The sequence below is a fragment of the Brassica napus genome, chromosome C9, assembly GCF_020379485.1.
Source record: "Brassica napus cultivar Da-Ae chromosome C9, Da-Ae, whole genome shotgun sequence".
NCBI lineage: Eukaryota > Viridiplantae > Streptophyta > Magnoliopsida > Brassicales > Brassicaceae > Brassica > Brassica napus.
The window spans coordinates 58,294,229-58,433,886 of NC_063452.1; the positions used below are offsets into that span (position 1 = coordinate 58,294,229).

Consider the following 139,658-nt stretch of genomic DNA (forward strand, 5'->3'; position numbering starts at 1 on the left):
ATCGCCCGGTCACGGTCCTCAATCAGAATCGTCGTGCCCCGAACCTCTATCGGACTCGCTGGGGGCTGTCACATCCACGTGTGACACTCGGCCTTGGTGATCAAGCCAAGTTAAACCGAGCACACCACTTTACGGACCACGACCGGTTTAGTGGTACCATTTGAGGAAGCATTGACCTGTAAACTACTACTAGAACCACCACGAGATTCTCACACAACAGTTCCAACACGAGGTACATACCATAACAACATATAATAATCACACAATCACAATAACCCGGGTGCTTAGACTAGTCTTGCTATCCACTTAGCCAGACATCGTCTCAAGCCTCGGATCCACAAACTGACACCTAGACCGGTCCATCTATCCTAGCTCGGAACCCATCTCCGATGTCAGGAACCTGCATTAAAAATTCGTTAACAAACAATTAACCATGACTCACAGTGATTAAGCGATGTGGCTCGACTCTTTGATTCCGGATGTTGACCAAACCCTTTTTATTCCCTCCAAATCTTCGTCTTGGTACCGTGATGTTAATTCCCAAAACACAACCTCAATGTCTTGAATGAACTGGTCTGGACTGATCAAAACTTGGAAAGAACTTTCTTTTTCTTCTGGACAGTCTTTCGGAACTTCCCGGCAGTTTATCGGTCTTCGAAAAATATCTATACTTCTAAAGCACCTCACTTCTTTCTCTCTCTCTCTCTCTCTCTCTCTCTCTCTCTCTCTCTTTAAACCACGTCTTGGAGTGTCCTTGGTGTGTCTGAATGAGCAAAAATGAACCAGGGTATCTGGGTATATATAGAAGTTGCCGGCCAATAAGAATGAGCCATCCGATCGCTTGTGTGTAGTCCTGCATGCTTCCGGTCGCATGCATGACGACACATGGGCGTTCACATGCCCTGTTGCATGCTCTCTAGCCATGTCAGAAGACACCTCCACGTCGCTTGCCCTTAAGCATATCTGGTCTTCATGCATCACAACACACGGGCCTCTGCATGTCGGTTCGCATGCGCAGATCGCATGTATTGCGATACCTCGTGCTTCTGTATGTCAAGGTGCATGGAACTGCTTCATGCACGTTTACACTTCCTTCTTGTGTTGACACTCACCAGGTTAAATGGTTGACACCACGTCCTGATCCCTTAGATCAAGCCACCTCGAGCTTCTAGGTCGATTTGCGCGATTTCGACCCTTCTGGTGAATTTTCATCCCGCGATCAATCCCGAATATTTTTCCGCTCCCGTTTTGATGAACTAAATATTTTTAATAGACTCCAGACTAACCTTAACCTTGAGGATAAAAATTTTCCGATCCTTCGGCTTCCCCGAGAAATTCCATAAAACCGAAATTAGGGTTTTTTTTTTAAGACAGGGTATTACATCCTCCTCCCCTTATTAGAATTCGTCCCCATATTCTCTAAGGATTCGGTGATCCCCCTTCTTTCATTACTACATCTTTGTGGAAGAACTCTGGATGCAACGCTTTGAATCTTGATTCATCCTCCCGGGTCACAACTACACGGTTCCGCTTACCCCAGGAAACTTGAACTTGAGGAATTTCTCAATTCTTAAATCTTCATATCCGACGTTCACCTATTCGAATTGGTCCCTCTGGATAAGTGAGGTTTGTTTGCAGGTTTTCGATTTGCCCTGACTCAATAGTGTTGGGATCATGAACATGTTTCCACAACATTGATACGTGAAATACCAGATGTATTTGCATCTCTCCAGGTAGGTTTAGACTATAAGATACCTCTCTGATTTGTTGTATAATCTGGTAAGGCCCAATGAATCTTACCGCTAGTTTTCTGACCTTCCCGAATCTGTCCTTTCCTTTTTGAGCTGACACTTTCATATAAATCCAATCACCAATACTGAACACTATTTCTCTTATTGATTGATCAGCGTACTTCTTTTGTCTATCCTGCGCTTTCTTCATAGTGGTTCGAATGATCTCCAAATTTTTCATCGTCTCTTCCACAATTTTGGGTCCAAACTTTCTTCTTTCTCCAACTTTGGTCCAGCATAAAGGTGTTTTGCATGGTCTCCCATAAAGCGCCTCATATGGTGCCATAGCTATGCTAGAATGAAAGCTGTTGTTGTAGGAGAATTCGACTAATGGTAAATGTTTTTCCCAGTTTCCCGTTCAATATACACATCCGCATCATATCCTCTATGGTGCGAATGATTCTTTCGGCTTGGCCGTCCGTTTTGGGATGATACGCGGTGCTTATGAATAACTGAGTTCCCACTGCTTTTTGTAACGCCTTCCAAAAATTTGAGATGAATCTAGGATCTCGATCGGAGACTATATCTGTTGGCACACCATGCAATCTCACAATTTGGTCCACATACATCTCTGCTAATACTTCTACCTTATTGGTTTCCTTCATTGGTAACAAGTGCGCCACCTTCGCCAGTCTGTCGACAATTACCCATATTGCATTATTTGATCTACCTCGAGCCAGGGGTAACCCAGTGATGAAATCCATGGATATGGAATCCCATTTCCACTGAGGTACTGGTAAGCTTTGTAACAATCCTCCTGGAATCTGATGATCGACTTTGGCTTGTTGACAAGTTTGACATTGAGCCACCCATCGCGCCACTGATTTCCTCATTCCTGGCCAAAGATAATACTTTAGGATATCTCGATACATTTTTGTACTCTCGGGATGGATACTGAGTAACGAATGATGCGCCGACTTCAAAATCTCATCTCGTAGCCCTTCTCTTTGTGGTACTAAAATCCTCCCATTAAGTAATAGTGTACCATCTGGCGCCATATGATAGCCACTTGGGTTTGGACCTTCTTAACTCTTGACTTCCTCAATAATTCTCTTTAACGTTTCATCACGTTGTTGCTCCTGTCTGATACGTGCGAGTAAACCCGCCTGATTTACTGCATGCATGCCTAATGGCTCACTTGGATCTCCTTCAATTTCCCATAAAGTCATCAACTTAAGTTCATTCAATAACGCTTCCACTTCCTTTCCAACATCGAACGCCAACTTTCTACGACTTAGTGCATCTGCGACTACATTAGCTTTGCCTGGATGATACTGAATCTTCAGGTCGTAATCCACCACAAACTCCGTCCATCGCCTTTGTCAGAGGTTCAGATCAGGCTGCGTGAACAAATATTTAAGACTCTTATAATCTGTGAATACTTCCACGACTTTTCCATATAAGTAGGATCTCCAAATCCTTAACGCAAACACCATTGCCGCTATTTCTAAGTCGTGTGTTGGGTAGTTCTCTTCATGCTTCCTGAGTTTCCTTGATGCATAAGTAATTACTTTGCCTTCCTGCATCAACACACAGCCCAACCCAAACCTAAAAGCATCTGCGTACACAGTGTAAGGTTTATCTTGTTCAGATAATGCCAATACCGGTGTTGTGGTCAAAGCTTTCTCCAGTCTCTGAAATGCTTCCTCCGTTTCTTTTCCCCAGATGAACGGAACTCCTTTTCCAGTCAACTTTATCAAGGGCTTAGCTATCGAAGAAAAGTTCTTGACGAACTTTCGATAATACCCGGCTAACCCGAGGAAACTTCTTATCTCGGTTACCGTTGATGGTATTTGCCATTCCTCAATGGCTTTCACCTTTTCCAAATCTACCGAAACTCCATCCCCAGACACTCGGTGGCCCAAAAACCCGATTTCTCTTTTCCAGAAACAACACTTGCTGAACTTGGCATACAACTTTTGGTTCCTTAACTGTTCCAACACTAGCTTCAAGTGTGCTTTGTGCTCGACCTCTGTCTTGGAATATATTAAAATGTCATCGATGAAGATTATCACGAACTTGTCGAGATAATCGTGGAAGACTTCATTCATCAATCTCCTGAAGGCCGCCGGTGCGTTAGTAAGTCCAAAAGGTATTACTACGAACTCGTATTGTCCATAACGAGTTCTAAACGCTATCTTCATGACATCACCTTCTGAAAATGGAATCTGATGATAGCCCGATCCAGAGTCAATCTTTGAAAACCAACTTGCTCCCCTTATGTGATCCAACAACTCATCTATCCTCGGAAGAGGATACTTATCTTTGATGGTGATATTGTTGATTCCTCGATAATCAATGCAAAGTCGCATGCTACCATCGTTCTTCTTGACAAATAAGACCGGAGCTCCCCATTGTGAAGAGCTAGGTTTTATGAAACCTTTCTCCATTAAATCTTCAAGTTGTTTCTTCAACTCTGCTAACTCTGTGGGTGCCATGCGGTAAGGAGCCTTTGCTATCAGCTTAGCTCCAGGTTCCAAGTTAATTGTGAAAGGGTTACTCCGAGGTGAAGGTAAATATTTTAACGCCGCAAACACATCCTCAAACTCTTGTACGACTGCAATATCCGTAATTTCAACTTCATTGCTAGCGGGTCCTTCACTAGCAGTTACTGTTACCAGATACGCTTTTCCATCCTTGAGAAAATCTTCCACTCTCAAGGCAGCTACTAAAGACACATACTTGCTTGGACCGATCTCATAGAACACTATTTACCGTTGCCCGTTCTCCTTGAACAAAATACGACCTTTTCCACAATCTAATTGAGCCCGATAGCCTGATAACCAATCCATGCCCAGAATAACCTCATATCCCTTTAAGGGCACCACCAACAAATCTGCCAAGAACATCTTCTCGCAAATGACTAACGGAACTCTTCTAATGCATTCTCTTGCTTGGAGGGTTTGGTCTCCGGGAGTCATTACAGCCACATCCATCCTGTCAATCACAAATGAACCCACAAACTCGGCAGGTACCTCAGGGGTCACAAAACTATGTGTTGTCCTGGAGTCGAACAATACATGTGTGGAACGCCCCGCAACATGTAAAGTTCCTGCCACAACATCAATATATATCAACAACATAATAATTATCCAATAGAAATTAACCAATCCATCACAAGCAATCACACAACACAAAGTCAAATTAGTAAGGCTAAAGAACCCAAATACCGGTGATGGGACCCGTAGATGGGCCTGGAGGTTTAGGATCATCTAGTTCTAAAGCGTAAACTCTACCTCTTACAGCTTGCCTTTTTGGCGCTAGTGCGATTGCAGGTGGAGCTGGAGGAGGATGGACAGTGATTGGCGTAGCTGGGATAGGACGGTTGACGCTGCACTGGGTAGAGATGTGCCCTTTCTTTCCACACGTGAAACATGTATGATTGTAGGAGTTTGACTGAAAGGATCCAGGTTTCTTCCCGAAGCATTCACTTGACTTATGGCCTATCTTGCCACAGTTAAAGCATTTTCCTGTGAACAAAGATCGTCGACTTGGCCCTCCCGATTCATTTTCCTTATCTTTACCCTTAAATGATCTTTGGTTTCCACTAACTTTCCTTCTTGATGCTGCTTGGATTTCTTACTTGCCGCCTTCTCAGCTTCCAATCCGATCTCCACATTCACACCCTTTTCTACTAGCTCGGTGAGACTCTCGTAGTTCCCGACTGCTAGTCTATTTTATAACTCTGGTTTTACACCAAACATAAAGTTAGATATCATGGTCTCCTCATCATCTTGTCCTCGCAGCACGTGTCATCGCAGTCGTATAAATTCAGATTCATATTCTCGAACCGTCTTATCTCCTTGTACCAAGTTTACAAACTGGCGTTGAAGCCTTCGCTTGGATTCAGGAGTGAAGTACTTGCGTTCAAATTCATTTTTGAATGTCGCCCAAGTGGTGACCAGATGTCCCACTTGGCGATCCCTAATCTCCCACTATTATACTGCGTCTTTGTCTAAGTAATACACTGCCATCTTCTTCTTAGACTCTTCGGAACACATCAGGGTCTCAAAGTTTTTCTCCATAGTTCGAAGCCACTGGTCGGCTTGAAATGGATCTGTACCTCCTTCAAAATGTGGTGTCTTCATATTTTTCATGGCAGTTATCAATGGTAACATCGGTGTAATAACTGAAGGTTGTGGTGGCACGAGTGGCTGAGGTTGCACCTAAGGTTGTTGTAGTGACCTCGCTATCACGTCATGAAGCATCTTCAAAGTGTGCTCCATTCCTTCTCTTTGTTGTGGTTGATCATGAACTTCTTGTTCCATCGAGTTGTTCCGCCTAATTGGTCTTGGTCCTTGGGCACTTGACTCGTTATCATCTGTTTCTGGTCTTCTCCTTACAGTACGGTTTGATAGAAAGTTTTCTTCTGGTGGTATCTCTTTATCATGTCCAAACAGATTGTTGTTTCTTCCTACATTTTCTTCACTGGATCCTTGGCTGGTGTGCGCCAGTGTTTGCACCCTTCCCTCGGATTCATATCCTAGTCCTCCTCTTCTTGAGACTCTTTCTGTACCCAGCATCCAACCCTGTCCTCCTTCACTTCTTTCCCTTCTTACCATCTGCAATCCACGAACATGAAATTTCCTATTAAGAATATTAATAAAAACGGAACTCTGCTGGTTTTCTAATACATCTTTTGCGACACATTTGACTCGATAAAATACGAAAAGTACGTGATTGACCGCGTGATCTAAACCATGCTCTGATACCACCTCTGTAACACCCCCGAACCATTTTTAGACATCGGTCAACCATTCATGCAATAATCAAACAAGAACATGCCAAACGACCTTCCTCTGCCAAGTCTGGAAGTGTTACAACGGGTTGAGAATAGACTTTCCAAGTCACAAAACATAATTTTGTAACCCGGAATATCCATTCAAAACTCGTTTCCTCTAATCTTCGGCCTGAGGCTTTGCAACCCGTACCAAATCATAGAGTCCATGGACGCAGCCGAAAGTAAAACTACTACTAGAACCACCACGAGATTCTCACACAACAGTACCAACACGAGGTACATACCATAACAACATATAATAATCACACAATCACAATAACCCGTGTGCTTAGACTAGTCTTGCTATCCACTTAGCTAAACATCGTCTCATGCCTCGGATCCACAAACTGACACCTAGACAGGTCTAGCTATCCTAGCTAGGAAGCCGTCTCCGAAGTCAGGAACCTGCATTAAAAATTTGTTAACAAACAATTAACCATGACTCACAGTAATTAAGCGATGTGGCTCGACTCTTTGATTCCGGATGTTGACCAAACCCCTTTTATCCCCTCCAAATCTTTGTCTTGGTACCGTGATGTTAAATCCCAAAACCCAACCTCAATGTCTTGAATGAACTGGTCTGGACTGATCAGAACTCGGAAAGAACTTTCTTTCTCTTTTAGACAGTCTTTCGGAACATCCCGGCAGTTTATCGGTCTTCGAAAAATGTCTATACTTCTAAAGCACCTCACTCTTTCTCTCTCTCTCTCTCTCTCTCTCTAAACCACATTTTGGAGTGTCCTTGGTGTGTCTGAATGATTAAAAATGAACCAGGGTAGCTGGGTATATATAGAAGTTGCGGGCCAATAAGAATGAGCCACCCGATCGCTTGTGTGTCGTCCTGCATGCTTTCGGTCGCATGCGTAGCGACACATGGGCGTCCACATGCCCTGTTGCATGCTCTCTAGCCATTCCAGAAGACACATCCACGTCCACTTTCCCTTCAGCATGTCTTGTGTTCATGCAAAGCGACACACGGGCCTCTGCAAGTCGATTCGCATGCGCAGATCGAAGGTATTGCGACACCTCGTGCTTCTGTGTGTCAAGCTGCATGGAACTGCTTCATGCACGTATACAACTCCTTCTTGTGTTGACACTCAGTAGGTTAAATGGTTGATACCACGTCCTGATCCCTTAGATCAAGCCACCTCGAGCTTCTAGGTCGATTTGCGCGTTTTCGGCCCTTCTGGTGAATTTTCGTCATGCGATCAATCCCGAATATTTTTTCGCTCCCGTTCTGATGAGCTAAATATTTTTAATAGACTCCAGACTAACCTTAACCTTGAGGATAAAAATTTTCCGAGCCTTCGGCTTCCCCAAGAAATTCTATAAAACCGAAATTATGGCTTTTTTTTTAAACGGGGTATTACAAAGATGATCAAGCTTAGTCAACCTTGACAATTCTATTGTCCAGTTCTCTATATCCATACTTGCTTAAAATTGCCACTTGCTATGTGTCGTTCTTACTCAGATTTTTCCAAAAATCTTTTTATGAAACTTCCAGTTCCAGTTTCCCGGACCAGCTTGTTCGTTACCTTGGAAATCTTAGAATCCGTCTAAGCATTCTCAACAGACATTCCATTCGAATGTAAGCCTATGTACTTCATATTCCAGCATCAGTGCCTTAGCCATTAGTCCTTAGGCTCTTCCATGGACGACTTGTCCAATTTAGTTTTCCGATTCACAACCTTCAGCTCATCCACTCGGCTATTCTTCCTTGAACCTTTCCGCTGAAGTCTTCTTTCCAAATTCAGTTATGGACGTCTTGTCCATACAGAGTTAAACTCTTCAGCCCTTGAATCAATATCCGACATCATTGTCCTTCAAAGTCCCCTGTCTCACTTAGACTTTTTTGAAGCATCCTTTGCTTCCTCGAGCCACTTGATTCAATCCTAACTCCAGTCAGCTGATTATCCTTAAGCTTCAGAATACACTTCGTCAATCTTTCATGTTTCTTCACTTCAGAATCCGGATCCATTGACTTAAAAAAAACCTCTCGGTTGTTTCAAACACTTAGAAAAATTTATTGGATAACTCTCTTGAGTAATCCAGAACACCTTAAGCAATCTCGATCATTCTCCAAATGATCTTAACTCAGATTTCTTTCCAGTTAGACTTATATCTTACATTTGCCCATACAAAGTGTATGTCCGACTCGATCACTCCCAAGAACAAGTCTCTTGTCAGTTCTCCAATGCTCGCCCTTAGCATTTTCCGCGTCCGTTCGGTCTAGGCAAATCTTGTATCATCCTTCAAACTCTGTCCTAGAACCGTACTCGCTATGATACCACTTGAAAAGCCCCGACCCAGTTTCCCTTACCGCCGATTCATCCTCAGTTCGCTTGCCCCGACCCAAACTGGCCCTTTACGTAATATTCTCTTTACTTACGATTTTTAACCAGCTTTCCTCTAAGAGGTTCAGTTCAGATCTCAGTGTTCGCTAGGTCTATCCAGCATCCTAGCAAATCACTACCACATACAGTATAATAAACATGTACCTTACTGCCTCGGTACTTTGTTATCTGATAATCCATCCATACACTCCTTCCTTACTGTCTTCCTGCTTCCCATCCGTCTTATCCAGCCAGCTCGATAAGATACTTAACCGAATCTCCTTTTTCCTTAGTCACTCAGCCAACCATCCCCACATGACCCAAGTAAACAAAGAGAGACGGTTTGGTCTCTAACCAGTCATCCAGAACAGACAATACGCTAGCCATGCTTAGCGCCCCAGAACCAGTCCCTGATCACAACCGGAACTGTCAGTACATACTCGGCTCTACAGCCCCATAACCAGTCAGTAACACCATGCCTCCATCCAGTACAAGTCTCGGTCCATTCATGACCAATCCATTAAAACTCGGCTCTATACCATAGCCGGTACAGAACGCTAAGACTCGATCCGAGTCCTAACCGCCAGTATCACGTTCCAGCACTATACATCCGTTAACCGCCCCATATAACTCTTACCCTTGATCCACAACCAGTCGCTAATCATACCATGATTAGACAGTACATCAATCGGTCCATATAGCTCTCGTTCCGACAGTAACCACACGGGCATCCAGTCCCTCAATCACACACATCACGCTCCAGTTCCGCATATCCTAACCGCCGACTGAGCGGTACTTCTACACGATCCAGACTCTGTATCCAGACATCACACCAGTCCATCATAGCCCCGATCGATTCCCTTTCTTGGATCGCACTGACCAAGCCGATACGCAGTCCCAATCGCATCCCATCAAGACGCTCACCATCAGTACATAGCTCCACCGCACATAGACTTAGCCGGTACAGCCCTTCCCATGGCTTGTCCTTAATTCCGCACCAGAAGGAACAACAGATGCCGCGATCATTCTTCTTAAATTATCGCCCCCTCATGGAACCAGAACCAGACGTGCCTCAGTACATCCGCAAGGCCACCGCTCGACATTAGGGAAGTTGGGAAGGATCCGATCAGTCCTACTCGGCGATCTCAGACTCTCTCCCGGTCCAGTTCCCTCTCTCCTGCTTTTTTCCCTGTTTTTACCCAGAAACTCGTGTGTGTGTAAATAAGAGATCCCCTTTCTGATCCGCGGAAATATAATTAAAATAGACTGGGCGGTTACTCAGACGCACATAACCGCCTCCCAACCGCTCTAACCATCCCCGCACTCCTTTTTCCCTTCAACGGTCTATCTGGACAGTTACTTATTACTCAGAAACCAGTAACTGCTCTCGGTTCAGTTAAGCAGTTCAGTAACTGCTCTCCCAACTCCTCCAGCAGTTCAGTAACCGGCTTAATAACCACCCTGTCAAACTGTTCGTAACCACTCGGTAACTGCTCTTGGTAACCGCCAAGCAGTTTATAAATTCAGTAACCGTCAGATAACTGTTCCCGCCATTTTTCTTGGCTAATCAGTTCATGTTCAGTTCAGTATATGTTCCCGTCAGAATGTATACCAGTCAGTCCATACATTGACTACTGGTCTCGTTTGACAAGTCCATCTGCCTTGTCTGAATCCGTCCAGCTTAGTCTGACAAGCTCAACTGCTATGTTCGGACAGACAGTATCATCTTAATCTGACTAGTACTATCCAGATGACATGTCCAACATGTCTGTCCCGTCTGATCAGTCCGACCTTGGACTGATCCAGTTCAGACTGCGGGATGGGGATGCTACACATATCCCTATCCTTGACAACAGTTTATAAAATTACGTACGCTGATTCAATGATAAAGGATTTTCTATATTTAAATTTTATAATTTAATGAACATTTATTCTGCTTATTTTGTATAAGTCGAATGGATGGAGAAAATGAAGTCTATCTCACATGAAGGTGCATTACAATTATAATTGCAAGTAGCAATTAATCTTGATGGGAGATCAAGAGCTAACATAGAGCTGATGGAGATGGTGAAGAAAATGAATTATGATGATAAATTGGTTCAAATATGATAAAGAGGAGAGAGTTACACTGAAAGTTACAACAGAAATGGCTAACCCAACGGCGGATTTTGCAGCTGCCACGGTTGGAACCAACAAAGCAAATTAATCCACATGCACTGTGAGTGAGTGAGTCTATGACTTATTACCACAGTGAACTTCACCTACATTCGTAAATCCTAATAATCATCTTTTTTTTGTTTGAATGGATGTAAATTTTATTTCAGTAAAAAAAACATTGTTACAATAAACAATAAATGTGACTTTGGTATCAAATCTAATAGGAATCAACAGTGTTACTATCCTAAACCTCTTGTCACACAAACCATTCGCCATGTAGCCTTGATATTTGATGCAGTTCATTTTTTGGAGAATTTTTTGGAGAGTTGAGATCTTGTTTCGTACATTCCTGTCAATGTACTGAATCATTTGCGAGGCAGCATTGTCATCAATTTATAGATATTCATATCTAGATATGTATTAACTGGGTTATAGACAGAGCCGTTTGAAGATTGTTAAGGGTTCTAGAACAAAAAATAATAATTTTAAGCTCTAAAATTTATATACAGATAATGTGTAAAATGTTATTAAAATTTAATCAGTAATATTTTGTATGTTTTGTAATGAAAATAAAACTATATACATATCGAATAATTTTAGACTCTTTCCAATTTTATTCATTATATTATATCCTTTTATATATATATATATATAAATATAGATTTATAAAAAAATTAAATCCCTTAATTATTATTATACGGAGGGAGACAGGCCCACCGATTGTCTTCCCAATGAGCCCGCCCTTATAGCTTTATAGGAATATCTTGTTTACATATACACACTAAAAGCATGTTTATTGCAGGTTTCTTAGGTTGGATCTCTTAGTGTAATATAAAATACGGTATCTTACCTTTTAACTAAAAAAAACTAAGAGACGTTTCTTATATCTCTTATTTAAGAGACGTCTCTTAACTTTTTTAGTTAAAAGCTAAGAGACTGTATCTTATATTACGTTAAGAGACTTGACCTAAGAGACTATTCTTCTTACATTACAATATGTTGAGTTAGATGAACAGATCACTCCTCTAAGCAACCGTCTTCTTATATACATAGTATTATTTTGTCATGGGTTGTTAGCTGTATTCTATCGTAGCTATCTCTGTTCAATTGTAAATATTTAATATAGCGAAAAGAATAGAAAAAATAAAAAAGTTTAACCCCGCTCTAAAACGGCGTAGCCCAATAAGGCACGTATTTTTAACCCTCATCATGGAGCGAGCCCATTTCGCATGATGGTTAGTTTAGTTTCCTCTCTTTCTTTGAAAGTCTTATACACTTGGCAGGTAAAAGACATTTGTATTTAGTGTTGTAATTAGAGAGTTTAGATACTAAATATTTCTGTTGTTATTATTAATGATTAAGGGGGTTTCTTTATATAAGGATTACAAGATGAAGATAAATGGAAAGTATCCAAAACCTAAACTCACTAGGATTAGGAAAACTATTAATACATAATAATGAAAAGATTACATCTATTAGGAAAAGGAAAGGGCTTCATTTTCTCTAAGCTTTGTGGCTGCCTCTCTCTTTCCTGAAGTCGGCTCTCTCTCCCCTCTCTCTAGGGCTTCGGCCATCTCTCCATCTTCTAGGTATTGGGCCGGTTTTGGACTGGGCCAGGTTAATGGCAATCCACTCCATGATTCATAACACTCCCCCTTGGATGCCATAACCATACAGAATTTGTAGTACGCTTCATGTTGCCTCATTAAAACCTTATCAGGAAAATCCAGTGGGACAAAACCATGATGAAGGAAAAAGAGTACAACACGCACTACTCCCCCTGATGTGAACCTCAGTGTAGGTTCTACATTCTACGCATCTTAGTGCGTGATATTTCCTGTATGTATAGGATGGGAGTAATCGGCCAGTTTCATTACTGAACCGTAATTAGACCACTTCGACTTCTTAGGTCATTTTTCATGTCCTTTGACATCGAGTGTCCCGGTAAAACATATGTGCTATGTGAATCACATTGCCCTCGGAGATCACTTATTGGGTCTTTGCAAATCGTGTTTGCATATGTCCATAGTCTAGACGTGATCGTCTACTGCCAAATTCTTTACTTCGGCAATTTATGGTTACCATTCGACCATGTTTCAATCTGGCCGATCCATGTCTGGGTCATAGACCTCGTCTATACATGTCAGCTACTTGTCTCATGAGTGTTCAAGTTCAATAATCATTGCTGTGAGTTTTATAATTTCTCATTATGGCTTTGTGGCCGAACACTCTCATGTATCTCTCATGCGGACATCGATCATTCTTGCTTTAAGCAGTACCATATCTATCTCGGATATTGTAGTCTTTTATCCATCTCTTGATGGTGTTTCATGACCTCTGTTGCTGTGGATCATATCACACACTGAAATATATATTCATAGATCTCGGCTCTCACAAGCTTATGGACTACAATACGTTTGTATCCGGTTGATCTTTTGTCTCTACTAGCCCATGATCAAGAAGAAGGGCCAGACGCCTTTTAGTCTTAAAAGCCGGACGCGTCTAGTAAAAGAGCCAGACGTTTTTTGCTGAAGAGTCGGACGCCCTTAGACGGACAGAGTCGGACATCTTTAGTTTCAAGGGCCGGGGCCGGACGCTTTTGGTCGGATACCCACATAGATTTATTCTATGCCTACTAACCTCTTTTAGGTTTAGAATAATCACAAGGAATTTCAAATATATGGACTGTATTGGATTGCCTTTTATACAACTCCAAGATCAACGATCATGCGTGATCAATTTCTTTTACATACTATATGCAGCTGCTTTATGTTTCAGTCCATGAATCAGCTAATGAACGAAGCTGTTCTTTCATCTTATCCAGTGATCCATATGTTGCTTACAACATCATTGTATCTAATTTCTTTCTTATGACCAGACCATTGTCAATTTCGAAAACCTGTAGCAGCATCCACCACATAGGAGTTTATCTCCTTATAATCTGTTCCTTTGATCTCTGTGAGTACCTTGTGTAACAAGCTATAATCTAATACTATTAAGTAGGAAGACATGAACACTCTTAGATCTCGTGATCATGTGTCTTCTCTCACGGTTTCTGTAAGACCCGATCCCGGCCGACTAGGCCGCGGTCGATGCCTCACGTCGCTCAGTCCATACCCGGACCGAACCTCTAAAAATTTTTCCCTTTATTTAAAATATCGCCCATTGGCGAGGGCTAACTCAGATCCTAGCTCAAGACTACCTTAGTCATTCCCTAGCTAGATCAATACAACACATACGCAGCGGAATAACATCTATCATCCATTGGTCTAAAACCAATCTAACACTTGTCTGGTCAGATCACCTCAGCTACTGGTCAGTAAACACAACTCCCAGCTAGCTCCAAGGTCAATCCTGAACCTATACCAAGTCATACAATCAGAGGTTCCGTTCCCCTAATCCATTCTATCTAGATCTATGCAACATTGACAGATCATACCTTTGCCACATTCCCGTCCACTCGTCCAACTCCCTTATACCTGCATAAACTCTTCCCTTGGGTACTTAGTCATTCAGCCAACCATCCCCACAGACATAAGTAACCCTTGAGAAGTCTTCATACAGCTAAGGACATGCATCTGGCCCTTACCGGCTCATGCACTGTCCCACATCCTTTTTGCCTTATCAACTTATGATACCAAGTCCAGCTCATGGACTAACAATGCCCATCAGATCCTGATTCAATCAACCAACCACCCCACATGACTCAGAACTGATGAGTCTTCATACTTCCTAATCAGTCATGGAACCATGACCCACTGAACCTGATTAGTGTTGATCTTACCACCGGTGCATCCTTTGATCAATCAGATCAGACACCTTGATCCATCATCCAAGGATCAGGTCGTCCATCCTTACCCATGATCAGGTCACACACGGCCTGCCTTACCAACACCAAGGTTGATAACCAGCAATTCCTTATGATCAATATCATAAGTGACAATATGTTCCAGCACACAAACATATGATCAGATATCCTAACACAAGGAGCTGACCCCAATATGCCCTCAGGTGCAATTTCGACCGCAAGCAAACCTGCTCCAAAAACATAGCCAATGTTTTGCACATAGCATACCAACCCAAGGTTGATAACTAACATTCCTTATGATCAATAATCATAAGTGACAAACATTTCACAATACATAAGCATATGATCCGACAACCTAACACAAGGATCTATCACTGCATGGCTGGTTCCATAACTAACCGATCATTTTCTCATTAAACCCAAATCTGGCCGATTTCAAATGTGATCCAAAAACTAAATAAAATTCATGTAAATTCATGATAATTCCCAACTAAGAGAATTCCATAATCATAATTTGCAGAACCGGCCTCGATCCTAGAGATCTCGGCCACGAACAGCCAAACCGGCCAAACTGACCATCTCTAGATCAATTCGATAAAACCCAATAAAAATCATGATAATTCATTATAAATACCCACTAAGAAGAATCAATCATCAGATCCCCTCAAGTCCTTCAGGAACTATGAGATCCGATCATACCTTCCAAACCAAGGCCATGGAGGATTTCTCCTAACCGGCCAAGGCCATGGTTTAATGTCATCAAGTCTGATCCAACAGACTACACCATAATCATTCATAATATATATATTCCTCAAGGACGTGCCATACTTGGCCATGATCAATTCCACAGTCAACAGAATTGTAATTCAAAAGGTAATCATAAAACCGGTTACCTTATACATGATCTGATTAGATCATGTGCCATTCCTTATTATGTTCGGCCATGCTCCTCCAGTGTACGCCTCTATCAATCCTTATCATATACTTCCAGTATTGATAAGTTCCATTCATGGGTCGTACCCCTGATCCCTTCCATGGAACTTCCATGAAACCAGTTTCTACACTGCATCCACCTTCAAGGCTGTCTTGGCCTGTAAGAGTGGAGTCCGGCCTTCTCCCTTCTCTCCTGGGTGTTTACGTGTGTTCCCAAGACACAGAGGAAGCCCAGGATGTGATCATCCATGATCAAACATCATCACAGGGTCGTCCATCACTTCCCCCTTCAGTGCCCATGAAACTGCCTTTCTACACACATCTGCCCTTAAGGCTGTCTTGGCCTTTGGGAATGAGTTCCGGTCATCTACATTCTTTCCTCACCATTTGCGTGTGTTCTCAGGCCCTGTAGGATGCTTTGGGTGATAACATCACAGATCAAAAGCCACCAGAAAGTCGTTCATAACTTTCCCCCTTGATCTCTTCTAAAACTGCCTCTTTATGGCCTTCACACCACCATGGGTCTTGGATTGGGAATCCGACCAACTCTCTGTCTTTTCTCTGTGTTTCTTTGTGTTTCAGGGTGTAGGAGGAATCCCTGGTGTCCATCTCTACGGCCTGGTCTTCCCACGATCAGAACACGCCAGCAAGATCACACCACTCCACACGGTTCTCCTCTCTTAACCGCCGGTCTCTCTCTCTTTATCTTTCTGGTAAGATTTTGGCAGAGCTTTGCCTAAGGAATTTCGTGCCATTATCTGTGCCAGGGACTCTTTATTTATAGAGAAACTGAGCCCCAACTTCCCTGGAGAAACCGCCACAAGCAGTTAGAGAGAAAGGGCACAAAACTGCCTCTTTTGCACCTTTTCGGAAATAACTGCCCAACTACTCTTCTCTCCTTTGGGCTGTCCGAAAACTAGGCCCAGAACATCATCCTGAGTCCCCTGTCAGAGGCCAAGACCCACGGACCCTTGGTGGTTCATGTCAAGATCCCACCAGCCCATAGCCATCATTGACTAACCAACCGGCCCGGTAACTGCCCAGAACTGTCACACTGGTCCGAGCTTCCAACACTCCATCCAGCTGAGTTGAGCTGACTCCCAGCTGACCCAGCTGAGTGAGCTAGTAGTCCAGCTACCTGAGCTGGCCAAACTTGATGTGAGCTACACTGAGCTTGTCCGAGCTTCGCCCAGCTGACCGAGCCTCATTCTCGCATCGTCCAGCTGTCTCATCACTCGTCCAGCTTGCTCTCTTCATATTATTCAATCTTTCTAAGTCCCTTGGTCAATTTCCAGACCTAGACTTAGTTTTCCCATGATCCATTCTGATCACTCACTTCATCGAGCTTCACCTGGATCTTGTCCAGCTACCAGCTCGCTTGTCTTTAGGTCATATGACCTGACTGGTGCGTTTCCTCGCACCGCAGTCCGTCCAGGCGATCCTATCCAGGATCGGGGACATGACAAGTCTCCCCCACTTATGAAAGATTCGTCCTCGAATCCAGTGGTGTTAACCTCTTGTCTCATGACAAAGGTTCCATACGAACTCCTTTGTACCCGGAACATGGAGCATGCTCGATTGGTTCTTTCTAACCAATTCGTTGCATCTCCCACCTTGTTCCTTCTCACTGACCACGTCCTGGTCATCATATACACAACAAATCTTCCCCACTTGATAGATATTTAAACCAAAATCTTATCAAGTGGTCCATCAAGCACCCATACAAAGACATGACTTGTGTCACTGACCCAACTCTCCAGGTTGCGGTCCTAGTAGACACTAAGTCTCTTACTCTCTGACCCTAGTCCATGACTAGATCATCTTCAGTCCCTAAGAACTTACTGCATACCCGAGTCTTAGTAGATTTACCCAATCTCCAAGCCACTCAATATATCAGTCAAGTCTTAATGAACTCGTTCCAATCTTTAGGCTGCTTGTTGTACCACAAGTCCTAACAGATTATTTTGTTTCCTTATGTCCTTACAGACACCAAGGGTTCATGATCCTAGCCTAATCGTACTGGATCATCCCTTAACCGACCATAGCCTTTTCCAGCTTGGCCATATTGCGATCTTAGTCCCTACTAGACTAAACCGCCTTATCTTTACTCCTGTCCATCACTGGACTTTGTCACATTTCGATCCTGGTCCATTAGGACGTGATCATATTTCGGTCCTGGTCCACTCAAGGACTCGACCGTGCATTCCGACCGTAGGTCCATCTCCGAGTAGGTCGTGTCCTGATCCTCGTCCCTTACCGGACTTGATCATATTACGGTTCTGGTCCACTCAGGGACTCAACCGTCTCAATCAATACACAGCCTGAAGCTACCATCTTTCTGTTTCACAAAAAGAACTGGTGCTCCCCAAGGCAATACACTAGGGCGTATGAACCCCTTCTCAAGCAACTCCTCAAGTTGCTTCTTCAGCTCTACCATCTGAGCTGGTGCCATTCTATATGGACCTTTAGATAATGGGGCCGTTCCAGATTCCAATTCAATGATGAATGGGTCAGCCCTATCAGGGGGAATGCCCTGTAGTGCCCCAAACACATTTTGATATTCCCGAACCAACGGTATACCCTCTGGGTCACAGGCCCCTACAACCTCATCAGTGTAAATGGTAGCCAAAAGGCCTCACAACCATTTCCAAGCATCCGTTCTATTGGACTGCTGAAACCACCAAACTACAAGAGGTTGGCTTGATTCCTTGGTACTTAATCGGGGTCCAAACTCGTTCTCAAGTTGCACCCTTCCCAGGTGACAATCTAGAGTTGCCCGATACTTTCCCAACCAGTCCATGCCCAAGATCACTTCATGATGCTTGAGGGGGACCACAATCAGATCTATAGGCATCGGCCTATCCAAGATCACCACAGGGATGTCCTTAACCAGACCGAGTGAGTTCATAACTTGCCCTCCGGCCGCACTCACTCGTTCAGGACTATCCCATGTTCCATACCGGAACAAACCTTTTCCAATCATACTTGGACTCACAAAACTATGTGTAGCTCCAGTATCAAATAATGTGTTTCCACACCACCGATCATTAAGTACTTAGATGAGTAGGATCTCGGTTTGATCAAACATTTGGAAAATGTCCCATACCATTCTCCAAAGCATCACACATCTGTGAACGTCCCATACCATTCACAAAAGTGTTTATAGTATACCTCAATCCTCATCATACTAAGATACTTAACATCGTGTTTCCAATTCCTCTTGGAATTGATCCATTCCATTCACTCCATCTTAAGGAATCCTACCTTGACTTACACTGAGTCCAAGCTGATCCATCTGATCACAAGCCTACTCATGTACTAGCCATGTAGCGTCTCCCTTAGACTAACATGAACATTGCATATGCTCACTTGTTTTAAATGGCCACCAAGGGATAACATTTACCTCCAAGAGAGTGCTGCACGTTTCTTTCAACCTAAGCCACTTTCTGGTCCATGTTACTCCCCTTGTCCAGGTCGTCCATACAAAGATCTTGCATTGCGTCCATCATCCAATCCGTCCATTATTCCCAAATAACTAGATAAACTAACATTTATGTTTTCAGGGTCTTGCCGTGGAAGAGTGTATCTTGGCTAAGCCGGCTCATCTTGGAACTTCCCCGTTCACAAGCATGAAACCCAAACTTACCTCAACTCTCACTTGGCTCACCACAACTAAGGTTCCAAGTCATCTCAGTTTTCAGAAATAATTTCGGTTTGGAACTCAACATCTTTGAGCACTGTCCGTAACAGGATCAAGCATGCTCTGATACCAACTTGTAAGACCTGATCCCGGCCGACTAGGCCGCGGTCGATGCCTCACGTCGCTCAGTCCATACCCGGACCGAACCTCTAAAAATTTTGCCCTTTATTTAAAATATCGCCCATTGGTGAGGGCTAACTCAGATCCTAGCTCAAGACTACCTTAGTCATTCCCTAGCTAGATCAATACAACACATACGCAGCGGAATAACATCTATCATCCATTGGTCTAAAACCAATCTAACACTTGTCTGGTCAGATCACCTCAGCTACTGGTCAGTAAACACAACTGCCAGCTAGCTCCAAGGTCAATCCTGAACCTATACCAAGTCATACAATCAGAGGTTCCGTTCCCCTAATCCATTCTATCTAGATCTATGCAACATTGACAGATCATACCTTTGCCACATTCCCGTCCACTCGTCCAACTCCCTTATACCTGCATAAACTCTTCCATTAGGTACTTAGTCATTCAGCCAACCATCCCCACAGACATAAGTAACCCTTGAGAAGTCTTCATACAGCTAAGGACATGCATCTGGCCCTAACCGGCTCATGCACTGTCCCACATCCTTTTTGCCTTATCAACTTATGATACCAAGTCCAGCTCATGGACTAACAATGCCCATCAGATCCTGAGTCAATCAACCAACCACCCCACATGACTCAGAACTGATGAGTCTTCATACTTCCTAATCAGTCATGGAACCATGTCCCACTGAACCTGATTAGTGTTGCTCTTACCACCGGTGCATCCTTTGATCAATCAGATCAGACACCTTGATCCATCATCCAAGGATCAGGTCGTCCATCCTTACCCATGATCAGGTCACACACGGCCTGCCTTACCAACACCAAGGTTGATAACCAGCAATTCCTTATGATCAATATCATAAGTGACAATATGTTCCAGCACACAAACATATGATCAGATATCCTAACACAAGGATCTGACCCCAATATGCCCTCAGGTGCAATTTCGACCGCAAGCAAACCTGCTCCAAAAACATAGCCAATGCTTTGCACATAGCTTACCAACCCAAGGTTGATAACTAACATTCCTTATGATCAATAATCATAAGTGACAAACATTTCACAATACATAAGCATATGATCCGACAACCTAACACAAGGATCTATCACTGCATGGCTGGTTCCATAACTAACCGATCATTTTCTCATTAAACCCAAATCTGGCCGATTTCAAATGTGATCCAAAAACTAAATAAAATTCATGTAAATTCATGATAATTCCAAACTAAGAGAATTCCATAATCATAATTTGCATAACCGGCCTCGATCCTAGAGATCTTGGCCACGAACAGCCAAACCGGCCAAACTGACCATCTCTAAATCAATTCGATAAAATCCAATAAAAATCATAATAATTCATTATAAATACCCACTAAGAAGAATCAATCATCAGATCCCCTCAAGTCCTTCAGTAACTATGAGATCCGATCATACCTTCCAAACCAAGGCCATGGAGGATTTCTCCTAACCGGCCAAGGCCATGGTTTAATGTCATCAAGTCTGATCCAACAGACTACACCATAATCATTCATAATATATATATTCCTCAAGGACGTGCCATACTTGGCCATGATCAATTCCACAGTCAACAGAGTTGTAATTCAAAAGGTAATCATAAAACCGGTTACCTTATACATGATCTGATTAGATCATGTGTCATTCCTTATTATGTTCGGCCATGCTCCTCCAGTGCACGCCTCTATCAATCCTTATCATATACTTCCAGTATTGATAAGTTCCATTCATGGGTCGTACCCCTGATCCCTTCCATGGAACTTCCATGAAACCAGTTTCTACACTGCATCCACCTTCAAGGCTGTCTTAGCCTGTAAGAGTGGAGTCCGGCCTTCTCCCTTCTCTCCTGGGTGTTTGCGTGTGTTCCCAAGACACAGAGGAAGCCCAGGATGTGATCATCCATGATCAAACATCATCACAGGGTCGTCCATCACTTCCCCCTTCAGTGCCCATGAAACTGCCTTTCTACACACATCTGCCCTTAAGGCTGTCTTGGCCTTTGGGAATGAGTTCCGGTCATCTACCTTCTTTCCTCACCATTTGCGTGTGTTCTCAGGCCCTTTAGGATGCTTTGGGTGATAACATCACGGATCAAAAGCCACCAGAAAGTCGTTCATAACTTTCCCCCTTGATCTCTTCTAAAACTGCCTCTTTATGGCCTTCACACCACCATGGGTCTTGGATTGGGAATCCGACCAACTCTCTGTCTTTTCTCTGTGTTTCTTTGTGTTTCAGGGTGTAGGAGGAAGCCCTGGTGTCCATCTCTACGGCCTTGTCTTCCCACGATCAGAACACGCCAGCAAGATCACACCACTCCACACGGTTCTCCTCTCTTAACCGCCGGTCTCTCTCTCTTTATCTTTCTGGTAAGATTTTGGCAGAGCTTTGCCTAAGGAATTTCGTGCCATTATCTGTGCCAGGGACTCTTTATTTATAGAGAAACTGAGCCCCAACTGCCCTGGAGAAACCGCCACAAGCAGTTAGAGAGAAAGGGCACAAAACTGCCCCTTTTGCACCTTTTCGGAAATAACTGCCCAACTGCTCCTCTCTCCTTTGGGCTGTCCGAAAACTAGGCCCAGAACATCATCCTGAGTCCCTTGTCAGAGGCCAAGACCCACGGACCCTTGGTGGTTCATGTCAAGATCCCACCAGCCCATAGCCATCATTGACTAACCAACCGGCCCGGTAACTGCCCAGAACTGTCACACTGGTCCGAGCTTCCAACACTCCATCCAGCTGAGTTGAGCTGACTACCAGCTGACCCAGCTGAGTGAGCTAGTAGTCCAGCTACCTGAGCTGGCCAAACTTGATGTGAACTACAGTGAGCTTGTCCGAGCTTCGCCCAGCTGACCGAGCCTCATTCTCGCATCGTCCAGCTGTCTCATCACTCGTCCAGCTTGCTCTCTTCATATTATTCAATCTTTCTAAGTCCCTTGGTCAATTTCCAGACCTAGACTTATTTTTCCGATGATCCATTCTGATCACTCACTTCATCAAGCTTCACCTGGATCTTGTCCAGCTACCAGCTCGCTTGTCTTTAGGTCATATGACCTGACTGGTGCGTTTCCTCGCACCGCAGTCCGTCCGGACGATCCTATCCAGGATCGGAGACATGACAGTTTCTTTATCTCACAAGATCCATCTATTTCACTGGTTTATCAGATGGCGTTTCTGTATATGTATATGGCCAATACGCCCATCTCTCTTTTAGATACTTTGAACCTCCACGTTTTATCTTTTCTAATCTCTATGATCTTTTATGATTGTATGAGTACTCATTCGTGGATTCATGATCCTCGTTCATCTCTTTATGTTCAAGTGCTATAACTTTATGTATCTTTATACAAATGTGTGTGTGTGTCGACACTTTCATGTGGTTCCATTATGTTCCAGACATGATTTATAGATTTGAGATCTTATTATCCAGGACCTTTATTACCTAGTAGCTTGGCGTCCCAAGACTACATGGTTTGGTACCTAAGATGTGTAGCTGCGCAGCCTTTTCTCAATGTCTGGTATGGTTTCTCTTATAATCTCGGATCTGTATTCTATGCACCATTCTTTTCTATCCGAGATTCCTTTATCTTATGGAACACTTGGTCTATCTTGTATAGACTCTATAGCAACTTGATTATGTCTCTTCTAGGATATTCATTTGGTCCTAAGCTGGTTAGTCATTTCTCGGGTCAGTGTCTGGCATTTCGATTAGCTTCTCAATTAGCTAGCTTTATATAATTTTTCTTTGGATGTCTTAAATCATAATGTATATTCCGAGGATCTTTGCCAAGACAATGATGGTTAAAACCATTCGTACTTTTAACATTCTTTATCCAGCTTATAATCTTTCTCCTTTAATATTCGGATTCATTTGTTTCATGTAATCCGTACCTGGCCACTATTTTAATCACCCATGTTTTGGCTCACGGTCCTTTGAATTCGTGGAGAAGATCTTATTCTTATATATTCCCAATCCTCTTCTGAGATTCCATCTTAGATGGCACATGTATGTATGTGGTGGTTTATTCAAAATCTCTTAAGATGGTGTATGTCTGGTTTTATGACTCGTATTCAATCTGAGATGGGAATATCTATGCTCACTTATATGGCCTGATGCATATTATCATTCTTATACATGTCAATTCATAATGTCCCCAAGCTTATAAATTTTATAGTCTTATCCTTATAGGTAATGGCTTACATGGCCGATAACTTATAGGTAATAGCTTACTTGGCCGAACCTTTATAGATTATGGAACGTGTGTGGCCAAGCCTGCACTATGTGTCCAACTCACGACCAAGTCATGGCCGAGCCATTTATCTCATGGTCTCTTCAGCCGGGTAATGGCCTCTTTGGTTTGGCCGTTTGTATCATGGCCTCTACGGCCGAGGAATGGTCCTTTATGGCCAAGTAATGGCCGAGCCATATAACATGGTCCTAGACCATAGTGGTACACGAACTTGTAGTATTGATCATGGGTTTATCCTCTCTCCCCCTCATGACCATACTATAAGGTCGTGGTGCTTGGGACAATTAAGCCTAATGAGTTTTCCTTTGTGTACATGTTTCACAACGTGAGATCTTTTACGGGATAACTCTGTGTCTTTTCAATTTCAATCTTTGCATCAAGTTCTAGATTAGGATGGCTAATCGTATCATGCCATATAGTGTAAAATTTCGTGGTGTTATCTCTATATGGTTACCACATCTCTTACCTCTTTATCATACTGATCTGTAGCATAGTTTTGATCAGTAGAGATCATAGGTATAGTCTCGACCATTTTATTTCAAGGTCTTAGGCGTTTTTCTTCTTAAATCTAAAGGAACTTGTTTCCTTCCTTGCGCATTGTTTCTACTTGGAAACCATTCATTATAACTTCAATGGGTCACATGTTCTTTTGGGTGTGTATAATGCCTTTTAAGGCAATGCCTTAGCCATAGTTTCTTTACTATGCTTACTATACTCATTCATGATTTCTTACTTGGTTTTATGATCTTTAGGCAACTCTTTAAAATCATTTATATGTTCAAGTAAGATCAGGCAAGACATAATGAAGTCAAAACAAACTTTATTTATATATAAAAACGTGAATGCCTAATTAGGTTAAAGCAAAACACAAATCAAAGACTTTAAAATAAAATGTCGAGATCCCTCTTAGTCAATAGACATATCGGCCACTCCTTGAGTTATATTGGACACGGCTCCCTTGGATTCATTCTGATCCATATCAGTCTTATTTGTATCAGGATATCTCATCTCACTGCTCTTCTTTAGTACTTTGTCATTCTCAATTACCGTTAGGCAAGAGATCAGGTCATTGTAAGTGGTAGAACCTCTTTCTATGTAGATATGTTTTGACAACAAATCTTCTGGATGGAATGTGGAGTATGTCTTGAATAGACAATCATTATCTGTTACCTCTTCTCCACATAATCTCAGTTGGTACACGATTCTGGCCAAGGCAAAATGGTACTCGGCCACAGACCTAAAGTCTTGGTATCTGAGACTCATCCAATCGTGTCTGACCTTTGGTAATAATACCATAGTGTATCTAGACTTTAATTATGTCCAAAGGTCACCAGGGTTCTCAATATGTAGATATTGATTTCTCAGTTCCACAGTGAGATGATGGCACATTATTGTAATGGCTCTTAACTTTTCACTTTCAGTTGCATAATCACCCTGAATGATACTCCTTCCGAGTCCTCTTGATTTTAGGGTAACTGAAGTGTTCATTGCCCATTCTAGATAATTATCTCTAGAGAGATTTAGAATGGCATAATCCATGGGATTAAATCTCGGCATCTGAAATCATATTATCAATCAATTCATTGATTTAGAATTCTTGCAACCAATTTCAATAATAAGTGCATATGATTTCATAAGTCTATCTTTGATACTTGGACCACACGGTCAAGTATTGTGATGCTTAGGCCTCACGGCCATCATAATATACAACGATCTTAAGGATCGGATCATGATGCAATCCGGTTGATATAACCATCCGGAGACTAGGCCACACGGTCACTTTGATATGCACTAAGCCACACGGCTTTTAATCAATCAAGGGCACAAGGCCGCAAGTATGAACAATGTATTAGGCCACACAGCCATATACAAAACAGGATCTAGAAACATTCAATCCTATTTCTTAGTTGCATATCTATTAGGTTTTAGAATTAAATAATATAGCAACCTAACTCTCATTCAATATGTAAATTCTTTAAATCAATCTTTCAAGTTTTAAGTAATGAAAGATTTAAGGTTTCAAGACCTTTAGGAATTTTAAAATTCGAGATTAGGGTTTTAGTTTAAAACAAGATTCATATTCAAGTTTTAAGACAATCCTAATCATAGCTCTAGGCGATCAATCAAACACTCAAGTTTCAAATCAAAATTAAAACCAATTTTCCAAAATTATGGTTTTAGGGGATTTCGAAAACTTTGATCTTTGATCAAGGGGGTTTGATTTGAGATTCAAAAACCTTTAAGGTTCTGATTTTAATTGATCAATAGATTAATCTCGATTTTAGGTTTAGATCGAACTTATAGAGCTTCGATTTACTCATAGGGGATTGATCTATTTAACATATGGCTTTTAGTTTTAGAGATTATCTTTTATGGTTTCAATCTTTACAAAACAACCAAATTCGATTCTTGTTTTCAGATTTCGAATTACCTTTATTTTGTAGGGTTGAACCGGACCACCAAGATGAACGGATGAACCTCGGACGCGAGCTGCGACGCGGACGCGAGCTGTCTTCTTCCTATCGGGTCTCGAGTCGAGACGGACGCTTGTAGTCGGGGTCGCGAGATGAGGCTGAGACGGACGCATGCAGTCGGGGTCGCGAGATGAGGCTGAGACGGATGCGTCTTCTTCTTATCGAGTTCGCGAGCTGGTTGATTGGGAACTCAAGCTGGATGTGATGCGAACTGGACTAGCTCTATTGTGAACAGAAAGCTGCAAATGTCTAGGATCAGGAACGCTTAAGAGCTTTAGCTGATCGGGTGTTTGCAAGCTGGAACGCAAGCAAGAACAATTTAGGGTTCTTCGGAATTAGGGTTCCAAAAGACCAAGACGGCGCCGCGTATTGTTCCTGCAAGTGAGAGTGCGTCTGAGAGCGGATAGACGAACGGTTTGTGCTGATGGATTCGTCTCGTCTAGGGCTTCAAGATGATATGTGGCTCGTCGTCTGGTTCCTCAGGGTTTGAGAGATAGATCGATTTTAAGTTACGTCTGGTTTAGGGTTTATGTGTGACGGCTTTTTAGGTTAGGGTTAGGGGGTTTTCTTTCTCAGGGTTTTGAAAGTCTATCGTGCTGATAACGTGTTGTAATTAGAGAGTTTAGAGACTGAATATTTCTGTTGTTATTATTAATGATCAAGAGAGTTCCTTTATATAAGGATTACAAGATGAAGATAAATGGAAAGTATCCAAAACCTAAGCTCAATAGGATTAGGAAAATTACTAATACATAATAATGGAAAGATTACATCTACTAGGAAAAAGAAAGGGTTTCCTTTTCTCCAAGCTTTGTGGCCACCTCTTTCTCTCCTGAAGTCGGCTCTCTCTTTCTTCTCTCTAGAGCTTTGACCATCTCTCTATCTTCTAGGTATTAGGCCGGTATTGGGCCAGACCTGGTTAATGACATTCCAACTCAATGATTTATAACATTTAGAAGTTAATAGCACAAAATTTTTTTTACATGGCCACATAACGAAAACAAATATTGAAGCAAGGAGCTATTTGTAAATTTACTAATTACAAGCAGCTACAATTATTTTATCGACCGAGTCTGCTCATTCCGGCGAAAACGCCGATCAAATCTTGCCTGTAAGGTAAATAAGTCTTTCTTCTCATATTCACTTCCCCAGTGTTACTAGTATACTTATTCGACGTCGTTTTATTTCTCCCTCTTACTGCTGGCGAGCTGTTGCCGCTAGGCGAAACCGAGGACCCACTTCCTCCACCGTCGCTGTGACTTCTTCTCAAGAAATTCTTAAAACGACATCGTTTAGGCTCGCTCGTGGTCGAAACAGCTCCGTCGCTGTGGCTTCTCCTTAAAAGTTCCTTAATACGACATCGTATCGGTACGTTCGAAGTTTTACTCTTTGAGCTATCAACTCTCGCCGGTGATCGGGTCGGGCTCCAGAAACAGTTGTATCTTCTCGGGGGAAGATCCTCCGAGTCTGAAGACTCAGAGGATGAATGCGACTGAGACTGAGACGATAGAGACTGATCAAGCATCCATCCACCACTGTATAAAATATTCTTCGAGCTATCTCGATCAGCAACGGCTGCTAACGATTTCGTCGTCGTTGGGAAATGGAAGAAGTTTTCTTCGCGTAACGGCAACGTTTCGAACTCGAACTCAGCTGTGTCGTCGCCGTAGCTTTGGGACTCACGGACAACTCTAACGGCGGTTTCGACGATCTCACCGTCACCGGAGACGTAAAAACTGAAGCTGGGGCTAAAGGACTCCGTAGAATATGAAAAATCTTGCATTGTTCTGTGTTCTTCGCTATCTGTAATGTCTTCTGTCTTCTTGACTCTGTTCATACACTTGGACTTGCTCTGCTCTGTGTGTGCATATATATATATATATATATGTGTGAAGAAGGAAGAAGGTGGAAGGTGCCTGCGTATGTGTGTGTGTGTATAGATGTGGATGTGTTGGCTTTACTTGAGCAGCAAGAGGAGGCGGCTTTGACAAGGAACCGTGATCTATTTCTTTGTCTTTGTTAAGGATAATTTATCATTTTATAGATATAATCATCGAGTTTTCAGGGAGTGTTACGTCAAGGCTGACGAATAACGAAAAAAATAGAAAAAAAACAGATTTTATTTTATGATTACTTAGAAACTTTTTAAATCATGTTTTTGCCATACGTATTTTTTGAAAAATTATGAAGATTAACGTTTGAAATTTTGTTTGGTTATTCGGATGTTAAACATAGGATTTTTAACGTTAAAACCCCTCAACTAACTTTGTTTTGGCTAAAAACCCCCAAACTAAGTATTTAATGAAAAAACTCTCAAACTAACGTTATCTAATGAATTAAACCCAAACATATCATAATTACCATTACTAGCGGTAAATCTTTAATTTAGGGGTTTAGTTGAGGGATTTTACCATTAAAAATTTTAAAAACAAAAAAAATCAAAATTTTATAATATTATTTAAAAATTAGTAACTTTTTTTGACAACATAAGCGAGAACTAAGTAATTGGACCGCACGATTCAGAAAGCCAAACCGAAAGTATTGAATCGACATATAACATAGCTGAAGGAGAACTCCTCGCACCACTTGCAAGCTTGTCCGCCATAGTATTTTGTGCTCTTGGAATATGTCTGATCCGGAAGTTAGGGAAGAAAGTCTTATTGCGTCTGCATTCTTTATATAATTTTTTTATATTTTCTAGGTTTTTACATTTTTAATTTATACATATATAATGTTGATGTTAAGAACACATCAAATTCATATATTTACAAAAAAAATAATTAAAAATGCTAATTTTGAAAATTTAAGTTACTATTTTTTAGATAATATTATAAAATTTTGATTTTTTATTATTTTTAAAGGTAAAACCTCTCAACTATGCTTACTTAATGTAGAAACCCCTAAGCTAAAGATTTACCGGTAGTATTGGTAATTATGACCTATTAGGGTTTACTTCATTAAATAAAGTTAATTTGGTGGCTTTTACGTTAAATACTTAGTTTGAGGGTTTTTACCCAAAACAAACATAGTTGAGAGGTTTTAACGTTAAAAATCCTTAAACATATCTATATTATTAAAAGAGAAGTACTCATTTGAAAATGTTCTTACTTTATTAATTAAATTCTTTTTTTTTGCTTGTCTTTTTCAGTTGCATTTATGAAATATCCTAAAACGAATAAAACTGCCTAATTTATTACTTGTCTTTTCAGTTACATTAATGAAATATGCTTAAATGAATTTAAACTTCCTATTTTATTGTTTGTTGTTTTCAGTTACCTTAATGAAATATCCTTAAATAAATTTGGACATATGTCATTTAATCAACCAAAAAAACTCATGAGTTATCCTTACGTGCATAATTTTAATAATGAAGATTATTTAAAAACATGCATCATTAAAATGTTATCTAAACAGGCAGCACTAATATATAACATGCATCAATAAAACTAGAATTTGACTCACACAATTGTACGGATATTATTTTCAGTTGATTAAATTTAAAAATAATTATTTATTCAAAAAATATTTAAGAATGATTATGTTTTTAAAAATTATATGGTATTATTTGCTTATAACTCATTTGTCATTTGATAAATTGTTAGAAAGAAAATTTTAGCATAATATAACTCAGTTGTCATTTGCTAAATTTATGGTTTTTAGTTATATTTTTTATTATTTAATTCTAATATTTTCATTTTATATTTGAAAGATAAATGAATTTTCTTTCAAACAATATTTTTGTAAATGTATTTTTTTAAAAATAATCAATTAAAATTGTTATTATCATTGAATATCATTATTTTTGACATAATTTGAGTTTTCGTTTACATCAAAACTTATCATATTTTAGGATAATTTTAATTTAAAATGTAATTTTCATATTTTTCAAACAAATTCTCAAAATATTTTTTAAATATTTTGTTATAATTGTTAAAAAATTATTGAATTGCATTTCAAATAAAAAGGTAAAGATATTTAAAATATTCTAATTAAAATATGTAAAATTAAATATAGTTTTAAGGAAATGGTCAAAATAAAAAACAATTACACATAAAATAATCATGATTTTTGTTAACTAGGTAGATCATTATTTATATGATATCGCACACGAAAGAAAAATTTATGTTTTTAAAATTATCTAATTAACTCTATACTCATTTTTTTATATGATATCACACATTCGTAAAAAAAATAGATAGTTTAAGATGGAAAAAAAAATATTTACTTAATGAATATAATATGAACGAATATTACAAATACATCATTTAATAAAATAAATAATTAAAACTGAAAATTCATATCCGCGCTGGCGCGCGGATCAGAGTCTAGTTATGATTTGAAGATCAACCAATAGGATTTTATTATTTCAAATTTGATATCTTTTAAAAAAAGAAACAAAATATTATCAAGTTATATTATGTTTTCAAAATAAAAAAGTAAAAAAAAAAATAGTAGTTACAGAAAAAAAGAATTAAAAAAAATCTTTTTAACGTCGTGCAAAACACTAACCAACCAACCAATAGGGGGGGGGGGTTTCACCAACCAATATAATTTCATTATTTCAAATTCGATATCTTTTAAAAAAGGAAACAAAATATTATCAAATTATATTATGTTTTCAAGATAAAAAAGTAAAAAAAAAATAGTTGTTACAGAAAAAAGAATTAAAAAAAATATTTTTAACGTCGTGCAAAATACTAAACCCTAAATCCTAATCCTTAAACCCTAAACCCTTGGGTAAACTCTAAACCCTTGGGTAAACTCTAAACCCTTGGGTAAACCCTAAACTTTTGGATAAATTATAAACTCTAAATAAAAACACTAAACCCTAAAACTCTAAACCCTAAACCCTTGAGTGTTTTAGTGTTTAGTGATTTTGATTTAGAGTTTAAGATCTATCCTAGAGTTTAGGGTTTACCCAAAGGTTTAGGGTTTAGGATTTAGAGTTTAGGGATTAGGATTTAGGGTTTAATGTTTTGCTGACGACGTTAAATTTTTTTTTTTTTGTAATTACTACTATTTTTTATTTATTTCTTTTTACCTTTTAATTTAAAAAAGATAATATAATTTGATAATATTTTGTTTCCTTTTAAAGAATATATAAAATATGAAATAACATAATTTTATTGGTTGGTGAACCTAGAGGTTCATTCTACGGGCTGAATAAGTTTTTTTTTTTTATAGGGATGCTTTAATCCGAGAATATTGATTATGAGTGAGGTATACCGGTTTGTCAAAAACGGTTGCGTTGAATGTATCCAATTCACAACTTGCACTTTGCAAGTATAGCCGAATTGTATAAGTATTTTTATGGACCTCCATGCTATTACGAAATTATGATATGCATTCTTGTGTTGACCAAGTTGGGCACATATAAAAACACACAAACATTTTTGGTCCACTTGTTAATATTCATATTTTCAAAGAGCATCATTATTGAACATTATATTGGCATGTTCTCGAACACACATATCTTTTTATTTATGTTTTGAGATCTTTTCTTCAATTATGCTTTCTCCGTTTTATAATACATAATTGTTATATGACTTGATTGTTTGTTTTGCTAAGAATGACATTTTATAACTTAATTAAGCTTTATGTAGTTTTTTTAATTTCATCCCTATAAAGGATATAACTAGCTTTACTAATCGAGAATATAATCTATACGTAATGTAATAATAAATTATATATAAATATTTTTAGTTTATTAAAAAGGCGAAGAAGTGGAAGCCCCCTTGGTCCCGGTAGTTTGACCAAGGGTTCATTAGTTCTTCTATACCAGGAGGTCTGAGTTTCAATTCCCAGAAAATGCGGAATCATGCGAGTTAAGAAAGGAAAAGACTTACAAGAGATCTGGAGCATGGCACAAGGAATACCGTCAAACGTGAATCTCATATGACGGCTTAGGTCGGCCATAGAATCGTCTGTAATATTTCTCATAGTTGTAATATCATAATTATTCGGCGTTAAAAAAAAGCGAAGAAAAAGTGAAGAAAATAAAAAATAATTGTTCAACGAGTATTTTTCCGACAAATCTAAGCATCAATTTAACATTTTCAAAACATGTTATTAACTAAGCATAAAAGATATGAAAACTACATTGATTGTTTATACCTAGATTAGTTACACCCTCATATTTCTGATTACCTTTTAATGTGCTAGGCATTCATTAAAGTGTATATTATAGAATTATATGATTGTTTGAACAATATTTCAGATATATTTAGCCAACAAACAAAATTTCAGATACTGTTGTCCATGTTATATTTTCGCAAGCACATGCGTAGAAGGCCAATTAAAAATGAAATATTGTTATGAACCTTTTGTCTTTTGAACTGCGATAAAGTTTTATTTTGTCAACATCATCTGTGAGTTGTAATACAGCTTTTTAATTCGACTTAAAAGTATAAAAATTATTTTCCCCGTAATTAGCATATACAATTTACGAATGGAGTCATATATAAATAATTTTCCAGAATAATATTGGGCAAGAATATTTGTATTTGGTACATAAATGAAATAATTCCGGCGAGTGCTATTTCCGTCCAATCAAGGAGCAGGTTGACCCCAGCAACACCTCCTCCCGAAGCAATCATCTCTTCGCCAGCCCGATAATAAATATTGTTTTCTTAATTTAGAATATCGGTACCATATTGAAGTGATAGAACGATAAACAAAACCGAAAACTCGGTTTAGTACCCGGTAATCTTCTACAGTTAATCCAAGCTAAGAGTTCTTGAAAATCTGAAGGTATAATTCGATCTTCTTATCCATTTTACAGTTAATTCAAAAATTCCAGAGCCATTTATTTACAATGATAAGCTTGGACCATTTATTTATTTGTTTAAAATCTGATACTGTCCAAAACTTAAATGTTTCATGAATGCAAAAGAAATTTATTCAAATTGTTTTCCATCACACACAATATACAATCTATTTAGAATAAAAAATGACATGTGTTTTTAGCTGGTTTTCTTAAAATCCAAAAAATATGTCACTGTTATTTTGAAACTTTTGGAATCAAGAAGTATTTGTTCATTTATATTTTTCATCAATTTTATAGCTAAAATTCGTCTCAACGTTAACTAACCCAATTTTTTTTTTAAATATAGTTTTAAGTAAGTTAACAGTTCCCACATTTTAACAATTATCAGAACCGGGTGGATTACTTCCCGGTTCTCATGTGATATAATTAGTTCAATTCAACTAATTTTGTGATCTGGATAAAATTGATTCAAAACCGGTACACAACTTAACCAGCGAAAACGGGTTTTCGTAACCGTTTCTCTTAGCTTTTCCTCGAGATTCTTTCTGCTAAGCGGAAACCCGACGACAGAGAAGGAACAACACAAGAGGAGGAGAGAAGTCGACAACGAAGACGAGAAAGCGAGAGAGATTCTAACCTCTCTCTCTCGTGCTACGATTTCAAAAAATCTCTTCTCATTAGCAGATCGATCGCAAATCATCAAGCGCCTCCGCAGTAATTGACGGCGCTGACTACGTCTCCCGTTGTTTTCTGCGTGATTGGAGGATCATCAAGTCAGCTGACTACGTCTCCTCCGTTGACTCGACTTAAGGTCAGCGCTGTTTCTTCTCCTTCTCCCAGATTTGTTTTTATCTCGAACTCGTTTCGGTAATGCTAAAAGAGTTATCGGAAGATTTTTCAGATTGATTTTCTCTTTATTTATCTTTTCCATGATTGTGGGGTTCATTTTCTCAAATCCGATTAAGAGATATGGTGATGACCAATTGTGTGGTGTAGAAATTACGAAAACGCGTCAGAGGTTTTTGTAGATCGGATTCGATAGTTATTCGCCGTCAAGAACGAGTGAGGAGACGACGACGACTTTAATCATTTTGTAGTTTCTGAGTTATTCTTTCGAATTGCATTTGCTGCGCAGATAAATTGTGGTGGTATAATGGCATTGTTGATATCTCTGCGTTGAAGAAGATGCTGGCGAATTGGAAGTCGAATTATTTTGAAGGTTACTACGGGGTCAAAGGTGTATAATAGCATATGCTTTTTTTTTTAAGAAGATAACAAAATAATTATGTCAGAGAAAAAGTTTCCTTTGAAAGCGAAAGACTACAAGTTACAAGAAGAAATTGGAGATGGTGTCAGTGCCACTGTGCACAAAGCTTTGTGCATACCACTTAGCGAGGTCGTTGCTATCAAGGTTCTTGATTTGGAGAAGTGCAACAACGATCTGGTAAGCACTCTGATTCTATTCTTATTCTAACATATGAAAGAACGGTTCTGCCTTTGTTTCACGAGCTTAAGCTAGATGTAAAGAATTAGATTCATTTGTGAACATCTCGAACTTTTATTTGTCTCTGTTAACCTGAATGAATAGAAATTGATTTTTTTTTGTTTGTAGGATGGGATCCGGAGAGAGGTGCAAACAATGAGTTTGATCAACCATCCGAATGTGTTGCAAGCTCATTGCTCATTTACCGCTGGGCACCAGCTATGGGTTGTGATGCCTTACATGGCTGGAGGATCCTGTCTCCATATAATAAAGTCTTCTTATCAAGACGGATTTGAGGAACCTGTTATCGCTACTTTACTCCGTGAGACTCTGAGAGCTCTTGTGTATCTTCATGCCCATGGACATATCCATAGGGATGTGAAGGTAGGTGGTTGCAGCTTTTCTACTTTAGTGTAGGGCTTTCCTTATTTATCTCTTTATAGTCATCTTCCCATTAATTATATGTTACTCAGATGAAGTTATTATCGTTTTCAATAATACGCATGGCTTCCTTTGTAGGCTGGAAATATACTATTGGACTCTAATGGTGCCGTTAAGCTAGCAGACTTTGGAGTGTCAGCTTGCATGTTCGACACAGGAGATAGACAACGTTCCAGAAATACATTCGTTGGGACTCCATGCTGGTAACCTTTTTCAACTTCACTAATGCCATGTTCTGTAGGTGCATCTTTGACAGAATTTCTGATTTTGTGCTTGTTTCTGCATAGGATGGCTCCTGAAGTCATGCAGCAGCTACATGGATATGATTTTAAGTAAGCTGATACTCTCTATATATAATTAACTCTGCATTTACGCTAAAACATTGCTTCCTCACCATAGTACTCATGTCTGATACATTTCTTCACTGTCACAGAGCAGATGTATGGTCATTTGGAATAACGGCACTTGAACTGGCACATGGTCATGCCCCGTTTTCCAAGTATCCGCCAATGAAAGTAGGTTATATGATTTCATTTGATTTTTTATTGTTCTTCATTGCTCTCTGGTACTCAGTTCATGTATTTCTATTTGTGTTAATCATCATTTGGTAGGTTTTGCTGATGACCCTACAAAATGCACCTCCCGGACTTGACTACGAGAGAGACAAAAGATTTTCAAAAGTGCGTTAGTGGTGACAGTTTTTATTTGGTATCATTCTAGTTTCTTGTGTTTTCTTTCCACCTTAATGGTTGTTTGGCATTAACAGGCCTTCAAAGAGATGGTGGGAACATGCCTAGTAAAGGACCCAAAGAAGCGCCCAACTTCAGAAAAGCTGTTAAAGCACCCTTTCTTCAAACAAGCGCGCCCACCTGATTACTTGGCTAAAACAATTCTCAACGGTCTTCCTCCATTAGGTGAACGTTATAGAACGATAAAGGTCTGATCCATTCCTTAAACTTATTCTGTCTTTTGCTAGTAAGAAAAACTTATGGAAAAGTTTGATTGATATGCAAATTTTTCATTTCAGTCAAAGGAAGCTGATCTTCTGATGCAAAACAAATCTGAGTACGAAGCACACCTATCACAGGCAAGGATTAGTAAAACAAAAATTTCACCCATCTATTGAGAGTGTTCTGCATAATGTCTTTAAGCTGCTATTGTTTAGCATGAGAAGTGCAAACAACTTCTGGTAGTCGAGTTTGATTGTGTGTTTTAATTATGAACATCTTACTCAGACTTCCTATTTCTCTGCAGCAAGAATACATAAGGGGAATAAGCGCTTGGAATTTCAATCTCGAGGACCTAAAGAGTCAGGCTGCCCTTGTAAGTCTAGCACGTTTCTAGCCAATTTAATTATACAAGGCAAGGGACTAATTTTTCTGTCCTTGTAGATTTCAGATGATGATAGTTCACATGCTGAAGACCCTGATTTCAACAGAAAGCAATGTGAAAGGCAGGATGAATCTGCTCTTTCCCCTGAAAGGGCTAGCAGCTCAGAAACAACTCCCAGTCAGGATGTATTATTTGAAACGATTCTCTATGCTTTTAAGTTTGATCCTCTGCCGCACGATGTCAACTCAACATGTATTTCCTTGTCGTCTTCTTCTTTTCAGGACGAATTAAACGATATACAAGATTTGGAGAGTTCTTTCGCCTCGTTTCCAATCAGACCTCTTCAAGCACTCAAGTACTTCCTGTTCTCTTAATTTATACTAGCTTCTATAGATACGGATTTTATCCAATCGAACTCTGGGCACTGGCACACATGATGTGTTTTCATTGAGCAGTATAGCAGTTTGATAATTGTACTCCATAAGTATCCCTTCTGTTTAGTAATCCACAGCTACAACGTTTCTAAATTTTGAAACGAAGGATTAAACTTTATTCTACCTGTCCCATGATGCAGAGGGTGCTTTGATGTCGGCTCAGACGAGGATAATGCAACTACTCCTGATTGGAAAGATGCAAGCCTAATGAGTGCTGGACAACAGCATATAACAAAGGCATCTTCTATTGGATCTCTGGCCCACACCACGAAAGAAGAGGACACTGCAGCACAAAATTCTTATTTACCACGTCATGTCATTTCTGAACAAAAAAAATATTCGAGTGGTTCACTTATACCAGAGAGTACTTACTCTCCAAAAAGAATCTCAATGGAAGCTGACAGGTTTGCATCCTCAAAACTTATCTTGACATGCGTCATTGACTTTGAAGCTCATATTATTGAGTGGTGAGTTCATGTTAAAGCCACTTGACACTTCTGTATAGGGAGTTTCAACTGCGTAGATATCAGAGCGAGCGGAGCCACAGCGGATCATTGCAGCGCACCAAGAGAGATACTGGTAATCAACCGCTCATTATACGTGTACATGTAATTCTTGTATAGTCTTCAATTTGAATACAATTTATGCAGTGGACGAGATGTCAGATTCCCCGCATGTGGAGCACAAGGGACGGTTTAAGGTCACATCAGCAGATCTCAGTCCTAAGGTATGACAACTACCATAGTCTATAAACTTCGTATGCTTATTCATCTATGTTGAAGCTCTTATGGTCTTTAAACAAAGTGGTAGAAACATAAAAGAGCTATGTGTGGAATAATTGATTTTTCTTTATGAAAACTGAAAATTTGTTTCCGTTTTGGGTACAATTACTAGGGATCTACAAACTCTACATTCACACCGTTTAGCGGTGGTTCAAGCAGCCCGAGCTCCCTCACGACCGCCTCAATCCTCCCATCAGTTCAGTCGATGTTGCAGCACAACACCATGCAACGGGTAAATTTCAAAACTATAAGGAAAATCACTTTTACAGTCGTTAGTTTAAAATACTCTCGTCTTGGCAGGAAGAGATATTGAGAGTAATAAAACACCTGGAGCAAACCTCTGGTATTACAATCCTCTTCATCTATAGATTTATAATTTATTTTCTCTAGGATCCTATCTCGCCTTTTTTGTTGAAGATTGTTTTTTTTATTTGTCAAATTAATAGTCAAGCAACAACCTGGATCACCAGAGACAAGCGTCGATGAGCTATTGCAGGTAAACGAATAACAGAGACAACAACACAAACGCTTTCAAATATGCCATCAAATTAAAGCACAGTCATATCAACTCGAATTTGACATCATATTTATCATGTAGATGACGCCTGCAACTGCACGGGAGAGAGAGCTTCAGACCCAACTCATGCTAATGCAACAAAGGTATATATAAGTACATCTCTTCCTTTCACCATAGCTACCCTGATTACTACTAGTAGAGCCTAGTATTAATCATGAAGTTGTTATGAAATGTCTCGAGGCAGATTCTGTGTCCTAACCATTGTGACCAAAACTTAAACACGTCTTATACTTTAACACCACATTGAATTACTTTTGTTTTCTTTTCATCTTTGATTGTTAAAAGCTTTTTGAGCCTAACCGAAGAAGTAAAGAAATTGAAGCAGAGAAATGGGCAGGTTTGTCTTCTCACGTTTTCTAGAGAGACTCCCACATTAAATTATATATTGATTTCAGATCATGAGTTAACTTCAGTCGCTCTCATTAGCTCTTGAGATAAAATCTTATACATATTTCCCCACTAAATCTAAATCTAAATCTAAATCTAAATCTAAATCTATATTCTATGCAGGTAGAGAATCAGTTAAACGCATTAACGCAGAGAAACGATTGAGTCTCGTTAAGTCATGAAGACAGCAAAACACAAGCTCAGGGATGAAACTGGGGATATGTCGAGTCAAAACCCCAAAGTCCCTTTTCAAGACAAAGAAGAAAGAGAGATTTGTGTGTTTATATTTATATATTTATTGGGTGTAATTTATTTGACAGGTTAAATATTATGTGACAGCCACTACTACTACAATGTTTGTCTTGGCGTTATCCTTTGACAGTCTATGTTTGGTTTATGATGTGCTATACTTACATCGTTTGTATTATTATATGTTCTTCTTTGTTTATTCATATTCCTGATCATGTGTGAATAGAATAAACTGAAATTGTGGAGAGAGGAAAATTGACAACCTTTTTACTAGAAGCAAGGTCTTTGATATCGTTGAATTACCACAACTAAACCAAACATAAAACATCTTTTCAATATGAAATTACCAAAGTCGGTTATCGATCCACAGCTGCAACTATTTCCTTCAACGTCTCCTACAATGAAAGGACACACAATCTCTATGTATCATTGGTTTTATGCAAACTTTATCCATAATCAAATTAATGTTTCCAAGAAAATGTGCAAGTACGGAAGAATGATCTTTGAGACCAAGCGAGAGAATCAAAGGCTTCGAGGGAACATGAGAACTGAAGAAATTAAGAGAGATCATATTAATAGTTAGACAACTATGTTGGGTTCCATTTTAATTAGACGTTAGAGAAAACAAACAATGGAGGAGAAGGAGCAAAAATCAAGAATCGATAGAGAGACCTTATGTGATCAATGAGTCTTCGAGCAGTTGCTACCAGCATCGGCTTCAAGAACACACAGTGGGCATAAGTAAGGCGTAGATTCTATATAAACGTGCTAGAATATGATAAGACTTTGTTACCTCATCACGCTTTCCGAATATAACTGAGACACTAAATGTTGGTTCAACAGACATCCCTTCTTCCTTCCTGTCACCAAAGACGCACCCGTTTGAAACATTATATATAAGATCATCTCCAAAAAGACTTTTTTTTTTTTTTTTTTTTTTTTGACAGCAACGACATTCACAGACTCAACTTGGCTCTGTAAACCAAATCGGTAACTCCGCATCCATGTGAACGACGAAAGACGGTTGTTTCCTAACACTGCGTGCTAAGCTATCCGCCCTTAGATTCTTCGTCCGAGGTACATGAACAATCTCTGAGTTGAAGAAACTTCTTTGTAAGACCTTGATATCTTTCAGATAACTTTCAAATGCTGGTCATTCTTCTGGTTCCGAAACCATCTTCACCAATTGAGAATAATCCGTTGCAAACGTAACCTGAAACTGTCTTAAATTCCTCATGCATTCCATTGCCCAGATCAGAGCCTCCACTTCCGAATGGAGGGGTGAAAGACATGCCCTTACATTCCTTGCCCCTAATAAGCCATCGAAACCCGATAGGGTACTATACCAGCCTTGTCCTGAAAATAGTTCTTTATCTTTCCATGAACCATCTATAAAACACCAGCGTCCTGTAGTTAGCAATGTGGGTCTGGTCTGTAATTCTCTCTTCTCCAAAAAGACTCTATGTTGCAGAGTTTTTTGCAAATTCTATATTTGAAGTTTCAAGGTGTTTTTCTCCAAAAGTAAAACTTCAAATTTCCCTTTAAAATTATTTGTAATTTACACTATACTACTTATATTTGTCATAATTAATATAAATCCATAAAAAAATTTGTAGATAATTACCACATATATAAAAATATTATAGTAATATTAATAAATAAAATCTTACTCTAAAATATAAAATTATAAATAAAAATACATAATTAAATATTAAATTACAAGAAAAATACCACATTATTACATAAAATTATTTTATTAATTCTCCATTTTCGGTTATACAAAATTTGTTTGGAATATTTTAGAAGTTCCGGAGAAAATTTACTAGACTATTAGTGTTGATGTAATATTTAAATTTGTGTAATAATTATGTCTTCATGTATATATATCTTCTTAAAAAAATTTATTAAGTTTTTTTTTGTAATATTCTTGTTGTCTAATTATACTTTTAAAATATTATAAATCTTATTTTGATTTTTAAAAAACTTTTATATGTAAAATTTTAATTTATAAAAATACATTTGAAATATTTAAAATATACAAAAGTTTTAAAGATTAAAACTATGAATGAGAAAAATACTTAAGAATCATAAATGTGATGTATAATTAATTATAAGGACCAAAATGCAAATAAAAAGATGAAACTTCAAATTTAGAATTTTGAGTAGTGAAACCATGAAGTTTTGAAGTTTCTTTTTGTAGAGCAAAAAACTCTATATTTGAAGTTATAGAGTTTCTTTTGGAAATGCTCGATGTGCACAACCTATCTTAGAATTATGGACAAAATTACAGATTAAAAAAAAAAATCAAGAACACTCAACTTCGTTCCTCGTGACAACCTTAGAAGGATGAACAATAATTAAAACTATCACATGTAAAACGTGAGAGACGGATCAAGTCAACAACTCTCAAGTTCACTCCTCAAGAAATCGTACAAGGAAGTATAAAATTTCTATTTGTGAGAGAGAGTCAGAGAGACCTTGCGTGCAATATAGTCCCCATGGCTCCAATCTGTGTTGCTATGACCTGAAAACAAAGTGTTGTGTGGAGTTTCAGAAGAGTGACTTCAAACATCAAGCGAAGTACAGATACAGAGACACACGCTCACAAGGATATGATCATCATAGCTGCAGATCACAATCTCTGTCTTGTTTCCCTTTCAAAACAAAATTTAAAACAAAACACTATCTGATGATCATGAATTGACGCACATAAAAATTAATTCGATTAGCTATTTAAATTACCTTAATTTCTAACGAGACCTTTCTATGGCACACAGGAAAATTAGCGTCCAAACATTCCATTCTCGCTCAGTCTTTGCGTACTCCCTTATGCTTCTTCCTCTGTTCTCTGCGTTTCTTTGGTTTTTTTTTTTTTTTTTTTTTTTGGTCTCCCAGCTCCCAAACTCGTTCGCCTCTAGAAAAACGGCTTCGTTTAGAAAAAAACGGCATCATTTAGAAAAGAATCTCATAACTATCAAGCCCAAGAAAAGAAGCCCAATAAAACTGATTTTTTTTTCTTTTGTCGACAACATTACAGACTCATATAGATTCTGTAAACCACACCACCGGGAGATATTGGTCCATGTGAACGACGAAAAACGGCTATTTTCTGACACTGCGTGCTAGATTATCCGCCTTTTTATTTTGCATCTTTGGTACATGTATTATCTCTAAACGTGTAAAACTCTCTTTCAGATTCTTGATATCTTCTAAATAACTTGCAAAAGCTGGTCATTCTTCTGGTTCCGAAACCATCTTCACCAATTGAGAACAATCCGTTGCAAATGTAACCTGAAATTGTCTTAAGTTCCTCATACATTCCATTGCCCATAGTAACGCCTCGAACTCTGCATGCAGAGGAGATAGAGACGCTCTTACGTTCCTAACTCCCATCAGATCCGCAAATCCAATTAAAGTACTGAACCAGCCTTGGCCAGAGAACATATCTCCCTCTTTCCAGGATCCATCTGTAAAGCACCATCTGCCGGGAATCGACGGAGGAAGCGTAACCTGAGTCTCCGCTCCCATCTTCTGATCTTTCAGTAATTGTGCCTCAACCCAGAGTGTTGATTCCGTCTCAGCCCAATAAAACTGATAAAAGCCTATTAACATTCTTTGGCGGCGGAAAATGATTGCTGCTGACTTTGATAGTTTTAGGAAACAAATTTGTACTAGGAACCGACTTTGATGAGGCATTACGAGTTCCTCTCCTCACCACGGAAAACAGTATGGCCAATGGACCCAACCGAGAAAAGTAAATACTACATTAGAAAACGAAATCTTGCGACTTTGCTATATAATTACGTGACTACAAACCTTAAATAGAGACCACACAATGAGTCTTTCTCGTGATAAATTGGACGGAACCAACCCGAGTTGGCTCCGACCAAAACAGCGCGCACTAGAGTTTGTTAAAACGTACCAACCAGAAGCTTCCACGTCAGCACAGGCCAGGGATCACAACTAACCATCTAAATTTCGGACAGAAATATGGGAAGTGCCGTTGAGGAGATAAAAAATTCCCGTGCGTGTCTGCTCGTCAGTCAACACGTGCTGCCAAAAATTTCGCACTTCTCCTCTCAGCCGAATTATTCAAGCCGAGCTGATTACCATCATCTCTTGGTTGCCACATCATTTTTAATAGTTTTTCTTTCCTTATGAAAAATAATATCTTATGTAATACGGTTTCATATTTTCATTTACATCTTAGGATATACTACCATTTATTCATAATATTTAGTATCCTTTTGTATATTACAGAGCCGTTTAAGTTTGTGGGGGCAGCTTTCTTAGTGACATTAACTAAAATAAAATACTAACCTATAATACAATGACAAATAGCCACATTTCTGTTTTAAATATTTTCTATTTTTATTGTAGTTTGAATATTATATACATATATATTTATACAAATATAATTATTAAATTAACTTAGTGAACAAAAATGCAAAATATGGCTAATTAAGTATCGTGAACCGTTAGATCTTGAATATGAAACGAGATACCTAAACAATACTCTCTCCGTTCCAAAAAGATACATGTTCCAAAAACAATTGTTTCGAAAATATATATTTGTTATATTTCCAAAGCATTTTTGTCAACTAATAATGAAAAATTGTTCAAGAACATTAATTGCATTTTTTGAAGTCTTATTGGTTTAGAAATATAGAAAATACTCCATCCGTTTCATAAAGTTACATATTCTAGAAAAAAAATTGTTTCAAAAAAATCTATTTTTTATTTTTATTTTCAATGCATGTTTTATTAACTAAATGCAAATTTCAAAAAAAAAATTGCATTTATTAGATTTTTATTGGCTTAAATTTATAGAAAAAAAAAAGATAATCACAAAAAATTATACAAATTTAATGTGTTTTATTAAAATATGTGAAAATCTAAAATATCTAACATTTTGAAACGGAAGAAGTATAAAATTACAAAAAATTATTCATTAATAATTAAATTTTATTATTATTAATAAGTGAGAAAATTCTAGAACATGTATTATTTTGAAGCCGATAGAGTATTTTACATGTATGGGCATCGCAAAATATGTATGTATGGCCGGTCTTGGTTACTCATTAAAACCCAAATCTCGTTAAATGAATATGGATTAAATCAACGTAACATAACAATATATTTTTGGGTAGATAATAAATAAATATATATTAGGATAAGACATGCGCCTTGCGCAGGAAAAATTTATATAAAAATTATTAAAAATATATTATACGTAAAAATAAATTTATACTCTTGATTGAATTAATATTTTGGTCTTTAAACAATTTTTTTTTAACTTTTTGTTAATTACATAATTTGTTTACTGATTAGCTGATCCAACTTTTTAAAAAAGAATTAGGTCAAAAAATCACTTACCGCATAAGAACCTAAAGTTTAGGTCGAAAAATCTCGGGTCTATTTGATTACAATGAAACTATGCCAGCTCGGTATTATATCATGATTTAGTAATTTAAAAATTAATTATGGTTATTAGAAATTTACGTTCACGTGTCAATCCTATATATCTTCAATATTTTTCTCTTTTTCATTTTGGTTATTGTTCGATATAAATATTGATTTTGAAGTTTATTCTCATTTCGTTCGTTTGTTTTGATCTGAAATTTAGAAAATGCTTATAATTTAAAATAATTAAAGAGATACATACTTAAGTTAAGATCTGCACCTTTTGCCGAATAAATATTTTATATTTTATATTTAGTTTATGTTTTTCTGCATATTATGAAATAATAAAATAATAAGTATATGTATTAAATAACTAAGAAATGAGTTACTATTATGTAATAAATTGGTGTATGCATATAAATCAAAACAACCAATCTTATTTATTGTATATGATATATAATTAAATTTAAATGATATTAAGATATATATATAGAGTACACTTTTAATATGGATATTTATTAAATAAAGTTTCTACTCATATGATTTTATGATTATTTGCATATTTGTGTAACAAAAGTTTACACCAAACAATTTTTTTTAATGTGGGAAAATTTCAATAATTTATAATCATTTAAAAAATAATGAAGATTTTAAAATTAAAATTTAACTTTTCAATATATGTTCAATGCAAATATCAAAATATAAGCATACATTTTCATACGATGTATAGTTTAATTTAAACGATATGAAATATATATATATATTAACATAAAAACCTATTAAAATAAAATTATTTCTTCATATGGTCTTATAATCATTGTATCTTAATATAGAAAAAAAATTTAAACCTTGATCATAAAAGTTTATGTGTGACTTTTAACAGTTTTAGTAATTTATACTCGTTTTGAAAAATTCAAAATACAAACAACATATACAAAAAAAATCTAGATTTTAATTATATGATTTATGGAATTATGTAATTTATTTTAATAATAAAGAAATAAACAAAATTGATAAAAAAGTATACAAATTGTTATCAAATTTTTATTGTTTAAAATTATTAATTGCTATATATATATTTTAATCACATTAGATAATTCCGTAGGTTTTATTTAAGGAAAGTCTGCGAAACAATAAAGATTTGATATATACGACCAACTGTAGTCTGCGAAATATTATTTTGCTAGAGAGTATAATTTTTAGACTATAGTTTATATAAGGTGCTCTAGAATTCTTTGAAATAGAATTTAGATGACATACACAAGTACCACATAGGATAGAAGTTTTTTTAATTTTTACAAAATTAAAAAAAATCCTCAGTTAGTATATAGGGATATATATATAAACCTGAGGTGATAAGGTTCGTCAAATTAAAAAAATGCGAATTTGTTTGACCATCTCAGCTACCAATCGTAATTTCGTAGTCAGAGCGTATAAAAGTTGGCCCAAAAGCAATTTTTTTTTTCCAAAAGCAAATTTTGACCTAGTATTCGTCTGGCATCTTCGTTTTTTTCCTCACTCGTTATAATTGTTTGACCTATATAGGGCTTAGGAAGTTGACGATAACAGTAATCAACCGATAGTACATGCTTATTATATGTTTAGACTGTGATATAAGTGTATGATTCAGTTCCGTACGAGATCATGTATACTGTGGATAAACATTAGAACATATATATCCATCACTATTGTAAATGGTGCTATTAGGTTTACTTATTATGTCATCCGACAACAATTAATTTCCTTATTATAACGGTGAAACTTATCGTGGAATAGCTTTAATGATTTAATGAGCAGTAGATTTTGCCTTTTTCCTTTTGGCCTTACGAGACCTTCTGAGCAAGAGCAATATTTGGTCCTTTAAAAGACAAAAGAAATAGTGACTCGTTAAGTGATAAGACTTGGTGACAAACTGACAATATGACCACGGATGTGGCAGCCCAGTTGGTTTAAGCGCAGGCGTTGGTGTTGTTGCGCTCCTGGGTTCGATCCACCGTAGGAGGAGTGTCCAGGGCCTTAACCGGTACAGACGCATGCTGGCTCCGGGCCTAAGGGGAGGGAGTAGAGCCGAAGGCCCGAACCCACCACCTGGTTAAACAAAAAAAAAAAAAACTGACAATATGTAGCACGATTATTTCACTTGCGTCAAAATAGGATGTCATAGATAGGGTTCATTGGTTTAAACCACGAGAGGTTTGTGAGATTTGACATTTTCGTCCAGGTATTTCACTATATATTTCTTACGCTTTTTGAACAATTAGGTTTTATCAGTAATCCATAGAGTAACAAGAGTTGGTGAAAAACTGAAAATGTGATGTATCATGAGTTTACTTGCGCTTAAAACAAGAGTCACAAACAAAATCCGTGAACGCCCTATAATAATACGTAGATTAATAATATTCTCTCCGTTTCAAAATAATATATTTTAGAATTTTCACATTTATTAAGAAACACGTAAAATTTTGACAATAAATACATTGTTTTCTGTGTTTAGCTATTTCCTATGATTTTTAATTAATCAAAGTTTAGTAAATACAATTAATATCTTTGAAATTTACAATTTGTTATTATTACATACATTAAAAAAATAAATATGGGTCTTTTATAAAAAAATTTCTCAAACTTGGATCATTCTGAATCGGATGGAATATATAACAAACGTGTATTTAGTATTTACCGTCACCAAATACAAAAAAAATTGTAAACAAGAAAATAATGGGTCAAAATTTTATTTGTTTTAAATAAAAGAGAGGAGTGTTCTTTTATGCTTTGGCATCATAGTAAACACACTAGCAATTTACCCAAATGATAATATCTTAGTATTTTTAATGTAGCTTAGACCATCTCTAATGTATTTTGATATATTCTCCTCTAAAATAGAAGATTTTTATAATAGATATGGAATTTGTTCCAATGTATTACCTTATAATAGCAATTTTCAAAATATAGAGTAGAAAATAAAGATTGTTATTTCTTGCTCTAAATATAGAGGAAAAAATAACAATCTCTATTTTAGAAGAAAAAATAGCAATGAATTGAAGTGAAATTGATTCCAAACACTATAATAAAGACAAAAATAACAATGGGTTTAAGATGTTCAGAATCGAAAGTTTGGTTAATTTGTCTTGGTCCAATTATCTGCCATATTTTCCAACTTGTTTGACCGTAATCATGAATCTAATGATCGGTTTGGACAGAAACCAAGTGGATGCAAACCAGTCATAAAATACGGCATGGTCAATTTTAATCTAAAGCCACTACTACTAATAATTAATTTCGTTTACTTTTAAGTTTTAACGTGTTTTTACTTTTAATATATTTAATTATTGTAACGTATATGACTAAAATTTATAATGCTAATGCGAATAAAAGTCCTAAAACAAAAGTATCTTTTCCAAACTTCTATATTACAAATGTACAACTAGGATCTTGTTTACCACATGCTCCAATATAATTACATAGCTTGGAAAACTAGAAAACATAATTTGGCAGCTTGAAAACTGGTAGTTAGTCTCTGCATAAACTTTATTTACAAAAAGTGAAGGAAAAAATACACTTCAGTAAAATTAAAGATATCAATTTTGTTTGTTAATAATAAGTAATTTAATTTTTATGAACATTAATAGTGAAATCTATTAAAACTATATTAGATGCTCCATTATTTTTCTTAATATACATGCACATAATATCATTTATATCTTCTATATATTAAAAGAGAAACATTTTCATTTAAAGTGTTCATATTATGTATACAATAATTTGAAAATGAATACACTAACGTGCTATGTATAAAGAATTTCGCAGCCAAACTCTACATAAATATGTTCACACTATATATTATTTTACGTTTTTTCAATATAAAAGTCAGATGCATGGTTCTACAAATTATACAAAGGTTCTACTTAAAAATAAATGTGCAAAAATTCACTAATGTCTAGGCTTATTTTATTTTTACTTAATTTATATTTTAAGAATTTTATCTTTCATGTGTTATTAAAAAATATATTTTAATGTTAATTAACTGTATCAATCTCCTTAATATATATTTTATACATACATGTAAAGGTGGGCACGAATCAGATATATGTGGTTTTGGAGGTATTCGTGATCCGATCCATTTTGTCCGAGTAATTAATCATCCGAATTGATCAGTAAAAATAAATAAATAAATAAAAATATAAATAATACAAAAAAAAAATTATTACAAAATAAAAAAATTATTTACTTTTTTGAATACTAATAACTACTTTAGTAAATTTAGTAAATAAAAATATAGTAAAACTTATATAAAATATATTATTTGTATAACTTATATATATAATTTATTAAATATATGTATATATAGCATATAACGAAGCAGAACAGATATTTGTTTCTAAAAATATTTATATTTGTGATTTGCTTCGTTTTCTAAGGATATTGCATATTAGTATTCGCTTTGCTTCGGAAAGTTACGAATATCCGGATTTTTTGTTAGAAGCGAAAAGGATAACAAATGGGGGAATTTCATGTTTACCATTTTCATGTTATCATTATTTATTTTTACCATCATTAAAGGGACATTTTCAAAAATATCTTCTTCGTTAAATGGAAAAAGACTCTTATACTCTTCTTCTCTATATATATAACAAATAATTTTTTAAATAAAAATAATAATTTTTTAAAAAAATTTCTAATTATACTTTTCAAATTTAAACTTTTTTATAAACTTATTTTTTATTTTTTTCGATTTTGTTTTTTCAAAAATTCTTTTTGAAAATAAAAAATTATGTTTGAAACTATTTCTTTAAAAAAAATATATTTTTAAGTATTTATTTACATATTTATTAGAATCCTAAATTTTACATTCCAAAAACCATATTCCTCAACTCTAAAGTCTAAGTCCAAATTAGTTAACCCTAAGGGTATAAATATCTTTTATCCTTCATTAAAAGTGAAAGTAAAAGTGGTTAGTGTAAACATGAAAAATGATACTATGAATATGATATTTTTGCCAATTTTCCATAACAAATCGAATCAAAATTTATGGATATTTTTTCTCGCTCTACATACATGTGCACATTGATGTGAGCACTTATATAACTAAATATTCACTACAAGTAAGGATTCTAATTCTTTTGGAATCTAGATTATTATTTTTTAATATTTCTTTTCACCATCGACCAAATTCTAATGAAACGATTTGTATTAAAAAAAAAATTCTTTTTCTTCAATTATTATCTAGATTTGATTTGGTTTTTCATGCTTTTATAATATGAAACCATTAGTTCGACATTAGGACTGTCTAAAATTCATATAACATGAAACCAAACAAATAATAATAGATTTTGGTTATCATCGAAAAATTGAAAACCTCAAGCATTTTAACTGAATAAGCAAAATAAATATTGATTCAGAATGGTAGTTATATTTTAGTAAATTAAAAACTAAAAAAACTATCCTAAAACTGAACCGATATCAAGATTAAACAGACTAGTGTCTTCTTATCTTAAAAAAATAACGAAATTAATAATTTGATTTTGCTTAAGGCGCGGGTTAGTAAAACATATGAAACCCAAAATCTAATACTATATCAAGCAGATGTAGGTTTTTATTTTCTAACGTGTTTATTAATGGCGAAGATACATAGTTAATGTTAATGGGATCGTATACATACGGAGGCCGTTTTTTACGTATTTAAAAAGTGTTGACAAGAAAATAAATAGGAAAGCCGTTGTAAAGCTGAAGCCGAGCCGATAAGCTGCTTTCTAGTACACTTGTCTTTCTTTCTTGGAAGCATAGATCGTGTGTTGTGTAACGCGGCCTCTGGCTCTTGCTATATATATCGTCTTTCTCATTTCTCAATCCTCTGTGTACCTCTCTCTCTCTACCCTCTCTGAACTAATAAGAAGCAAAGTCAGCGAACAAAGAAGTTAAAAAGAATCTTCGCTTGTTTGCTTTTTTGAACTCACGACTATGAGGATTGTACGTGCTTCGGAGAACTTCTCTGCGGAGCTGAAGGAGTTCCTCTGCGCCGCTGTGCAGAGGAGGAGAGACGACGACGGGTTCCGCGGGTCAGGAGGTGGTAAATCGAGAAATGCGATGGATCTTGATCCCGACGGTGGAAACAGGTTGGTTTGTGTTACCGGCGGCGTTTCGTACCTTGGTCGCGCCATTGTTAAGCGGCTTCTTGTTCATGGCTACACCGTGAGAATCGTCATCGACTGCGAAGGTAATTGATTATGTTTGCTACTTTACTAATTATAGATTAATCAATTAATGATATTTATAAAATGACTTAAAATTAAATGAAAGTAGATTTTCTAAAAGTTGGTTTTCAAGTTCTTGATTTTCTTCCACAATTATGATGAAAAATGCAGAGGACAAAGAGAAAGTTAGCGAGATGGAAGCTGACGCTGAAACGGCATCGTTTAGTAATAGGATAACGTCGGTAGTCTCGCGGTTAACAGAGATAGAGAGTTTGGTTAAAGCGTTCGACGGTTGTGCTGGCGTTTTTCACACCGCAGCATTTGTCGATCCAGCAGGAATCGCTGGTTATTCGGTACGTTTTAATATCATACACTTAATGCATAAAGCACATTTATGTATATCATCAGCTTTTTGTTTACACGTATGTGTGTACACACATTCATCACATGGAATGTACATGACATATTACGTTCTAATTTAAAGCTCTTCGTAGCCATGAAAAGTTGCATATAAACATGGAATGATTATATGTGTGTTTTGTTCGCCACTCAAATAACGTTTTTTTTTGCTCTGTCTAAACACAATCTAATGTGGTGTACGTGTCATGTGTGAATATGAGAATGTGTCAAAAGGCTTGTTTCTAGAACACTTTTTGAGTGGCTCTGCTTTCTTGTTAATGAAGTGGTTATGAGTTGAGGTTGGTGCTTAGAAAGTGTACCTTAGTTTTTCTGAATGTTTGTTGAGTAGCCTACTTATTTTCAACCATAAAATTCAATGGCCTTTGAAAATATCACAATTCATCATCAACCAATTAACGTTGAAAGAGTTGATAGCTCTTTGCTACCAACATAAATAAGATCTTCAGTTGATAGCTCCCTGCATTGTGAAATCTAAGCGCTTCTCTTTTGAATAGATGCCACTTTATTTGAGATTTTTTTTTTTAGTGATTTCACTTTTTTTGATATTGTCATTATGAAATATTCAACCTCAACCATCTGATTTAGGAAGAGTATATACTGCTTAGTTGACATTTATGAAATTTTTACACTTCTAGATTGAGTGTAGTAGGTTCCACTTGTTTTGACAGTTTAACTGTGACATCCCTCTCAGACCTACTGATAAGGACATATATCTACTAATCAGGTTTATGTGTGAGTTCGACTATGATGTGTTTGTGACCCATACCTTATATCTATGGCACTATTCACTGAAACGTATACGAGCCAAGATCATTGATTCAGTAAATATAATTCTTACAAAAACAAAACTGGACCTACCAATTTTTGTAAATTTACAAACTGAGTTTCACTCTTTTTTTTTTTCAAATTTATCCAACTCTGTCTTAATTACTCGTTCTAACAAAACGTATCCAACTCATTTTCATTTATTCATGTTTTGTAGAAATCAATGGCTGAATTAGAAGCAAAAGTGAGTGAGAATGTAACAGAAGCATGTACAAGAACAGGGTCAGTGAGAAAATGTGTCTTCACATCATCTCTCTTAGCATGCGCTTTGCAAGAAAATTTCTATAACGACCTTGATCACTCTGTTATCAATGAAGAAAGCTGGAGCGATGAACAATTCTGCATCAATAATAAGGTAAATAAATGATTTCATCCGTTTTATTATCTATATATATGATAATGCTTTTGATCCACCAATTAACAAGTCCCTCTTAAAATAATTCCACAGCTTTGGTATGCACTTGGAAAACTGAAGGCTGAGAAAGCTGCGTGGAGGATCGCAGATTCAAAAGGATTAAAGCTTGCCACTATATGTCCTGCTCTTATAACTGGTCCTGACTTCTTCCATCGTAACTCCACTTCAACTTTGGCTTATCTCAAAGGTAAATCATATAATGAATGTGAATCCAAAACTGAATAACCGTCCAATAATTATAAATATATTCAAACAACTAGTAATGGCATGTGTACGTAGTTCACGGGTGGTCCATATAAATGAGGGGACAAAGACAGCTAATAAGATTTTGACTTTTTTTTCATTTTATATAAATGCAGGAGCAAAAGAGATGTATAGCAACGGGTTACTAGCGACTATGGATGTGAACAGGTTGGCTAAAGCTCACGTACGTTTATGGGAAGGTCTGGGTGATAAAACCGCCTTTGGTAGATACATTTGTTTCGACACCATTCTCTCAAAAGATGGCGCTGAAAAGCTTGCTAAAGATATTGGTGTTCAAGTCGAAAAGATTTGCGGCAGTAGCAGCGATTCAAACGCAAACGCAGAAACTTCTACTCGTAATTTAAAAATATCAGATAAAAAGCTTTTTGATCTCATGTCAAGAACTCTAAGAAGTTGCTATCATGAAAGTTAGCTAACAATTAAAATGAGCAGTTTTAAGATAGCTATGTTATGTTTGCTCTTGTTATTTTCTTCTTTTTATATCATGCTTCATTTCTTAATTTAGTTTCTCTCTATAATCATTAGAATAATTATTTAATGTACGAATGCGTTTTCTTTTATGTGGAGGGAGGTTGTTATAAAGGGCGGTAGAGTTGGTATTCATCGAAACTTTATAAAATTATTAGATTTTTCAATTAAAAATTCAGGTAGCTACAACAAGTCAAAAACGAGCAGATAAAGCCGTTTTGCATGCATTTGCTTCTATTTATTTATTAAAGAAGTATATTTGCTTCTTTTTTTTTCTTGAAAATTAAGTATATTTGCTTTTCATCCTGTGATTATGTGAATCATTGAAAACTAAGAATCTCTATATGTTTAGTTTTCTGATAACTCAACATTTTTATGTTGTAAGAACTAATAATAGGTTTGCCAAAAAAAAACTAATAATAGCTCCTTCGCCCACAACAAGCAAATGAAGCAATTGAGCTGTTCAAACCAGGGACCTATGGTAACATGTGTCATCATATAATCAGTGATAATTAGAAGGGGCCATATGATTAGCTGAAGAAGACTGATGTGTGCGTAGCCAGACAGCAAAGCGACTTGCCTCTCTCTTTTTTTTTCTCGTCAACAAAAAGCATCTCACTTGCGGAGTTGACAGTCTCAGAATCGAATGCACGTGCAAAGTGCCAAAGTCTTTCGTAGGAGTAGAAAAAGTCACTCCAAAGGCAGCAACACCAGAGGGGAAAAGCGTGAACGACGCTGCTATTTTTACGTTTGAAAGGCACGGAAAATCATAAATACTAGTACTTCTAAATTTAATTAAAATGCTTCAAAATCAAACCAAAAAATAGTACTGTACTTAACATAAAAAACTCTGAAGTTGCGTAAATATTACTCGCATCAATTCTGTAATAACTTCATTCATAAATGCATCACTGAAACGTATAAACTTAAATACTACTCGTACTGTCACTTTTTTTCATGGCACTCTTATAGTTATACCCATCATTGAACGCAACCTAATTATGTGCATACTTTAAGATACTTTTGGTCATCGATTTAGTAATGAAATGTTCAGATTTCTTTAACAGTCACTCACGGTAAAAATAAATAAATCTTTCTCAAATGGGTATTTGTTGTCCTCTTTTGTTAGTGTTAATTAAAAACTTAAAATGCATGGAAACGAAAGCAGTTTACAAAAAAAAAAAAAAAAAAAAATGCATGGAAAGCAACACAAATTGGGCCGAGTTCCCATGAGATGATTCTCTCTGTCTTCGGGACTCATCGAACACCAAGCTCCGATATTTCCTATAAATTCGTTCAGAAGCTTGTTGTTACACAATTCAAACCGGCTTATAATATGTGAAAAATATCGATTTGCTTTAATTAATTAAAATAAAAGAAAAATGTTAAGAGTTGAAACTGATTTGACAAATAATGACCATATGTAAATCGTTATCGAGCAAGTCACACTCTTTTATTTTCCTCGTGGTTACTCAATCCTCAAGGAATCTCAATCTCTACATTATCATCAATCAGAAGGTTCAGCCGTTCTGACCAATAAAAACTTCAAACTATGCGTAAAATTATTGGATTATACGTACTAACTACTACGTATTAACTATTATTCATATATTATATACATTGTACACGTATAGTCGAATTATTTACAATAATATATATGTAAATATATTGATATTTTAATGCGCAAACACGAATATTCTTTTATTTTTTATTTTTTTTTAAAAAAAATTCATTCAGGCAAAAAAACTTATTTACATCAAGTGCATCTGTTTTTGATTATATACTCCTATCCATAATCAATGAAAAAATAATTCTATCTCCTCCTTATGATGGGTCTGAAATAAGTCTTGTGCCAAACCAAGTTCTCAGCCCCTTCTCCAAATATTCCTGGTCATGTGCTTTTACTGTCAAAAGTTGGAACCGAATAGTTTTATCAACAAGTTTACTCAACAATCTCGCATCTCTCGGCTGCTCTCCATGCCTCCTTGCATTTCTCTCCCACCATATATTGTGAAGAGCAGCTTGAAAAGAGTATCTTAGGAGGAACATCTCCGTAGCTGGATAGGCCGAACCAGATATCTCCACTATATCATCCCACACTGCAGTGAATCTCTCCTTTAGAATTCCTTTGACTAGACATTCCCACACAACAAACGAATATGGGCAGCTGAAAAACAGATGTTGACAAGTCTCTTGAACTTCATGACAAAGAACACACTCAGTGTTTATCAATGCATTCCAAGCTTGCATTTTATCTCCTGTTTGCATCCTATTTCTCATTGAAATCCATGTCATAAAAGAGTACTTTGGAGTGGCCTGAGAAAACCACACTCCACGACTCCAAGCACATACTCCTCTTCTTATTCTCAACTGCATCCATATCTTTTTTGATGAGAATTTAGCCACATATTTATCTTCTGCACTTCTCCACAGTGGGACATCATCCATGTCTTGTATACTCCCACTTCTCAGCTTGTCAATCTCATCCTCTATCTCATTTAAAATTCTCACTCGATGTCTTCTTCGTCTATGATTCCTCAGAACATCTGCTACTGTTGTTGTATTCTCTATACCCATGGCAATAAATCCTCGATCACCCATTACCTCCTTTAAACAGCCAAGCTTACACCATGTTTCATACCAAAAAGATGTGTGCTTCCCTTTCCCAGCCTCCTTTTTAATAAAATCTCTTGCAAGCTCCCTCATTTTTAATAGCTTCTTCCACATCTACGATCCCAAACTTGTATTCAAAGAGGTCGACCAGAAAGATCCCTTCCTTATCAAACAACAGTGGACCCATTTTACCCAAAGCGAAGATCTAGACGAAGATAATCTCCATATGAGCTTCAAACAATGGACTTTATTCACTTCTTTGAGAGATCTTATTCCCAAACCACCCTCATTCTTAGGAAAACACAAGTCTTTCCAACTGACCTTCGCTTTTGTAGTTTTTAAGTCTGGTCCTGACCATAAGAAAGCCGCACACAAACGCTCTATCTCCTTTAAACAACTGCTTGGCAATCTGAAAGCTTCTAGCCAGAAGTTTGTTAAGCTCATTATAACATAGTTGATCAATTGAAGTCGACCAGCATGTGAGAGAAATCGACCCGTCCAGGAGCTCATCCTCTTCTTTACCTTCTCTACTAAAGGTAAATAATCACTAACGGTTATTCTCCTTATAAGCAGAGGAAGACCTAAGTATCGAACCAGCAGTTTCCCCGAAGCAAACGGGAAGCTGGTGAGAATATTTGATTCATGCGTCTCCATAATACCAGCAATAAAGAGAGTAGACTTTTCTAAGCTGATCTTTAAACCCGACATTCCTGCAAACTCTTCAAAAATTCTGAGAATGCCTTCAATTGATCGCTTAGTTCCATCTGTGAAGACCAATAAGTCATCAGCGAAGCACAGATGTGTTAACAAAATATTCTGGCACCGGGGATGATAGCCTATTTCCTTCCTCTCTGCAGCCTTGTCAAGCATTTGCGACAAAACATTCATGTACACAACAAACAGATAAGGAGACAGAGCACACCCTTGCCTCAATCCTCTTTTGCTCTGAAAAAACCCAGCTAACTCCCCATTGACTTGCACAGAGAAGGATGGAGTACACACACAGAGCTCAATCCAGTGTATAAACTGCTCCGGCATATCAAAAGCTCTCAATGTATTCAAAAGAAAAGGCCAGTGTACAGAGTCAAAGGCTTTTGCTGTATCAATCTTCATTGCACATCTTGGTGATATATCCTCTCTATGATAATCTTTGACTATTTCAGTAGCTAATAGGAGGTTCTCTACCAGCAACCTATCTTTCACAAACGCCGACTGATTATAAGAGATGCATTGAGGGAGTGTACCTTTAAGTCGATTTGCAATGATTTTTTAGATGACTTTGTAGAGGACATTACAGCAGGAGATGGGTCTATAGTCTCTCATTTCCATTGCTTCAACCTTCTTTGGAATGAGAGCTATAATTGTAGTGTTTAGACCTTTAGGCAGAAAACTTTTGCTGAAAAAGGAACGCACTGTTGTAGTGAAATCTTTTTGAGATGATGCTCCAAGATGCCTTAAAAAATTCTGCAGTGAATCCATCAGGCCCCGGCGATTTCCCACTTGACATTTTGAAGAGAACATCTCTAATCTCTGCATCAGTTACCGGTTTAATGAGTTCATTCTTCTCTTCTTCACTACATCGAAACCGGATAATCCTCTGCATTTCTTTCACTGATCTCCCTTGTAAACCTTCTGGAACAAAAGCTAAGAACTCCGAAAAGAACCGCTCTGCTTCTTGCTTAATATCCTCTTGAGTGTTTACCAACTGTCCTGAAAGACATCTGATTTCTCTAATAGTATTTTTTGTCTCCCTTATTTTGACTGCATTGTGGAATACTTTGTTATTCTTATCCCCCACTTGTAGCCAATGGAGTTTTGATCTCTGTTACAACAATTTTTTTTCAATAGTCGAGATTCTTTGCCATCTTTCTGCTGCTTGTAACTCTCTTTGAATATTAAACTGCGTAGGCTGCTTTAAAGTTTCTTCCTGTTTCTCACATAGTTCCTGATACGCTTTTTTGATTTTCTTCGTTAGATTTCCTAATTTTTTCTTACTAAGCGAACGTATCAGCTGTTTAAGGGCTTTTATGTTTTTGAGAATCGAAAGAACACGAATATTCTTATCAGTGTGATATATATATTCGATCTAAAATTATAATTAGACACGATCACGTCACCGTATCATTGAAAAAAGCTCTTCGTTAGTCACGGCCAGACATTATCATATGACAAGATCACTGAAAAATGAGGACATTATTTTAGAATAAACATTCATTAGTAGTAAATGAGATACAAGAGGAGATTATGTAATATTCCATCAGTTTTATAAAGTTACATAGAGAAAATTTTTATTTTAAATTTTTTTTTTTTTTACATTTTTAATGCATGTTTTATGAACTAATTCACTACAAGAAAACATATTTTTTACTAGGGCAGTATTCGTTGTAAATTCGTCGTAAACGGGGTGTTACGACGAATTAACGTCGAAAGACGTTTCGTTGTTAAACGTCCGTCGTAACGGAGGTTTCGTCGTAAACGACTCGTTACGTTTACGACGAAATATATTCCTCGTAAAGCGCAGGGAAAGGATTCATCGTAAACGCCACATAAGACTTCGTCGTAAAGCCCACGTAATTATTTCGATGTAAAGCAAACGTAAATACTTTCGTTGTAAATCACTCGTAAACATTTCGATGTAAAATCCTCGTAAATATTTCGATGTTAATCACTCGTAAACATTCGATGTAAACTCCATGTAATGTTTACGAGGAGTTTACATCGTTTCTTATTATATTATTATTAATTAGTATATAATAGATTTTAATTTATATTTAATATTCAGAATTTAAAATAATTTAAATTTTAAAACAAAATATGAAATTGGAAAACATATTTTTAAAAAGTCATACAATAATATTTAAATTCATAATACAAACAGAAAAAAAAACTACATATTGTCGAAGTAGTTGGTGGGGTTGCTCGGCTGTTGACGGGTTGGATCGGACTCTTGGGGATCTCGTGGTGGCATTCCAAGAGCGGCTCGTCTCTCACTCAACATTCTCTGCATAACCGGGTTTCCCACGGCCATCACGTCTAGCAAATCCTCAAGAGAGTCTAAACGAACCTGCTGGCTATCCATTTGAGACTTCTGGCTATCCATTTGAGCCTTCATCTGAGCAGTCTCTTCATCCCGTCTCGAAGTGTATGACGAAGTTGCCCTTGCAACTTCGTTAACAGAGCCTATACCGACTATCCATCCCTTCTTTTTAGGAGCCACCTATAAAATCAAAACATATATTAATATAGTTAATTATGTTAAAATATTTAAAATAATGTAAACTAAAATTTTAAGTTACCTCTTCGAAGATTCTGTCGACCTCTTGGGTGGACAATGTGACTGGTAATCCATCGGGAGACTCCTGGGTTAGTTGCGTCTCCCGTTCTTCAATCCGACCAGCCACTGTTTGGAAGAGTTTCTCAGATGCAGGATCCACAAAAACTCCGTCGGATGTGGCGTGAGTCATCTTGAATAGGTCAGACAGAGAAGGTAAGACTCCCGTCTTCTCGAACTACAAAAAAAAATTAAATTAAATATTATAAATTATATTAATTGAATATTTTAAAATATATATTTAAAACAAAACTTACAGCTTCTAGACGGACTCCTGCATGAGGTTTTTGTCCGGTTCTGTGAAGCATGGGCAAATGACCATCTTTATCCTTCGTCCTTCGAGAAGCCGAGCACGAATTGGCCTTTCTGATCGAAGAGGGGTGCTCCCAATAGGCGATGAGGCCATCCCACACATCCGTCGTGAGCTCAGTGGGCTTTCCCTCATACCCGTAGATCTCCCACTTGTCCTTCCAATCAGAGACTGTGTTGCAGAGGCGTATCTTTGCCTTTGCAACGAATTCCGCCTTCACCCTCTCGGTGATTCCCAAAGACCAATGCCACTTTTGCTGAAACATAAAAATTTAAAAAAATTACAATTAATAATAATATTAAAAATATATATATATATATATATATATATATATATTTAAAAGTGAAAATTTAATTAAATTTAAAAATCTTACCGCAAAACATTTAAACCACGTGATCTTAACGTGATTTGGTGTCTTGCTCCAGTTCGGGTATGCCCCGTCGTAGTAACCCTTAATCGTCGCCGAAACGCTCCGGCTAACACGGTTGTTAGCCCCAAACCTGAAAAAAAAAACAATTTAACCGTTACAAAATAAAAATTAATTAAATTTTAAAGTAATAAAAATTAATAACTTACCAATAAGTTCCTCGGGGTCTATCGGGGTCTAGAACATCCAAACCCTCCCGTCCAGGCTGGGCAAGCAAATCCTCCACCGTATATCTCGCGAAGGGAGCATATGAAGGCACACGCAAATCCGGATGAACTGCACCTTCTGGGACAGGCTCAGGTGCAGCCGCTGGAGGAGGAGGTGGAGGCATCTGCGGTGGAAGAGGAGGACTCGAAAAAACTCTCTGAGAAGTCTGAGAGTCTGGAACTGCATCGGAAGACGATGGACCGGAAGAAGATGTACCGGAACCATCGCCAAACAACTGGGCATAAGTAGGTGCTGCTGGTTTCCTTCTAGGAGCCATCTAAAAAAAATTTAAATAAATTTAATCAATTATGACGACATAATTAAAAAATTATTCCGTTACCTAACTAATCACCTAAACTATAGGATTCCGTCATCTAACTAATCACCTAAACTAATTATCTAAATAATCACCTAAACTAATTACCTAACTAATTAATAACCTAAACTAACTTTAAAAAAAAAAAAAAAAAAGAGGGAAGAGAATGTACCTTAGGGAGAGGAGAGGAGTTTAGGAGGAATGGACGAGGCAGCCTCGTCTCGGCGTCCCAATATATAAAAAATGTTTCGTCGTAAACGCGACGTAACATTACGACGAAGTTACCAGGCCCGCGTTTTTTCATTTACGACGAAGTTACCAGGCCCGCGTTTTTCGATTTACGACGAAATTACGTCGAAACATCGGTTTACGACGAATTTACAAGGCCCACGTTTACGACGAAGTTACCAGGCCCGCGTTTTTCCATTTACGACGAAATTACGTGGAAACATCGGTTTACGACGATTTTACAACGCTTAACCCTAAACACCGAGAATGAAATCCCTAAACCCCAAAGTCACATATCATCTAACATCATATCTCTTCTTCTCTACTACTTTGTGCTCTTTCTCCAACTTAAACTCTAAAACCCTAAAACTCCAAATAATTTTTTTAAAATTAACACAAATACATATTATATAAAACAACATTTGTTACACATACATTAGGATGGTAAAAAACAATATTTCTTTAAACATACGTTACAATAGAGAAATACAACATCAGAGACATATATTACATCACTCTAAATCGTTTTCGTTCTCATCAATATTACATCACTCTAAATCGTTTTCGTTCTCATCACTATCATTACAATCATCATCGTCGCTTCTCTCGAACTCGTCTTCACGTGCTTCATCTGTCGCATCTTCGGGAATATCTTCATATTGAAAGTTTTGCGGGTCGATCAAAAGGATTTCATCAGTTGGTTGTTCTGGTACCTCAACTTCATTGATAGCGTCTTCTTCTTGCAAGGGCGGTTCTTCTCCAGCGACAATGCGTCCACGAGGTGTAATTTTGATAGCAGCTAACCAGTTTATCCCGGAAGTTCGAAGCCGAGGATAAGGAAGGAAGCTTACTTGCTCGGCTTGTGAAGCTAAAATGAAAGGCTCAAATTTGTTGTATCTTCTCCCAAAATTGACATCCACAACACCAAATTTGTTATACCGAATCCCTCGGTTCACAACAGGATCGAACCATTCACATTTGAAGAGGACGCATTTTAGCTTCAATAACCCCGGAAATTCCACTTCAATAATCTCCTGCAAGATCCCGTAAAAGTCCGTTTCACCTTTCACACATATTCCGTAGTTACTCGTTGCCCGATGTCTCCCATACTCGTATGTGTGAAAGGTAAATCCTCGTGTGAAATACATAGGTGATGTGGTGACCTTTGCAACTGGACCTTGAACCAATTCGTGAAACCATACGGGATAATAAGGATCGTCATAATCAACCTGCCAAAAGCAGTTATTCTTAATTAATATTGAAGTATCAAAACACTTACTTAATTAATCAATGTATGAGATATATTACGTACCTGTGATTTTAACCACTTGACAAAGTGCTTATCTTTACGTGTGTCCACATCAGTTGCAGATATTCCTGGTATTGCTTCTTCAACTTGAGATACAAACATGCTGCAAATTAAACAAATAATCAAGTCATACATAATTAACTGCAATTCATATAATTAACATTCACAAAAATATTTACCTTTCAAAGTAACGGGTCACTGCATCCTCGCAGTTGAGCAGAATATAAGTGTGGGCACTATGTTTATCCTCTTCACATGACCACCATACTTCTTTCGTTTTACCACCAAACCGTGCAATTTCGCAGAAAATGTCAGGAACACCATCAATTGGATATGATGTCGGTACTCCACCATCATCATATCTTCTAGGAACTCTTTTCCTCGTACGAACAGTTGGAGCAAAGTAGTATGATGTGAAGTTAGATGTTTCGGCTGTCAAACTTCCCGCAACTATTGAACCTTCCACCTTTGCAAGATTTCTTGCTTTCCCCTTCAAATGTTTCATCTGTCGCTCATACGGATACATCCATCCGTTGTGAACAGGTCCACGAAGCAATGCTTCATACGGTAGGTGGACAACTAGATGCTCCATGACGTCAAAAAATGAAGGAGGAAATATCTTCTCCAGGTTGCACAATATGATCGGAATGTTATGATGAAGTTGTTCGATGACTTCTTCCTTGAACGTACGTGTGCTGAGATCTCTGAAAAAAGCGCCGATGGCTGTATATTGCAAAAGTAATCAAATTAATAACATTTCATAACATATGTATATATATTAACGTTTTATAATTACCTGCAAGTGCTTCATGGACATTTGCTGGAAGGAGCTCGGCAAAAGCAAATGGAAGTAGTCGTTGCATAAACACATGACAATCATGACTCTTCATTCCGGAGAACTTTTGACCTCGTTCAACACATCTTGACAGATTTGAAACATAACCATCAGGAAACTTAACTTCTGATGCAACCCAGTCAAACAAGGTTGTTTTGGCTTCTGATGACAACCGGAAGATGGGAACAGGAACGTTTCCATTGCTCTTGATATGTAACTCACTTCTTGAGCAAATATCAGGTAAGTCCATCCTTGACTTTTTGTTATCTTTTGTCTTCCCAGGGACGTTAAGTAATGTATTCATGATGTTCTCAAAAAAGTTCTTCTCAATATGCATGACATCCAGATTGTGGCGTAAGAGAAGATCCTTCCAATAGGGTAGCTCCCAAAATATACTCTTCTTATGCCAATTGTGAGACACACCATATCCATCAGGCATATTTCCAGGAACATGCCAATTTCCTCCAACTTTAACTGTTTCCTGAGCTCCGTAATAATCAATGTCTGCTTCGATCTGCTGGCCGGTGAGATATGGAGGAGGACCGTCTCTGACAATTTTTTTGTGCCGAAACAATGTCTTATTTCTTCTGTACGGATGGGCAAGTGGAAGAAAGCGACGATGACAGTCAAACCAACAACTCTTCCTACCATTCTTCAGTTGAAAAGCATCCGTCGATCCAAGACAATATGGACAAGATAATCTTCCATGTGTTGTCCAGCCAGACAACATCCCATAAGCAGGGAAATCACTTATCGTCCACAGCAGAACTGCTCGCATCGTAAAATTGTTTTTCAAGGAACAATCGTACGTCCTCACCCCTTCTGACCACAATTGCTTTAGCTCTTCTATCAACGGTTGAAGAAAAACATCAAGAGACCGTTTTGGATGCTTCGGCCCAGGGATTAATATGGTCAAAAATAGAAATTCTTGTTCCATGCACATATCCGGCGGTAAATTGTACGGCGTAAGAATGACTGGCCACAAAGAATATTGTCTACCAGACATTCCAAATGGACTAAATCCATCGGTGCATAACCCAAGATAGACATTCCGAATATTTGTAGCAAAATCTGCGTGTACCTTGTTGAAATGTTTCCACGCTCTTGCGTCTGATGGATGTGCAACCTCACCATCTCTCTGGACATGTTCCGCATGCCACCTCATCGATGCAGCAGTCCTCTCAGATTGATATAATCTTTTCAATCTGTCTGTAATTGGTAGGTACCACATCCTTTGGTACGGTACCCTATTCCTCCCACGGCCTTGCGGTTTGAATCGTGGTTTTTTGCAGAATCGACACTCTTCTAACTTGTCATCTTCTTTCCAGTAGATCATGCAGTTGTCGATGCAAACATCAATCATCTCCGAAGGCAACCCAAGACTATAAACCAATTTCTGAATCTCATAATAAGATTCAGCAGACACGTTGTCTTCTGGCAAATACTCTTTAAACAACTCCGCCCATGCATCCATGCAATTCTCAGGTAAATTATGATCCGTTTTAATATTCATCATCCTAGCTGCTAGAGACAATTTAGAGAGACCTTCTCTACAACCAGTGTAGATTGGTTGATTTGCAGCATCTAGCATTTCATAAAACCTTTTTGCATCCAAATTAGGTTCTTCTACATTTCCAGTTCCATCAGCTATTGTTGTAGTTGTTTCTAAAAATGCATCACTAATCATATCTTGAACCCTATCATGATCTACCATCTGCTCATGATCTTGATGATAATTATATTCATTATGCAAATGATTCGGTTCTTCACTATGATGACCATCCTCAAAATTATTATTACTACTACTAGCTTCATTTCCCCCATAACCCTCTCCATGTTGATACCAAATGTAGTACTGTGGTGTAAATCCTCTGTTTACTAAATGCTTCCATACAGTTTCACTACGTGCAAATTTTGAATTCTTGCATTTCCGACAGGGGCAGAACATCTTACCGCTTTCCTGTGTGATCGGTGTACAGCCCGCCTGGTGCATGAATGTCTCTAGCCCGCTCAGAAATGCGTTCGTCACCCTCCCGTCGGAATCTTTGTGCAAATACATCCAACTCCGTAACTCGTAAATACTACCGCCACCGGCCATTTTTTTCTTAGATTTTTTTTTGAAATCTTTTTTTTTCTGATTTTTTTTTCGGATTTTTTTTCTCCCGTTTGTGTGTTGTGAGGAAGAGAGTTGTGGGAAATGACATATATATAGAGAAATTTTCGAGTTGGGTAGTTGAAATATAACAACGATTTTACAAGGAATATTTTACATGGATTTTACATGGTTTTAACATATTATTTACAACGACTTTACGACGAAATTAGGTAAGTTAAAGCACATTGAATACACGTTTTCACCTAAATATAACGGTAACATGCTTCGTTGTAATGTCGATGTAATGATTACGACGTATTTCTCATTCCACGTACATTCGTCGTAAACTTACATGGAGTTTACGACGAAATCAGTTCGTCGTAAATTTACATGGCGTTTACGACGAAAGTTATATTCCTCGTAATTTCGTTGTAAAGACCATGTAAATTTACGACGAAATATTTTCGTCGTAAATGTTCGTTGTTACGGGCACGTTTTCTTGTAGTGATTGCAAACTTAAAAAAACTTAACTGCACTTATTAGATTTTTATTGGCTTAAAATTATGGGTTAAAATCACAAAAAATTATGCAAATTTAATGTGTTTTATTAAAATGTGTAAAAAATCTAAAATATGTAACATTTTGAAACAGATGTAGTACAAAATAAGTAAAGTAAACACATATATGCGAAAAAAGATCAATCAATAATTATTATTTTTTCTAAGAGCATCTCCAACCCATAACACTATTTTACTATCAAAACTACACTATTTTGGTATAATTCCAGCACTAAAAAATATTCTTTTCCAACCACAACACTAAACTTCACATTAAAAATAGTATTTTATAATATTCTATGCATTTAATTTTTTATTTGTCATTTATTTAATTGTATATTTTATTAATTAAATAAATAAATAGTATTTTAGTGGAGTGAATAATATTTTAGTGTGGTGAATAGTATCACACCAAATTTGATACGAAATTTTAGTGTGACATTAAAATAATATAATTTTTGCAGTTGGGTTGGAAAGATTTTAGTGTAAAAATTACACTAAAATAGTGTTTTGTAGTTTGGTTGAAAATGAATTAATGGAATTATATGCTGTTTTGTTTCAAAATTGTAAGTATGTAACCTGTTGTCGTTGACTCGTTGGAATTTACTTACTAACTTGCACTTATATTGTTAAACGGGCTTTACATCTATTTGATTATCAATATTGTGAATCACTAAATCTTTGAACATATCGCACATTTCTCGGCTTCGAATTGATCTATTTCTCGTCTATAAATAATCAAAGCTAATAAAGAATAATTTGCTAGTTAAGTTTTGGTTAGCTTAAGCCCAAAGTTCTAAACAGTCATACTGTATTATTTATAGGAAAGCAGATGCAACCTAATTTTCTAATTCGGTTTAACTTAACAACCCGTATCATACGTATCCTAGAAAAAAAAGAACTAATCGTAAATATACGAAAATCTTTCACTCCGCTATATATATGAACTTATACTAAAATAAAAAAATACATTTTTGTTATGAAATAACTTATAATTTATTGTATCGAGAAATTTAAATAAAAGTAGAATTTAATACCCGTAGGAAGCAAATAACACTAATATAAGGGAGAAAGTTTATTATAAGGAGGAAGAAGAAAATGTAATGATTCTTTGATTATAAACTCTTGTTCTTGTTTTTTGGTGTACAAATGAGTGAGATGAGTGATGGTATTTATAGTGAGCAACAATACATAAAATATGAAAGATAGTGCTTGAGTTAGTAAATGAGTGGATGATCATAGTGCTTGAGCTTGGTAAAGAAGTGGATGATCATTTCAATGCTTATCTTATAACACTCCCCCTTGATCATCCATCTTGTATTACGTGGTGCCTCGTTAAAAACTTAGTCATGGAAAACCCAATGGGAAAAACCGTAGTAAAAATAAAAAGAGTACAACTACGTAAGCTCCCTCTCGAATGAGTAGTCATAGAACCTTTAGAACAATGATAGATTTTCATCTCTCAAATTGTAACATTCTCTTTGGGTGTCTATCTTTTGTATGTTCTTTGTTGCCTCGTTAAAACCTTGTCATGGAAAAACCCAATGGGATAAAAAAAAAACCATGATAAGGAAAAAGAGTACAACCACACTTACTATCATATTTCTTTCCCTGGAAACAATATCTTCAGGATATGCATTCCAATCAACTCTCTTCAGAGAATTAAGCTTAAGAGAATAAACTCTATTCATTTCTATTATGATATCTAGGGTCTTTAGACTTCTTGTCCATAATTCTCTTTTGACTTAGACAATAGTTTATTGGTCTATTTGGATTTCAAACCAAATTTCTTACATATAATCGTATAGAAATTCGTCTCGTACATACGAATTATTCATTTGTAACTATAGAAGTTACTATTATGATTTTCTTTCTTTTCATATGAAATTACATCTTTCAGTAATGAAAAAGATTAATAATTTTCTTAAATAACACTCTTACGTATGGTATTTCAGGACCAAACATATACGAGCGTCTTAAATAAAATACTTTAAGGATCTTTATGATAACATCTCAGTTTTAGATCTCCAGTTTAGAATACATAAAAACAATATAGTATTGTCAAGAGTTTTCTTCCAAAATATAATTTTTCTATAACTCTTCAGGAGTTTTGATTATATTCAAATCATGATTCTATTGATTTATAATCTCTTGATAAATACAAATGGATACATTTGTTAACCTTATAATATTTCATATATCCCATAAAATAGTTTGTTTCAATTCGATCGAATATGCAGAGTTCCCGGGAACATGATTTTGATATCATCAATCCTTCATGGATTATACTTTCAGGGATTAACATTTTTCAAGTGGATTGTTTTATTCAAGTTCTTCCTTTATTACCAGACTATAAGGAACTTGAAACTAGTTGCATCTACCATATGAAATTATGTCTCTTCACAATCAATTTCATATTGATCCTTCTTTGTGTGCAACGGTTCATTTACATCTCACTTGTTTCACCTTTTAGTGTATGGACTACTGGTCCAAATACTTCTCTATTTCACAAGAAGTTTATATCTTTGTCTATTGCATCTTTCTGATTTGGCCAATCATTTCTTTGTGTACACTTTTCAATAGACTTTCTTTAATGATCCTCTTTCTCATTTATTATATCAACTGCTACTTTGCATGTATAATATCATCGACGTCAATTTTCTTATCGGTTCCATTTTGTTTCATACATGACATAACTTATTGAGATCTCTTCATTTGTCTCATGTACCTGAATTTTCGTCAGTCATGTTTAATTTCTCTTCTGGAGATCATACAAAACTATATTGCCTCGTTTTGACCATTATCAATATATGCTCCTTTTCATTTACGAGGATTTATCTTGGGAACCAATCTGTCTACCACGCTGCAGGCGTGACTAGTAGTTTGATATTGTTCTTGTAGAACATTTATTCTTATTGTAGCATTTACAGCTGGTATATGTGACTTGATCACTATATTTATATGGGTCGTGTCTGGCAACTGCTTTAGTAAGTTTTGAAATGAATTATCTTTTGGACTTCTATTTCACATTGTGTTTAGCCCGAGGATCAATGATAATTCATTTCAACTTTTTTTCTTTTCCAGCTGTTTATTTTCTCCCCCTTATGTTGGAAGTACTAACTCACTTTTAGAATTCATGTATAGCCTTACTTATATTTTTCGGGGATGGCTCTGGATTCTTAAGTGTCAATAGAAATTTATATCCAACATATATTTCCAACCTCATTTGAAAACACATCTTCATTTGAAGCTCTGTGGCAGAGCAACATCCAACATTCTTAGATGAAAATGATTGGTTTCTGATTCTATACCAATGATAGGGAGAACTAGTGAATATTTATTGACTTGATGCGAACCAGTGTTGCTCAAAATGTTTAGCACTTATCTCAGTGAATGTGCTATAGTCGTTAAAGACTTTAAGAAGTGAATTCACCAATATTATAAAAATGCATAGTGGGTGATCAGTCCACTAACATCTTCGTTATTTATGCCAATATCTTATTTTGGCTGGTGAAAACCATATTACCCTTTTATCTTATGGGTAAGCAACATATGTCAAATCATTCGGAAGAATCTTATGGTTCTTATATGACTATGCATATGACCTTTAAGTATATATTCGCATTATTAATGAACCAAAATGGTCTAACTGATTCATGCCAAATGTAAACTTCTAGTTTACTATACATTTATCTTCATTATACTAATCTTTGTGTAGTACAATATATAAGAGGCTGTAGATATTTTCTCTAAAATACTTATACTGCTTTGAGAATTATTTCTGATTGAAATGTATATATCATTTCGTTTGCTTATTGTCTCAACATAAGTGTCTCAAAATCTTACGGATTTACTTTGAAAAAAATTCATCAATCTTAGTTTTAGTGTAAACATAATCTTCTGGATGTTTGACTTATCATAAAATCTTTCACTCCGCTATATATATGAACTTATACTAAAATAAAAAATACATTTTGCATATGTATCTACTAGCTTATTTGTGTGCATATATAGCTTGATATTTAGCATGTGGTCGTATATCGTGAAGAAAAATCGTGTTTAACTCTTTCTGTACACGTGGATATATGTGTATATGTATAAAAAGAGATTACATGTAGATATAGAGAGACTGTATAATTAAAAAACATTCATATATAAATAGAGCTTTGCTAGATCAAGGATCTTTATTCATCATCCTCTCCGTATTATTCTTCTCCTTCTCCTTGTTCTTTTTTTTTATTGAGGGTTTTAGTCTCCTTCACTTTCCTCTACTATTTCCATCATACAAAACCACAGTTTCTATCTTAAGATTAGTACAATATACAAACACACATCAACTGAAACTATATTTCTTTTGATCCTTTATGTATATGTGTACATAATTATATTTACTACCCCGAAAGAAAGCAAGCTAAGGAATCCTCAAAGGTAACCCATTCACCACTAACCATCTCTACATTTTTCTCATGATCTCATGTAGGGTTTATTTATGCATGCTGCATCCAATTTTTTTTTTTTTTTTTTGAGAAGATCCAATTTCTCCCCTCCCCAAGTAGTTAACGTTGATCATGCTCTTAACTAGTTGCACATAGTGTTCATCCACTGACAATTCATATTTTCGAAGAGTTTGTTTATTTTAAACCCTGATTAGTTGATTAATACACTACAAGAAAAAGTCTCAATGCCGACATCAAAATTAATTGGAAATTCGTATAGCTGTCTTTCTTTTAGATTGCATGTGTGAATGGAGTATTTCGATTCTGAGTTGTGTTTTTACAATGAAATGTCTATCTATAACGAGATTTAGCTTCTAACAATGATAAGCATTTATACAGTATAAATATATTTGTATAGCGTATGAACATGCAAATTACATTTTTTTTTAAATTTACCCACTAGTTTGCACATTCACCTTATACAAGTGAAAAGGACAACTGTAATAGGTCCCACCCCGATAAACAGGGGATTTTTTTTGTTTTTACTCTAATGAACAGAAATTAAAAATGATTACCATTTCTCTGACGCCCCGACCGTCCACAGCTAATAGATCACCCACGTCCGCTTTCTCGGCCCGTGGGCCCATCCCGTTCCAACGATCGGTCCGTTAATTTTTCTAAAAGTTCGAAATCATTGTTTACTGACCCTGCAATCACCACCCGACCTTTTTCCATGCTTTGGTCTCACTCGCACGCTATCGCGAACCACTTCCCGATAGGTCACCCTTCCTTCCACTAATCCAGTTCAAGCACGCTTAACTCTGGAGTTCTTTTAGCATGTGCTCCGGAAAAGGTAAGTCAACTTTGGTGACATATGTAGTCAAATCAATTCTCTTAAGTCTTTCCATATATCGCAACTCGGGATATTACAATTTCACTTTAGTTAAAATTAACCACAAAATGCAATCCTGCAACATTTCAAAGAGTCAAAGCTTCGTGATCAATACCCCATAAATAAAATGCTTATGAATATCTAAGTAAGCAGTATATAACTATATATCTAAATACATATTCTATTGTTTTCTGTAATAGACTTTCTAGGACTATTACTTTATAGGGCTATTGTCGTATTGATACATGCACAATACTCTAGTTATATTCTATTGTTGTCTAAATTGTATTTTATTACAGGCCACGTAATTGGGCCATAATAAGACCCGGCAGTCCACGTGAAAGAGAATCCTTCCCACTAACCATCCACGTTATCGCGCTAATCTTTTAATATTTCCTCATTAATCAATATAATATGTCACTATAGATTTTTGCTGGTTCAACAATCTCAATCTTTTCGTTTGTGGCATAAACTAGTTTCAGATAACAAATTCTTTTATTTCCTACTTGTAAATTACTATTTGTAGAGTAAAACGTAAACAATGCTACGTACAATCAATACAACTTATTGATCCAAGTCTAGATATAAAAAAACTAACAGATAAATGGCCTAATATATAGTAATTCATAATGAGATTACCTACCAAAGCTACCACAAAACTCAAAGCAAACAAAAATACTTTAAATTCATTAATACATATCCCTAGAAGAGCTCCTTATTAAAACATATTCAAAAACCTTTTATATCGCCACTCGCCACTCCTTCGGATCTCTAAACGAATAAACCAGTCATTAGACCAAACCATTTAGATTTTTTTTTCTTAAACATATGATGTTCGATTCAAATTTGACAAAAGGATAATTAAAACAGTTTATTTCTGTGGTGTTACGTACACGCGCTTAAAGAGAGTAGTGAGTTTAAACCTGAACTGTGTAGTCATTAAGTGAAAGTGCATGGAAAATCTCGAGTTGTTGTTTCCTACACCTCTCTCTCTCTCTGTGTTTTCCTCATTCTTTACTATTTCCTATACGTATCAACTTGTAAGCAGAACTCTTTTTCAAAACTTTGATCCATAAACCCATACATACATATATATCTACGTATTGATGTATCGCATATATAACAACAACACATAGAGAGTGTGACAAAGTTTATTGTTTGCTTTCTTTCTCTAGCAGGACTTTGTTTTGATGGAGGAAAACCCGCATCGAGTTTCACGTAGACACAATGGCGGGACCCACTGTCAAAACGACGACGAAGGGAGCCGTCGAGAACGTCATCACATTCACGGCGATAAAGTCAAATGCTCTGGCAAGAGATGCCGGTCGTGGGCGGCGGCTGCTATTGCTGACTGTGTAGCGCTTTGTTGCTGTCCATGTGCGATCATAAACTTTCTTACTCTCACTTTCGTCAAGGTTCCGTGGATGATCGGACGGCGATGTCTCGGTCGGAGCCGGAATAAAAAGAAGAAGAAGAAGTTACACATGAGACAAGGGAGCAGGAAACTCAACGGTGAAGATGATGTGTTTGAGATGGCCGGAGGAGATGAGAAATGCGGTGGCGGCGTAGGATGCTGTGGCGGCGGAGATTATGATGATCACCGGTTCGTGGTGGAGAGAGATGGGAGTTTAACGAAGGAGGAGGACAAAACAACGACGTCGAGTAGAGGAGATGATGAGTCGAGAATAAGTGCAAGAGTTGAAGCCGAGAGAGTGTGGTTAGAGTTGTATCAGATTGGTCATCTTGGATTTGGTCGAGTCTCCTTCACTGGGATCCAATGATTTTAATCAAAAAAGTCAAAACGTTGTAGGAATCTTTTAGTTAATATTTAGAAAATTTCGGAGGATATATAATGTCAATTTTTTTCCTAGTCTGTGTTCATATTGTGATTAGTAATTAGCGATAAAAATCGCATAAATAACTAAATTTATATGTCAAATTTGGAAGTGTACATTTAAAAGTAGTCGATAAAACATGCTTAAAGCGGGATCCATGGTAAATTTAAGGATTCGTATGTTCAAAACTCGATGCATTAAAAAGATTATTTATAGGATCCTAGGAAAGTTTAGTTTAATAATACGGATTTAAATGGGCCTATTCATTAATAACCTCTAATGCTGGGCTAAATACGAGGCCCACTATAAAAGGTTAACGATGATTTATTTGAGGTGGCAGCTCATAACCGACCTTGCGTATTTTAGCAAGCTTCTTTAGTTATTGTAAAGAGGACTCTACTTGATTGCCTTTTCACCGCCTTCTTCCTATAGAGAACGACAATGGAGAGCGAGCCAACTCGAGTGATGGTGGCGGTGAACGAGTCGTCGATCAAAGGCTACCCACACGCGTCGATAAGCAGCAAAAAGGCGTTCGAGTGGACACTGAAGAAGATCGTGAAGTCCAATACCTCTGGCTTCAAGCTTCTCTTGCTTCACGCTCAAGTCCAGGACGAAGACGGTTATCCTCTCTTTTTTTACTACCGTCTATTAATCATTCTCGATACTCTTGAATTTGACTCTGCATAATTTTGATGTACGATTGATTTGTTTAGGGTTTGAGTAGAACATTATAGGTTTATATATATGCTGTTAAGGTCTTTGAGTGTTTTCAGAAGGATCGTGTTTGTGATTCGCTCGCATAATCTCTGACTTTGACTAGCTTTTGATATATGAAGTTTCATATGCCAAGGTTCTAAAGAAGTTGTATTGATCATGAATTGGGAACTAGGTTTTGATGACATGGACAGCATATATGCTTCCCCTGATGATTTCCGAAACATGAGGGAACGTAACAAGGCTAATGGACTTCACCTTCTTGAGTTTTTCGTTAATAAATGTCATGAGATTGGGGTAAAACACTCTCTTTGATGTACCAAAATCTCATATACTCTTTAATTGATCTTGATGTCCTTCACTTGTATCATAATCTCATAAAATCCAAAGTATAGCTTTTGATACGTGTAAGTTGTTGAACTTGTAGGTTCGGTGTGAGGCCTGGATCAGGAAAGGTGATCCCACGGAAGTGATATGCCATGAAGTTAGGCGTGTCAGGCCAGATTTTCTGGTTGTCGGAAGTCGTGGTCTTGGTCCATTCCAGAAGTACGTACAATCCTGAACTAGACTTATTTCTCTATGCTTTATACCCGTATAAACTAGTCATTTGGTGGTTTTGGGCATCGATACACCCCCAGAATCCTGCTCTCGGTATCTAATAGTTTCTGTTGATGTTTTCACTAGTATGTAGTTTTTCTGTTTAGGAAGTGGGATTACATGCATAAAAACTCTGCCTATGCGATATTAGACATTTTACTGCAAGATAATCGTGATTTTAACTAACTTATGTTTGATAGAAGTTGAGGAGAAGGCTGTGTACTTGAACGACGTATATTATTAGAGTTTCAAACCTCAGGCTATTGTGTAATCAGCTCACACTTGTTACTATATGGACAGGGTATTTGTTGGAACGGTGAGTGAGTTTTGTGTGAAGCATGCAGAGTGCCCAGTCATCATAATCAAACGCAGTGCTGAAGAAAGTCCACAAGATCCAGCTGATGACTAAATTTCAAAAGCAAGACAATCCATGCGGTGTTCTTTTGTCTGTGAGAGACAACAAACCGTATGTAGCAGCACATGAGAAGAGAAAAAGGATAAACAAAACTCTTTTGAATGGTCTAAAACATCCAAACAGAAGTTCTATTATTCGGTGTGTAATCTTTTGACTCTTATGTCTTAAATGTATGGTTTATATAAGTGCCTATGTTGTGCGTCTCTTGTTGTAGTAGAAACTCGATTCACATATATTTAATTGTGTGTGGTCAATGCCTTCGTCTTTCATTCTCTAAAACATCCAAACAGAAGTTCTATTATTCGGTGTGCAATCTTTCGACTCTTATGTCTTAAATGTATGGTTTATATAAGTGCGTATGTTGTGCGTCTCTAGTTGTAGTAGAAACTGTGTGATCAATGCCTTTTATTTGGTGTGTAGTCTTTCGACCCTTCTGTCTTAAATGTATCTCTATTGCTTACCAAGCTTCAATATATTTGGAAACTCGATTCACATATATTTAATTGTGTGTATACCATTGTCTTTCATTATTCGGTGTGCAACTTCGTCTCTTCTGTTTAAATGTATGGTTTATATAAAAAAAGTAACATCTCTATTGCTTACCAAGGTTCAATATATTTAGAAACACAAACGAAACTTCAAAAATAAAAAAACTTAAAACACAAATCCATTAAACAGGTAAAAAGAGTAGAGGTGAGTTTTAGAGGCTACAAAGTTAAGGTCAGAGAGATCAACGGACAGTTGAAACAACATCATACACAATACTTGTTTCTTCTTCATTCTCTTCTCCACAATCACTAATGGTCTCTTTCAACTTGCAAAAACGTGTTCCAGCAGTTTCATCATGCCTACTCAAATCAAAATGAAGGTTTTGATCAACATGAATATAAACACGATGACATGAATGAATATACTATCATCGCCAGAGTTTGCATATGGAGATGAGCATACAATCTGAATCCCCAAAAGTTGCTACTTAGGCATCAATACTTTCAAAAGAGTTTTACTTAGTTTTAAAATGGGGATATTTAGTTAATTACCTTGTTGGCGATGTTGTTGGAGAGCCAATCAAGGCCTTCATAAAGACCTTCCCCAGATGTGGCACAAGTGCTTTGAATGTACCTGTCAAAGAAAAAAATCATAAAAGTCACATTCTACCACACTGGGACCAATCTATCCATGTGAATGCCAACATTGGAGAAAGAATAACATCTTTACCAGTGGCGCTGGCGAAGAGAGTGAAGGCCAAGCTTGTCGGTTATTTCTGCAGCATTCATAGCGTTGGGAAGATCTTGTTTGTTAGCAAACACGAGAAGGACAGCATCCCTCAGTTCATCCTGCAAGCATGGTTTAATTAAATCAGAGTCCATGGAAATGTATTTTTGCCTCACACTGATTTGTACAAGACTAAACCAGCAAGAGAAGCTAACCTCGTTCAACATGCGATGCAACTCATCCCTAGCCTCCACAACTCGGTCCCTGTCGTTGCTATCAACCACGAATATAAGACCTTGAGTGTTCTGGAAGTAGTGCCTCCACAGGGGACGGATCTGGTTTTCCAAAGAATGCACATTCTAAATGTCAAAAAACCGAAACAGAAGAAGACAAACACACACCTAAACACTGGACATGGAGATAAATTGTAGATATACAGTTTTAAAATTTACATGATACATATAACTGGGTTCACACGATACATTAGTACTAGTAATGCTGAGTGAGGATATCATTGACATGCTGAGCAGCTTGAGAAACGTGATGTAGAGAAGAAAGAAAACACTATGATGATTCAGGGCAAGAGATAGAAAGTGTACCTTGTCCTGACCCCCCACATCCCAAACAGTGAAACTGATGTTCTTGTACTCAACAGTCTCCACATTGAATCCTGCAAAGAACTTGGATTAATATAAAGCCAATAGAGACACACACACACACAAGTAAAAAAAGGCACAAAAGAGCAACATCTTCAAGATACACATAGAAAAGGACTCAGGAATCATAAAAACTAACCGATGGTGGGGATGGTGGTGACGATTTCGCCAAGCTTGAGCTTGTACAAGATAGTGGTCTTACCAGCAGCATCAAGACCTACCATCAGAATCCTCATTTCTTTCTTGGCGAAAAGCCGACTGAACAGCTTGGTGAAGTTAAGCCCCATCTTCCTTTACCTATCCCTTCACCCAAACCACAACACAATAACGAAAAACCTTTTTTTTTAAATGATTAAATCTATCTGCAACACAATCAGAAAGTCTGAATCATTGATAAACACGATCAGCTCCAAATAATTTTCAACACAAAGATTCCAAACAATCAATTCTTATAGATTCAATCAATATCGATACTCAGATCCTTGAAGAAAGCACAGTGACGAAGATTCTGTAAGAACCAGTCGTTCTAAATCAGGGGAAAACATGCTCGATCAGTGGATCGTAACTTGCACGACATCAGATTCAAATCAAATCTAAAACAATCGTAGGAATCAACGATTGAAACTTGTATAATCAAATCAAAGCCATGAATGAAAGAAGAAGAAGAATGAGGACCTATGAACAAGTAAAGAGACTATCGATCAATCTGTAAAGAAGGTAGAGATCATATACCAGAGATGTTGAGAAACGATGATACAGAGAATATGAAATCGAGGAGGAAGAAGAAAAACAAAGTTTACCTTTCGAAGAAGCTCCAAAGAAGGATCTTACTGTAGAGCAAGCCGCGAGTTTCGAAGAGAAAATGTCTCTCCAGCTCCAATCTAATTATAGAAATACCTATTTACCAATGTGGTACAATAGTTATTATTATATTGCATTATCACCCCAGTAGAATTACTTAATCTAAAAGTACCTACCTTAGAATCCTTTAATTGCATACTACTCCTTGATAAATGGCGGTATTACAGAAAATCTACTCAATCCTTAGTCCTTACTTTCCTCCCCACACAAAATCTAACAGGCGAAAAATCCTCTTCGTGTCTGGCCATGGCCGTCTGTAACTGTTTCCTCCAAGCGCCACCGCTCTCTCGCTTCTTATCACCGGTTTTCTCCCGCCGCGCTACGAATCTCTTCCCCGGCTGTGGTCAGCTCAAATCCACCGTCATGTTCTCCTCCTCCTCCGCCGCGAACAGAACCGGACCGTTGACATCTCCGGTCAGAGCTGAAGTAAAGCGCGTCTCGCGCAAGGAATCTGAAATAGCTTCCGGTAACTTATTTACTCATTGAGCTGCTATTGCTAGTGATTGCTCCATAACTAGTATCATCTAGTATTTTTTTTTTATTTGAGTGTAACTTGATCGTGATAATGTATATTTAAGCTTCTGATCTTCAATTTGAGACGCCGTTGAAGATTGTTGAGTATCCGGATCCTATCTTACGCGCCAAGAACAAGAGGATTGGCGTTTTTGACGAGAATTTGAAGAACTTGGCCGATGCTATGTTCGATGTTATGTACAAGTAAGTCGTTCGTTATACGTTTACTAATTTTAGACTAAAGTGTTTTGTTGATATATGTTTTAAATTATAGAAATGTAAATGTATTGAACATTGTACTTAATAACACAAACAGACTGAGATTGACACTATGATTTGCTTGCTGTTGAACAGAACGGATGGCATCGGGCTCTCGGCACCACAAGTGGGGCTCAATGTTCAACTCATGGTGTTTAATCCAGCTGGGGAGTCTGGTGAAGGAGAAGAGATTGTTCTTGTGAATCCGAAAATCAATAAATATTCCGATAAATTAGTGCCATTCAACGAAGGATGCCTTTCCTTCCCTGGGATCTATGCTGATGTAGTTGTATGTTCAATCTTTCTCGAGTGAATTATTCCTTTTACTATATTCCCCCATCATTTTCTTGGACACTGGTTTTCATGTGATTGGTTTTTGCTTTTCAGCGACCACAATCTGTCAAGATTGACGCAAGGGACATTACTGGGGCTAGATTTTCGATCAGTCTATCACGTTTACCTGCACGAATATTTCAGCACGAATACGACCACTTAGAGGTTCTTCTCCACCTTCTTTTTGATATCTTTGCTTGATTGAACATTAGACACAAAGCATAAAAGTATTTTTTTGTGGACAATTTAGTGGCATTGGTTTATGTTGAAACAAATAGAAGAAACCTGAGATAAAACTGATATATTTTTTGATTTTTTGCACATTCACTCATGAGATCCTATCCTTCTTAGTAAGTTATGTGTTAGCGTGTTACTGGGCATGCAATCTTACTTGTTTTCATGGATGAGTTTGGTGTTGCTGTATGTGAGTATCACTTGCGAGCCTTTGTTGCGGTCTGATTGAAGGATCTGTCAATTACAGGGAGTTCTCTTCTTCGACAGAATGACGGATGACGTTCTTGACACCATTCGTGAAGAGCTAGAGGTGAGTAAAACTGTAGCAGGAAACAGTCTAAAGCTATGATAACCTGTAGTTAAGAAGGGATGAAATCACTCTTTCTACCTGTAGTGAACATCTTTGCAATAAGTAGTCCTGATAAGTTTTGTTCCGCAGGCCCTGGAAAAGAAGTACGAAGAAAAAACTGGATTGCCAAGCCCTGAAAAAGTACAAGCACGACAAAAAAGGAAAGCAGGAGTTGGTTTTGGCAAACGTTGATGAGACATTCTCGCTCAATTCTCGTTTCATCTTCGTTTAGGGTATGGGGTAAAACTGTTATTTCTAATAAGTTTGAGGTTTTATTTTTTGTTCTCTTGGCTTTTTGTTGTGAACTTTTTCCTTCATATCTTCCGATGCAGGAATTAACAATGGTATGGGGAGCAGACAATGACAAGAAACACGTTTGCCTTTTTAAATCCAGAGGAGGACATCACATTGCGTGATGCAAATCTCCCAAACATATGTACGGTTGTAACACATATCATTTATTTCAGAATCTTTTTTGCCAGAGTAATATATTATTCAGATTGTCTGTTTGCGCTGTTATATAATGTTGGCATTTTAGCTTGAGCTTGGGAACTGCGTTTACAATGTTCTTGCCCACTAAGCTCTGCCATGTCATGGTTTAACTTTGTTACAAACTAAAATGCATTACTTTTTACTTGTGTTGGAATCTTAGGTAAATAAACCTTTGTATGTTGTTTAGCGTACATTTTCTCTGCATGTCTCAGGTGATATAACTTATTTTATAGATTATCATGTTGCTTGTGATTTGTTCTGTCGTAACTGGTCCAAAAGTCATAATTATATTGTTGCCTCACAGATGAAATTCTTCCTTAGGTTATGGGTCGATAACTCCAAATATCTATAACAGAGTGCAATACATTACCATGCAATATGCTACGTTTTGACTGCATTTGATTTATACAAACTAGTATTAGACAAACTAGGGGAATAAATCCTTTTTTTATTCGTATGATTCCTATGATCCTATCTTAATACTTTACATTATATCTTGCTCTAATATCAGCAAGCATCATTGGAAGACTGACTTGTAGACTTTTCTGTTTTCAAACACTGAATTGGAGGAAGAGTTTCAGTTTTCAATTCACCGTGTGCTTCCCAGCAGAATGGCTCACTTGAACTTGCTTTATCTGTGGCCGGCTTAAGCTCTATGGTCGACAGTGAGATCCCTGTGCATGGCAAGCTATCACTGCAGGCAAAGCGTACAGGTTCCCTTGTGTAGGTACCTTTTATGTTTATGTAGTTTATGTTTGATACAGCGACTGCTGAAGTTTCATTGTGGCATCCTCCACCATCGCAATAATATTGATCTATTACTATCGGATTAGCTACTTCGCTGACTTGGATATTTGAAAACATAACTTGTTTTACAGACCCTGACCCTCCCTACCATTAAACATAATAGAAAGTTGTCAGAATCTTTGAGCGGTTACTTTGATTTGTCTTTGCATTTGTTTTGTTATGCAAACCTATGTGTAGAAGAATTTACCTGCCAGGATTTTATTCTTACACCATTCGTAGTTTCATGCATCGTGACATCACGGACAGTGATGTTTGAAACACACGCCTTTGTGTTCTCCTTTCCTAGTCCTCCAATGCTAATTCCATGGCCAGGCCCACAGTCTACATCGTGTATGTAGATATTTGAGCATCCTGTTTGAATTGATATACAGTCATCTCCTGTAAAATGCACAAAATTGTTATTTCTTCATCTTGGCAAGTTTGTTTAGGAAGTATAGTCTGGAAATGTTCGATGATCTGACTAGTGGTATCTAATTAAGAATGAGTTGACTTGTAATAGATCTAATTTAAAGAAAATGGGCTATGTTTGAAGTCTGTGGTTACCACAAGCCAGCGTGCTGCGGTAAATAACGGCGTCTTGAGAGTTTTGCAGGTGGATCCCATCTGTATTTGGGGAATCTCCAGGAGATGAAGTTGTGAAGTCAGACACTTGAATGTTTACACAGTTATCAAACTTGAGGTGGGTCTGAGGGCTGTTCTGTATGGTTATTCCATTAACCATTACACCGTTACTCCCGTAGAATCTCAACGCCTACATACCAGCCAAGGTAATTGATTAAGTTTGACATTTTGACTTTAATTGGCATCTCCATCCATGAGGCAAATCAAATGAAACTTACTGTTGGTTTAGCTCCTGGCATTTTCGTGCCCTTTTGATCCTTCATCTTTCACAAATAAAAAAGGTACAGGAAGCAGAGGTTATTGGAAGCTAGATTTTTTTTTAATTTTGTTTAGCTAGGGAAATTGAGTTTAGTATTACCATGTCGTTGTCATCTGCTGGATCATAGTCAGGGGACTTGTTCCACCATACCGATCCTTGTCCATCTATTACTCCTTTTCCTTTTATAGTGATTCCTATAAGTGATTTGAATTCAATCCATTGCAAGAGACCTGATCCCCAAGCTCTCGAACTTTTTGGAGCTATGATCTTTCCATCTAACTGCACAATGTCGAAATACACAACTATATAACTAAAGTTGCTCGAATAACATTTCTCTGTTTTTTATTTTTTTGAAATTCACCTGAAACACGATGTTCTCTTTACACTCTTTTCCCAGGAAGGAGACAGGTCCAACAAGGAACGTAGAACCGGATGGAACTAATAATGTCGATGCTGCCACTTTACAAGCTTCATTCCAAGCGTCTTCAAAAGCCTGCAATATTAAAAGGTACACTGATCATCAAAATCTTTATTCTTTGGACTACTATTACATTATCTATGCTGCTAAACCATATAAATGCTCATTCACCTTCGTGTCATCACTTGTCCCGTCACCTTTTGCACCATAGTCAAGGACATTGAACGTTCCGGAACTTCCCCCTTCAGCGATAGACCTGCGGTTTCCTCTCCAGTATACACTATGTCTAGCGTCACAAGAGATTAAAAGGAGAAGTTTCAGGGCAAGACATTTCAAGGTTAGTCTATACATCTTCAGTACGGAGAACAATTTGTCTCTTGGAAGAATGTGTTTAGATTTTGAATGAAGAGGAACTGATGAGACGAGGTTCATATTTATAAGTAGAGAAAAGCACTGTTACACATATGAGTTATGAAACTATAATACAGTTAAACAGTTAGATGAGGACAAAAAGCTTTGGAACTCTCTTCCTCTTCAAGCATGTTCTACTCATTTGCTATATTTTAATTTAATTGGAAAATGAGCAAAAAAGCTGATGGGGGTTTACTTGCTTGATCAGCTTGTTCTATTGACCGCATCGTCACACTTTATTACTTGCGATTTGGCTTTGATTTGTTCTTGAACAATGCGTGTTACTCAGAGTTCTTTAATATCATTTAGCTTTGATTGTTCATGAATAATGCAGTGTTACTTAGAATTTGTTTGTGTCGATCGCTACTAACATCTTAATGTTCCTCTAGCATTAATTAGAAGTTTCATTGAATGGCTATGAGGTCTCTGTGCAGTACTTTTGTCGCTAGAAACATCTGATCAACTTTCGTTTATACTTTATAACATAACACGGGTCTTTTCAGGTACTGAGTTGGTCTTGGTAAGCTCTTCGGTTAACACAAAAACCAAAATCTATTTATCAGGCAAAGGGGTTTGAGTGAAGAAAAGCTGCCATACAATCACAGGCATGTCACGTAGACCTCATCATAAGATAATCTTTTTTATTTTGAGTTCCTTAAATTAAGCAGCGTAATTTAGGTTAAATCTGTGGTGTTCATTGAATCTTCTCAAATGCTATATATAAAATCTATTTTATCATTTTTTCTTCGTACTCATGAACATTCAAAGGTCCATATTAGTTGCATGACAATAGGATGCTCAGTACGGTTTGATTATGGTATATTAGTAAGATTCAAAGTTATGTATTGGACTCGTGATGAAGATACACTTTGCATGCAGCCCCAGGTGGAAGGAACAATATAGGCTGCTATATAGATCACTAGCACGTTGCTACATGTATGGATCCCATGCGTTGACTTTGACAAAACTTTGTTGAATTATTCTATATACCTTGATCTTGAAAAGCCTATTGGTCCCCAAATTCACTGAAATGCTGTTACTATTTTATTAATTTTATCTTGCTTTGGCAGTTGAAAGTGTGATTATATATAAGAAATTTCAAGTGATTCTATGTCGTGTAACTGATTTCTTGTACATTTTTTCATTATCTTCGACTATATCAGGGGGCAAATCTCCAAAATAGCACATTTCTAAGTTTATATCATAAAAATAGCACTCAAAAACTAAAATAACCAAAATAGCACCTTTCTAAGTTTATCATTTGAAAATTTTAATTTTTTTATTTTTCAAAATTTGAAATCTTATCCCCAAAACCTCATTTCTCAACTCTAAACCCTAAACTCTAAACCCTAAACCCTAAACTCTAAACCCTAAACCTTAAACCCTAAATTCTAAACCCTAAACTCTAAACCCTAAATCCTAAACCCTAAACTCTAAACCCCACTCTTTAACTCTAAATCTTAAGTTTGTGACTTTTGATAAAATATTAAGTGTTATTTTTGTGACTTTTGACCTTGAGTGCTAGTTTGAGAACAAAAACTTGATTTAGTGCTATTTTTGTATTTTTCTAGGTAGGTAATGTTGCAGTTTCTATACGATTAGAGATGTATTTTGTTGTTGTTGGTTTAATTATTTAATAAAAAAAATTTACATAGAGTTTACGAAAGAAAATGGTTGGATAGCAATTCACGGAAAAGATCATAACTCGTAGCTTGTAAGTCACATGAACAATTTTTTTTCTAGCAGTCTGTAGAATTTCGGTATATGCCCAACAACTCGTGCAAGTCGTACCATTTGAAAATTGCACCATTATGTAATCGTAACCCGTGATCTGATGTAACGTTTATTTTTCTTATGTATAATGTAATCTATTTGTATTTGCAGCAGGCGTGTATAATAAATAATATACATCATTTTTTATACTATTGTTTTCCGATTGTCAACTTTAATATCAATGTTTACATGCACGGATTTGTACGCAATTCTGTGAGTAATGCCAATTTGTGTGATGGTTTAGTCCATTATCGTGTACGAAATTCACTCTTTTTTGTCGTAACCATTTTTGTTTATAAAATGGTAAGTCCTAATTCGTATCCTTATCAACTTGTTGTCACATCAAAGTCACATGTCATATTCAAACGATAAAACGATAAAAGTAACTTATATTCACTAGAAAGCCCAATTAGGATTCAATCAAAAGTAGCCCATATTTACTAGGCCCATTAAAAAGAATGGATACCCAAAAACTAATTGTAAACCGAGGTCCGGATCTTTATCCAACTAAAACGGAGCGAATCAAAATACAGCATATCAATGTCGATGCTTCACTAGTAGACAAACGGCGGAATACGACTCTCTCACCGGCGAAGAGCGGGATTTTACCGGCGACGGGAGCGTTTTCTGCGTCTCTGCTTCTCATAGACGAAAATTCTCTGGGTATATCCTCTAACTCTCTAGTCCACGATCTTCGTAGGTTTCGTACATTCAACTCCGTTTGTCTTGCCGTTAAACTCGATCTCGCCGTCTATTTTTCCATCTTTCTTCGAAAACCCACTAAGCTCTCTTAAAAGCCCCCCACTGAAACAGAAGATAATTTCGATAGGATCTGCCAAATTATTCTCGAAATTCGATCCTTTAAACACTTGTCTGTCTTTCGCAAACTTTGAGGACATGCATTAGTATTCTCACTGAACCACTCTTATCACTGATTCATCTACAAAAACTCGATCTTTCTCCGGTCAAAAGTTTCCATTTTTAGCAGTTTTGCGGGATGATAATTTTTGTAGGTTTACTCTAAGGAAAGACGAAGATCCCTTACGCTGACTACGAGTGTCTCTTCACCTTACTGCTGCTGCAACCATGGTACGTTGCTATTAACTTGCATTTAATCTTTGGGCTTTATAGTGAATACTTAATCGTTGTATCATTTGAATATTGGCATGTGCCTTTGATGTGGATATGAATTAGGAATCGCTTTTTGTGAACTGATAATGTTTATGCAGGCGCAAGATTCTGCTGACTGGAACAGCGATGATGATTTGGATTTGCAGATTGATAACTACCAGTCATCTCCACCGTCATCTCCACCGCCGGCGGTCCCTTCTTCCGATGAGCTGTTTGCTACGCTGGTTGACATGGGGTTCTCTCCTGAGAATATTGCTAGAGCAATCGATGAACATGGTGAGTCTTGCTTTGCGTTCGTATGTGTTGTTTGCTTAGTGTTCTTTAAATAATGTGATTGTTAAATAAACTTTTGCAGGACCAAATGCAGATACTGTGGTGATCATTGATGCTATCTCCAAGTACACTGTGAGTTTCTACTGCTTGGATCTCCTCTCTTGCTTCTAATTTTCATGTGTTACTGTCTTTTTTTAAGATTGTGTGTTGTTTCTCATTCCTCGTATAAATTCTTTGTGAAGGTTAACTGTGAAGCTAGTTCTTCCAAGTCCAAGACTATTGATCATTTCCTTGCTATGGGATTTGAAGAAGAGAAAGTTATCAAAGCCATTCATGAGCATGGTAATCCCTTATCTCTCTCTCTCTGTCTTTAGTTAAGAAGTAAAACGCTCTATATGATTCTTTACATCTGTCTTATATCCCAGGAGAAGACAATATTGAAGAGATAGCAAATGCACTCATCTCCTCGGCAGTAAGTGATGCAAATTTATCATGTCATTAAGAATGTACCTTATAGATTTGTCTCATGACATTAATAACATAACTTCTGTTTTGTTGGTGGTTTGTAGGCAGATGCATCGCCTGTAATCAAAGAAGAAGAGGACATTGAGTGGTCTGAGAGTGATGATGAGAAGTATGCCAATTTTCTCAGCTCAGATGATGAGGTATATTTATTTCCTTGTGGGTAATAACATCACACCTGTCAATTGTACAATTGTCTCGCTTTGTTAGTTGCAGACTTGTAAATTGTATGCATTCTAAAAAAAATTCTGTTTTAAACAATGGCAGAAAGTTTCAGACTCCTCCTCTGAAAACGGCAATCAATTGCGGTCTTTGATGAACATGGGATTCTCGGAGTTGGAAGCTTCTCTTGCTATACAGAGATGTGGTACTGGTAAGCTTTCCTTTTTCTTAACGTTTCCTCCACTAGATGTGTCATACTTGTATTTGCTATTTGATCTATGTAAAATCCTTAGTCTTTTAGCCTTTGCTTATGTGATGCATGCCTTTGATGTTTGTGTGTCTGATTTTGTTTTAGTAATCGATACTCTTGCTAGATGTTTATATACATATCTCTATCATATGTTGTCTCCTTCTCGGTACTTAAAGGAGAATTATCTGATTAAAATTTCAGGAGAGGATGTGAGCATTGCAGATCTCGCAGACTTCATTTGTGCCGCTCAGATTGCTCGAGAGTTCGATGAGTTCCATGCTGACCCTGAAGAACAAAAGGTATGGTTAAACCTTCTAAGTCCGTTTTATAGTTTGCTGATTTTTGTGAAAATTAGTGAATTTGCGGTCTAGTTACATTACACATTTGCCTTGCATTTTCATTAGCAATCTGAAACATGGATTTTCCTGTATGCAGCCTAATGTTAAAAAGAGGCGTATAGAGCCAAGAAGAGAGCCGAGGTCATCTGCTGCTGATGACGAGCCCCTTCGTCTGCCAAATCCGATGATTGGATTCGGCGTTCCAAACGAGCCAGGACTCATCGCGCAGAGATCTCTTCCAGCCATGGCTCGAATGCCTCCATTTTTCTACTACGAGAACGTCGCCCTTGCTCCCAAAGGCGTCTGGGACACCATTTCTAGCCACTTGTACGACGTTCCACCGGAGTTTGTGGATTCGAAATACATTTGTGCAGCAGCAAGGAAGAGAGGATACGTGCACAACCTCCCCATCAGTGGAAGGTATCAGGTCCAGCCTCCTCCGAAGTACACGATCAGCGAGGCGTTTCCGCTGACCAAGAAGTGGTGGCCAGAGTGGGACAAGAGAACAAAGCTCAACTGCATCCTGACAGTGAACGCTAGTGCTCAGCTGACGAACAGGATCCGGTTAGCACTTGAGCCTTATAGTGGAGAACCGCCTGAGAGTAAGAAGAAGTATGTCATTGAGCAGTGCAAGAAGTGGAATCTTGTGTGGGTGGGAAAGAACAAAGCTGCGCCACTTGAACCAGATGAAATGGAGACTCTTCTTGGATTTCCAAGAAACCATACACGAGGCGGTGGCATGAGTAGGACCGAGCGTCTGAAGTCACTCGGCAACTCTTTTCAGGTAGCTTTCAACCTCTCGCATTTGCAGAGTCATAACTGTTTTAGTATTGGGCATAGAGTGTTTTGAACTCATAGAGTAGTTCTTGATCGCTCTTGTCCTTTTCATCATGCGTTTTGCCTATACGTTAATGGTTTGTGATTGAACTTGTTTTCATCTTGCGTTTTGCCTATGGTTGAATGGTTTGTGATTGAACTTGTTTTCATTTGATCGCTCTTGTCCTTTTCATCATGCGTTCTGCCTGTGGTTGAATGGTTTGTGATTGAACTTGTTTTCATCATGCGTTTTGCATTTGCATAATCATAACTGTTTTAGTATTCGGCATAGAGTAGTTCTTGATCGCTCTTGTCCTTTTAATGATGCGTTTTGCCTATGGTTGAATGGTTTTGTGATTGAACTTGTTTTCATCTTGCATTTTGCATTTGCATAATCATAACTGTTTTATTATTCGGCAGAGATTGTTTTGAATTCATAGAGTAGTTCCTGATCGCTGTTGTCCTTTTCATCATGCGTTTTGCCTATGGTTGAATGGTTTGTGATTGAACTTGTTTTCAGGTGGATACCGTTGCGTATCACCTCTCTGTTTTGAAACCATTGTTTCCATATGGTATCAACGTTCTGTCCCTGTTCACTGGAATTGGCGGTGGAGAAGTGGCGCTCCACCGTCTCCAGATTCCAATGAAGACGGTCGTTTCGGTGGAGATCTCAGCAGGGAACAGAAACATTCTCAAGGATTTCTGGGAGCAAACCAACCAGAAAGGAACCCTGATAGAGTTTGCAGACGTGCAAGACCTGAGTAACGAGAAGATCGTGGAGTTGATGAAGCAGTTTGGTGGGTTTGATCTTGTGATCGGAGGTAGCCCCTGCAACAACCTCGCTGGTGGTAACAGAGTGAGCAGGAGTGGTCTTGAAGGTGATCAGTCCTGTTTGTTCTATGAGTATTGTCGGATTCTCGATGTGGTGCGAGAGACAACAAAGACGATGAGAAGATCCTAGGCGGTGGGAGGTTGAGATAGTTTCTTATAACATAAGTAACTTCGTGCAGACAATCTGTGAAGTACTTCTTGTTTGGTTCTTACTTTGTAGAACTTGAATGTAGACTCTCATTTGGATGATTCTGCAAAGCTTTGAGGATAACTCAGCTTTAAATAATTACATAATTATATGGTTGTGTTAAATTCAGGATTTAGATAAATAATTCAGTTACAAAATACTTCAACAAATTGGATTCAAAATCTACTTTGAGATTTCTCCAAAATTAATTTAAACACGTTTTTAAAAACTAGAAAGCTTATGAAGTAGATTTCTGGTTCAAAATTTGCATTACAAGCAGCAAAATCACAACAAGTGTTAGTACCATCATATGACAAAAACATGAAGTACTTAAGATAGGCACTGGAGTCTTGCGAAAGTTAAGTAGCCGGTGTGACCTCTTGCCTCGCTACATGGCCTCGCCATAACGACCGAAGTTGGACTAGAAGAGTTGTCCTGTGAAACAGCGTAGCCGTCGTCGTTTGAAATGTGCTTTCTCTTGCTTGGTCTCTGTCCTCCATTGTCCTCCTCGTCGTGGCTCTCACCAATCATAGCACCAGTCTCCACTTTCATTTCCTTCACTTCGTATGTTCTGAGAAGCACCTCGAACGTTCTTATCTCTACAAAAGTAAAAACCGGTATAAGATCAAAAATGAAAAAACACATCTGCTTATGACAATTAACAAGGAATGTTTTATAGGTAAAGGAGCTTATCTACATAAGAACATAACTCTAGTCTATATGACATGTTTCTAGTCCTAGGATTTGATACTTAACAAGAGGTTTCACTCCCAATGTCAATTAGCATTGTATACTTACAAGAACTTACTTCCACAGCAAAAGTAGAAAGAGAAACTTACCAATGAAATCTGATCTGAGGACTTCACAAGTGCGTTGTACTTGCTCGATGCAAGGCGAGAAAGAGCAGAGAACACCATCCTCCTTTAACATCTTTGCTGCAGAAGGAACAGCGAGCCAAGGCTGAGGAAGGTCTAGAAACACCGAATCAGCCAAACCAGATAGTTTCTCAGGGAACCCTTGTCCTTGAATATCTCTAACCTCCACGGTTACTAAACTACTTATACCCGTCTTCTCAAAGTCCTCCCTGTTGCAAAGAAAAGATACATAAAGAAGAGAGCACACAACAAAGAAGGCAGACACAAATTGAACAGAAGCTTCTTCTAACCTTGCACAGACAGCTCGTTGCTCGTGGAAATCAAAAGAATACACATGACCCGTCGGAGCCACAGCACGAGCAAGCGAAGTGGAAAGCGAACCACTTCCTGTCCCTGACTCGAGAACAACACACCCGGGCACGACTTCTAGATACATCACCACAAAGCTGATATCCGCAATGTAAAGAATCTGAGTCCTGTGGCTCAACACCAGCGTCCACAGCTCGGGAGTGGGAGCCAGCAGGTACACAAATTTGCCCTTGTTGCTCAACACTTTCGTCCCTAACGGCTTCCCGATCCAATCAGAGTGTCTGTAAAATCCGAAACGGTTCTGAAGCACGCCGTCTTTGGTTACTTTAACTGGTTTCATCACGTCGTGTCTCTCGTAAACGATGACCAAGTCTCCATCTTCGATGCATCTCTTGAAAGATAAGGCCTTCTTTGACTCAGTTGGTAGCATCTTGAGAATCAGCTGCACAGGGAAAAAAACATTTTAATGTCTGATTATTATTAGATAAGAGAAAGGTAAGAATCGGAATAAGACGTAGTCAGCAAGAAATAAAACGTCATTACACGAATCCAAAACTCTAATCTCAACAAAGAAGCATACTTTCTGATACAAGCCGGTAATAAACTGAAACCAAACACAATAACCTTACAAAGTGATGTCCTTAAGAAAAAGACACTCACAGAGGAAGATGAAGAAGAAGAAGAAGCTTCGAACTCGAAGTGACGACAATGGAGTTTGTGTGATTTGTAAAAGAACAAATCTAATCCAGACAATGAGACAAAACCTTTAGTAGGGTTTTCGCTTTCCTTTTTCAATTCGAAACCGGATAATCGCGAAACTAAACCGGAGTAAATTAAAATTAGGTACATTCGACCGTGCTTAACCGGTTTGGGTTTATAATTGAGTTGGGCCTTTTTGTAAGTTTAAATTTGGGCCCACTGCCGGTTCTCGCCGGATTAGTGTTGAGAAAACTCGATTGAACCGGACCGAACCGGGATCGCTAAAACCCTTCTTCTCGATCTCACTCTCGGCTCCAGTCACTATCACCGGTGCGTTAAACCTCCGCTTAAAGCCCTTTCCCTTCTCCTTCTCTCTCTCTCTCTCTCTCGCTCTGTGTAATGTCATCGATCGTGAGACGAGCTAGGTCATCTTCTCTTCCGAACTTCCTCGCATGGCGTGCTCTGGGCTTTCGCACCATCTGCTCCGGCGGATTGGGCATCGCGCCGTCTAGCTCGCCGCCGGCCTCCGCGGGAATCAAAATTCTGGAGTCGTTTAAGGAGGAATTCGAAGTCGGATCTCGCGTGGTGACGCTCGAGACGGGGAAGATCGCTCGCTTCACAAATGGCTCCGTCGTGCTGGGGATGGACGAGACCAAAGTTCTCTCCACCGTTACTTGTGCTAAGTCCAAATCCCCTGGAGATTTCTTGCCTCTCACTGTACGTTACAATCCTCTTTTCGCCATTTCATTTCGATTTTTGAAGTTATGATTTTGAATCCTCTGAAGTAATCTTTATGATGTATGAATTTGTGGAATCCACTGATGAATCTGTGATCTAATCTTTCCCACATGAGAAGTTTGTTATTTAATTAGCTGTTTCTGTAATTGGTTCATTGTGTTTTTTTGTTTGTTTAAATGGATGTTTATGACTACTTGTTTGAAACTCTTATCGTTAGGTTGATTATCAAGAGAAGATGTTCGCTCAAGGTTTGATTCCTAATACGTATATGCGAAGAGAAGGTGCACCTAAAGAGCGGGAACTGTTGTGTGGCCGCCTCATTGATAGGCCAATCAGACCATTGTTTCCTTCTGGGTTTTACCATGAGGTTCAGGTATGATGTTTCTTCAATTCGTTAGCTGATAGATCTATGTGGAAGTATCTTCATTTGTATTTTATTTTTTTCACGTTGCAGATAATGGCAAATGTTCTATCATCAGATGGGAAGCAGGATCCAGATATACTTGCAGCTAATGCAGCATCGGCTGCGCTCATGCTGTCGGATGTTCCATGGGGGGGACCCATTGGAGTCATCCGGTTAGGAAGGATCGGTGGGCAGATTGTTGTGAATCCAACTATGGATGAGGTAAAACAAAATCTTTGTATTGGTACATCCCCTAAATTCGTAGATTGTGGCCTCTTTCTCATTTGTTGTAATTTGGTTTGTGTAGCTTAGCTCAAGTGATCTTCATTTGATATACGCTTGCACGAGGGATAAAACTATGATGATTGATGTTCAAGCCCGTGAAATCACTGAGAAAGATCTAGCAGCTGCTCTGAGACTTGCTCATCCAGAGGTATGTTTGAAAATTTTGTTGGATCGTCTAATATTGTGTAATAGTATATGTTGTCTTATTTTGTGTATATATATGTGGTATTCATAGGCTGTTAAGTACATTGATCCTCAAATTAGATTGGCTGCGAAAGCTGGTAAACAAAAGAAGGAGTACAAGTTGTCCATGCTTTCTGAGAAAACTTTAGAAAAAGTGACTGACTTGGCTGCAGAGCGTATTGAATCCGTCTTTACGGATCCTTCACGTGGCAAGGTGCGTGCTGGCTTTGTTTCTGCGTCCAGATTTGAGTTTCAGTTGGCCTGATAATTTATATCTGCGCAGTTTGAACGTGGAGAGGCTCTAGAGAACATTGGAAAAGATGTGGAAAAAGTATTTGAAGAAGAGGGCGATCAAGAAAGCTTGAGCATACTTCCAAAGGCTGTTGATACAGTGAGAAAGAAGGTAATCTCTGAAAATTAGCATTTGTTATTGATACAAGACTTTAAGCGATTGCATAAAAGGGTAGAACTAACGTGTTAAATTAAATATCAGATAGTTCGTTCAAGGATTATATCAGAGGGATTTCGGGTCGACGGCAGACATCTTGATGAAGTTAGGCCCATCTATTGTGAATCGCATCACCTGCCTGCATTGCATGGGTCAGCACTTTTCTCACGTGGAGACACTCAGGTTCGTGCTGAAACTTCGGTTGCTAAAGACACGCATAGAGAATCTAGTTTTTCATTAAAAGAAGTTTTGGTTGCTTCAAAGATTGAAGCATAGAGCTAAATCTTTTAATATATGTTCAATGAAAAATCCTTCATAAATACGTTCTGTATGTGTTAAAGGTGCTCTGTACTATCACACTTGGAGCCCCAGGAGATGCACAAAGGTTGGATTCTCTTGTTGGTCCACCGAAGAAGAAATTTATGCTTCACTATACCTTTCCTCCGTTTTGTACAGATGAAGTTGGAAAAAAACTAGGCCTTAACCGGCGTGAAGTTGGTCATGGTATACTTTTGCCTTTTTCTTTTTGTGTGTAATCTTCTAGGTAACTGTTGCTGATATCAACTTCCTTTCTAGCTTCTAGTGGAACAATGGGTCCATATTTTTATCAAATTCTTAAAGTTTAATTGTCTTTAACATATTAGCGTTTTTTCTTTCATCTAAAAGATTTTCATATGCTTAAATGTGTTTTAACATTTTTTAGGAACACTTGCTGAAAAGGCATTGCTTGCTGTCATGCCCCCTGAAGAGGATTTTCCTTATACAGTTCGTATTAATTCAGAAGTTATGGCTTCAGATGGCTCCACGTCTATGGCAAGCGTTTGTGGAGGTAATCAATCTCTTTCACCTACTAGTTTGTATGTTTATTGCAAAGCCATAATAAGTTCATAATGAATGGTTTTGTCTCAGGCAGCATGGCGTTAATGGATGCCGGAATTCCTCTGCGAGCTCATGTTGCAGGAGTCTCCGTTGGTCTTGTCACTGACGTTGATCCATCAAGTGGAGAAATTAAAGACTACCGTATAGTAACCGATATATTGGTGGGTTTCTTCTTGTTTACACTTCCTTTGTGCTTCTTGTGATGATATAACGTCTGTCTTCTGAACCATTGGTTGTATCAAGTTTGTGAACTGGGTTATATGGAGATTACATACATTGCTTTCACAGGGTTTGGAAGATCATCTAGGAGATATGGATTTCAAGATTGCGGGCACAAGAAATGGTGTGACGGCAAGTCAACTGGATATCAAGCCAGCTGGAATACCATTGGACATAGTTTGTGAATCATTAGAAAATGCACGTAAAGCCCGTCTTCAGATTCTTGACCATATGGAGAGAGAAATTAATTCCCCACGAGACCAGCAATGCCGGCTAGGTTTCTTCCTCACTTGTTTTTATGTTAACCGTAGCTGATAAGACTTTCCCTGTTAAAAACTTAAGAGTTATGTCTGTTTTGCAGCAACTTTGAAGTACACCAACGATGCACTTCGTAACTTGATCGGACCTATGGGTGCCCTCAAGAGGAAGATTGAAGAGGAAACAGGTTATTCTTTTGACATCGACGTTAATCGTCAATTTAATTTCTTATGTACTTTTAACACTATGGAATTGACGTAGTCATTTTGAAGTGAAAGAGTCTGATGCTTTAAGTAAAGTACTCTTAAGCTTGTGAAGACCATCCTCTTTTTTTATATAGTTTAATTTGAAGCTTTTCTTCCGAGATATAACCGTATTTATTTAGGTGCAAGGTTGTCTATTGATGATGGAACATTAACTATTGTTGCCAAGAATCAGGCTGTGATGGACAAGGCTCAAGAAAAGGTATCTTATAGTCAACTGAGCTTTTAATTGATAGGCGATAGATATCCCAGATACTTGATTTGATTCATGTATGTCCTTAGGTTGACTACATCATTGGTCGCGAAATAGTTGTTGGTGGCGTGTACAAAGGCACAGTGACATCTATAAAAGAGTACGGCGCATTTGTTGAGTTTAATGGTGGTCAACAAGGCCTACTACATATGTCTGAGTTATCTCATGAACCAGTAAGCTTTTCTAGTTATAAACTGTGATCGCTTATCTTCCATAAAATATGGTTTTCTCTTAGTTCATCTGGAAGATTGATATTGTTTGGTTTATTTGTTGCAATTGCAGGTCTCCAAGGTTTCAGATGTATTACATATTGGCAAGTACATCACTATGATGTGCATAGACTCCGATGTCCGTGGTAACATAAAGTTATCCCTCAAAGCACTGTTACCCAAACCAACATCTCGTCCTGAAAAACTCCCGGTGGTGAAAGAGGCAGTCTCCGTAGAAACGTCTAGTTTCGGGGAGGCAGTTGCAAGCCTGCCCAGTGTCGTAGAGCCGCCTCAGAAATCTAAATTAGCAGTTCCTGCAGTTGTCATCCGTACTGCTGTGGAATGTGATGAGGCAGAGAAATCTTCTCATGTGGACAAGAACACTAAACCTAAACGCGCCGCGACAGTGAAGCCAGACCGGAAACTCAAATCCACTGCCTCTAAACAGACCGTGAAGGAAGATGAGACACTCAGCTCCACTGCTACTGAAGAAAGTCGGGATGACTGTGGTGAGACACTGACGCAAGAAAATAAACTCAATTGCACTTCTCTTGAAAACAATTCTAACATAGTATCATCTTCAAAAGGTAAGAAACCCTCTCGGAAGGAGAAACAATCAGATAACGAGGCTGGAGAGAGTCCATCGATTAGTGCCCGGAAACTGAAAATAGGAACAGAAATGACAGCCAAAGTCCACCAGATTCGAACGCATGGACTGGTTCTTGATCTAGGTGGTGGAATCCGCGGTATGTACAAATTCGAGGTATGTCATCTTTGATTCCTTTCTCCCACATACTTAAATGTGCTTGCATTGTATTGTTTGCTTACTACTATTATATATGAGCGCAGGGCGATGAGGAGACAGAGTTTGAGATTGGAGACACATTGCAGGTGAAATGTACAAGTTTTAGCAGTAAAGGAATCCCTGTGATGGCTTTGGTTGATGAAGAAGATGTTTAATGGTAGACCTTTTCTCCTATCAATTATATGGGATTATTTGGGAGTTTTGTTTGAAATGGTATATCAAAATGGATGTAATGAGGAGATGTAATATTAATAGATAGATTCATTGGCTTGCAAAAAAAGGGTTAGTGTAAACTATGTGTGTTTGTTTGTTCTTTGCAGGCTGAGTAGTCTTGTAGTTTGGCCTTGGTTCGGCTTAGTTGTGAGAACTGGAGAGTAGGATCGTGGAGGAATTGAACCAGACCGGTAATTTTGGCGTACCGTTTTGTCTCTATACTTTTTTTTTAGCAAATATGAACAAATAAAAAGGATGTTTATCAAGGATTATCAGAGAGTATTTAGGTGGGTGACGCTCTTCCCTTGTAAACATGATGGAATGTCAATCAATGACCATAGACCAGGATGTGTATTAATGTTTATTTGAATCTAGACATATTAAAAACTTTCCTCCTCTCTCTAGGTTTTTATTTGTTATGAAAACAGCCAAACTTGTTAGTATGTTGTAGTCAGTTTTTTTTTTTCCGAAGAAAACGTGGTATAATTTATACATCATGTAATTATTTAAGTTTTTTTTTTTTTGTCGATAATTGTTTAAGTTTATGGAGTATATGTTATAACTTATAACCGAATAATACATGTAATGTTGGAACCGTAGCCACGACAAAGATAAGCATAAAAATGCCAGGTAACAACTGGACCGGGCCTGAAACAATTCGGTTGAAGAGTAGGCTTCACGATACCAGACAAAGGCCCACCTCACCTGCTCTACACTCATTCACTCACTCACCTCACATGCTTTCTCTTCTTTCTCACTCTCCAAGCCTCCTCCTCCATCTTCTTCCACGTGATTTTGAGTCTTCCCGATCACAATCTCCTCGCTGTTTCTCTCCCTTTCCTTCGACGCCTTCCTCCCCTTTTGAGTTCGCTTCAACCAACCGGTACGTCTCACTGATCTCACTGCCAAGCCTCGAAGAATATTCTTCCATGTTCGATCTGATTCCGCTCCAGATATCGAGAATTTGAATTGACTCCAAAAGGCTTAAAGTTTAGCCAGATACGATTGAGCAATAGAGAGAGAGATTTGACGCTGCGTATACCGTCCCGTTGACTATGTAAATGGCGGGAAAATCGACTTGATTGCGAATTTTACTGAGATCACGATGATGAAGAAGAAGGCGTCGCAGCAGAAGCTGAGGTCCAGATGGAAGAGGAAACTATTCGCCACGTTTATGTTCGCTTTCTGCTTGGGGAGCTTCGTCTACTTCCAAGCTCGTTACAGTCGAATCGCTGCGTCGCTGAAGCCTCGTATCGATCAGAAACCGCAGATCGCCTTCCTCTTCATCGCGAGGAATCGTCTCCCTCTCGAGTTCGTCTGGGATGCCTTCTTTCTGGTATACACTAAAACTATAGTTTGGAATCAGATTAGTTTCGTGATTATCTGTTTTGTTTTTTTTGCAGGGTGAGGATGGTAAGTTCTCAATATATGTTCACTCTAGACCTGGCTTCGTCCTCAGCGAGGCTACTACTCAATCAAAGTACTTCTTGAATCGTCAAGTTAATGACAGTATACAGGTTCGTTGCTATGAGAATTTATCAAAATCATTTTGACTTTTTTTTTTTTGCCAGCGTTTAGTTGATTTACTTGCTGATTATAGGTGGAGTGGGGAGAGGCAACCATGATTGAAGCAGAGCGTGTATTGCTTAGACATGCTCTTAGAGATCCGTTTAATCACCGCTTTGTTTTTCTTTCTGATAGGTGAGAGATTGATTCTGTATGATACTTGTGGTTGATGACTTGCTTGACTAAATTTTAGTTGTTTTTGGTTTCTTCTCAGCTGCATACCTCTGTACAGTTTCAGCTACACGTATAACTACATCATGTCAACACCAACTAGTTTCGTTGATAGGTCAGTGTTGCCTATCTTATAGAGAGTTGATATATACATAGCTTCACAGCTTAGACACTGACAAGGAAGAAATGTTTATGTTGGAAGTTTTCACCAAATTAGATTTTCTGATTGCAGCTTTGCGGATACAAAAGATAAGCGTTATAATCCTAGAATGGATCCCGTAATTCATGTTCATAACTGGAGAAAAGGATCACAGGTGAAGTTCCAATGTTTACTATAATAATTTGGATTCTCATTTCATGTGCAGTTTCGCTGACGTCCTCTTTGTTCTGTTTTTCGTATGCTCTGTTCTTGTAGTGGGTCGTTCTAAATAGAAAACACGCAGAAATTGTGGTGAACGATACCATCGTCTTGCCTATGTTTCAGCAGCATTGCAGGGTAAGTTGTTAAAACCTTCACTTCATTAGCAAATTTTGAGATAGCATGATACTGTAAAGATGGATATTTCATTAATTTCCAAATATGGTTTGGCTGGCAAGACCATCGTAGAACCACCAAAGTTAAAATTGGTTGTGAGCGTGAGATTTGCTTTGTTAGACTGGTCACCGGCTTTTCACTTATAAACTTTATTTTTGCATATGATCTTGCAGCGGAAATCCCTTCCAGAGTTTTGGCGAGATCGTCCTGTAGTAAGTTCCTCTACTCTCACCTCTCATGATTAAGCACCACACATTATCAATATATCTTCCCATATTCATTCAAATCATGCACTAATTAGTCTGTTAGTTTCAGGATAATTAGTGTGGCACGAAAGTAGGGTTTGATATTTGACCAGGCCAATGTGTGTTGTACTAATGTAGTCTTGTTGTTTAGCCAGCTGAAGGTTGGAAGGAACACAACTGTATACCTGATGAGCACTACGTTCAGACACTGCTAGCTGTAAGATTAATCTTTGATCCAAACCTATGCTCTTTTAGGATTTAATAGTACAATTAATGTAATCTGGTAATGCTTCGTAAATCCAGCAAAAGGGTGTAGATAGCGAACTCACAAGACGGTCACTGACACACTCAGCTTGGGACCTTACTTCCTCTAAAAGTAATGAACGTCGTGGATGGCATCCTATGAGTTACAAGTTCTCCGATGCTACTCCTCACCTTATACAGTCTATTAAGGTATGCATCCTAGTCACTTATCAGATCAAAAGATAATATGTAAAACTCAGATTTTTTGGTTAGGCACACATCTTAGTCACTTATCAGACCGAACTGAAAGGCAAATTAACTTTTGTTTGATTTGGTTATGATATCACATCTTAGGACTGTTGTTTGGTTATGATATCACATCACACTCAGTGACTCACAGACTAGTTACTAGTTATTTCGTTTGGTTTTCTGTAATTCTGGTTTCTTAAGCAGTCCATAAATTAAGTAATGCTATGATATCACATCTTAGGACTGCGAGCAACATTATATTTTGGCATAACTAAAAATTTCCATCACAATATGTACCTTCGTTTCTATTACTATGGCTTTAAACTCTTTTAACAAGCTTAAAACAGGAAAAGAAACTCTAACAAAACACATTGGACTCATAGGGAATCGACAATATCAACTATGAAACGGAGTACCGGCGAGAATGGTGTACTAGTAAAGGGAAACCGGCATCGTGTTTCCTCTTTGCCCGGAAGTTCACTCGTCCCGCCGCTCTCCGCCTCCTCCGTGAGGTTAGCTTTCTTTAACATTTAAAGCTGAAGCTAAGAACTATCATAACAAACATTTTGATGGAACTCATTGTGGGTTTCTTTCTTCATCTGTTTCTTTGGCAGTCTATCTTGTTGAGGGACAAAGAGCAAGACAGTTAAAAGTAGTAGATCCTTAACCATTCAAAAATCAAAATCATATATTATACATAGGTACGGAAGATTACAAAGAGTTATTACTTATTATGTTTGTGCTTGTAATTTGTAACACTACAAAGATGGAATCTACATAGAAGCTTACCATTTTGTGAATGAATGAAGCAACGGAGCCGACAAAGATGGAGGGTAGAGAAGGAGCTCAGCAGGGGTGACCTGAGAACACATGAAAAGAAAGATTTGTTCTAATGACGTGGTGTCATTACAGCCGTTGTCTGCACATGTGTTCTCATATCGACCCTGTCGAGATCCTCTACCTTGATCTCTTCAAATCAGCAATAATTGATTTATTACAATTTGAGTTTCGTTTCCTATGGGAACTATAAATACACACATTACGAAAGGATTGGGTAGTACACACAATAGCACCACAGAAAATTGTAGTATTGCGTCTTGTATAGTACAAGCGAAACAATGGACTTTGTGTACTACCAAAACTGATTAAAGAAAGAAAAGAAATGTCGACATTGTACTTCTCAGCTAGTACAAAGACAAGTTTTGTACTACTATATGATTTCTATCGTCCCTACTCCTTGTATCCTAATTATAGATCAAAGTGACACCACAACTAGAAACGGGGAAACCAGAAAAAGCAAAAGCAACATATATATATAGTATTCAATTAGTCTCAATCGGATCTCGGTTTTTCGGATTTATCAAAATCAATCTCACTTGGTTATATGAAATTTCGGTTCAGAACCGGTTCAAGTTCTATCGGGTTCGCATCAGGGTTAATATCTTCAAAAAACTGGTACAACCAAATGTAATTTCGTATTGGAGTTCCAATTAGTCTGGTTCTTCTGTTTGAAGAACTTGATTTATACACACTTTGTAACCAAAACATAAGTAAAATTAAATTTTGACTCGTACAGATTCACTTTATCTTTTATATAAATATATATATTTGTTGTGAGTAGATAATGTTATATTATTATTTTGTATTAAATGTTATTTTGTTTTTCCTATAAAGCTAATATAATATTTCATATATTGTTTTTTTTTAATATGTTGCTATTTACTTTTCATGTCACTATTATATATCATATATGTGTCATCACATAATTAATCGTATTTTATATGTACCATTATATAATTAATAGTATTTTATATGTACCATCATATAAATAATCATATATATTTTTCATAAAAATGTTACTTTGACATTTTTCATACAGATTAATTACACATATTCAACCAATTATTTGAGATAAATGAAATTATTTATAAAATCAATGCATTTGTAGTTAATTTTGAGCTGAAAGTTGTATTGAAATTCTAAAAAAACATTCTTTTTGTAACAAGAAAAAAATGTTAAAGTGACACTTAATATGAAACATAGATAGTATATTTTAAAATTTTAATGTGAAACAGAAAAACCATAATTGTCGGGCTTTGTATTATATTTTTCTTATATATATTTAAAATATCTTTTGTAATGGTTGTTGAAAAATAGTTTAGTAAAAATCTATTTTTGAATTTATGTTTATTTTTGATATAAATCAATTTTAAATTAATATTTTGATTTGAAATATGTATATAAAGTTTAAATTTTGTTTTCTGATTATCTTAGACAAAATATGTTTTTAGGTAATTAGATTAGACAAATTTCGTATATTTTAAAACTGGTACAAATATATAGTTTCTCATAATATAATGGACTTCTAATTTTTTAGTAACATAACCCAATTACTTCTTTTTTCTTAATATACTGCTATTCATGTTTCTAAAAAATATTATATTCCTTTTTTTAGTGTTATCCATGTTTTCAAACATTTTCTAAAAGTACTTCTACTTTAATAAGATATATATATGGTTTTTGGGTTTTAAAGTACTTGATTTATACTTATTTTGTAACCAAAACATAAGTAAAATTGATTCAAAATAAAATGGAATATCGAACATGATTGAGAATATTCTCAAGTCTCTCGACGGTGTCAAGGAATATTCCGTCATTGTGTCGTCGAGAACTTAACCAAGCACGGTTAGAAGCAAATGTGAGGGTAACCGGAAAAACTAACTTTGAAAATGAATGACCAAGCCTATTCACGATGGTTTCCGACATACTTCTCGTCTTTTCATTTTCCCAATATGTTTACTCTCAGTTCCTTTGGCTATCCTATTTTAGGTTATTATTCTTTTATAATATATTCAACTAATTAGATTTTTTTTACTTTAGTTAAAAGTATATTACATGAGAATAACTTTCACATATTTATTTGTACTATTATGTTTTATACTAATGTAATTTTATGGGCTTTGCATTATTTATCATTATATTTTGCTAATTTTTTCCTTTTTCATCTTTTTAGTAAGAAATATTTCTAATCATTTGATAATATATATTCTGCATATACTTTATAAATTTACAAATGTAAAACAATATTAGAGAGAATTTCTCACAACACAAATTCTCATATATGTTGTCAACTGTAGTTTAACTAATGTTGTCTACTATATATTTTTTATTTATTAATAATAACAATCCCAACTAATGTCAAAAATTGTGTTGTTTCATGATAAAAGTTGCATTAGTTTAAAATTTGTCTATATATATATATGTGTGTGAGTGTGTGTGTGTCTTTTCAATATCATCTTTAAAATTTATTTGTTTGAAGAGTTGTGTCTTTTTAATTAGCTTTAAAATAGTTAAAATGTTCCAAAAAGTGATTTCCTAAAAATTTAAGAACTGTGTCTATTTATTTGGTTGTAATATTTCATCTTAAAAGTTGTATTAAGAAATTGACAAATTATATATGCCTCTTTTCAACATATCTCTAAAATGTATTAGGTTTAACACTTATGCCTTTTAAATTAGTTTTAAAATGAGTTAAAATATCTCATCTTTCTAAACATTTAAGAGCTGTGTCTTCTTATTATTAAAAGCAAATTATTTTTAACGAAGTTGCTAAAATATCTCAATAAATGTCTCTCTATATGTGTCTTTTCATTATGCAATAATGTGATTTCTTGTAATGATGTGTCTATTCTAAATATATTGTCAAATTAGAAAACTAAAACTAGTTTTAAAAGTTATCAAATTATGAAATGATGTGTGTATCTATAATTTTATGTATTTTCATTATAATGTCAAAGGTTGTGTGTTTTCATTCTTTTCATTTTCTAAAATATATTATTTTTAAGAGTCTGTGTCTTTTCATGTGCAATTTTTCTTCTCAAAAACTAATAAATGCTACATTTCATGTAAAGACTTAAGAGATTTAATTTTTCATATTGATACACTGACTTTAGATATGAAATAATTGTAAATATTTAAATAAAAATATTAATAAATAGATATGAGCAAAAATAAAAGTGAAAAGACACAACTTTTCATCTCAAAAACTAATAAATGCACATGTAAAAAGAATTTAAGAGATACAACTTTTTATGTTAAAAATCCTTAAGTGATTTAAATTTTCATATTAATACACTGATTTTTAGATATAAAACAATTGAAAATATTGTGAAATATTAATGAGTAGATATGAACAAAGTAAAAATGAAAAGACACAAGTTTTTATCTTAAAAACAATAAATGCAACTTTTCATGTAAATAACTTAAGAGATGCAACTTTTTATACTAACCCTAACTAAACAATTATAAATATTTATGTAAGGTATTAATAAATGGATAGGAACAAAATAAAAATAAAAAGACATCTCTATTCATTTTTTGTCGGTATTTACATCACATATAAAATTTTAGAACTAATTTTTTTCTAAAATTCAGATGATAAGTCCTTGAAAATTATTGCAACCATTAGTTAACCATTGTAATGGTTGGTTGTCAATTATTACAACCGTTAGTTTTGTATATAAATAATTATGGTAATAACAAATCACAACTAAAATAAAAACATATAAATAAAAAATCACAAATAGATTATAAAATGGAGAGTTTCATTGTTCAAGACTTCAAGTTCATAAAAAAATCATTGTTTGAATATATAAAAAGCAAATAATGCACACAAGAAGAATACATGTGTAATTTACCAATAAAAATATGTTTTGTACACGATCTCTTAAGTTACCATATAATCATGTTTACGACAATACATATTTTTTACATAGCTTCAAAAAATCATAAATGTCATACTTATCGTTATAAATTAATTTATTATATTAGTAAAAATGTGTTTGTTTATATTACTTATAAGCTACAAATGTGTTTGTTTATATTACTTACTTCAAAAAATGTTCAATAGTAATTAAAACTTCAGAATAACTTAGCTAAACTAATAGACGATGTGTATTTTAATTGGTGTTGACGTTTTTTTAATTTAGTTGTAATAGAAAAATATAAAAATATATTTTTATATTATTATCTATAAATTAATATAAACACATATATTCTACGTTTTGACATAAAAACTTTCTCAAAAGTAAAATTAAGAAATTATATACTCTCTATGTTTCTTAAAGAGTGTCATTTTAGTTTTTTTCTTGTTACGTAAAAAATGTACGTCATTTTAGATTTTCAATGCAGTTTTTACTTATTTTCAGCTAAATATTAATTGCAAAATGCATTGATCTAATAAATAAACTTATTTATCTCAAATATCATTGATCAATTAGACGTAACTAATGAAAACCTAAATACATTTCTCATTTTCTTAATATGTGTGAAAAGTGTCTAAGTGACACTTATAATGAAACGAAGGGAGTATAAGTTATAAAGTAGTATATTTATTTATATAAAATGAGTTTTCACGCGATATCACATGAGTTCTTTACCTAGTATTTATAATTGTCACCTTAATTTATGTTGTTAGAAATGTGATTTATATCTACCAATATTAGACAACATTTCACACAACATAATTCTCATATATATGTATGCATAAATTACATAAAATATCAAATACATATTTTATTGGTCTATTAGTTATATTTTAAAGTTTGATAAAATAATATTTCTAAATATGACCTTAAGACCCTTGCAGAGTAAATGTTTCCCTAGCTATAGCATCCATTGCAAGGTCTAGATAGACATCAACATTCTTGTTGTAATACCATGTAATATTTTCGTGTGTTTTTCTTGATTTAATTTGAATGCTAAATTACGATAACATATGTTATGAAGAGTGGATCTCCAATCTTGGTAGATATAAACCACATTTCTCACGACATAAGTTAAGGTGACTATTATAAAAAAAAGGCATATAGTAGATAACATTAGTTAAGCTCGGTTCTTGTGAACTTATTAAGGTTATTAAGCTTAAGAGTTAATACTGTTAAATTGTTACAAACAATGGGAGCAACACTTGGTATGAGAGACTACACAGAAGCTGTAAAGGTTTTATTCTTATTCAGAATTGTTGAATGGCTCCAATAAGGGCCAGCTATAAGGTTTTTTGCTTCCACCATTTTTCATGTTCTTGTTATGCAAGTTTCCAAAGATGCCGTGATTGGTCAAGTATTGGTTCGAGTGTAAATAAATTTTCAGGCAAGCACGGTGATTTAGTCGCTTATGTGTTTAACTCCAAATAAGGTTTTTTTTTTGTCACATAAGGTTGTTGTGATAGCAGAGACTGGAGAAGAATTTGAAGTGGGTGGGCTCAAGATCAATACTACTATAGAAATAAAAGAAGGTTTAATCTTTCTCATTTACCTTTCAAGGTTACAGAACTGTGAAAACAACTAGTTGAGGATTGCGTGGTTGCAAAGATGGCAAAGCTAGTGGAAGAAGCTCAGAACAGCAAAACCTAAACTCATAGATTTATAGACGAATGTTCTAAGTACTATAATCCAGATTAGTAACAGAATCAACAACTGACTTTTTGTTCTTTATGTACTTGAGTCGCGTAGGGATTGAAATCTCATCTTCTTTTTGCCTTGTACGCAACAAGCATCATATCTGGTTTGTGGTTTTCCCATTCGCATTGAAAGTTTACAACATGAACCATTGGTTCACTTAGCAGTAGTTGTGTTAGTAAGTGCTTTTCCTTGTGGGCTTATTCTCTCAACACCAGTAGCCACTTTTTGTGCGCTCACTAAGGTGGACACATCATGACTTCTTATCAAAGAAACTTATTATTTTAAGACCTAGCCAAGATAAAGACCGTTGATTTTGACAAAACTGGGACTAGCACTAGAGACAAGTTCATCATTAAGGATTTCAAGTCACTTCCAAAGATATGTATTCACAGCTTGCTTTACTTGTGAAACATATGTCTGGCATTTTAACCAATTTAGTAAGCCACTTCAAGTTTTGTTTATTTTCCTTGTGGATGTTATTTTCACACATTTAGTCTATAAGCAGATACTTGACCTTAAGTTACATGTCATGACATGAAGGTGGTGGATCCTTAATTGTACAAACGTAAACGCGGCGTAGATATTTGCCTTCTCGACATTCATGGTTGAAACGTTTTCATATACATTTAGTTATTTTTGGTGCAACTAACTTTGTATAGTAATTAATTCTTGGTGTTCAAAAAAAAAAGTAATTAGTTCTTATGTTTACACTGCTAATCATATAAACCTCTCTTAATACTCATAAAAGAAGTACATTGAGGAGAACGTCTATATGCCACTCGAGAATGTACTACATTCTCTTATACATAGCTGAAGCACTCGGCATGCATTCGAGAATGTACTGAAAAATATGATCCAACTTACGTACTATGGATAGTATGGATCAATATAGCATTAGAAAAAAACTTGTTAATCTCAATATCAATATCGCCTTAACATATTGTTTATGAGTATGGTAAAATTAGAAACTAAAATCTAATAAATTCCAAAATTGAAATATCAGAAGTTGAACTCAAATAATTTTGATTCTCATTCAAAACTATATTTAAACTTGGATATTTAGATTGTAGTTTGTACTGCAAATCTAGAGTATGGTTTGTTGTGGTTATGGTTGATATAGTATGGTTTTTATGGATTTTGACCATGTTATAAATTGGTTTTTAGATCCTATTATATATTATAAGTGGTTTTAAAATCAAAATCCTTTCAGATCTATGTGTGTTTTGGACAACTTTAAAAATTCTGGAACAAATTGAAATACAAAACTATGCTCAAAAGTTTAGCAAAAGATGGAGGACTTCCCACCAATAGATTTCTCTCATAGATCTCCCTCAGATTTGGACACAAGATATATGTTCAAGTTATGACCAACAATTTCTGTAATGTCTGGATTTTGAGACATGAGTACAATGACTTATCTTTCCAGCTTATGATTTATAAAACTTAACTCACATTCAAATAAATGTTTTCATTGTGTTCTGTCACAATTAACTCACTCGAAGTTCTGTACTATAAAGTCTGAAACTTATCCAAAAGGTGTCGTCTTTTCAATTGCTCTGTTTTGAGAAAGCTTCTTCTTCCTCCTTTTCAACATCTGCTGTTTCCGACACAATCTTTTTGAATAGAGATTTTGCTGAGGAGGCAACTGACCATTGGAGAACGCTGTGACCTCTGTTCGGTTAACACAGCTTGCTTCTCCTTTTTTTTTGTACATTTTTCAGTTTGGCCGCTGCTTCATTCATCAAACCAAATCTATTAAATCCAGAATAACAACTCAGACCTTGACCAAACCGAGCCAACAACTGCTGGTTAAAATCAAACCAACTCCTAAGACTTGACCTCTTTTTAAGTAGAGGAGGTGTTTACAAGTGTCAATCTCTCTTTATCAAACGGAGCTGTTCCCGATAACCTAGCTCCGGTACCTGAGAATATGAGATAATTGAAGATTCCACGAGAAACATGATTTGCTCCTCTTCTTCTTCTTCTTCTAATCACCGGAGATCTCGTGCAGTTCATCAAACCTCCGTGTAACTCTTTCCTCAACAGATCCATCGCGTCTCTCGATTCCTCATCATCGCGTTCGATTCGATCCCCACGCCATTTGCTCGGAGAGCTTAAAAAAAACGGCACACAGTTTACAAAGGAAGATATCGGGTAGTTTTAGTACAAAACGGCGAGATGTTTACTTAATAACTGAGCAAAGATAACGCTTCTTCTTTTTCTTTCTGTTTTCGTCTAGTTTAGCGAGAAGCACAGTGAGTGAGTGAGTGATAATAATAAACGACGCCGGATGCTTCGTGAATCCATTTCTCCGGATGATGCTTTAGAGCTTCTTCTGACACGTGTTATCTCGATAAAATACTTTATTTTCCGATGTGGAAATAACATGAGCCGTCGCCCGTCACATTCCACATGAGCTAAATTCCATGTACTATTATTTTCCCGAAAACTTGGGTTAAAGAGGTTGGCCGGCCCAAATAAAACTGTAGCGGCTATCGAGCGTGGCTTGCACAATCCAAATCCAATAGAAATGTATATTGGCTTTTAAATGTATGATACACTCAGTCACTTGGAACAATCCAAACCAACGATTACAGAAATGGACGCTGCTAAGAAAACAAAAAATGTAACCATCAACCATCTGCATATATGTTTGTTTGCCTCTTTTTGTTTTGTAATAAGTGCATGTTTTTGTAAGAAAACAAAACACACACAAGTGATGAATGGTGGAAATTGACGGCTGCAGTTTTGTTGTTCATTGGAGACTGAGTATAAGTTTTGTTGTTTCTTCGTTAAGAGTCCGGGGATATATTATTCCAGACACATCATTGATTTTGTTTCATCCTCACCGTTCACGTTTTCCAACCCTTATAAATAAATTAATTAATAACAGTCCTAAATCATATGCTGCCAACAAATAGAATGAATGTTTGTTTTGCCAACGTAGTTAATTGTATCGCGGTGGGTAGTAGGCAGGTTTCGTGGTCCCTACTTCCAATATGAGTTAAAATTGAATAATAGTATAAGGGGGTTACTAAGACAATAATTTGGAAAGAGTTTAGTGATTTTAGAAGTTGACACATTTTTAAAAGTTTAGTAAATTTAAACAAATGTTTTCTAAATTTCAATCAAATATTTTGTATTGATTTCCATAGATTGTTATTGATTATTAAGAATTTGCACAATGTATGTTTTCAAAAAGTTTCTCCTTCTAAAGTAATATACAAAATATTGTAGAAATTTTCATAGCAATGAATCTTGATGAGATACTAGTGTATTATTGTTTGGTGTGTTCACATAGGCAAATGCATTTTATGGTATTGGTTCTTTGTGTTATGGTTTGTTCTTTGTTTTGTTATGAAAATAGTCATTTTTATCTTCATATTAGATTTTTATCAGTTTTATTTTACATTTTGAGACATCACTCTTACCAACGAAAGATTATGTTTGAACACATCAAATACAAAACTAACTAACAAAGAGATCTTCGAAAATATATCATATGGTATGTGAATGTTTTTATTACTACACATATTTCATAAATCTTATGAGTAGACATGATATTTTCAAAGTCTAGTCTTATGAGTAAAAATATAAAGAATTTGGTTTCCAATAACCATAGATTTTAATAGAATAGCAAAATAAATAAAAACTAGACTTTTTGAATAACAAAATATTTGAATGAAATTTAAAAGTCTTTAAACCAATAACAATGGATTTTAAAAAGATTTTAGAAATCCATAAACTAATAACAATAGATCATTAAAATTTTATAATTCCTTACGGATTCTTATACCAATAACCCCTAAGATTCAAAAACCTTTTTGGTGGCCTTTTATGGGGGGACCACTGAAAACTAATATTTTAACCTATGAACTTTTGTATAAAACCTTTTTCTTTTTGTTCGTTTGTTGTTGTAAAAGTAGATTTTAGTTTTTTTTTCCATGGATTTTTTCATTGGTGAAACATTAAATATTTTTTATACTTTTAAGAAACATTAAATAAAAATATTTGAATTGATTGGTGAAAAATTATTGGAAAGTGTATAATAAAGTAAAAGAAAAATTAAATTATAAATATATATTGAATTCTTAATAAGCGTGAACACCTTAAAAAATCTTAATTTCGGGAACAGAGGGAATAATATTATTCATTAATTAGTTTTTGGTTATACAGAATGATTTGTAATATTATTTTTTTTTTGAACTACGCACCTTAATCAGTTAAACTGGAAAATTGCAAATAATCCTTTACTTTTTCTTTTGGGTCAAACGATTGCAAATAATCTTAAATTGGAGAGAGAGAGAGAGAGAGAGAGAGAGAGAGAGAGAGAGAGAGAGAGAGAGAGAGAGAGAGAGAGAGAGAGAGAGAGAGAGAGAGAGAGAGAGAGAGAGAGAGAGAGAGAGAGAGAGAGAGAGAGAGAGAGAGAGAGAGAGAGAGAGAGAGAGAGAGAGAGAAACAGTCCGGTTCAGTCTTACTTTGTCTGTACCATTAGTGAGTGAAAGCCTCTCCATTTTCATGATTTATCACCGCACGGTCAAGAGCTGTACATTTTCAGTTTGGCCGCTGCTTCATCAAACCAAATCTATTAAAGCACCATCCCGTACCTAGCTCCGCTTTTGACATATTGAAGATTCCACGAGAAACTTGATTTGCTCCTCTTCTTCTAATCACCGGAGATCTCGTGCAGTTCATCAAACCTCCGTATAACTCTTTCCTCAACAGATCCATCGCGTCTCTCGATTCATCAAACTCGCGTTCGATTCGATCCCCACGCCATTTGCTCGGAGAACTTAAAAACGGTACACAGTTTACAAAGGAAGATATCGGGTAGTTTAGTACAAAACGGCGAGATGTCTACGAAAAAAACTGAGCAAAGATAACGCTTTTTTTTGCTTCTTCTTTTTCTCCCTCCTGTTTTCGTGTAGTTTAGCGAGAGATGTCGAAGCAGGAGTGAGTAATAATAATAAACGACGCTGGGGGATGCTTCTGACACGTGTTATCTCGAAAAAAATACTCAATTTTCCGATGTGGAAATAACATGAGCCGTCCATTCCAAATGAGCTAAACTAATGTTAATAGTAAAATATATTATTTTCCCGAAACTTGGGTTAAAGAGGTTGGCCGCCCAAATAAAACTGTAGCGGCTATCGAGCGTGCCTTGCGCAATCCAAATCCGATAGAAATGTATATTGGGTTTTAAATGTATGATGATACACTCAACCATGTAAATGTATGATACACTCAACCATATTGGCTTTTAAATGTATGATACACTCGACCATATTGGCTTTTAAATGTATCGAGCGTGCCTTGCACACTCTCAGTCAGACCAATCCAAACCAACGATTACAGAAATTCAAAGATGAAATGACGCTGCTAAAAAACAAAAAAAGTCACCATCAACCATCTGCCATGTGCGTGAGACTCACTCTCCATGTATGTTTGTTTTGTTATAGACTTATTCTTGAGTTCACCCACCAATAAGATTGTGTTATTTCATATTCGATATCTTTTAAAAAAGAAAACAAAATATTGTCAAATTATATTATGTTTTTTAAATTAAAAGGTAAAATAAAATAATAAAAAAATACTAATTACAAAAAATATATTTTTAACGTCATCGGCAAAACACTAAACCCTAAATCATAATCCTAAACCCAAAATACTAAACACTAAACCCTTGGGTAAACCCTAAACCCTTGGATAAATCATAAACTCTAAATCAATATCTCTAAACACTAAAACACAAAAGGGTTTAGGGTTTAGGATTTAGGGTTTAGAGTTTTAGTGTTTAGCGTTTTTTTATTTAGAGTTTAGGATTTATCCAAGGGTTTAGGGTTTACCCAAGGGTTTAGGATTTACCCAAGGGTTTAGGGTTTAGAGATTAGGATTTAGGGTTTAGTGATTAGGATTTAGGGTTTAGTGTTTGCTGAAAAAAAATTAATTTTTTTTCTGTAAATACTATTTTGTTTTATTTTTTTTTATTTTAAAAAAGTAATATAACTTGACAATATTTTGTTTCCTATTTTAAAAGGTATCAAATTTGAAATAATGAAATCTTATTGGTTGGTGAACCTAGAGATTCACCCGAACCCAGGAATAACTCTTTGTTATATGCCTCTTTTTTGTTTTGTAATAAGTGCATGTTGTTGTAAGAAAAGAAAACACACACAAGTGATGAATGGTGGAAATTGACGGCTGGGGTTTTGTTGTTCATTGGAGACTGAGAGTATTATAATTCCAGACATCATTGATTTTGTTTCATCCTCACCGTTCACGTTTTCAACCCTATAAATAAATTAATTAATAACAGTCCTAAAACATATGCTGCCAACAAATACAATGAATGTTTGGTTTGCCAACGTAGTTAATTCACTAATTGTATTGCGGTAGTAGACAGGTTTGGTGGTCCCTACTTCCTAGTATATGAGTTAAAATTGAATAATATAACCACGGAAAACTAATATTTTAACCTATGAACTTTTTTTTTTCCGTCTAAAATTTATTAAAAGGCAAAGACCATAAAACGAAACCACAAGGTTACAAAGATAAAGCCCAGAAACACATGGGCGAACCAAACCGCAAAACCATTTTTGGGCCATAAGCCCATCATCCTAAACCCAAAGGCGCCACTTCATTCACTCAAGGTTCGTGAACGGGACGCGTGTCAAGATCCTCACTGCGAGGGACCACGCATCACCCGGCCGCCACGTGTTGACCGAACCACCATCAGAGAGGCACGCGTCGAAAGATCGAAGCCCCACCTCTTCACCGGTATGCAAACTACCGTCGCCACAATCCTCGGAAATTCACCAGAAGTCGACAACCACTTCCGCCAGGATCAAAGAGAAAGCGCGACGAAACTCCACCCTGGAGCCCAAACCCGTTGAAGCTATTGATCTCGAAACATCAATCTACGCTTTAAGAAACATCAAACGTCTACGATCGAACCAAAATCAACAAGGATATTCAGAACGAGAGTCGATTGGACAAAGGAAAAGCAAAAACGTAGATCGAGAACTGGTTCCAGATCAAATCGGAGAAGAAGCCGGAGAAAGGACGGTTCTATCAGAACCACCGCTTTCCCGGAGACGATCGCCAGCGAAATCCGGTGCTATTAGAGCCACCGTTTCCCGGAAACGAAAGCTGGCGACAGCGGTGTAAAAAGTATCACCGCTTCCCAGAATTAAGCTCGCTAACCGGAGATAAAATTGATTGAACCTCCGGAAGAGATTTCATCTCGATCCTTCCTCTGTGACTGATTTTAGAGAGAAGACAGAGCAAAAGGAGAGAGAAATCTTGTGTAAGTTATATACCTATGAACTTTTGTATAAAACCTTTTTCTTTTTGTTCGTTTGTTGTTGTAAAAGTAGATTTTAGTTTTCTTCTTTTCCTGCTTGGTTTAATGCTAAGGCATCCCCATTCAATAATAGTATTATTCATTTATTAATTTTTGGTTATACAGAATGATTTGTAATTTTTTAAACTGGAAAATTGCAAATAATCCTTTCCTTTTTCTTTTGGGTCAAACTGTTGCAAATAATCTTAAATTGGAGAGATAGAGAAAGAGCTCTCATTCATTTTGAACACTGTTATAAACCAAATGATGATCGACCATGGACCAGCTCGTACTGCAGGCCCAATCCGGGACAGTGGCGGAGGCACATGGAGTAACAGGGGGGTATCACTACAAGAAAACAGGGGGATTCTGATGGCCGAAATCGTCGGAAATTCGTCGGAATCGGTCTATTCCGACGAATTTCCGACGAACCCGTCCGTCGGTATCGTTTCGTCGGAAAAAAAAAATTCGTCGGAATTTCGTCAGAAATTCCGACGACTTTCTGACGAATACCGAGAAACGTCATTCTGACGAACTTCCGACGATATTACGATGCGGCTACACGAGACCAGAGTTCATCGGAAAACTACAATTCCGACGAACGTAGTTCCTCGGTTTATTCCGACGAACTTTGGGCGTCGGAATTTACCGACGGACATCGGTCGTCGGAATATACCGACGAACCACGTTCGTCGGTATATTCCGACGGAAATGAGTTTGTCGGTAAATTCCGACGGATATATGTCCGTCGGTATATTCCGACGACCGTTGTCCGTCGGTATATACCTTTTTTTTTTACAAATTAATTTTGCATTTTTATATATTTTTTGATATTAATAAATTTAAAAATTGGAAATTTAAAACTAATAATATTATAAAATTTAAATTCATAAAACCCGAAATAGGAAAAAAACATTCATAAAGTTTAAAATTCATACAAACCGAAATAGAAAAAAAAAAACATTCCGAAAGTTTTATAAAGCCGAAATAAACTAAGATGAACTCGAAGACATCAAACGATCTAGCTTCTGCATAATCTCGGTGTTGAACTTCTTCTGGGATGCCAACTCAGCAAGGATAGTGGCATTCTCCGAACGGATAGTGGCATTCTCCGAAAGGATAGTGGTGTTCTGCTCCTCCAATGCCCCAATCCGTTCATCTTTGTCATGTAGCTCCTCGAGAATCATGGGATCGGCATACGGAGCTTGCGAAGAAGATGCCGGATACGAAGAAGCACGACGGGCCAACCCAACTAAACGGCCTCCTTTCCTTTTAGGAACCGCCTACAAAAATATTTGAAGTAAGTAAATATGGACAAGTAAGTAATCGACATTATAAAAAAAATATATTAATAAAAAAAATTACCTTTTCAACCATCTCATTTATTTGCAATAGAGACAGGTTGGTTGAAGCTCCCGTGGAGTCGCCGTCATCAGAGAGAGGCTGAGATTGAGAAACTATCTCAGCTTCCACCAAATCAACTACACCTCTGATCACGGGGTCCTGAATTTGACTCGTCGTCTTGTTAGTGTGAGCCACCTTAATGAGTTGGAGACGATCAACGGGATTACCGTCATTTGCTTCGATCTAAAAAAACCGCCATTATTAGCCCAAAAATATATAAAATATTTATTTAAAAAATATAAAGATAAATAATAATAAAAAACTTACAAGTTCATCCTCCTTAGTAGACATGGAGCAAGCGCCGAGGTTGTGCACATACATACCTTTCCCGCCACGATCGCTCTTCCGGTTCCTGGAGTTCCTAGAAGACGTCTCTGCAGTGTCTTCCCTCTCCCAATGAGCTATCAACTGCTCCCACACCCCCCCGTTGATGAACCGTGGCTTCTTGTTCTTCTGCCAAACTGTCTTCCACGCGTTTATCTGCTTTGTGTAAGAGTCCATGGCCTTTTCGTTGAATTTCTTACGGACTGTTTCCGTAAGATCGGAGTGCCAGTTGAACTCTTGCTACAAAACAAACACAATTTAATAAGTAAATATATGTAAAAAAATGTAAAAACTTAAAAAAAAATGAAGGGTTACTATACCGCAAACTGACGAAACCACAACTCTCGTTCGTCGGAAGGGATCACACTCCACTTTGGATATCCAAAACGGAGCATGGAGTACATCATCTGGTTGATGCTCCGGCTAATGCCATTTTTCGACTTGGTGAACCTTTAAAAAAAAATACAAGTTAGCAAGTTAATTAAAGCAAAAAATATAACGGTACAAATAAAAAAAATACTAACCAAGTGCTATGGCCTCGTCGTGGGTTGAGTTGGAGAAACGGGAGATGCTCTCGACCTGGTTGTTGAACCAATAGATGAACCGGCATGACCCCCGGATCCTGTTGAGCAGCAGCGTGAGGGGCAGCGTGAGGGGCAGAGGGAGCTGGAGCGGGAATATATGCGGGAACCGAGTCATGAGACGATACCGATGCACGGGAACCGCTCACCGAACTACGTCGAAGACGGGCTGCGGGGCGGGCTTCATCCTCGGCCCTAAAAAAAAAAAATTAACCCATCAAACATATTTTCATTTATATATTTACAAAAGGTTTTATAAACGTTTTAAAAAAAACTATTAAACCTTTTATATATATATATATATATATGTATACAAAATTATAAAAAATTTATAAATATAGAAAAATGTTGTTAAAAATTTATAAATGAAGAAAAATGTTGTTAAATATTTATATTTTAAAAAAAAATGTTGTTAAATATTTATTAGTGGAAACTTAAAAAAAATATAAAAATTTTTAAAATTTTAAATTTTTTACTATACATGATTTACATATATATATATATATGTATACAAAATTATAAAAAATTTATAAATATAGAAAAATGTTGTTAAAATTTATAAATGAAGAAAAATGGTGTTAAATATTTATATTTTTTTCAAAAAAACGTTTTTAAAAATCAAAAAACGTTTTTAAAAATCAAAAAACGTTTTTTATAATCTGTCCCCAACTCATTTTGAAAATCACATGTAAAGTATTGACTAATTCTAAATATGCCCCCTCCTTTTTTTAACAAATCGGTCATTAGTTTTATGAATAGTTTTAATTATGCCCCCTGCAAACTTTTTCTCTAGCTCCGCCCCTGATCCGGGACATGATAAAGATAACCAGAGACTATGTGTTTATCTAGTATATATTCCATGTATATCTGTAACATAGTGTTTATCCTTATCCTTATCTTGTTAGGATAAACATGACCTTATGACGGTCTAATACCTTGTATATATATGGACCTTCTAGTCGACAGTAATAATAACAGAAGTATTTCCCCAACACTTCATTTACAACACGTTATCAGCACGACGTTGCTCTCATAAACTCTAACCCTAAAAACCAGAAATAAATCCGAGCAGTAAAAACCCTAATTCCCGACGAACTTCAAACAGCTCTATCCCTCAACTCCGGTGGATCCAAACGACGAGCCAGATACCAAATTAAAGCTCTTGACGAGACGAAGCCAACGCCGCTAAACCCGCATCAATCGGAGTTCGGACGCGCCCTCACGCTCAGCTACAATACAAGCGGAAAATTTGTTCCAGAAATCAAAATCTCTCTCAACCATATACCAGTCTCCTATTCCAACAAGCAGCAACAAAAACAATAATTCCGAGCAATCCATCAGCTAACCAGGAAGATCTCTAACTGATAGACCGATCAACCCATCAAAAGTTTTCAGGTATCATCGAAAACTCATCTAAAACCCATAAAAGTATTAAATACCCCCATCCGCAGCCATGTAGCTATATTTAGCAACATGTCTCTGCAAATAAAATAAAACCAGAAACCATAAACTCTTTAAAATCTCGAACCTGAACTTGTTTTGAACCTGTTCTTAATCTGAAACTGATTTTAAAATTGTTTAAAACTTTTCCTGATGATAGTTTCACATTAGAACTGTTTAGGATTGAAAGTTAAACATTTTTTTTTAAATCTGACTGCTATATGTTGTAAGAAACCGACTGTTACTTGCTTAAACTTATCATTATTGTCCTGTTTAATGTTCTTATCTGATCTGAATCAACTAGAACTGTTAAGGACTGCATGTTACATAATTTTTTTTTTGAAAATCTGATCATGGTTTCATAAATTAATCCGAGGTTTTACCTCCTATTCTTGTCTGAGAAATTTGTTTTCCTGATGATTGATAACGACTAGAACTTGATTAAGATTGAAAAAAAATATTTTTTTTTAATATTTAAAATCGAAATATGAGAGATATATCTGAGAAAATATATTTATTTTTAAATCGAAAAGTATATAATAAATTGCTTGAATAAATCAAATCTTCCTGATTTATTTTTTTTAAGTCACAATAATTTCTGATTTGATTATTTTTCGAAAAAAAAAATAATAATAATAAATATATGGTATATTTTTCGAAAACCCTAACCTGATTTCATGATTGAATTGGTTTGCTTGATTGCATATTGTTTGCATACTAATATTGCATACTGAACATGAAATCTCGACTGTTAGGGATATAGATCATTCATAGTTTTCAAGAAATCTGATCTGAACTGAAAAAAAAAAATCATTATACTAAATGATCCGATCCAATGGGATGAAGAAAATATGGAACATTTTCCTGATCATCTAAGATAGAATCCCTAAAGGCCTTGAAACCTTGTGTTTGAAATAAGAGGACCTTAAATCTGAAAAATACATTGATCCACACCTTAAACCGTATGGTTTTAAGAAAATGCATCATTTAGAAATTTTTTTTCTTTTGGTCCGTGTGTGGCATTGATATGAAGCATGAAAAATTTCAAAAAGATTACTTGATTAAGACCTGTTTTGAATAATGATTTCAGATGTCGAGTTTCATACCCTCAGATTACAAAGTCCTTGATCTCTCTGGAGATAATTATCTTGATTGGGATATAAACACTTCAGTCGTCTTGAAATCTAGAGGACTTGGGAAGTGCATCAAGTATGGCAATGACACCCTTGCGTGTGAAAGACACAGAGCCATAATGATTATGCGACACCATCTCTGTGAGGACCTAAGAGACGAGTTTGGATATGTTAATGATCCTCATAATCTCTGGTCATTTTTGAATTCTAGATTCTGTGAGCCATTGTTGCACGAATCCAAAAAAAATGGGAAGCTCTAAGGTTCCAGGATTATGAATCGTGGACAATGATCACTCTGATCTTATGAGAACCACCTATAGTCTTAGACTATGTGGTGAATTGGTAACAAACGAGGATTTGTTAAACAAAACTCGTGACACATTCCATTCAGAGGAAGTGTTGTTATCACATCAGGCCAAAGGTTTCACCACCTATTATGACCTGTTCTCATATTTATTAGACGTTGAGCAAAAGAAGCAGAAAAGGATGGATAACATCAGACGGTTTAATGACATCATGGAGATATATTATGAAGTACTACACAGTGAGATGAAAATCCCTGAAGCTAATAAAGCCACATTTGATAAGAAGAGATCTGAGGAGGATTCCGAGTGGACACTCATGGACCATGAGGTCGGATTATACATTGAATAATTTTCCGACATTCTGATTTTATGTTTTCATATCTGATTTGATTTATTTTTTATTCATTTATGTTATTGAAATAATAAAAACGATTTTGTTTTTATATATTATCTTGTTTGGTCTTGCTTGATGATTCTTGATTAAATAACAAATAAAACCTTAATAAAAGGATAATCAGTCCACTGATAGTTGATTTCATGCATGGTTTAACTTTACCTTGATTGTATAGGTTTAACTTTACCTTCCTGCAATCACATAAAATCAATTGTTGGGTGTAGACTAATGAGTCAGTTCACTGATAGATTGATTTCTCGCATAGATTTAACTTCATCTTGATTGTATAGGTTCAACTTTACCTTCCTACAATCACTTGAAATCAATTAATTGGTACTGATAATGGCAAAAGACATGACATTATTCAGACCCATTGAGTTATAAAGAAAAAAATTTCAATGTTTTCCACATTAAACCAGTGAGCAAAGAAAATACGATTCCTTTCAGATTTTTGAAAAATCGCCTAAAAGCATTATGAATGCCTATACCCATATTTTCTACTGATTTATTCTATGCTAAGGATCAGTATGAAAGAGGCATAAAGCCATGGTAACCAGTATGGTTCACCACGAAATAAACACTTATGGCATGACCAGATTAGCCATCTTGATCCAAAACATGATAAAAATTAATTAAGGCACAAAAGTGATCCCATAAAATCTCACAATGTGTTATAAGTACACAAAAGGGAAAATCACTAAAATAATTAAGGCTCCACTGTCCTAAGCACTACGAAATTATGAGTATGTTCATGAGGGGGAGAGAGGACTAAAACCCACAGTCCATGATCATATCATAAATTCGGATTCCATGGTTTACAACCATAATATACACGGCTGGAAAGCTTTAAAGCTCTCACTAATGGTACATCACCCACGTCCAGCCTAAAGCTTAAGGACATTATGTATATAAATATTGATTTACATCAGGCCGTACATGTAAGCATAGACATTCCCACCTCTGAATGATTAAGGGTCATAAACCAGACATATACACAAACCATCTTAAGAAAATACGAATATTCCACCACATATATGTGTGCCATTTAAGATGGAACCTCAGATGAGGATTGAGAATATATATTAGATAAATAAGACTTCCTCCACGAAACTATAATGTATCTTGTGCCAAACATGGATGATTTAATCAAGTGGCCAAGAACACAGATTACAAAAGATAGTAATCTGATTATCCAACTTTGAAAGGAGAAAGTTATCAGGCTGATAAAGAGTAAAGAGTAAAAGAGAAATATAATGGTATCAACCATAGTTGTCTTGGCAAGATCCTCAGACCAAAGATTATGATCTAGACGTTCTAAAAGAATATGATCAAAAGATATAAAAGCTAGCAGAAATATATGCCAGACACACTGACCCGAAAAGAAAAAATGACTATGTCATACCAGCTTAAGCACCACGAATTTGATGTCTAAGAGACACAATCAAGTTGCTACAATGTCTATTAGAGATAGACAAATAAGTTCCAAATAATAAGGAACCTCGGAAAGTAATGAAAGGTGCTCAGAATCGTACAAATCCGAGTTCATAAGAGAAACCAGTTCAGACAGAGAAATAAGGTTGCGCAACCACACATCTAAGGTACCATACCATGTAGTTTGGGACGCCAAACTGCAAGGTATAAAGGTCTTGGATAATAAGATCTCAAAATCTAATTAGATCATGTCTGGAACAGTATGAAACTAAAGATAAAGAGTGTTAACACCAAAGATGTATTTACATACATAAGAGCTCATAAAAGATTGTAGTACTTGGGATTTGAAGGATATAACCTGAGGATCATGAACCCACATAGAGTACTCATAAAACCTATATAGGGACGTGGGGTGTTCAAAGAATTCAAAGTAATTATAAGACAGATGGACGTAGTAACCATGTACATACAGAAAAGCCATCTAAGAAAAAAACCAGTGAATGGATCTTGTGAGATAAAAAATTTCGTGAGATTAAAGGACATGAACACATGGTATAGTGTGTCCATGTTCCTTCTAAATAACGTTCAAGTATAGCTTGATTACACAAGGATAATCACAAGGACCAAGAAACAATTTATAAAGAGATATGCTCCTATATGGTGGATGCTACTACAGAAAATCAAGTTTAATTTTGTCTGGATATTTACTAAAGAAATAATGGTGTAGTAAGCAGCAAATGGATCACTGGATAAAGGTATCAACGTACCATAGAAATATGAGAAAGAAATTCTCATAGAACGAGCTTTGTTCCTAAGTTGTTTATGGATTGTAATATACAGCAGCTGTAAGTAATATGAAAGACTAAGTATTTACTTAGTACAATCAGTCCATACAGAAAATATTATAATTCCTTGTGATCATAATAAAGACCAACTGAGAGAAAAAGTTTTAATGGTTCAAAGGTTCAATGATACAAGTTATCGATTGATTAAACAGGCTATGTTTTACATATGGAAAGTCTGTAGAAAAATCATAGCCGTGTGTGTGTGTGTCAGCACGCCTAAGTGAGAACCATAAACCAGGATAGTGACCAGAAGGATGTCTGGTCGTGGCTTAATGATTATAAGCATTGCTAAAGCAAGAAAAGATCGATAACCATGTACAAAGGACATGAGTGTATGACTGCGAATTCATTGTGTGATGAGTTTCATTGCAGCAAATAATTATTGATGGTATGACCTTAGACACTCATGATTATGAACGAATATAGACAAGGTCTATAGCTCAACATGGATCGACAAAAGAAAATAAAGAATGATTGGTTACAATGGATAAAGCCATTGGCACATACGAAGAGATATAAGTCCGAATGAACGAAAGATATGAAGTAAAGTTATTCGTATGTGTTCTGGGTCTATGACTCAATATATATTGAATGTCCACGTTTTGGGAAAGCCATATAACCAAAGAGAATCCGTGGGACATGAAGACATGACCTGCAAGTAAAGTTTTATTGCAGATTATAAAGTCCATCCAAGCACCGTTTGAAGCACCATCAGTTCATCCAAGACTTACAAGTTCATTCAAGGAGAATCCAGCTGATCATCTTCACCAAGTCATAGGCAACTTCAACGTTCAAGAAGACTCGGATACCAGATGGGAATGCGTCTACTACAGTGATGCATTCATCTGGGGGAGTTCATGTGTTGTACTCTTTTTCCTGTCCTTGGTTTCCCATTTTGCCACATTGGTTTTGGGGTTTTTCAGGAGAGGTTTTAACGAGGCAACATTAAGCATGCAACGAACCTGTACCGGATGTGTCGATCAAGGGGGAGTGTTATAAACCAAATGATGATCGACCATGGACCAGCCCGTACTGTAGGTCCAATCCGGGACATGATAAAGACAACCAGAGACTATGTGTTTATCTAGTATATATTCCATGTATATCTGTAACATAGTGTTTATCCTTATCCTTATCTTGTTAGGATAAACATGATCTTATGACGGTCTAATACCTTGTATATATATGGACCTTCTGGTCGACAATAATAATAACATAAGTATTTCTCCAACACTTCATTTACAACAAACACGTGGTTTTGAAAAGTTATAAAAGCATTAAATTTAAAAAACAGAAAGAAAACCGATAACTTCTTGTTCACGTCTAGAATGAAACTTCTTGTTCACGTCTAGAATGAATCAAAACTGACAAAGCAAGAGTTTCAGGTGGGGCTACTACAACCCTCAGTCCACCAAACATGAGATAAACTTAATAGAAAAAAACGATAGGTTCAATACAAGGAAGCAACATCTAGCTGAAGTTTATAGGTCTTGCAGTTCACCTCCTCCTAGCTGCCGTGACCAGAAATGGTCTGAATGTAAGACACACCGCTAAGATGACGATCACGTTGAGGAAGAAGAAGAGCATCTGCGGTCCTGGTAGAAAAGATGCATTTTGTCTTTCTTCACTCCAAGAGAAGCTGTCGAGAGCAAAACAAAAAAGAAAGAGTCTAAGTCTGTGAAAACCTATCTATTTTGTGTGTTAAATGGAAAAAGGACGTACAGGAATCCAGAAACAACTGGTGCAACTGTTTTGAACAGTGACATGGAAGTCATGGCCAGTCCGTTCGCAGCACCTCTCTGGTGCTGATCCTGTTGTTTCATAAGAGTTAGTGGGTTATAATTAGTTAAAACAATACTGGAAAAATATGAATTTAAGGATCATACCACCGCTCGGTTTTGGAGAATCAACATGCCGGTTATGGCAGAGACCTACACACACAAAGAAATCAAAAATGTGTCAATCAAAGCAATATTGTATTAAAAAGGGCAATGGAGAAGGAGAAAAAAATTTACACTGAAAACGTTTACGAAGATAGAAGCAACGGTCAACAGAAGGCTTCGAGGGATACCTGACAGATGAGCTATAAAAGGATAGCTCATCTGGACAGGTATCATCAGTGCCCCTTCTAGACGGGTAAGGAGCAGTGGTCCCAGCAGTCTCTCGGCTGCTGAATAGAGGAGGACCTGAAAGGAAAAGAGGCCAAAACCTAAAACAAAAATGGCTTGGTTAACTCATGTTAGAACTGTTAATGGAAACTTAGTTTCCCTAGACAAAACAGATTTGTATTCACAATCCCCTATGATTGTGACTAAGAAACAAAAAGAATTTTACTCTAATAACTTGAGAGAGAGAAAATAATTTTATTTATCTGGGAAAAATATGATCTGTTTACAAGACAATGTTAATGTCTTCTTTATATAGACATGAAACAATATGAATGAAAGAGTACTAAAGGTAAGAGACATAAACTCTTCTCTCTTGCAACCCTTAATATAATAACTATCTTCTCTTTGTACCCTTTAACATAATAACTACTCTTATGAACAGACAGAACTCTTAACATACACTCTTTGATTCAACATATACAATTTCATATGTAACTGTTACCACTAAACTCAATTATAAACTAACTAGAAACAGTGCAATGAAATGATAAGACATGAAGAAGAGCAATGAAATGATAAGACATACCCGATATCGTTAGAACAGTGCCAACATGATTCGTTGAGTATCCCAATCCTCCGAACTTACTAGGGCTATTTGCCCACAAAGCAAAGATCTGCAGCAGTGATTAAGATTTTTTGTTCAGACTAAGAGCACAAGCCACCCTATGAAGGATCTTTAAATTCCAAAAGCCTAAAAAGTCTTAAATTAATGGCTAGTTCCATTATTACCTCAGAATACGCTGTGTCATGCAGACACAAAACGCAGTAGACTAGGATGGATGACATGAGGGGCCAGTTCTTGAACAGAGAAGTCCTTTTGTTGTTTCCTGTCATCCCGGCTGTTTCAAGAGATGCAGCTTCAAGTGCTTCGACAGGGTCATCATCTGAAGTCTTATTATCCAGCTCATGGTTGTGAAGTGTTTCCTGACCATGGACATAGAACACCCGTTAGAGAAATGAGTAGTTATCAGTAGACGCTGGAAGGAACAACAGCTTACCGGAATGAAACAGCATATTGCTGTACCGACCAGTGCGAATGCCGAGATGGTAAAACATGGCAAGGCATAAGGGAACCTGCGTTGCAATGCCATGAGTATTCGATTATACACATGAAACAGAGGACTAAGAAAACAATGTTTGTGCTTTTAAACTACTAAACTAAGCGAACCTGCAATGCAATGCCATGAGTATTCGACTATACACACACATTACACTAAACTACTAAACTACTAAACAGAGGTCTAAGGAAACAATGTTTGTGCTTTTAAACTACTAAGCGATTAGAAGTATCATTATCTCTGTACCTGCCAAAGAAGGATGCTTTGGTGAACACACTCGGATACTTCTCTGCAGGCTGAATATGAAAAATGGGGCATTAATTAACCAGACAGCAAAAAATGACCCAAAGGAGAGATGGACAGGGTTCAAGTATTTAGACAGATAATATGATCAGATCAAAACTTTTACCTGTGATAAGAATCCTCCTAGGGCAGGTCCAATGATGAGACCAATACCCCAAGCCGTGCTGACCGCTGACATTGCGGTCGCTTGGTACTCTTCACGGAAGATCTCCATAGCATATGCCTGCAAAAATTTACACTAGTGATATTAGAAAAGATAATTGTATGAAGAACAAATATATATATATATATATATGTACTAGGCTAAGAGTTAAGAGTGTCAACCTTTATGGTTCCAAGAAGGCAGTTAAAGCTGCCAAGCATAAACCTAGTCGCAATGGCCATCCATATGTTCGTGCTCATGCCAAACAGAGCGTTGAACACAGCACTACAGTACCCACCCAAGCCAGTTAGTTACCAAAAAAAAACGGGAGATACAACGGTAAAACACACTTACATTGTGATCGTTCCAAGGAGGATAATGGGCTTTCGTCCATATCTATCGGACATTACTCCCCACAGAACAGATGTTAGTGCACGTCCAAGCATGAACGCACAAGCTTGAAAGTCACAACAACAAAAAGGCACATCAAATTCAGTAGAGATAGTAATGATTTTTAGAAAACGTGTTTGTATTTATTGAGATATAGTAACGTATATATACAAGAAGATTGAGCTAGTCCTATGAGGAGAAGGAGCTAAGTAGATAACAAAAAATATGTACTGGGACTTATCTAAAATATTAAAATATTATGTGTCATTATCTCTATACTCACCAATAAAACCAGCGTAGTATCCTATTTCTTGCTCTGTCTTGGCTACACCAAAATCTTGGATCTGTGAAAACAGACATGTAAGAACGGTCTTGAAATATCTCAAGAAACAGAGATGTAAGAGAATAAGATTCTCACCATGTAGTACAGAAACGGATACAGAGAAGAGATGGGAAGAGCTGCGCAAATCCAAAAGGGCAAAATTATTACTTATACCACAAGAAATCATAACAAAGAAGAGGAAACTCACACGTGGTGAGTATGATGACCCAGATGAAGGAGAGCTCCGCGTAGGGATATCCTCGGCGGACCTCCTTCGTCTTATCAACTAAGCAACCGGGACATCCCTCGTGGTACTGCTTCTCCAACAAATCTGCTCGGAACTCGTCCCCCATAATGTCCAAACTCAACTTTTCTTCAGGGGATCGGGAGGAGAAGAAGAGGTACTTCTTTTGCAAGAAGAGAAGAGAAGTCTCAAGTAGAGGTACTTCTTTTGCAAGAAGAGAAGAGAAGTCACAAGTAGATTCAAGATTTCATTTCACTGTCACACTTTAATATGTAAAATATGATGTAAACCGTTGGGAATGCGTTTTTCTTTTATTTACTTGGTTTATTGTTCTGTGTTTAAATATTATATCAATAATTAAAAAAATATATTATATCAATTTTAGACTGGCCCACTTTTTCTTTTTCTTTCTTAAACCAGTTTCTTCATATGGGTAGGTTAGAATTAATATTTCGACATTTTCCCTAGTCTTTTGACCAATCTTTCATATATGATTCCATGCATTAAAGAACTTTCAGAAGAAAGAACAGACAATAAGAAAACTGTGTTGAGGAATGACTTACCTCCTAAAACGGTTTTGTCTGTTTATTGCAGGTTGAGACATTCCAAACAGACCCGTGCCTTTTTTTTTTTTGTTCAACGCAGAGAAAGAATCATTTGCCTAGGGCAGCAATTTTTTTAAAAAAATCAAGGGCATCATTTGTGTAAGATCATTTTGGTTAATTGATATTCCATGGGACAAATCCAACGTTCACAAAAATCTTTGATCAGTTTCCATTTTTCCAAGGATATATAGGTTGTTTAAATAATTATGTTTTGTGTGTTTGGAAAATATATAATAATATGTCAGCCCCATTGTACGCCAGGTTACTCTTCATATGATTTTCAGGTGACAAGTTCGACCTCTCACGGCCACCATTTTGTATTTTATAGTTTTGAATAACATTTTGTGGCCCAAAATATATTGTTGCGTCCAACCCACCAAATGGTCGGTACTGGTTATGGTTTATGAGAAGCCAATAACGTAAACTGAAGCCAAGAGGACAAGAGGGTGTTGTCTTTTCTCCTGTCTCTTCTTCCTAAGAACGTAATTATCCGCTGACACATTTTTTGGTCTTTAAATTTTTTTTTTTCTGATTTAAAAAAAAAAAGAAAAAAAATTAAATATGAATTAATTGCAGACCGCCACGTGTTAGTGGGATCCGCAAACAGTTAGGAACAACCCTTGAGACATTTCTTAATTAGAGACATTTGAACAAAGTTTCTAGCAAAAAGGTGGTGGCTCCCACACCAAAAACACTAGGACCAATGTTGGGACTACCAATAATGTTGCTCTAAGAGAATGTTGCGCACCTCTCAATCAATAATCCTAAAAACCGTGTTCGGTGGGATAAGAACCTGATTATGGAGGATTTCTATACATGTTCGATCAGATGAATGTTTCATTTTTTTTAATATATTACTTAATTATAAATGATAGATCTCTGTTAAAATTATTTAATTAGTGTTTAAAATTTGTTGGTTGAGAAAAAGAAAAAATGTTTCTAGTGATATTTTTTTTGGTGGATTCTTGATTTTAAACTAGATTGATTTGCCGATAAAACAAATATATCCCAATATATCCCTTATATATTAATTGAGGAGCACTACAACATTTGAATGTAGCTATGTGTGATCACCATGATGATTTTAAAAATCTTTAGAAAAATATGTTGGTTCATCTAAATATATATTATATTTTTCATTAAACTAATCATAAAACTAATTAAAAGTGTACAATTACTATTTTCATTTCTTTCCTTAAGCAATAGTTACAGAATTATCAAATATGATTAATATATATATATATGAAAATTAATGATTTTAATAAGAAAAATGTGATAACAATTTGTGTCTCCTCCATCATTTTTTTGTTTAATTTAATATTATTAAAAATAAATCAAACAATCAAATTAACTATGAAATTAAAATTTAATTTTTTCATATATGTTATATTTTGAATTTTTAAAAATAACTATAAATTACTAAAACTGTTAAAACTCTTATGTTAACATTTTTATTTAATAAGATACACATGATCTTATAACCGTAAAATATTTAACAGTCATAAGAAATGCATTCATAAAACAATTTCACATATCCCATTTTTGGAATGAAACAAAAAAATAAATCTTTCGTAAAACTTATTCTTTTTATTCATGATCTTAAATCTTCATGAATCGATGGAATGCATGGAATTCATTATTTCCATTAGTAATTTCAGTTTTTATTCCATTTTATTCATCATTCCATTTTTATTATTCCACAAACAATCATTTTTTCTATTCAGCATATTCCTCATAAAGTAAATTAACCAGTTACAGCCTAAAAGTTTACATGTGATATCACAGAGTAAAAAACAGTCCAAACAAGAGTATAAATATTGTGGGACTATCATTGTACTCGGGGTCACTCAAATCAAAAGTACAAGTCCAAAGTCTTGTAATATAGAAAGTATCCATTACAACGTGAAAAGTAAACCTAAACTTAGTATGATGTTTTTTTCTATGTTTCATCTCATTAACTCTATCCACACACCACAAGATATTTTTATAATTAAAAGTGTCCACCAAATCATGATTTCGGGTTTTGGATAATGTTCGAAACAATCTTCGTGTGTCTCTCTGGATGAGAGGTGTACATGTTAAGTATATATTATTCTATTAAAATAGAAGTCATAGTTTATTTCATGTGTGATATTTCATTTTGGACCATCAGTAGAAATTCATCACATTTATTTGTCTCATCGTTAATGTTATTATTAATATTACCTTAAACCAGCATTATAAACAGCCATTAATAAATGTAGTTCTTTTGTACTTGTTATACCAAAAATTGTGTATGATACTCTATACAAAAACTATAAAAACATTGTCCCAATATCACACTGACTATAAAGGAACACACTTCTATTTTTCATAACGTCGCATTTAGTACACCTCATCTTGAGTCACAATTCATGTGTCTTTGTCATTTACCTTTGTTACACATCCAAGTAAAATTTACACCATGTACATGTAAGCAAGTAACAAGCTCGATTAATATTTACAACATGTTCTTGTGTTGGTAGTCTTTAACATATTTCGACCATGAATTGCTCGATTCATATTTCCACCATGGTGTGTCACAATTCATCAACCATTGATGTGCATCAATTTTTTCTATGGATTCACATATTGCTCGATTCATATTTTTATGTAAATATGGATTGTTTTAAATGTCGTTACCATTGACCATGAATACTGTTATCTTTGACATGACTAGTCTTATTACTTTCTTTAGAACAAACTCATGTAGCATTTGGAGAAGGTGAAGATGGTGCATAACTAATACACGTTAAAAATCGGATTAAAAAGTCATAGATATTTGTATCATTATTTATTGGTCACAAAATATGGGTATACTAGATGATAATCCGCGTTTTACGCGGGGTAATTTTTTAAAAATATATTATACTTAAATATTATAAACAATATACATTTTGTTATCAGTGACTTTTTTATATTTGATTAGAGGTGGGCATTCGAGTACCATTTGGTTTGGTTCGGTTCGGATCCGCATGATTCAGTTTGGATCTTTGCAGGTCTAGTTCGGGTTTGAGTTCGGATAACCTATTTAATTTTTTTAAAAAATTAAAGTTCATATATACTTTAAATTTTTCAAAATCTAAAAATAAAAATAATATATAACCTATAAATTTGAATAATGTATGCCAAAATACTTAAACTTAACATAAAATTGGTTTATCTTAAATATTTGGATAGGAAATCAATAGATATTTTAAGTATTTTTGGTATTTTAAGTATCATTTCCCTATTTTAAACATGTACTTATAACTGTTTATATAATTTGTATATTCTTTTAGATATTAAATTTTAAAATAATTAATATATTTAAGTATATAAATTTGGTTCAGATATATTCGGATACCCGAAATATTTTGGTTTGGATCGGATTCGGTTCTCGTTCTTTAAATACCAAAATTTGGAACTCATTCTGATAACAAGTTTGGTTAAAGTTCAGTACTATTTTTTTGGATCGGTTTTGGTTCGGTTTTTTTTATTTGGATTTTTTGCCCAACCCTATATTTTTATTGTGACAAAATTTTAAATGAAAATGATGATGGTTCATATTGATTTTAGGTATGCAATAATTTTTAAACCAAAACACATTTTACTATATACGTGGCCTATTTAATTAATCAATAAAAACTGTTTTAGGTCCATTTAATGAAAATAATGGGCTGAACTTAAAAAAATTATCATTTCATATTGTCAATCAACACTTTCAAATATTCTTTGCCGGTGTTGTGACGAATAGACAGGGGGTTAGGGTTAGAAAAGCAAATTTCTTGTGCAATCTATGTTCTCGCTAGGTGATTTCAATAGCTTCTAAATAAATCTTAGTTGTATTGATGTCTTGTAAGATTTTCGAACAATCCTACTATATAAAAGAAGCTAAATTGAAAGCTTATAAGGGGTGTCACATGAGCAAAATAATCCCCACCAATCATACTGCCATGTCACTGGCGGATTGGGCTTTCAATTAAAATTGCAATAAAAGATTTGGGCTTTGTTTTGATTACAAAATTGGCTACAGCGAGTGGGTTTCAAATTAAAGTTGCTTTGGTTACAAAATTGGCTACAACGAGTGGGCTTCGGATTAAAAGAATGAGGTTCAAATTAAAATTGCTTTGGTTTGATTACAGCGAGTGGGCTTCGAATTAAAAAAGCAATCTCGCAGCCCAGCCCATTAATTATGTGTACCTGTTAATTATTCAAACAAATTGCAATGCATGCAAACAATAAGGAATACGTCCTTTACGAGTTGTCTTATAATGAAACAAATGCATGCATGAATTGGTTTTTGTCGAGCTGTTAATTATTAGATAGACTTCTAGCTATACACGTCTAAATCAAAAACGATTTCACCAAGTTTAACTTCCTACTATATAAAAGAAGCTAAATTGAGAGCTTATAAGGGGTGCCACATGGACAAAATAATCTCCACCAATCATACTGCCATGTCACTGGCGGATTGGGCTTTCAATTAAAATTGCAATAAAAGATTTGGGCTTGATTTTGATTACAAAATTGGCTACAGCGAGTGGGTTTCAAATTAAAGTTGCTTTGGTTACAAAATTGGCTACAACGAGTGGGCTTCGAATTAAAAGAATGAGGTTCGAATTAAAATTGCTTTGGTTTGATTACAGCGAGTGGACTTCGAATTAAAAAAACAATTTCGCAGCCCAGCCCATTAATTATGTGTACCTGTTAATTATTCACTAAGAACACGTAAACAAATTGCAATGCATGCAAACAATAAGGAATACGTCCTTTACGAGTTGCCTTATAATAAAACAAATGCATGCATGAATTGGTTTTTGTCGAGCTCTTAATTATTAGATAGACTTCTAGCTATACACGTCTAAATCAAAAACGATTTCACCAAGTTTAACTGGCCCCATAATAATATTATTCTAGCAAAAAAACTTCTTGCATTCACTAAGAAGTAAATAACATATATTCTGCCATTAATACAAAAAACAAAGGATATGGAAACAAAACCATAATGTTAATCAAAATATATGTTCAAGCTTTGACTCTAAGCTCACCATAACATTTATCCATCGTTTCTCCCTCTGCAGAAAATCAGTTTAAGTTATTCAACCTAATCAGTGTAAGCTATTCAAACGATTAGTCTATAGTATTGGTATTCCGTTTAAGTTATACGTAGATACAAAATCCCACGAGAAAACCTCCTAACGTCATTTGGTAAGAAATCGTCTACGATCAACCAGCTCTACCCCTTCGTCGCAAAAGCCAATTAGGTAACCTTTTTTTTGGTGGTCGATCTGAACAATCATTTTAATATTTTTCATTTTGTTTAAGGAAGTGCTGATCTCAACACCATGGTCAAATCAACATCCAGAGATCCTCCCCTTCTAGGAGGTATTTTATATTGACAAGTTCCTTTTAGAATCAAAAAAATATTAGTATTGATATAATAATTTAATACTTAAATCTAAGGTAGATTTTCTTTCAGATAGTAGTGATTTTTTGTATTTAAAAATACAAACTATGAACCGTATTAATTTTACAACAACATATTTATATTATACATTTTAAAATAAAACATCATTAGTATTTATTATTCAACCAATAATAAAATATAATGTATACTAAATAACAGATTTGACATAGTGTTGACATTACTTCTTAGAGTTCCTTTTTATTATATTTAAACCCAACAAAATAATTAAAAATTAACACTTCCAAATACTCATGCTACGTCTTTTTGATGGGCAATAAAAAACAAACAAACAAACTATCTTCACTTCAAAAATCCAAATTTTAAAAATTAAATTAAATTATGGTCACTCCAAATACATATTCTTTAATTATATTAAATTAAATGAAAGAAATCAATTTTTTTTTAAAAACAAACAAATTATAACTATGTTCACTTTAAAAAATTAAAAAAAAGTCAATAAAAAATAAATCACACTCTAATCTGTGCAAATCATGCAGCCGAAGATCACAATAACCGGAGCAACAACCTCGGACCACAACAAATAATCGCTAGGACCATTAGGATGTGGCTCATCACAAATCACAAAAACAAAAATGCTTTCCTATGAACAACTTTCATTTGTCTTGACATCCAGGTTTGTCTAAAAAATACTATGTTTTTATTCTTTCCAACTACATATGAAATGATTGCTTTAAACCACTCAACAGGAACTGAAAATGGAAGGGAGGGTGCCTATTTCTACGTCAGACAAAATGTACCAACGGTTCGAAGAAGAGAAAATTTATCACATTAGATATTTTATTCTCCTTTCCAATAACCAACGGTACAGTCTTACAGTTCAACCCTACATAATCAATATCAATGAGAAAACAATTATTACACAGATTGAAGAAAACATTCCACCAATACCTTCATACATATTCCGGCCCCAACGCTACCCCCAATTGATCAGCTTAGCAAGTGCATTCAATTTCCTCCCAGGTAAAAAAAAGCCATTGCCGGGGTCTCGCAAACAAATAAATTATCTTTTTCCTCACTATAAAAAAATATTATCAGAGATGTTGTTGGTCGAATATGCCTCATCCAAGGAAGTGATTTATATAACAAGAACACATATTCTAAGATCATCATTGGATTGCGTTTACACAGGTACTAACACTTTATTAAATAATATTTATTTTAACTAATAAATATGTAATACAATTATTTTTAGTAGATCCAAAATGGTACGTCTAACTATCTGGGACAATGAGACGGTAAATTTCAGGGAGCTAAATCACATATCTACCAGAAAAACCCAAATCGTAATCATCACAAGTATCATTCCACGGTTACATGAAGGTAATAAACTAAACATAATATTTACGTCAAAATAAATGCTTACAAATATTTCACTTTTACAGGAAAACTATCACTCACAACCACACCTGGATCGCGCTTTTACTTCGACACCGACATTGATATCATACAACGCTTCCAAAAGAAGAATAAACTGCTATACTAAGCTTGAAGCCATAACTCCACATGGGATGAACAACAAGACATCGACACCGGTCAAACATTTTAAAATTTAAATTACTGCTTTCTACGTCAATTAAAAATGTCTACTCATATACTCTTTTATCCTAAAAAAAATCTTTGCTCAACCTAATATATTATTCAAATTTACTATATGGTTCATTCTACAATACACAAACAATAACTTCCAATTTCTAGTACTTAAAAATACCAAAAATTAAAAATTTACTTCAATTGAACATGTTATCCACGCGTAGCGCGGACCCGGCTCTAGTATTAATTAACAAAATCTTACACATGTTGAATTGTTTCTCAATTAATATATAGGAGATTAGAGTAATCACATAAATCAACATAATATTGTTGTTTATTTATGGCAAATAAATCAAAATAATTATTTTATTTATTTTATATGGTATATTTTAATATAAATATTTATTATTGAGACTTTTTACTCAAGTAGTTTTATTAACATTTGTATATTTGATGTAACAAAATAATTAAACCATTAATCCCAAAAAAAAATTGATGTGATATTTTTCGATGCAAATTTCAAAATTAAACTGTTAAGGTCTCAATACTCTTTCAATGCAAATTTCAAAATCAACATATTTATGTATTTTAAACGGTACATAGTTTAATCTAAATAATATTAAATATATATATCCCATATATATATTATTTAATATGAATATCTATTAAAGAAAAATTCATATTACTACAATTTTATGATTATTGTATCTTGTAATAACAAAAACAAATTAAGCCACTGATCACAAAAATTTTAAAGGGATTTTTAACATTTTTTGTAATTTAAAATCACTTTAAAAATTCAAAATATAACATATAAGAAAATAAATAATTGTTTTTATTATATATTTAATGCGATTGTTTAATTTCTTTTAATAATATAAAATTTTAAAAAATAAGGAATGATACAAAAATTGTTATCAAATCTTTATTATTCATAATCATTAATTGTCATATATATGTTAATCATATTTGGTAACACCGTAGCTTTTATTTAAGAAACTAATACACATTTTTTTATTTTGTGTTAATATAATGTTCTTTAGCAATTGGATTTTGGACTTACAAATTATTCAATTGATTGTTATGATGCCACGTAAACCAAATTGACATCATAATTAAGTGACACATCATTAAAATTGTTTTTGTAATTATTAAAAAATAAAGGTTACAACTTTTTAAATGATTCCAATTAATATATAGAGGATTCATATACCTAAAACAATTTATATCCTACATTTAAGAGCTCAATAACTATAAACCAGAGAAATATCGTGATTATAACCATAATAAAAACAAACTAAAATTTTCAGAGTAAAATAAAATCTGTTCAAATCGAACACAAATATCATAAAACATATATACCAAATATATATATATATATATATATATATATATATATATATTTTCATATCTATCTTATTAAAGTTGAAGTACAAATATGAACTAACTCTCAAAATAACCTTTTAACTGCACTTAATGCCACTAGAAATTAACTAATCCTAATTTATGGTTAAATCTCCGACCGTGTTTAAAACTTTGGTATTTAGAGAACCATATCCGAACCGGATTAGAACTGAAATATTTTGGGTATCCGAATATATCTGAATCAGATTTATATACTTGATCGAGTATATAGTTATTTTTATTTAATAACCAAAAAATATCCAAAATGTATAAGTTATTTTGGAGTTGTCCAAAATATTAGAAAATATGTATAGTCAAAAGTAAATATCTAAGTAGCTAAAAATACTTGAAACACCAAAAATACTAAAATTTATATTTTTCTTTATCTAAATTTTCAAGCCAAATCAATTATTATTTTAGATTTGGATATTTTGGCTTACCTTACTAAAATTTATATGTTTATATTATTTTTATTTTAATATTTTGAGAAATTTAAAATATGTATGAAATGTTACAGTTTTAAAGTAATTTAAACAGGTTATCCGAACACGAACCAAACTCGCAAAAATTCGAGCCGAACCCGAACCAAAATTTATAAATACCTAAATGGGGCTGAAAACTTTAAGCCCAAAAACTCGAATAGACCTAACCGAACCCGAATGGGTACACGAATGAACACCCTTATTTCAAACCCGTTTTAATTTGTAAGGTTTAAGTTAAATGACATAAACTTAGGATTTAATAATATACCTTCAAATCTATTCTATTAAAAAACATATATCAATGTTTTTGTTTAATATTCAATAGTTTCTTTATATTGAAACATTGAAATACATAAATACTGATAAATAAATGAATATATTAATTTATTTTAACTTGTTTAATGTGTAAGTTTATAATAAACTTATTTTAGATTTATTTTTTTTTAATTTTTAATTAAGGCAATTACCATATACTTATTGATAATATGTATATATATATATATATATATATGAATTTCTATAGTTGAACTTTATCATAATTATGTTAAGTCATATCATAGTTAGATAAAATTCATATCATCATTTTAATATGTCATGTCACCATTTTTTTTTAAAAAAAATGATTGCGGTGATTACATATGTAGTAATGTATAGGAAAGTGCATCTTCCGTGAATTTAAAAGTTTTAACCTCTTTGGTTGTTTTATTCATTGTATTGTAACCCTAGTTAAAATAGAAGAAAGACTAAAGAAAAATATCAATTCACAAGTACTTCATAATAAATCCGTGTCCTTGTCCTCCTTAAAGCAATACTATTAATTAAGAAAATTTTACACCAGTTAGTTTGTTTTATAATTGTTTATTTTATTACATAAATAAATTTCATCAGACAAGATACAAACATCGCTAGTATACGATAATTTTCTGATTTAATTATTTTTTTTACTTGAAAACTTCACTCATAAACAAAGTCAGAATACAGCTACGTTAACGTTTCGGGGACATGCATGCATGATGCATATATTTTTTTTTCCAAAACTGTAAATATCATAAAATGAAATGTTTAGGTTACATTAGCCTATTTATGTGTTTCCTTGGCAAAAAAGAAATAAAAACAAGGAAGATACTGTGAATGTGATCCGGTGCAAAAAGAGTCACCGGATCCATAAAATCATGAGGGAACTGAATTTCCTTCTATCTTTTCATGCAGTGATGGTGTTGCGGATGTCCCTGTCAATGGTCTTGAATGTTGTCTGCAATGTTGCAAAGCCGCCTCGATGAACCGCCTCGTTGCGTTGTCTCCAAACGTTGTAGATGAGTGAGTGAGTAGCTACCTTTCTAAGAGTAGATGGCGCTGAAGAAGTTGACAATCTGGTCCAAGACAGAAGTTCGTTCCAAGTGACGAAGAGACGACGTTGAGGACCAAGACGCGAGAAAACCATCTGCCACAGAGAGTTTGCATAGCTACAAATGAGGAACAGGTGGTCTCGAGATTCATCGTGTGAGTTACAGAGGCTACAAGCTGGCTGAACATTTAATCCCCATGCAAGAAGTCTGACTTTTGTAGGCAGCCTGTTTAGGTTGGCCAACCACATGTTAAAGGCCTGTCTTGGTATTGCTCCACTAAACCAGACTGACGTTGCCCAACTCTTTGGCTAATCTCGGTCTGATTGCTTCCCAAGTCTTTGATGAGGAGAAACCTTTGCAGTCTTTATTATCAACGATCCAATGGAAGGAGTCAAATTGGGTCTGCTGGTGAGGCGCTATGACTGTTGTTAGGTGCGCATGAAGAGCCAGGGCGTTGTCAGAGCGAGGGTGAGGTAGCCGCCACCCTGTAGGGTTTGAGGCTTGACGCACCGAGGCTGAGATAGGCAAGCGAAGGTCTCTCGGGCCAGTTGGACCTAGGAAATTGATGAGGCTGCCAAGGAGAGTCCAGTTGTCGTACCAGAAATAGGCATTGGCTCCATTGTTTACTTTGCATTTCAGAAACTGTTCAGCCAAGGGTCTTAGGGACAGAATCGATTTCCAAGAAGCAGAATCTGCGGTTTTTGATTCAACGGCCCAGAAGCTGATATTGCGCAAGTGGTGGTGCTTGTGCCACTTTACCCACAATGAGTTAGAATCAGCGAAAATCAGCCATACAAATCTCAGGCAGAGGACTTTATTCCAGACAATGAACTTCCTTAGGCCCAATCTTCCTTCTGATTTTGGCAGACAGACAGTATTCCAAGCAACTTTAGCTGAGGCTTTCTCATCAATACTTCCTTTCCAGAGGAATTTAGCACACATATATAGATTCAAGCTTTTTCACACAGCCCTTGGGTAAGATGAATGCTGACATCCAGAATATAACTGTCCCATTGATAACAGAGGACAGAAGATGCAACCTCCCTGCATAACTCAGCATTTTCACAGCCCAAGCTCTAAAAGTTCCAGCAAGTTTATTTAGCAAAGGATCATATTCCGATATCCTAAGCTTTCTATGCATAAGAGGCAACCCCAAGTATCTAGTAGGAAGTGTTCCAATAGGATACTCATACCTTGCTGTTTCCTCTGTCTCTTGAGGAGTCAGTCCAGCCAAGAATAGCTCTGATTTATACCTGTTTACATTGAGTCCAGACCACCCCGCAAAATCATCAAGCGTTTCAGAGATGGCGTGGAGGGAAGCCGCACCACCGTCAAAGAAGATCATCACATCATCAGCGAACATTAAGTGTGAGAGTTGAAGCTCTGAAGTATTTGGATGATAAGCGATGTAGCCCAGATCAAATCTTGAAGCTAGCAGACTTGAAAAAACCTCCATTGCCAAAACAAAGAGGTAGGGTGACAGTGGATCACTTTGCCGCAGTCCCTGTCTACTTTTAAAATAGCCTCCAGATGCTCCATTCACCGTGATAGAGAAGGTTGGTGTTGTTATGCATTCCTCAATCCACTTAACAAAGACTTCACGAAAATGGATGGCTCTAAGTGTGCTGAGGATGAAATCCCACCTTATGGAGTCAAAAGCCTTACGGAGGTCCACTTTTAGCATGCCCCTCTTTGAAATAGTTTTCCTATTGTAGCCATGCACAATCTCAGTAACCAGTAGAACATTTTCAGCCAGAAGTCTTCCTTTGATGAAGGCTGATTGAGAAGGTGAGATTACACTGACCAAGATGTCCTGAAGTCTCTTTGTTAATAATCTGGAGATAACCTTGTAAAGAGTGTTAACACAAGAGATAGGTCTGAAGTCCTTGGCCTGATCCGCATTTGTTGTTTTTGGAATCAGGATCAAGGAGGTGGCATTCCATTGCGTGAGAAGCCTGTCCGATTGAAAGAATTCCAAGACAGCATCCGTAGCTTCAGCTCCAAATCCAGAGACTGTGTATACTTGACTAATTATGTGGTATTTTAATCCTATGAGTGATGTCAATAAATTTTGGGGAGACTGTGTATACTTGATTAATTATATGATGCATATATGGTTTTCAATATTAGAGACTGTGTATACTTGATTAATTATGTGGTATTTTAATCCTATGAGTGATGTCAATAAATTTTGGGGAGAATGATACAATGACAATCTGAAGACCATGGTATCGATTTCTGTATGAAAAATACCTGCAATTCACACTGTTATAAAATCTGAATGTAAGAAACGTTTTTAGCTAAAAGGTTTTTGATCATTTATTAAATTATCGAACGACAACCAAATCAGCTGTCACGAATACGAAGAGGAGGGTAGCGCGGGGTAGCTACAAAGTAGGCCCGTGCATTTTATCCGGACCCGAAGATCCAACCCGAAACGACCCGAAAAACCCGGTTCGGGTAGGAACTGACCCGATCGAATTACCCTATCGGGTCTTGTTGCAGAGGATCTGCGGGTCTTGGACCCGACCCGATCCAAAGCCGAAACCCGATGGGTACTCAAATTAATAATGTAAATTAAATAAAATGCATCAAGGGGGAATCGAAGACGGTTTATTTGTCTAGAGAACATGGAAGGTCAACCACTAGGAGACAACGAATTGTTGTTGTATCTCGCATAGTTTAATATATATACACATTTTAATATAATAAAAAACAAAAAATTTAAATAAAATTTCGAATATTTTCGGATATATAAATATTTTCAGATATTTTTTTTTGTATTTTTAGGTCTTTTTTAAATCGAACCCGAACCGAACCCGACCCAAAACCGAACCGAATCCGAACCAATAAATTCTAGTTACCCGAATGGGTCTAACTATCTAAGACCCGACCCGTACCCGACATGATCCGAACCGATCCGAAACCGAGAATTTGAAATTATCCTATCAGGTCCTAAACTCTTAGACGCGAAAGATCCGGACCCGAAAGGATCTGATCCAAACCCGACCCGATGACCCGAATGCCCATGCCTACTACAAAGCTAGAGTCGTACGTTTCAACGCATGAGTGTATATGTTTATATTAGTACGGCCTCGCAGTTTTTAACTCTTACATGTGTTTGGCATGCCCCGCTCTTGGGTAGTACCAAGAGTGCATTTGCACTAGTCCCAATTTGTTTTTTGTTGTAATTAGAGAGTTTAAAGACTAAATATTTCTGTGTTATTATTAATGATCAATGGAGGTTTCTTTATATAAGGATTACAAGATAAAGATAAATAGAAATAGTACATATCCTAATCCATCTAGATTTAGGAAAACTACTAAAACATAAACTTATAAGGAAAATGAAATAGGGTTTCCTTTTCTCCTAGTCTTGTGTGTGTGGCCGCCTCTCTCTCTCTCTCTCTCTCTCTCTCTCTCTCTCTCTCTCTAAAGTCGGCTCTCTCTTTCTCTCCTCTCTTTAGGGTTTCGGCCATCTCTCTATCTTCTATGTATTGGGCCGGGCCTGGTTATGGACATTCACCATTGGATTTATAACACTCCCCCTTGGATGCCATAACCATACATGATTTGTAGTACGCTTCATGTTGCCTCATTAAAACCTTATCAGGAAAACCCAGTGGGACAAAACCATGATGAAGGAAAAAGAGTACAACACGCACTACTCCCCCTGATGTGAACCTCACTGTAGGTTTCTACATTCTACGCATCTGATGCGTGATCTTTCCTGTATATATAGGATGGGAGTAATCGGCTAGTTTCATTACTAAGCCGTAACTAGATCACTTCGACCTCTTAGGTCGTTTCTCATGTCTCTTGACATCGAGTGTCCCGGTAAAGTATGTGGTTTAAACAATATGAACCATATTGTCCTCGGAGATCACTATTTGGTCTTTGCAAATCGTGTTTGCATGTGTTCATGGTCTAGACGTGTTTGTCTACTGGCAAACTCTTTACTTTGGCAATTTATGGTTACCATTCGACCATGTTTCAATCTGGCCAATCCATGTCCGGGTCATAGACCTCGTCTATACATGTCTACGACTTGTCTCATGAGTGTTCAAGATCAATGATCATTGCTGTGAGTTTTATAATCTCTTATTAAGTTATGGCTCTTTGACCGAACTCACTCATGGATCTCATATGTGGACATTGGTCTCTTTTGCCTTAGGTAATACCGTACTCATTATTCTTTTTGCATTCCTATCTTAATAATGATGATGGCGTCTCATGACCTCAGTTTCTGTGGATCATATCACACGCTAAGTATACATTATTAGGTCATGAATCTCGGCTTTCACGAGCTTATGGACTACAATACTTTATATCCGACAGGGAAGGATAGATTAAACATCTCCTCTTATCCTCACGACAAAGCCTTGTGGGAGTAAGTCATACAACAGCAGTAAACTATTATGCTATGCTGGATCCTTAAGGGATCTGATGTCGGATTGCAACCTGATGGTTGATCTTTTCTACTAGCTCGTGATCAAGAAGAATAAGGGCCAGACGCCTACAGATTTGTTCTGTATCAGTCTTCTAACCTCTTTTAGGTTTAGTATAAGCACAAGGAATATCGAATCTTTATAAATATATGGACTGTTATTGGATTGTCTTTTATACAACTCCAAGATCATGTTGTGATCAATTTCTTTTACATACTATATACAGCTGCTTTTCAGTCCATGAATCAGCTTAGGAACGAAACTGTTCTTTCATCTTATCCAGTGATCCATATGCTGCTTTACTACATCATTGTATATATTTTCTTATGACCAGACCTTTTGTTAATTTCAAAATTTTGTAGCAGCGACCACCACATAGGAGTTCATCTCCTTATAATATGTTCCTTTGATCTCTGTGAGTACCTTGTGT

General features: G+C 36.2%; 16 protein-coding genes and 1 long non-coding RNA gene across 43 annotated transcripts; 8 read left to right on the forward strand and 9 right to left on the reverse strand.

Annotated features, from left to right (window-relative positions):
- Positions 1–2,815: 2,815 nt before the first annotated feature.
- LOC125592769 lies at positions 2,816–6,352 on the reverse strand. Its single transcript, XM_048768168.1, has 6 exons — positions 5,976–6,352; positions 5,315–5,462; positions 4,961–5,237; positions 4,585–4,842; positions 3,222–4,497; positions 2,816–3,107 (listed from the first exon to the last, which is right to left on the reverse strand). The coding sequence occupies exons 1-6, from the start codon at positions 6,350–6,352 to the stop codon at positions 2,816–2,818; spliced, it is 2,628 nt and encodes an 875-aa protein (XP_048624125.1).
- A 20,915-nt stretch (positions 6,353–27,267) lies between these two features.
- LOC106417775 lies at positions 27,268–28,464 on the reverse strand. Its single transcript, XM_013858525.3, has one exon. The coding sequence runs from the start codon at positions 28,164–28,166 to the stop codon at positions 27,390–27,392; it is 777 nt and encodes a 258-aa protein (XP_013713979.1). The 5' UTR covers positions 28,167–28,464; the 3' UTR covers positions 27,268–27,389.
- A 5,134-nt stretch (positions 28,465–33,598) lies between these two features.
- On the forward strand, positions 33,599–38,983 carry LOC106418345 (serine/threonine-protein kinase BLUS1). 2 transcript variants are annotated; one of them, XM_013859033.3, is made up of 22 exons: positions 33,599–33,906; positions 34,231–34,314; positions 34,388–34,539; positions 34,708–34,962; positions 35,098–35,222; positions 35,307–35,351; positions 35,453–35,534; positions 35,631–35,699; positions 35,786–35,956; positions 36,047–36,106; positions 36,274–36,342; positions 36,411–36,536; positions 36,633–36,706; positions 36,926–37,189; positions 37,291–37,364; positions 37,451–37,512; positions 37,680–37,799; positions 37,868–37,910; positions 38,014–38,063; positions 38,166–38,227; positions 38,430–38,481; positions 38,655–38,983. In XM_013859033.3, the coding sequence occupies exons 2-22, from the start codon at positions 34,281–34,283 to the stop codon at positions 38,694–38,696; spliced, it is 2,031 nt and encodes a 676-aa protein (XP_013714487.1). In that variant the 5' UTR covers positions 33,599–33,906; positions 34,231–34,280; the 3' UTR covers positions 38,697–38,983. The 2 variants fall into 2 exon arrangements, with proteins under 2 accessions (XP_013714487.1, XP_013714486.1); XM_013859032.3 differs by having other exon boundaries at positions 33,603–33,906; positions 37,436–37,512.
- Positions 38,984–39,179: 196 nt separating this feature from the next.
- On the reverse strand, positions 39,180–43,363 carry LOC106417567. 2 transcript variants are annotated; one of them, XM_048769182.1, is made up of 4 exons: positions 41,523–43,363; positions 41,387–41,434; positions 41,258–41,304; positions 39,180–39,640 (listed from the first exon to the last, which is right to left on the reverse strand). In XM_048769182.1, the coding sequence occupies exons 1-4, from the start codon at positions 41,580–41,582 to the stop codon at positions 39,499–39,501; spliced, it is 297 nt and encodes a 98-aa protein (XP_048625139.1). In that variant the 5' UTR covers positions 41,583–43,363; the 3' UTR covers positions 39,180–39,498. The 2 variants fall into 2 exon arrangements, with proteins under 2 accessions (XP_048625139.1, XP_048625138.1); XM_048769181.1 differs by having other exon boundaries at positions 41,381–41,434.
- A 6,482-nt stretch (positions 43,364–49,845) lies between these two features.
- On the forward strand, positions 49,846–52,795 carry LOC106416747 (cinnamoyl-CoA reductase-like SNL6). The gene is made up of 5 exons (XM_013857657.3): positions 49,846–50,394; positions 50,543–50,724; positions 51,774–51,971; positions 52,065–52,218; positions 52,391–52,795. The coding sequence occupies exons 1-5, from the start codon at positions 50,139–50,141 to the stop codon at positions 52,705–52,707; spliced, it is 1,107 nt and encodes a 368-aa protein (XP_013713111.1). The 5' UTR covers positions 49,846–50,138; the 3' UTR covers positions 52,708–52,795.
- A 16,233-nt stretch (positions 52,796–69,028) lies between these two features.
- On the forward strand, positions 69,029–72,258 carry LOC106417985. Of its 2 annotated transcripts, none has more exons than XM_013858680.3 (2): positions 69,029–69,419; positions 71,495–72,258. In XM_013858680.3, exon 2 carries the CDS (start codon positions 71,510–71,512, stop codon positions 72,098–72,100), a length of 591 nt encoding a protein of 196 aa, XP_013714134.1. In that variant the 5' UTR covers positions 69,029–69,419; positions 71,495–71,509; the 3' UTR covers positions 72,101–72,258. The 2 variants fall into 2 exon arrangements, with proteins under 2 accessions (XP_013714134.1, XP_013714133.1); XM_013858679.3 differs by having other exon boundaries at positions 69,040–69,419; positions 71,498–72,258.
- A 239-nt stretch (positions 72,259–72,497) lies between these two features.
- LOC106418722 (universal stress protein A-like protein) lies at positions 72,498–74,134 on the forward strand. Its single transcript, XM_013859480.3, has 4 exons — positions 72,498–72,773; positions 73,044–73,165; positions 73,296–73,414; positions 73,766–74,134. Exons 1-4 carry the CDS (start codon positions 72,596–72,598, stop codon positions 73,872–73,874), a joined length of 528 nt encoding a protein of 175 aa, XP_013714934.1. The 5' UTR covers positions 72,498–72,595; the 3' UTR covers positions 73,875–74,134.
- A 315-nt stretch (positions 74,135–74,449) lies between these two features.
- On the reverse strand, positions 74,450–76,659 carry LOC106416445 (ADP-ribosylation factor 2). Of its 9 annotated transcripts, none has more exons than XM_013857327.2 (7): positions 76,552–76,659; positions 75,891–76,054; positions 75,695–75,765; positions 75,311–75,430; positions 75,099–75,217; positions 74,921–75,002; positions 74,450–74,728 (listed from the first exon to the last, which is right to left on the reverse strand). In XM_013857327.2, the coding sequence occupies exons 2-7, from the start codon at positions 76,036–76,038 to the stop codon at positions 74,723–74,725; spliced, it is 546 nt and encodes a 181-aa protein (XP_013712781.1). In that variant the 5' UTR covers positions 76,039–76,054; positions 76,552–76,659; the 3' UTR covers positions 74,450–74,722. The 9 variants fall into 9 exon arrangements, with proteins under 9 accessions (XP_013712781.1, XP_048625137.1, XP_048625135.1 ...); XM_048769180.1 differs by having other exon boundaries at positions 75,891–76,048; positions 76,552–76,625; XM_048769178.1 differs by having other exon boundaries at positions 75,891–76,087; positions 76,552–76,599.
- A 118-nt stretch (positions 76,660–76,777) lies between these two features.
- On the forward strand, positions 76,778–82,058 carry LOC106418618 (peptide deformylase 1B, chloroplastic/mitochondrial). 10 transcript variants are annotated; one of them, XR_007329044.1, is made up of 12 exons: positions 76,785–77,078; positions 77,191–77,329; positions 77,480–77,672; positions 77,771–77,881; positions 78,198–78,260; positions 78,390–78,532; positions 78,632–78,735; positions 79,303–79,518; positions 80,191–80,365; positions 80,876–80,986; positions 81,108–81,233; positions 81,811–82,058. XR_007329044.1 is itself a non-coding variant. In XM_013859359.3 (7 exons), the coding sequence occupies exons 1-6, from the start codon at positions 76,859–76,861 to the stop codon at positions 78,489–78,491; spliced, it is 828 nt and encodes a 275-aa protein (XP_013714813.1). In that variant the 5' UTR covers positions 76,778–76,858; the 3' UTR covers positions 78,492–78,532; positions 78,632–78,806. The 10 variants fall into 10 exon arrangements, 2 of the variants coding, with proteins under 2 accessions (XP_013714813.1, XP_013714814.1); XR_002661316.2 differs by having other exon boundaries at positions 79,303–79,514; XR_007329046.1 differs by having other exon boundaries at positions 79,365–79,518.
- LOC106418617 (polygalacturonase At1g48100) lies at positions 79,002–81,307 on the reverse strand. Of its 2 annotated transcripts, none has more exons than XM_022709973.2 (7): positions 81,068–81,307; positions 80,840–80,971; positions 80,554–80,757; positions 80,438–80,482; positions 80,142–80,349; positions 79,786–79,976; positions 79,002–79,682 (listed from the first exon to the last, which is right to left on the reverse strand). In XM_022709973.2, the coding sequence occupies exons 1-7, from the start codon at positions 81,245–81,247 to the stop codon at positions 79,299–79,301; spliced, it is 1,344 nt and encodes a 447-aa protein (XP_022565694.1). In that variant the 5' UTR covers positions 81,248–81,307; the 3' UTR covers positions 79,002–79,298. The 2 variants fall into 2 exon arrangements, with proteins under 2 accessions (XP_022565694.1, XP_013714812.1); XM_013859358.3 differs by having other exon boundaries at positions 80,578–80,757; positions 81,068–81,306.
- Positions 82,059–83,562: 1,504 nt separating the features above from the next.
- Positions 83,563–87,715, forward strand: LOC106418406 (DNA (cytosine-5)-methyltransferase DRM2). The gene is made up of 11 exons (XM_013859107.3): positions 83,563–83,743; positions 84,094–84,169; positions 84,310–84,487; positions 84,567–84,616; positions 84,727–84,826; positions 84,910–84,956; positions 85,054–85,149; positions 85,274–85,379; positions 85,620–85,717; positions 85,854–86,540; positions 87,093–87,715. Exons 2-11 carry the CDS (start codon positions 84,167–84,169, stop codon positions 87,531–87,533), a joined length of 1,806 nt encoding a protein of 601 aa, XP_013714561.2. The 5' UTR covers positions 83,563–83,743; positions 84,094–84,166; the 3' UTR covers positions 87,534–87,715.
- A 17-nt stretch (positions 87,716–87,732) lies between these two features.
- LOC106418407 (tRNA (adenine(58)-N(1))-methyltransferase catalytic subunit TRMT61A) lies at positions 87,733–89,556 on the reverse strand. Of its 5 annotated transcripts, none has more exons than XM_013859108.3 (4): positions 89,435–89,556; positions 88,756–89,216; positions 88,430–88,674; positions 87,733–88,189 (listed from the first exon to the last, which is right to left on the reverse strand). In XM_013859108.3, exons 2-4 carry the CDS (start codon positions 89,202–89,204, stop codon positions 87,921–87,923), a joined length of 963 nt encoding a protein of 320 aa, XP_013714562.1. In that variant the 5' UTR covers positions 89,205–89,216; positions 89,435–89,556; the 3' UTR covers positions 87,733–87,920. The 5 variants fall into 5 exon arrangements, with proteins under 5 accessions (XP_013714562.1, XP_013714564.1, XP_022565550.1 ...); XM_013859110.3 differs by having other exon boundaries at positions 89,399–89,524; XM_022709829.2 differs by having other exon boundaries at positions 89,318–89,505.
- A 222-nt stretch (positions 89,557–89,778) lies between these two features.
- On the forward strand, positions 89,779–95,048 carry LOC106416529 (polyribonucleotide nucleotidyltransferase 2, mitochondrial). Of its 2 annotated transcripts, XM_013857446.3 has the most exons (18): positions 89,779–90,190; positions 90,429–90,584; positions 90,666–90,836; positions 90,922–91,047; positions 91,135–91,296; positions 91,366–91,485; positions 91,576–91,713; positions 91,872–92,034; positions 92,234–92,359; positions 92,440–92,570; positions 92,698–92,905; positions 92,990–93,073; positions 93,272–93,351; positions 93,432–93,575; positions 93,685–94,120; positions 94,199–94,374; positions 94,461–94,573; positions 94,737–95,048. In XM_013857446.3, the coding sequence occupies exons 1-17, from the start codon at positions 89,873–89,875 to the stop codon at positions 94,569–94,571; spliced, it is 2,850 nt and encodes a 949-aa protein (XP_013712900.1). In that variant the 5' UTR covers positions 89,779–89,872; the 3' UTR covers positions 94,572–94,573; positions 94,737–95,048. The 2 variants fall into 2 exon arrangements, with proteins under 2 accessions (XP_013712900.1, XP_013712899.1); XM_013857445.3 differs by having other exon boundaries at positions 93,685–94,374.
- Positions 95,049–95,346: 298 nt separating this feature from the next.
- On the forward strand, positions 95,347–98,438 carry BNAC09G42920D (glycosyltransferase BC10). Its single transcript, XM_013857302.3, has 11 exons — positions 95,347–95,965; positions 96,033–96,146; positions 96,230–96,330; positions 96,410–96,481; positions 96,599–96,680; positions 96,782–96,862; positions 97,075–97,113; positions 97,298–97,363; positions 97,450–97,599; positions 98,022–98,150; positions 98,253–98,438. Exons 1-11 carry the CDS (start codon positions 95,735–95,737, stop codon positions 98,286–98,288), a joined length of 1,101 nt encoding a protein of 366 aa, XP_013712756.1. The 5' UTR covers positions 95,347–95,734; the 3' UTR covers positions 98,289–98,438.
- LOC125593117 lies at positions 97,880–99,282 on the reverse strand. Its single transcript, XR_007329048.1, has 2 exons — positions 98,428–99,282; positions 97,880–98,300 (listed from the first exon to the last, which is right to left on the reverse strand). It is a non-coding gene; the product is annotated as an uncharacterized LOC125593117 (long non-coding RNA).
- A 20,853-nt stretch (positions 99,283–120,135) lies between these two features.
- On the reverse strand, positions 120,136–132,160 carry LOC106417566 (protein ZINC INDUCED FACILITATOR 1). Its single transcript, XM_048769183.1, has 14 exons — positions 123,890–132,160; positions 123,778–123,818; positions 123,643–123,703; positions 123,324–123,426; positions 123,152–123,254; positions 122,934–123,050; positions 122,771–122,820; positions 122,465–122,540; positions 122,196–122,390; positions 121,993–122,080; positions 121,314–121,507; positions 121,185–121,229; positions 121,021–121,109; positions 120,136–120,937 (listed from the first exon to the last, which is right to left on the reverse strand). Exons 1-14 carry the CDS (start codon positions 124,032–124,034, stop codon positions 120,796–120,798), a joined length of 1,449 nt encoding a protein of 482 aa, XP_048625140.1. The 5' UTR covers positions 124,035–132,160; the 3' UTR covers positions 120,136–120,795.
- Positions 132,161–134,635: 2,475 nt separating this feature from the next.
- LOC106417565 lies at positions 134,636–136,464 on the reverse strand. The gene is made up of 3 exons (XM_013858349.1): positions 135,721–136,464; positions 135,072–135,533; positions 134,636–134,959 (listed from the first exon to the last, which is right to left on the reverse strand). Exons 1-3 carry the CDS (start codon positions 136,462–136,464, stop codon positions 134,636–134,638), a joined length of 1,530 nt encoding a protein of 509 aa, XP_013713803.1.
- Between the last annotated feature and the right edge of the window lie 3,194 nt (positions 136,465–139,658).

Excerpts from the sequence above, each read along its gene's own strand:
- LOC106418406 (XM_013859107.3), top strand. Across the intron at positions 84,827-84,909 it reads CAAAGCCATTCATGAGCATG|GAGAAGACAATATTGAAGAG; the intron begins GTAATCCCTTAT and ends CTTATATCCCAG. Across the intron at positions 85,380-85,619 it reads TATACAGAGATGTGGTACTG|GAGAGGATGTGAGCATTGCA; the intron begins GTAAGCTTTCCT and ends TTAAAATTTCAG.
- LOC106416529 (XM_013857445.3), top strand. The coding sequence starts at position 89,873 with ATGTCATCGATCGTGAGACGAGCTAGGTCATCTTCTCTTCCGAACTTC. Across the intron at positions 91,486-91,575 it reads TTGATACAGTGAGAAAGAAG|ATAGTTCGTTCAAGGATTAT; the intron begins GTAATCTCTGAA and ends ATTAAATATCAG. Across the intron at positions 93,074-93,271 it reads GAAGATTGAAGAGGAAACAG|GTGCAAGGTTGTCTATTGAT; the intron begins GTTATTCTTTTG and ends GTATTTATTTAG.
- BNAC09G42920D (XM_013857302.3), top strand. The coding sequence starts at position 95,735 with ATGATGAAGAAGAAGGCGTCGCAGCAGAAGCTGAGGTCCAGATGGAAG. Across the intron at positions 96,331-96,409 it reads TTTGTTTTTCTTTCTGATAG|CTGCATACCTCTGTACAGTT; the intron begins GTGAGAGATTGA and ends GTTTCTTCTCAG. Across the intron at positions 97,600-98,021 it reads ACCTTATACAGTCTATTAAG|GGAATCGACAATATCAACTA; the intron begins GTATGCATCCTA and ends TTGGACTCATAG.
- LOC106417565 (XM_013858349.1), bottom strand. The coding sequence starts at position 136,464 with ATGCTAAAAGTGGACCTCCGTAAGGCTTTTGACTCCATAAGGTGGGAT. Across the intron at positions 135,534-135,720 it reads AAAAGCTTGAATCTATATAT|TGGCACAAGCACCACCACTT; the intron begins GTGTGCTAAATT and ends TTGTGGGTAAAG. Across the intron at positions 134,960-135,071 it reads TAGCCAAAGAGTTGGGCAAC|CCAGCTTGTAGCCTCTGTAA; the intron begins GTCAGTCTGGTT and ends TTAAATGTTCAG.
- LOC106418722 (XM_013859480.3), top strand. The coding sequence starts at position 72,596 with ATGGAGAGCGAGCCAACTCGAGTGATGGTGGCGGTGAACGAGTCGTCG. Across the intron at positions 72,774-73,043 it reads TCAAGTCCAGGACGAAGACG|GTTTTGATGACATGGACAGC; the intron begins GTTATCCTCTCT and ends ATTGGGAACTAG. Across the intron at positions 73,415-73,765 it reads GGTCTTGGTCCATTCCAGAA|GGTATTTGTTGGAACGGTGA; the intron begins GTACGTACAATC and ends CTATATGGACAG.
- LOC106416747 (XM_013857657.3), top strand. The coding sequence starts at position 50,139 with ATGAGGATTGTACGTGCTTCGGAGAACTTCTCTGCGGAGCTGAAGGAG. Across the intron at positions 50,725-51,773 it reads CAGGAATCGCTGGTTATTCG|AAATCAATGGCTGAATTAGA; the intron begins GTACGTTTTAAT and ends CATGTTTTGTAG. Across the intron at positions 52,219-52,390 it reads AACTTTGGCTTATCTCAAAG|GAGCAAAAGAGATGTATAGC; the intron begins GTAAATCATATA and ends ATATAAATGCAG.
- LOC106417567 (XM_048769181.1), bottom strand. The coding sequence starts at position 41,582 with ATGGAATGTTTGGACGCTAATTTTCCTGTGTGCCATAGAAAGGTCTCG. Across the intron at positions 41,435-41,522 it reads AGGTCTCGTTAGAAATTAAG|GGAAACAAGACAGAGATTGT; the intron begins GTAATTTAAATA and ends TTGTTTTGAAAG. Across the intron at positions 41,305-41,380 it reads ATGATCATATCCTTGTGAGC|GTCATAGCAACACAGATTGG; the intron begins GTGTGTCTCTGT and ends CTTTGTTTTCAG.
- LOC106417775 (XM_013858525.3), bottom strand. The coding sequence starts at position 28,166 with ATGAACAGAGTCAAGAAGACAGAAGACATTACAGATAGCGAAGAACAC.
- LOC106417566 (XM_048769183.1), bottom strand. The coding sequence starts at position 124,034 with ATGGGGGACGAGTTCCGAGCAGATTTGTTGGAGAAGCAGTACCACGAG. Across the intron at positions 123,255-123,323 it reads CTCCTTGGAACGATCACAAT|TGCTGTGTTCAACGCTCTGT; the intron begins GTAAGTGTGTTT and ends TGGGTACTGTAG. Across the intron at positions 122,541-122,770 it reads AAAGCATCCTTCTTTGGCAG|GTTCCCTTATGCCTTGCCAT; the intron begins GTACAGAGATAA and ends ATTGCAACGCAG.
- LOC106418345 (XM_013859032.3), top strand. The coding sequence starts at position 34,281 with ATGCTGGCGAATTGGAAGTCGAATTATTTTGAAG. Across the intron at positions 35,700-35,785 it reads GAGACAAAAGATTTTCAAAA|GCCTTCAAAGAGATGGTGGG; the intron begins GTGCGTTAGTGG and ends TGGCATTAACAG. Across the intron at positions 37,513-37,679 it reads CAGCAGATCTCAGTCCTAAG|GGATCTACAAACTCTACATT; the intron begins GTATGACAACTA and ends TACAATTACTAG.
- LOC106418407 (XM_013859108.3), bottom strand. The coding sequence starts at position 89,204 with ATGCTACCAACTGAGTCAAAGAAGGCCTTATCTTTCAAGAGATGCATC. Across the intron at positions 88,675-88,755 it reads CAACGAGCTGTCTGTGCAAG|GGAGGACTTTGAGAAGACGG; the intron begins GTTAGAAGAAGC and ends TCTTTGCAACAG. Across the intron at positions 88,190-88,429 it reads CCTCAGATCAGATTTCATTG|AGATAAGAACGTTCGAGGTG; the intron begins GTAAGTTTCTCT and ends TTACTTTTGTAG.
- LOC125592769 (XM_048768168.1), bottom strand. The coding sequence starts at position 6,352 with ATGGTAAGAAGGGAAAGAAGTGAAGGAGGACAGGGTTGGATGCTGGGT. Across the intron at positions 5,463-5,975 it reads CTTCATGACGTGATAGCGAG|ACTAGCAGTCGGGAACTACG; the intron begins GTCACTACAACA and ends GTTATAAAATAG. Across the intron at positions 5,238-5,314 it reads AAACCAAAGATCATTTAAGG|ATAGGCCATAAGTCAAGTGA; the intron begins GTAAAGATAAGG and ends AACTGTGGCAAG.
- LOC106417985 (XM_013858680.3), top strand. The coding sequence starts at position 71,510 with ATGGAGGAAAACCCGCATCGAGTTTCACGTAGACACAATGGCGGGACC.
- LOC106418617 (XM_022709973.2), bottom strand. The coding sequence starts at position 81,247 with ATGTATAGACTAACCTTGAAATGTCTTGCCCTGAAACTTCTCCTTTTA. Across the intron at positions 80,758-80,839 it reads AAGAGAACATCGTGTTTCAG|TTAGATGGAAAGATCATAGC; the intron begins GTGAATTTCAAA and ends GACATTGTGCAG. Across the intron at positions 79,977-80,141 it reads CCGCAGCACGCTGGCTTGTG|GAGATGACTGTATATCAATT; the intron begins GTAACCACAGAC and ends TGCATTTTACAG.
- LOC106418618 (XM_013859359.3), top strand. The coding sequence starts at position 76,859 with ATGGCCGTCTGTAACTGTTTCCTCCAAGCGCCACCGCTCTCTCGCTTC. Across the intron at positions 77,079-77,190 it reads GGAATCTGAAATAGCTTCCG|CTTCTGATCTTCAATTTGAG; the intron begins GTAACTTATTTA and ends TGTATATTTAAG. Across the intron at positions 77,882-78,197 it reads ACGAATACGACCACTTAGAG|GGAGTTCTCTTCTTCGACAG; the intron begins GTTCTTCTCCAC and ends TGTCAATTACAG.
- LOC106416445 (XM_022709974.2), bottom strand. The coding sequence starts at position 76,038 with ATGGGGCTTAACTTCACCAAGCTGTTCAGTCGGCTTTTCGCCAAGAAA. Across the intron at positions 75,431-75,694 it reads ATGTGGGGGGTCAGGACAAG|ATCCGTCCCCTGTGGAGGCA; the intron begins GTACACTTTCTA and ends TTGGAAAACCAG. Across the intron at positions 75,218-75,310 it reads TGCATCGCATGTTGAACGAG|GATGAACTGAGGGATGCTGT; the intron begins GTTAGCTTCTCT and ends CCATGCTTGCAG.